Consider the following 119,153-nt stretch of genomic DNA (forward strand, 5'->3'; position numbering starts at 1 on the left):
TGGGCATAGATCCTCCAACATTTTCTCTAGAATTTTATTAGCATGTTAATCTTAGTTATGATAGATTTTCATGTGTGAAAACCTAGTCAAAATTTTGAAAATTGAGGGCAAACTCTCCCTTTCCAGAGGAAGAAATTGAAATTATACTGGAAAAGTCAAATAAAACAGATAACTGATAGTTTAATGTTTGAATACAGGGCCAAATAAAGTAGGCTGTCTGCGATATCTTCGTAGCACCTACATATTCTCTGTTATCTTCTTTTAAAATTATCTTCTTTTGAGAGAGAGGACCAGCTTATAAATAAATCCTTGCAAAGTGAATTTAGGTGTCTCCTAATTTCTCTGTATTCCTTCAGGGTGACAAGCAATTTAAAAAAGGAAGAAAATAATAGAGTCAAAAAGTTTCAAATGACATATAAAGTCCTCTCAAGTCAGTTAAAATATTTACTGAGCAAGTGCTGTATGCAGAAAAATGGAAAGAGCGCTTTGAAAACACACATCTGAAAACAACTTAAAAGGTCCAAACCTTGTTATAATGTTCAAGTTTTACTACAGACACAGTTTTTAAAAAAAAGTTACAACCTTCTGTTTCCTGCATTTCAGTATGAGCTATAATTTTTAGTGTATTTAAAGGAATGAACACTTCTTAGAAACCCTTTTGTTGATTCTACTTTTATTTTAACATACATAAAAACAGCTTATAATTTGCACTGAATACAAAAGACAAACAAATAAACGCACTTTATTGCACTTAGAAAATACTTCAAATGAAGTATTGCACGTGGTGGAATTGACCAGGAAAGGCACACACTGATGATCGGAGAGGACGAATATTATCCCAGGTTTGAACAATACAGACTTTTCCCTGATTAGGGTTTACCACACCACATATTGCACATTTTCCAACACGCTTTATCTGCTTTACAAATATTCCTCATATTCTTTGCTTTTGTCTTTATCTCTGTAAAACACTGTGTATAAGGCAATGCATTGTGTACCGTTGAAAAAGACAAGTCTACGTTGAAGAAGTAAAAAAAAACAAACAAACCATAAATACACGATCATCCCATTCTTTTGGGGTGAGAAGTGACAAAATAACTTGACAAACTTCTTAACAAAGAGAGAAATATTACAAAGCTTAGTTTCATAAGCATTCGCCCACTTACAAATGTTCTCTAAGTTAAAAAAAATACGTTTAGACTAAACATCTGTGTTGCCAGTTAGACCTTCTCTGTTTACATCAGTTTTGAGTACCACCTGCTACCTCCTTCATACAGTGCATGTGAATGAAGGGTGCTCACTGTTCGTAGTCATTCAACAATAAATAATAACTCTAAAACCTAGTTATTTTATTACTTCTGAATTAGAAAATATATAAAGTGCATTCCAAAGCTTGGAAGTGGTTTTTCTCGTTCTTGGACAAAATTATCAGTCACCCCATGACATTGTCAGCTGATGGCAGGAGGATTCCACGATGCGGGTACTACTGGAGTTTTGCCTCCCTTTTTCCCCACATTCTTGTTTGGAAGAAGGTTTCCAAAATAACACAAAGTTGTTTCTTTTTTTTCTTTTTTTTTTTTTTTCACAAAGTCTTTCTGGAAAACATCTCATCGTAGAGCAGCATTCACTGATACAAGTTTCCTTGAGTTCCTCGCTGGAATCGTCTACAAGCAAATGCGAGCCCTCTTCATTTGGCGGGCTTGCTGCAAATCCAGTGTAGATTCTTCTTGCACGCGGCGCTGCCGACCTCTGTGCTGTTCAGAAATGCACAGTCCTCCGAGCCCGTCAGGTTGAACCTGTCAAACAGTATGGAAACTAGAATGATTTTCAGTTCGTTTCCGTTCAGTTATACAAGAATAAACTTTGTGGTGGTGGTGGGGGTGGCTTCTGCTTTTTTTTTTCTCAGTCAGAATGCATGAGGCAAGCGTACCAGTTAAATGATCATAGACAGTCTGTAGAGACAGCAGACAAGGACTGAAACAGTAGCACATAGGGAACAGATAGAAAGTTAGGAGTTAAGAGCTCCATTCATTTGGGTGATGCGTCACTGGAGGATTCACTCTTGGTTATTTCTGATTTTCCAAAACTTTCGAGAAACAGTTTCCAGAAGGTATACACGTTCAACAATCACGCATACTAGTGCCTCCAATTTTAGGGGGTTAATAACCCCTGAAGCCCATCTGTGGGTGAGGTACCATTGGACACATATTAAGAATTCTTTTTCTAAAGATTTAAACTAATTGTCTGTATCACTGATTATCATAAAACATTTTGATAGCTAGAAATTTATTCAAGTTTGAGTTTTCAGGTGACAAACATTAACACTAAATTTAAATTCTTCTAAGTCTATAATGTAGTTTAATCATATGTAATAAAAATAAACTCAGTATCTTTAATTCTGGGGTAAATTTTCTCTCAGCTCCACAGAAGCTTCTAATTAGGTATTGAAAATATTGTTCTTTATCCCTGTGGAGATGAGAACTGGGAAAGAGGAAAAAGGGCTTAACCACCCCAAACTAGCTTATCAATGAAATATGCATATGATATTGGAAATGTTGGATTTTTTCACATCATCATAATTATTCCTGGAACATTTCTAACTGAGTGTTATTACTCACACTAGAATTTGCTGAGATCAGATTACTAGGATTTACTGTATGAATTCCAAGTAGATAAAAAGAAAAAAAACAAGACAATATTAAAGCCTTTCTTTAAAGAATTCCATGGAGCATAATATACAAGGGAGATTTTATAAATTCTGCTTTATAAAGAGCACAACCTTCGTAGAGAACTGTGCTTTGAAAGGAAAAAAAAGAAAAAAAAGGAAAGTGGTTCCCCTAAACTGCCAGCCTGGAGAGGATAAAAAGATTATCTTGAAACTCACCAGTTGTTAAATTCTTTGCCGTTTGACCATTTCCATGTCTGGCCAGCTTCATTTTTCAGCCCAATCCAGTGTTCTGCTCTACCCACGTGTTGTTTCAAAAAGATCTTGAAGAAAGCACAGAGGAAGTCTACGTTACATCACTGCTCCTCGTGAGTATGTAAAAAATCCTGTTTCTCAAAAGCTGCAATCGAGGCATGAGCACTAAGCCCATCATTTGTCAGTTCTCTGTAGGATAGCTCATTGGGATTTCTCGCCTTTGAAGCGAAACAGTCAAATCACATTTAAAGACTAAGGTGAAGTCTCATTTTGACCTCTGACTGATCATGTGGCTTTCTGTGACTAAACTTTTCTATGTGGGAGACAGGTACAATGTCTTCACTTAGAAGGAAACAGAAGGAAGCCACAGATTAGCCAGATAAAATAGAAGAGCAGTATCTTATGGAATTGTTTTTGAATACTATCTTACCATGTCCTCTTCAGAGTCAATGAGAGCAAGTGTAGCACTGTGTTTGGAGCAGAATTCTTGGGCCAAGGTCCAGTTCCTTGTTTTCTTGGAAATAAGATAGTATTTCCTCTGGTACTGGATCCAGTCATCTGAGCATGAGGAAACATGGCTGTTTGATGGCACTGGGGACATATATTGGCCTGGACAATTGTACTGGCCCACTGTGAACAGGAAAACGGTTTGTTTTAGTAACACAAGAAACCGAATACCCAACGTGTATGAAACCAGTTCAGGGATGCTCTGCTGTGCTAGGTGATACAGTAAAGGATAAAAGGAAAGAAGACGAATTCTTTTTTCATTTTTAATTGAAGTATAGCTGAGTTACACTGTTATGTGTATTTCAGGTGTACAGCATAGTGGTTCAAAATTCATACAGGTTATAGTCTATTTAAAATTATTATTAAAAAGGAGGTGAATTCTGGGAAGAGTAAGAAGAGGGTAGTTTCTCACCTTATCTGATCTCTCATTGTGCCTAATCATCATTGTACAGGGTATGAGAAATAAGAGGGAGTCACTGTGATCAGAGAGTGGTTGGAAAATTGAAAAATCTTGAAAACAGTCTTTAGGCTAGAAAGGGCAAAGTACATTGTAAATTCCAAGTACAGTTTTGCATCTGAATGCAGAGGTGGGAGACTTTGAAGATGTGGTAGATATAACCCTATTCTGGGAGGTGGAGGTGAGACTACTTTGAAGAGAAGTAATTCAGAAGACAGAACAATCTGTGGCTTGGGGATGTTCCTACAATTGTATAAATTCATGTTTGTACAAGACACAGATGTATCTTGGCATAGCTGTATGTTTCAAATACCATATTGCAACTGACTGTCTGGGAGCTTCTAGACATATTCTTAATTATCCATACCTACTCTTCTGTGCTTTTTGAGATAAGAGACTGGCCAATTCCTGACTAATCTATGGCTTTGGTGTTATTTTTCTATCCGCCCACATTTTGTCCGTGTAAATGTTCATTTATTTAGAATCTAAATCAGCCCTTTTTGTTTTAGATTTAAACATCTGCTCAAATGTAATTTTCTCCCAGAGTAATGTATAAATTGTAGACATTTTAAATCCTTATAAAGAAGCTCTAGAAAACTCAAATAAAGTATTGCATTAATTATCCAAAGAATGTGGAATCACATTTAGTATGGACGAGGAAAGTGGCCATGTACAATATGTGAGATGATCCTATATTAATCAGAGTTTGTGATGAATTCACAAAGTGCAGACCTACCTGATAAAGCAACAAGAGCTATGACTAAAACGGTGATGAAGACCACGTTCAGGACGGCACACGGGATAGGGACGTGAATGGACCCTTCGTGATGAGTTGCAAAATGAGGCCTGGGGGCATCACCTGAAGAGAGAAAGTGGATGATAAGTTCAGACAGGCTATAGAGGGAAGGTAGAGACATTTGGTTTTCCTTTGAGGCATTTAAAATTAAAAAAAAAAAAAAGCTATGTGTCTCCCCATCTTCTTATACAAAAGTTATGTTAATTTCCCTCAAATTTTGAGTGAATTTGGATAATTTGGCTAGAAATGAAGTAATCCAGTCATAATAATAAGATTGTAAGATAGTTCCCCAATATATGTACTTAGTAGCTATGAAAATTCTAAACATGTCATAATTTTATTGTTTTAATCATAATAAGAACATTGAGAAAATATCTGATTACTCTAGATGACATATAAAAAGAACATCTTAAGTATAGTCTCTTCTCTGTAGTTGCTGTTTAAGGCAGGTGGTATAAATGGGTATAAATATGGGTAATGTAGTGAAAAATGTTGAATGGTTATAAAAACATACACAATTGGCATGACTAAAAATAAAAAGATAGATTGATAGTACTTATTCTTGAAGTTAGTGCGGATGTGAAGCAATTGAAATTTCCATATGTTACTGAATGGGAGAGTAAAATGGAAAAAAATATTTGGAAAACTGTTTTGTACAGAATTAGACATTGCACCTACTCTCTGACCCAGCAATTCTGCTCCTGTGTATTTTCTCAATAAAATAAAAATACATCTTCAAATTGTTTTATACAAGAATGTTTATAGAAGCTTTATTCTTAATAGCCAAATTCTAGAAATAACCCAAATATTCATCAACAGGAAAATGGATAAACAAATTATGGTATATCCATACAAGGAAATTCTACTCAGCAATTTAAAAAATGGAAAAACTGATACATGCAACAAAACACATGAATCTCAAAAAAAAAAAAAGTTGAGTGAAAAAAATCCAGCCATAATTATGTACTGTATTTTCATTTATATGACAGTCAAGAATAGCTGAATTAAGCTATGATGACAGAAATCAGAAACTTGATTGCTATTTTGTGCTTTTATTAGTTTTATCTGAAAACTAATTTAGTTGGAAAGGAACACAGGGAAACTTTCTAGAGTGACAGAAAGTGTCAAATATTGATTGGAGTTGTAGTTATAACTCATTAAACTGTACACTTAAGATCTGTGCATTCATTGTATGTAAACTAGACCTTAATAAAAAAAAATCTGTAAGTGAAAAGTAAAATGTTTGAATTTTCCAAGAGAAGTTAAAATAATAGAGGAAATATAACAGTAAATTATAGACCAAATATTGGGTGGAAATCAGTTTCTTAGTTTACCCTTTGTATAATCCTAAAACAAAGTAAAACTTTTATTTCACCAGTAAGAAATATTTTTGTGGAAGGATTTAGAATATGAATATGAAGTGAATGATGCTTCTTAGTTACCAAAACAACAATAACAACAATGCTAGAATACAAATGAATAATTGAGAGAAGAGAGAGCGAGATTTTGTGACTCAGAGTTTGGATTTGAATCTTGCTAGGATGAACCATCAGAATTTTAAAAATTTGGCCTCACAAGAAATATACAGTTCTCTAGTCTGTTCTCAAAAACTGAAATGTAAAATGGTTACTTGAATGGTATGAAAACTTACCACAAAAATAGTCTCCATATGCAAAAGTATCCTGTTTTTCAGTGTGGATGACTTTCGTAATTTAAAAGGTGGTCTATATAGGACATGACTTGAAATTCATGTATTTTTTTTTCCCTTATAACATTGCTCTAAAGTTGAACTAGGCAAAGAGATGTTGCTCTCTTTCGTAGTAATTTATATGTACTGGATGTCAACATCAACTTTTGCTTCTTCTAAGGATTGCCTTTCCCAGCATAGATCTTCTGGGGAAGATTCAGATTTTGCAAGAGAAGACTAGACTTCACTCCTATCTAGCTCTATGTCTGTCAGCTTCTTAAAGTGAACCTTCCCGTTTTCTACCGGCATACAGCTGTCACCGGAAGCAGCCCTGGGTAGCGAGGGCAGCAAGTTCAGAACTCTCTGTCTAGTTTCACTTCTCACCACGTGAGACCCAATCATGCCGCTTAAATTCAATGCAGCAACAGCTCTGGCTCCTTTGGAAGAACCAGTGCATCCAAGTAACTCATGGACTCCAGAGCCCAGCTCAGACTATTGGCTCATCCAGTGGGTAAGCTGTGGAGCTGATTCTCACACTGTAGTTTGTACCCATTAGTGAGGGCTATTGTTACTCGCAGTTTGATTTATCACCCAGGTGACAAAACACTCCCTTAAGAGCATGCTTCCATTCTGATCACCAGCCCTGTCCACTAATGGAGAAAAGAATAGAAATCCACTAACATGTGTTGAATGACCCAAGGGTGAAGCTCAATGTTTGTTCATCCTAATGGGGTCAGTGCAAGAGTGGCATAGATTAAACCTTCATAAATTAAATATCCAACAGATTTGGGATGATCTCAGGGAAAGTTAAGAATTTCTAAATTAGCTCCTTCTTTCCACTGTGCTAGGTTTTGAGCAGGCTTATTACTGTATAATTTTTTCTTTTGAGCATCTCAGCTGAGCCATAAAGTTATGGTTATCTGGTTACCAAAATTTTGTATGGCTTGCACTTGTTAACCACACTTGATTTTGTGTTTTTAAGTAAAAGATGAGTTCATCAGCATTAACTGATGATTTTCTAAAGCAAACCACTCTCGTAGACACGTACTCAGAAAACAGTCCCTTCCTCTAGATTGCTCTGGCTCTGCTGTTCACAACACATTCCTTTGTTACCGGATAGTTTTGCTTACAAGTGAACTCTAATTTGGACATGCTAGTGTTTGGGGAACCTCCTTCATTAGAAAAGAAGAGAGAGATCAATGAAAAAAGTCATGAACGCCTCACAGAAACATGTTATCGGAAAACAACGGGAAAATTCTGGTAGCAGGAAATAGAACGGTCTATGGACAGAATAGACAAATAGAAAAGAGGAAAAGGTAGAAAGCAGAGATGGTCATATTTCCATGAAAAATAAAATTAAGGAAGAAAATTGCCTGGTTCATGTAGAATTTGAAGCCAGTTATTAGAAGGGTAAAAAAGAAGAAGGAAATGGAGGAAATGAGTCCCATAAAGAGTATAGAAGAAGCAGATTGCAGTTCCAAGAATTTTTTCATGACAGTGTCCTAATAAATTATCATCAGACACTGTTAATAGTCAGATGCCTATGTGGCTATTCTGTCAAAGATTGGCAACCTTTGTTTCCAGCAACTGGAGGATGCTGTCATGAGAACGCGGGACTAGGCACACCAGAAGCACACAAAGGGTACAAGGTAAAGGCAATCAAGAATGCAATTGTTTATGTGGAAAATGGAATTTTCCAGAAAGAGAGGCAGTGCTTCCTAGAGGATGTCTAGATGGATACAGAAAAATGATGGACATGCCCCAGGTTAGGGCAGGGAGTTTCCTAGTTAAATCAGAAACATTGAGAGGATATAAACTAAAACAGAGAAACAAATCTTTAAAAGTCTTCAGATATTCACCCTGTGGTTTCCGCTCAAGTCTCAGGTATTCCATCTCCTCGTAGGTAAAGAAATATTTACCTTTTCCCATTTTTCTCCTTTACCCCGACTAAAATAGAATGTAACCAAGTTCTTCAAAAACCAAGCTTCATTTCCCCCCTAACTACTGTCATACATCATAGATAGAGAGTCAGCTATTTAGATGTAGGTATTACCAGCATATAAAGAATGAGACCTGACTTACTTTGTCGTTCTTTATCCAGATGCAAGGAGCTGGTCTCCGTTATGGAACAGTCTTCAGAAGTCATCTTTATCCTTGTCTCAGTCGACCCCTTGGTTACTTCCAGGTCAAGCCAATCTGCAGTGAAGGTCTTTGCCGGAGCACTTGCTTGGTCTGAGTCTTTGGGGTGTCTCAGCATTTATATTCAGTTACGTTGTCTCCGCCCCCTTCCTCTCGCCTCCTAGTCACTCAGCTACTCCAGTTCTCTTTAATTTATGCTCCAGTGGTCCAGGCAGTTTACAGTGTGTTGTTGTGATGAGCTACGGGTTTCCCCTGCTGTCTGAAATGTGCTTTCTCACAACTGTAGGTGCAGCCTGGAGAGGCAGGTGGGGTTTTCCCGGAATCTGAGATATCCTTTCTTAAATTTGTAGAAAACAAATAGTTTAGGAAACAGAATATCTAAGTAAAGAATTAAAAGTTAGGGATTCCTATTTTTGAGATGGAAACAATTTGGGGAGTAATAGTACCCTGGAATCTCATTCATTCATGTACTCATACATCTGACAAATGACGTTTATTGAACATCTACTATGAACTTGATACTGTCTGGGGTTAGATTTATTGTTGAAGAAGAAATTTAAGGGCTCTACTCTCATGAATTGCTCTCCAGGCTGGAAAAGTTTTACTTAGCAAGCTACAAATCGGCTTTCAGAAATATGTCATTCACTTCTTCCCTGGGGACTAGTCTTTTTTTTAAGGTATCATTTAGTAAGTAGTTGCTTTACCGCAGGAAATAGAAACCTTGTGGCTGGAACTTCCTTTTTATGCTCAAAAACTGTTTATCTTAAATTATCTGTTTCATTTATCTCCTGCTAATATTCTTGTCATACTTTACTGTCATTTAGACTGCCTTTTTCCCCCTCAGTAATATTGTATTCTTCTATTTTTCTCCTATCTGCTAGATTATTCTTTTCAAATATCTCTGACACTTTCAACATTTGGATATGATTACTATAAAAATATATATCGTTCCAGTATCAGTGTCATACAGATACGTTATTACGGTCAACACAAAATGAATGCAGAATGTCTGTGTATTGTAATTTAAGGAGGAGGGGATCAAAATACCACTCCGGTTAATAATCTTAGTGCCCTAGATTTTATCATTAATATCACTTTAGAGTGCAGATATCCTGTCTTCAGAATGAAGTCTTTGTGAAAATATTATGGTTAAGTGGGTGGGAAATTATCGTCTACTATAGGCCAGTTAGACCATCATATTTATTTGTTTACCTAAGATAAGAAGAGATACATGTTGGTCCTAACCCTGTCTCTGCTTCCACTCTGTTTTTCAGTCAATTCCTGGTATGTGTTCCCACATAGCTGCTACGGGGGTTGTTTTATAATTAAATGATATCATTTTGGTGAGACGTCCCATTCTTCCATTCACCTACTCTAAAAGTCTCCTAATCAAAACTGCCTTACAATCCAAAGACCTTCTCACATGTTTGAGAAGGCTTTATCCACGAGCAGACCCCTGGGTACCTCTCCTGCCATTTCCCCTATGGCAGCCACTGCCCTCCCCAACAGCAGCTTCTTTGCTGTTTCACAAAAATGCCAAGCAGACTCCCGCTGCAGGCTCATGCATTTTCTCTAAAAGTTTCTTACTCCCTCTACCTGCATATCTTGCTCTCCCTTTAAATCAATTCACTTGCTGTTCAGCTGTCATCTACCCAGCGAGGTCTCCTCTTGCCTTCTATAAATAAGATAGAACCTCACTCTCTATGCCTCCACATGCCTTACCTTTCTCTACATCACTTGTCAAGCAAGATCTGATATTACATTACTGTTGATCATCTGCTTTCCATGCTGGATCGTAAGCTCTTTGGGGTCAAGGACTTCTTCCGACTTGTCTCTGTGTCTCGAACATCTGACATAGTAACTGGAACCTAGTATGTACCGGGTACATACTTGTTGAATGAGCAATTACATAAATATGAGTTAAAGGGTATGTACAAAAAACATAGACGTTCCAGAATATAGAGTGCTACTCAGGGAGGTGAGCGGGATTGTAGGGTTGAGAAATACAGGACTTTAGACTGCCTCTGGGCAGCAAGTGCACATTGGATACTGCTGATGAATGACGAAGGGGGAGTTAAGTTTAGTACTTAAGGGAATCACTGCTGTTTTTGTCAATTTCTTTGGGTTAAAGCAACTTAGAACTTTTAAATGTTTATCTTCCTAAAATTGGGAATCTGGGTTAATGCCCACATTCTGACACTAATTACACACACCATGTTGTGAAGAATGCACAAGATAATGTCACCATTCTAAATCTGGACGAATGAACTCTTCCAAGTCTGCAGGGAATAGAGAAAGAAAATATCCTTACACACACTGGTAATTCTTACCTGTTAATCACACACTGATAACGCTATGTGTCTTTTCCACAGCAAAGTGGGGCTTTTCAACAGCTTATTGGAATAACACAGAAATCATCGTCCACTTATACAATTTTCCAATGTATGTTTGCCCCTCTGATGATTCCCATATAAATGAGAAACTATTTTCTTAGCTGGACACCAACTACTTTTGAAGTTTGAATATTTCAGAACAGTTAGGCAGGTTAACGATATGAAAATAGTGTAGGTTTTACAGACATAATGTTCCCTCTTACTCCTCATGGGCCATCTGCGCTGACCTTCACTCTGATCCTTGAAAGACCTAAACTTGTTTTCATTTTATCAAATGTGCTCTTGCTCTTGTTCCCTCTGTTCTCAGATTCTTCAGGGCTAACTTTCTTCTCATTTCCATTCACCTTTCATGTCACCAGCTCAATAAAACCTTCTGTGACTACCTACACAAACTACCTCCCATAGTTTCAATTTATTACCTCAGTCTTTTAGTTTATAGATCATTCATCATCTGGGACTTTGCAGTTCATTTTTATACAAAATACATGGTTATGAAATTATTATTTATTTCCCTTACTGGGAAGTAAGGTCTTTAAGAGCAGGAACATGGCCATCTTATCAACAGTGTATCTCTAGTACCTATGGCAGGGCTTAGAACACAGAAGGAGTTCAATGAATATTTGCTGGATGGAAATGATGTATGTGAGCATTTGTTACCTGTGCAGCTTTGGGAAAGCTAACGCCACTGAACTTTGGCTTTGTTAGATATGAAATGGAAACGTTAGCATCCAACTTCTAACTTTCTTTTCCATAAAGAAAACATCAAAAATGAGAAAATTAGTTTTCTACCACAGTGTTTGTGTATATTAGGCATTTAATGATCTATAAAGGAAGAACAGTTTGATTCGGGTCATGAGAAAGAAAGGTTCCTCATTTGGTATAAGATGTTAGGAGATAATAACAAGTGAATGGATATTATGTAGATATATTTATAGATGTCTAAGTATATAAACATGCGTATATATTACGTATATTATACGTATATACACATGACATTGGATACAGAAAAATGATGTCTAGATGTTTTACAAAAATAAAAAATAAACATTATAACATTGATCAAAATCTATTACCTTTGTACCAGATTTTTCTCTACTTGTCTTTATGGGAGCAGCCAAAGTGTTTTGCTGAAATCAGCACTTGGCACTGCAAAAACCAGCCAGATTAGCCAGCACTGCTGCTATCAGTGGGCCCTTGAGGTGTCCAGTGACCCTCACGCTATTCAAGTCCTCCTCAACAGCTTGAACTTTATTGCAAAATTAATTATTTCCTTATTAATCCTCCCTCCCCTGCTACAGTCACTTTTTTTTTTTTCAACGTAAGAAATCTGCCTTAGATTTGAGAAAGCAGTCAACTTAATTCCTGCAGAGGCATGAACAGTGAATAGGGGTTGCCCAGCCCAGTCCTGGTTGATTCCTCTTGTCCCAGTGTAATTAAAAGCATGCCATTTCACTGGCAAGGGCGTCTTCCTATGTACAATGAATTATATGTTTGTATTAATAATCAGTATTTCTTAAATCCAAGGAGGTTATTTCACACGTGAAATTACACTGAATAGGACAAAGCCAAGTGCAGAGGGTCAGGTGGCAGCATGGGAGAGGTTTTGGGGTCAAAAGGGTTTTTCGGTTGCTCCTCATTCATCTAAATATGGAAGCCAACTTCCTGTGTGGTCAGCTCCGATGAATTCAATTCTCTAAAGCAAAGAAACACATAAAGAAAACTAAAGCAGCACAGCTTGTGCCAATAAACTCTTCCCAATCTCCTTATATATAACTTTCAACTTTTTCAGAGATATTTGCTGTTTTATTTCATAAATAATAAATGAAAACATTAAGGGCTATCCGTGGGGCTAAGACTATCATTAACACTTCACAGTTCACTTGAGAAAAGGGAGGCTTAGAGAAATCAGTGCCTGGACGAAGTTGGTAGAAGCCACTCGAACTCACCGCAGCTCTGCCTCTTGTTTGACCTTATATGAAGAATCCGGGCGAAGGTTCCGGAAAGGAAATGAAGTAATGTGAGCTGCATGCAAAGTGATACAGAGAAGACAGGATATACAGTCCTTATCAGGCAGCAGCTCTGCAGGATGCGCTGGGGACCGCAAGCTTCAAACCTGAGACGGTTTCCGGACACAACCTGTTCATCTTTTTCTTTTTCTTTTTTTTTTTTAATTTTTTTTTTCTTTTTCTTTTTTTCCTTTCAAGGGGTGAATTAGGCTTCTGAACAGCTTTTAGTCTTTTGGGGAATTTGTGTAGTGTCTCACTTATCGAGTTAATACATATTATGCAAATTGGTAAAATTATTTTTAAATCACAGATGTGTGTGTTCGCTCCAATTGGTTACGGTAAAGGGCTAGTCGAGGTAACCCTGAGTAAGTCAGTGGGGAATTTCCAGCTCTAAGCACTTTCCAACCTTCTCTTCTCTCTGAATTGATTCTTTGAACTTTCTAATTTTCCTCTTTGGTGGAACATCTCCTCAAACGCAGAAGTGAGTTGGTTTGGAAAGTCTGAGCTGGTGTGTTTCTTCTTCCTGACTTGAGGAAGTGAAGGTAAAATACCGTGTTTATGGATAGACTTAGAGTCTAAAAAAATCTATTTTTGAAAGAAAAAGATGTAAAAGAACTATGCCCGAGATGAGCTGTGGTGCTTAATCACATCTCAGTACTTTATGTAAGTTAATTTGAGGCTTCTTACATGTAGAACATTTTTAGGAGGATATTCTCAAAAACAATAGTGTTGAAATGGCAAAAGAAACATAGACATTTTAGATAGGTGAGGGCCTGTGTCACTAAGTGATTAAAAGAATATATCCTTTAATAAAAAAGAATATAAAAACAAATATATGCATGGATAGGCATGACTGGGACATGGTGCTGTACACGAGAAACTGACACATTGTCACTGACTACACTTCAATTAAAAAAAATATATATCTATATGTGTTTGAATCTTGATAGATTCACAATGGCTTTGAACAAAACTGCTTATCCCACCTCCCGTGGAGCTACCTGCATGACTTATACAGGGAGAGGAAAATCTCCAAGTAGAAGATATTCCAGGATTATTACCGTTCCTCTGCCCAATTTGAAGTTCAAATGTATTGAAACATTTCCGACGGATTGGATTGGCCTTTACTGAAGCAAGAAGTCAGGAAAGAAAAATGGAGCTTGTAAAAGAGAATTTGTTAGAAATTGGGAGAGGCCAAGGTAGACATGAAAAGTCATAATAGTGCATTATAAAGAATTTTAAGCTATCATACTTGACAGTTTAAGTTATTAAGTAAAGTTTTTCTGATTTGCTAGACTTCCCTTTTCCAGTTTTGTTTTTTGTTTTTGTTTTTTGGTGGAGCAGGGTTTAGTGGTGTGGACATTTTACTGTTTGCTCTGGTTGGCATTTCTGTATTGCTGGCTTCTTCACCTCCATGTCTGGGATAAACGAGACAAAAAGAAAACCCAGGGAACTGACCATTGTACCATCCTTCTAGTTCTTGAGTCCTCCAGTCAGCCTTATTCCCACAATCTTCCATTCTTTTTATGGTTGTTTTATATGTAATACCCAGGGGTTTTTTGGACTTGATGAGAAGCACAGGGAAAATACTTCATCATCTCACAGGTAGGTTCCTAAATTTTTGGTGCATAAGAAACTCCAACAAATCTATAAACTGTTAGATAAACTACTAGAATTTTCAAGACCATTTAGGCAATTTTCTTGATGATAGATGGAAATATATCTAAATACTTGAATTTATATAAACTAATATAAAAAGTTATGAAATAAACAAATTTTTAAGAGACAATTTCAACTGTATCAAAAAGTCAAATATTGAGGAATATGTCTAGCAAAAGACATGTAACAAAACTATGAAATATTGGCACAGATAATAAATATAGCATGTTTAAGGATTAGAGAGCTTAATATTGTAAGCTTGCCCATTCTTCTCAAATTGATTTCTAAGTTCACTGCAATCCTCAAAATCCCTCAAAAATCTTAACATACTGATTTTTAAATGAAAGTTGGCAAACGGGTACTAAGTTTACCTGATTCTTCAAATGTCTGCAAGTGATCAAGGGCTCTTCACAAAGAGCAGGACTGGAAGACCTGCTCTGCCAGCCATCAATAGTTGTAGACCTGCAGTTTAGACAGTGTGATGTCATGGTACAGATAGAAGAGTTGGTATATGGAGCAGGTAGAGATACTCACACGGAAAGACTATTTTATGCACAAGTGATGTGGCAGGGCATTGACTAGGTGATGTTCTTTCCAACAAATGTGCTGGGACATTGGATGTCCATTTGAGAAAAAAAAAATACTAACTTGGTCCCTGTGACATCATACACAAATAGATTCTTCATGGACTGCAGACCTACATGCGAAAAGCAAACTGACAACGATTTGGTATTATTATAATGTTTATCCAGACTAACTTTGTGTTTATGATAAAAAAAAGATGTTATATTTCAAAATGGTATTTTTTACAGCAACATAAGTTAAAAGTCCCTTGCTTTGGGAAAAATCAGCCTCTCCCTTTTTTCCTACCATATTTTCCTGTACAGAAGCACACAATTACACGCATTTAATGTCATTTTGAAAGTGAATATACGGTGAAGAATAGCTCAGTGGTAGAGTGCATGCTTAGCATGCACAAGGTCCTGGGTTCAATCCCCAGGACCGCCATAAAAGAAAAAAAAAAAAAAAAAAAGAAAGTGAATGTATCTGGTATCTATAATTCATGGAGACAATGTTCCTCACTGTATTCAATATTGGACTTTATTTGGCTGTTTTTAAAAAGCCACCTCAAAACTAATTATCCTTTATTGCCAAGCCCATAATTTTTGTTTCTTGTCCACTGAAGTTGCAACTTAACTACTAATTTTATTTTCTTTTTCCATCTCATATTGTTCTGCATAACACATCCGTATTCCCCATTCCTGTGAATGGTTTATCTTCCTAATTCTTTTGCATAATATCTTTCCTTTTAAATGTCTTAACAATATCGATACATTGCTAGAGAAATACTTCAGTTACATGACATAAATCTGTATTTAAGAATAAGTTTTATGGTAAGGAAGAAATTGTAAGATGACAAAGAACAGTGATAGGGAAAGAATGAGAAATATTTTAAAAAACACAAGCTGCTTTTAACTGTTCGCATGTAATTCAGTAATTACCGAATTAATTTATTCAGCCAGCTCTATTTGTGTTGTGAACACTGCACCGAAACAAACACAACAGATTTTTTTACCTCAATTAAATAAATAAATTTACTCATGAGAAGGATATTTTAGCAATATGGCATTTGAACCCACATTTTCAACGGTTGTGTCACATACCGCTTTTGTCTGTGGCACTGCGACTGTTGCTCCGTTTCCACACCGCAAGATTACTGCCCTCACGTTAGGCAACGAGGAATTTATTATGCAATCAAATTATTTAAGGACTATAAATACAAGCTTTATAGCTGCTTTTTAAGCCAAGCTTTTTTAAGATCAAGGATTATATTAAAAACTCTAATAAGTTGGTGATCTATGAAAAACGAGTGCTCATCAAAAGATTGATGACAAATACAATGGACTAGTTGGACTAGAAGTGAACTCTGCTTACGAGGAGATTTTAATGACCAACTCAAAATGGCTAATCATTTCTGTTGCTGTGTTAAGACAAATATAACAAAGACTGTTAAATGGAAAAGGCAACACAAAGGTGGGTTCCAATGCAGGTAAAATCTCTTTTTCATGGACTGTAGTTTCAAGATTGGAGCAACAACAACAAAAGAAAACCTCGGTGACAAATATGTAGGATGGTTGGGCAAGCTTAAGAAAAAGGCACATTTGCTTCTGTAGGTAAAATAATTGTCCAGGACTGAGAGAACAAAGATAGCAGAAGTAGTACTCTATAAAACTGGGCTTCATAGCTATGTCTTTTGTCCGTGCAAACCTACGGCAGTAGGAAACTCATTATGGGAAAGAGAGCTGCATTGAATTCTCCACTTTCTATGGAGAGCAATGCTTCCATTATCTGAAACACTAATGTGCCACTTGTTAATCAATAAATCAATCCTAGAACAAGTACATTTTATTTTTATTTTTTACAGGGTCCCAAGTTCCATCGTGGATGTACTGTAAGGGACACAGACATTTGTAACCTAGCGATAGTCCTCTAAGACCTGACAACATAACCAGGAGAAATAAGCCCACAAATTTAAATACGATGGAATTAAAATAGCAGGTAGGGCAGTGATAGAAATATGTCATAATGGTATTTGCTAAATAAATGGTTTAGTTTAATGAGGCTATTGGAAAAAATAAACCATTTCAGGCTACAGATGTAGGGGATATTTCTCAGAGGAATAGGATGAAGTGGGCAGAAACTGAAGGTAGAAAGAAGTTAGTAAGTTATATCATTACATTATCCTATATGTGAGATGATTAATAGGATGTAAGGAAGAGTATGTATGTGAGAAAACACTGAAAAGAGCTGGTAAGAAGATCTTGATAACTTAGAAAATGTAAACTGTGATGGAGAGGAAATAAAGATGACTGAACTAACGAAAAGGTGAAAAGATGGTACCATTTATGTAGCTAGTAATCTCATAGAACTTATTAACCAAAACAGGTTTATGCTTCCTAGTTCTTCCAAACATAACATATAAAATATTTCCAAGTATACATTGTAACCACATCTTAATCATCTTTTAACTAAATATATGTAATATCCTTACTATTTCTTTTTCCGCCAATACTATAGATTTCCCTTATGGTACTTCTCACCTGTTTCACAGATGCGAGTTAAAATTTTTCTATTTTTCTATTGAAAGGAGCCTAGTACGTGCTTCCCCAGAGTCTCCTCTCTGACTAATATTCCTAAAATCTTCCATTCAGTCAAGAGCTTGTCTTATAGTATGAGTTTGGTAGTGTTTCCAAATCCACTATTTTTCTGAAAAAGTTTATGTTTGCCATGCTCATTTCTTTGAGTGTTTAGAAGAGTTAACCCATGGAATCATCTGGGCCTTCAGGTTTCTTGCTCCTTGTTTTTTGGTTCTTTTTTTTAAGGGAAGATTTTTTTATGACAACTTCAGTTTCTTTAATAGATATTTTCTTTTTATCCTTGTGTCGTTTTAAGTTGCAATTGCAAGGATTTTGGCCATTCAAATTATTGAATTTGTTGGTTCATTACATGCTTCTATTAGACTTTTAATGTCTACAAGATAGGCAGTAAGAGTTCCTTTCCTCTTTAGTTCCTGAAATTGAAGACACAAATATATAGCTTAGATTCCCTAATATTTAATCTTTCACTCCTGCTAAGATGGAGTGAAAGCAATCTGTCTGTGGGAATTTGCTGGAACTTTGTAAGCATCTCTGTTTCTCCAGCCCCGTTCAGGCCATTGTTATTGTCATACCCTTTGAAATAACCTTCTATCCCCAGGCTTCCTACTTCCTTCTTTTCTTCCTGCTTGGAGATAACTCACATTCCAGTCACTATCTTTTCTCAGGTTCTTCACACATGGACCAGAACCCTTAGTAACTTCAGTGTTCTAGCCTTGATACTGCCTGTCTTGGAGAAAGTCTATTTCTGGTCATCTAGGCACTTCCCCTTTATTGAGGGATATCAAATCTAGAATAATTAAATTACCGTTATTTTAATTGTTGCTCAATTTTATTAACTTTAAAGTGAAAATAATATTTCTACTTATCATACAAGGTAGTTGCAACAAAAATTAACATGTAAAACACTTAAAATAGTGCATTACTTAAAGTTGGTGCTTCACAAATGGTAGGCACTACACCTCACTGGTCTTTTATAATCCAATCGCTGGCAAAGAATTGATAGCACCGTGATTGTGGAGACCAAGGAGGGTTTAACTTCTGAGTTAAAGGATTGTATCTATTGCCCCTTGAAACACCATGGCCACATGGAAGAGCCTGAATAAACTCTAATTTCTCCTAGGAAGGACGAAGGGAGTAATTGCCCTCAGGGTAGGAAAGCAGAACGACCTGCAGTGACTGAAAAAGATTTGTCAAAAAGAAATCTTCTTTGCTGATCTTCATAGTCAAGCTCTGGAACTTTATGTTCCTTACGTTTATCTTAGTCTCCTAACAGGAAATTTTAAAACCACATCAAGTAACTTGAAAAAAAAGATTTTAAGTGCTATTGTCCAAACATCATAGAGGTTTTCTATGGTAGAGAATTAAAGAAGTGGGTGGGGAGTAGCAAGATCAGATAAAAAGGAAACAACAAAGCTAGTTCATTATCAGTAGTAAAAGCTTGAAATGAAGAGGTTTAACATAGTTTGTGATACAAGGGTTAGAGCTTAGGTAGGAGGTCATATGTGGATGCAATTTGAAGATTAACTGCCATTAATGGATGTACTTGAGAAGTTGCTGGGTTTAACTGAGTTGCACTCATTCACTCAACAAATACTTAAATGGGCACCGACTTTGGGTCAAACACTGAAATCGGTACTGCAGATACAGAAATGGACAAGACAAACAAACTTAAGACAAGTTCAGATTAATACAAACTTACTTTCAATAGTATCCAAAAGCTTTGCTCTTACATAGCTTTGTTCTCTTCCCCTACTTTGGATTATTGTTATACAAATTACATATGTAAACATTAAACATCTACACAAATTTATAAATTATACATTCATACAAATGTACAATTATTGCTTTATGTAATTTTTTAACGTAAGATATGGGAAAAGTAGTTATAAATATAAAGTACATTTATACTCACTTTTATTTTTACCCATATCTTTATCATTAACAATTGTCTTCCTTTTTTCATGCAAATTCAAGTTAATATATAGTGTTCTTTCATTTCAACCTGAAGGACTCTCTTTAGCATTCTTATAGGGTAGGCTTGCAAGCAACTACTTCTCTTAGTTTTTATTTATCAGGGAACATCTTAGTCTCTCCTTTATTTTTGAAAAATAGTTTTATGGATGTGGAATTCTTGGTTGACAGGCCTTTCATGAACTTGGATTCTGAATATGTCATTCCATTGCCTTCTGGCCTACATGTTTTCTAATGAAAAATCAGCTATTAATCTTCTGTTAACAGTCACTTCTCTCTTGCTGCATTCAAGATTCTCTCTTTGTTATTGTGTTTGATTATTTGATTATAATGTATCTAATAGTGGATCACTTTGAATTTAAACTAGAAGTTCATTGACCTTGTTTGATCTGTAGATTAATGTTTTCATAAAATTTGGGAGATTTTGGCCATTACTTCTGTTTTACTTTTAAAAAACAGCTTTAATAATGTATCAGTGATAAAAAATTCACTGATTTTAAGTATACAATTCAATAGCTTTAAGTAGATTTATTGAGTTGTGCAACTATCACCACAATCCAGTTTTAGAACACTTCTGATAATTCACTTTCTGACAACAATAATTTAGGTAGCACCATTACATCTATCCATTATTGACTAATAGATTTGTTTTTCTTATTAAAAAGTACCTAGGAAAAATTTTAAAAACTTTTTTTCTGCAGCATTTGAAATAAGGAGATTTTTAAAAACACACCAGATACTAGTTTTATATTTACTACTTTATTTTAGCAATTTCAAATGCCAGAGAGTAGGCTGGACAGGTCAGATATTTGATCAACTTGACTTCTGGTAATCAATCAATATAATACACCACAACAACAAAATGTAGAATAAAAATCATATAATTATCTTACTAGAGCCAAAGAAAACATTTGATGGAATTCAATACCCATTTACAATAAAAACTCTCAACAAGGTGAGCATAGAGGGACTATACCTCAACATAATGAGGGCCATTTTGACAAACCCACAGCCAACCTCTTCCTCGAAGGTGAACGCTGAAAGCTTTTCCTCTAAGATCAGAAACAGGACAAAGATGCCACGCTTACTCTCACTCTCTTTTATTCAACATAGTATTGGAAGTCCTAGCTGTAGCAATCAGGCAAGAGAAATAAATAAATCAAGACACTCAAATTAGAAAGGAAGAAGTAAAACTGTCACTGTTTGCAGGTGACATAATAATGTATATAGAAAGCCCTAAAGACTCCATCCCCAAAAGACTGCTAGAGTTGACAAATGAAGTCAGTGAAGTTACGGAATTCAAAATCACTATTCAGAAATCAGTTGCATTTCTACACACTAATAACAAACTATCAGAAAGAGAAAATAAGGAAACAATGCCATTCCCAGTTGCACAGAAAGAGCAAAATATCTAGGAATAAATTTAATCAGGAAGGTGAAATACCTGTACTCCAAAAACTGTAAGATCCTGATGAAAGAAATTGAAGAAGGCACAAATAAATGAGAAGATATTCTGTGTTCATGCGGTGGAAGAACTAATACTGTTTAAATGTCCATACCACCCTAAGCAATTTATGGATTCAATGCAATGCCTATCAAAATACCCATGGCGTTTTTCCCAGAAATAGAACAAATAATCTTAAAGTTTGTATGGAACCACAAAAGACTCCAAACAGCCAAAGCAATGTTAAGAAAGAGAAACAAAGCTGGAGGTATTCCCCTCCCTGATTTCAAACTATGCTACAAAGCTGTAGTAGTCAAAAGAGGCTGGAATTGGCACAAAAACAGACACAGAGATCAATGGAACAGAATTAGAGCCCAGGAATAAACCCATGTATATATGGACAAATAACTTATGTCAAAGGAACGAAGAATATACAATGGAGAAAGGATAGAATCTTTAACAAATGGTGCTGGGAAAACTGAATAGTCATATGCAAAGGAATAAAACGAGACCACTATCTTACACCATACACAAAACTAAACTCAAAATAGATTAAATGTAAGAACTAAAATTCCTAGAAGAAAACAGGCAGTGCACCCTTTGACATAAGCCTTTTTATTTTATTTTATTTTATTTTATTTTATTTTATTTTATTTTATTTTATTGAGTTATAGTCAGTTTACAATGTTGTGTCAATTTCCAGTGTGACATAAGTCTTAATGACATTTTTGTTTATTTGACAAAGGCAAGGGATAACAAAAGCAAAAATAAACATTTGGGAGTATATAAAAATCAAAAGCTTATGCACAGCAAAGGAAATCATCATCAAAACAAAAAAAGGCAACCTACTGCGTAGCAGAAGATATTTGCAAATCGCGTATCTAATAATATCCAATAGAAGGTTAATATCTAAAATACATAAAGAACTCACACAGCTCAACAAGAAAAAATAAAAGAACCCAATTTAAAAATGAGCAGTGAATCTGAATGGACATTTTTCCAAAGAAGACATACAGATGACCAACAGGAACATGGAAAGATGCATCACATCCATTTCCTAACTATTAGGAAAATGCAAATAAAAACTATTACAGGATATCACCTTATACCTATTAGAATAGGCTATTATCAAAAGACAGAAAATAACAAACGTTGGCGAGGATGTGGAAAAAAAAGGAATTTGTTCACTGTTGGTGGAACTGCAAATTGGTGCAGCCACTGTGGAAAACAGCATGGAGAATTCTCAATAAAGTAAGACTAGAACTACCATGTGACCCAGCTTTTCCACTTCCAGATATTTATTCAAAGAGCATGAAAACACTAATTCGAAAAGATACATGCACCCCTTGTCTGTTGTAGCATTAGTTACAATTGCCTAGATATGGAAACAACCTAAGTGTCCACTGGTAGATGAATGGATAAAGATGTGATATAGTTGCACAACGGAACACTCACTACTGATCGATAAAAATTAATGAACTCCTGTCATTTGCAACAACAGGGATGGACCTAAAAAGTAATACACTTAGTGAAATAAGTCAGAGAAAGAAAGACAAATACCAAATGATTTCACTCATACGTAGAATTTAAAAAAACAAAGAACCCCCCCACAAATGAATAAACTAAAATAAACTTAACAAGCTCATAGGTACAGAAGTCAGATTAGTCGTTGCCAGAGGGGAAGTGGTTGGAGGTGGGTGGGTGAAATGGGTAAAGAAGGTCAACTGTGTGGTGTTGGCTGGTGTCTAGACTTGCGTGGTGATCAGTTGGCAGTGTATAGACATATTGATTATAATGCTGCACGCTTGAAACTTATAATAATAAAAAAATTTCTACTTTTTGCCTCCCTTCTCTCCTCTGGGACTCCCATTAAGCCTCGGTTGATATGCTGGTTCGTGTTCCACAACTCTCTGAGGCTCTATTCATTTTCTCCATTCCTTTTTTTTTTTTTTTAATGTTTCCTAGATTTTATAATCTCAGTCAACTTATCTTCAAGTTCACTGATACTTTCTTCAGCCAAAATTGCTGTTAATCAATTTTTTATTCTACTTATTGTAATTTTCAACTCCAGAAATTTTATTCGGTTCTTTTTTTTTTTTTTTTTTTTTTTTAGTGATTCTTACATCTTTGTTGAGATTTTCTACTTGTTGAGACATTTTTCTCATATGTAGTTGAAAGCATGGTTGCTTTTGTCCTTTGAAAATATTTAAAATAGCTCATTTAAAATCTTTGCCTTAATTTTTGCTCGTACAGAGCCTCAAGGTCAGTCAGAAGTGAGAATTTAGTTTCTTCTCAGGTCTTTCTTGAGCATGTGCACAGCCCTACGCATGCACGTAGCATTCCATATATCTAGTAACATGTTAAACCGTTTCAAAGCCCCCTATGAATATCTTATCCCCCAAGTTTCTCTTTTAAGTTTTTTCAATCAGCCTTTTCTTTGCCCCAACTCTTATTGCTGCCTCAGGAAGCCATCATGTTCAGCAGCTGGAGCTGATTATTTTTGACAGATTCCCCCATGGAAAAGGCTATTTGCACTGAGCAAGTTCTGTTTGATTCTTTGGGGTCAAGATATGCCCTACAGATGGGAATTTCCGGGGAAAAGCCGCCTAGTTCAAAAAATGACTACCCTGAGAATTATTTCTTGAGGACCTCCAGATTCTTTCTGCCTGCTCCCCCAGTTCCTGTTATGATGGTGTTTTCCACAGCTACTAAAGTTGCCAGACTGTTGATTTTTGAGGTTACTGTGAAGCTGAGAAGAAGGGGATGGGAACAGAGCAAGTGAAAACCCCACAAAAGTCACTGTTCTTAATGAGATGCAGCTGTGTTCTAGAATAAATCATAGTAGATTTTTGCAAATCTTTGGTTAATTTCCAGTATTCTGAGAAAGTTGATTTTGACAATTTTGGTCAATGTTCTTGTTGATTTTATGAAGGGAAAGCTTTTTGTAGGTCATAACTCCATTCCTTCTGATGTTTGACCAATTAAACATGTAATTATAATGAAGTCTGTTTATTATCTTGATAGTAAAAATAAAGGGAGCTGTAGGAACATATTAGGGAATTGACTCAACTCTGAGGACAGCTTGATGTAAAAAGTAATGTTTAATATGAGGAGTAAAAGCCAAACATAAATTTTCCAGGTAAATAAGGCAGGGGAAGAGCTTTTAGTTAAGGACAAATATTAAAAGTCTCAAAGAGCAGAGGAGGAATAACCAATTGGAGGAACTGAAAGAAATCCAATAAGCTGGAGTAAATTGAGACTAGAGAGTGAAGCAGGAGACAGAGCCAAATTACAAAGGACCAAATAAATGCTGTTAAATAGTTTAGAATTATTCTAAGTACAGCGGTAAGTCTCTAAAGTGTTACACACTGGGTACTAACTGTCATCAGATCTTCACTTCTAGAAGGATCACTCAGGCTGACTAACATAGGATGGACTGGAGTAAGCTGTTACCGCAGAGAGATGATTATATTCAAGATTAGTGTGGTGGCAGTAGAGATGAGGGAAAGTTGTTGAATTAAAGACATGATTAGTAAATTAGTCTGTGAGTAGTTGGATGAGGCAATTCACGGTGAGGAGACGCAGAAACAGAAAGTCAGAGACAGTTGTGTTTTGATTTCAGACGGTTGTGAAAAGTATTGTTTAAATAACATAGAAAATAAAGATTGGACTTAGGGGAGGATCGAAATGATGAGGTCAGTTTCTGGAACCTGTGGGGTATTTAACTGGGTATTTTTAATAGACATTTGGTTATATGGTTCTAGCCTTAAGTAAAGGAACCTAATCAAGAAAACTATATAAATCCATATATATATATATTTTTTTTTTTTCTTTTCTGTCCTTTGATTTAGAAAGTGATCTTCTATCTACAGTGGATGCAGCGGCATGTCCCCACACTCTGAACCGAAGAACTCATTCTCCAAGCTGATGGGAGTTGACATTTCAAAGTTTTCAGCTGAATCTCTGCGGTGTGGCTTTCCGCTAAAGGATACCACCTTCTCAGAGTCACACTCTCCCTCGGGAACAACTGCATCAAATGACTATCTCATGTGAGACTCTAAAAGCCTGGACCTCTTGACTTACATCAGGACAAACTTAAAGGACCATTCCAATCCAGAACTCTCTGTGGTGTCAGCTGAAGCTTTTGTTGGCTCTGAGTCACAGTTCAGGTTTCCCTCTATCCAGACAGAAGTCTCTCTTTCTCACTCACAGGTGCTGATTTTGAGGTACCTCCCTCATTAACATCCTGTATGCAAAGGTCTATCTGACAGTCTCTTTCCTGAGCTGGAACACAATCTCAAGAAATATTGGGGCAAAGCTGAGCAAAAAAGGGGTTTTTCCTCTTTGATCTATTAATTTTTGGGATGACACGTGTAATCTTTACTCCCTGGGAGCAATACTACAAAGGAATGAGCAAAGCTAGAACTTTTCTGCAGCCTATATCTTGATAATAGCTGCTTCTCTAACTCTCTTGCACCTGACGTTTTTGGAGGGTGATTATGACGAATGCTTTGATCCTCCGGTAAACACACGGAAGTGTGTATTTTGCATGAAACCCACCACATTTGTAGATACTGTAAAAATGATTCATACAGAAGAGAAGCAAACATGGTTCTATTTACTGAGGTCAGAGAATGTAGATCCTTTTTTTTCTTGTTGGCAGCTTCATCTGTTGATTTTGCTTCCAGTTTTATTGAGATATAACTGGCATACAACACTGTGTAAGTTAAAGGTATACAACACAATGATTTGACTTACGTACGTTGTGAAATGATTTCCACAATAGGTTCAGTGAACATCGATCATTTCATATAGATACAATATTAAAGAAATAGAAAAAAACCATTATTTTTCTGCTTACAACAACTCAGGATTTACTTTCTTAACAATTTCCATATATAATGTGAATTATCTTTTCACGTTATACTCCACATCTCTAGTATTTGTCTAATAACTGGAGGTTTGCAGCTTTGACTACCTTCATCCAACTCCCTTTCCCCTCACCCCCCACCTCTGGTAACCACAAATCTGATCCTCTCTTTCTATGAATTAATTTGTTTGCTTTTGAAGTATGATTGACCTACAACACTATGTTAATTCCTGGTATACAATATAGTGATTCAATAGTTGTATAAATTTCAAAAAGATCACCATGATAAATCCAGTTGTCATCTGTCACCATACTAAGATTTTTTATAATTACTGACTGTACATTTCATACTTGTGACTCATTTATTTTGTAACTGAAAACTTGTATCTCTTAACCTTCTTTACCTATTCCTCTTCATATATATATATATGTGTGTGTGTGTGTGTGTGTGTGTGTGTGTGTGTCTTCTTTGTCCATTCATGGCCACTTATGTTGCCTCTTATCTTGGCTATTGTAAATAGTGCTGCTATGAACATAGGAGTGCATATAACTTTTCAACTTAATGTTTTCATTTTCTTCAGATGAAGTGGAATTGCTGGGTTATATGGTTCTATCTTCAATTTTTGGCGTGCTCTCCATACCATTTTCCATAGTGGCTGTACCGATTTACACTCCAACCAATAGCACATCAGGGATCTCTTTTTCCCACATCCTCATCAACACTTGTTATTTGTTGTCTTTTTGATGATAGCTGTTCTGACAGGTGTGAGGTGACACCTCACTGTGGCTTTGATTTACATTTCCCTGATGATTAGTGTTGAATATCTTTTCATGTGCCTGTTGATCATCCACCCATTTTAAAGATAATTGCTTCAACCAGGAGAATGACACAGTCTGGCTGACAACTTCACAAGATGATATTATATAAGCAGGGGATTTTTCCAAAGAAATAGGAAGGAAGATGCTGGGGAGACAAAATTTATATTCATAATTATCATACCTGAGACTATATATATATATATATATATATATATATATATATATATAATTTTTTTCATTGACCAAGTGACTAATTGGTTTGCATGATAGATGTGCTGAAATGAGTAAGATTGAATGGCAAATTCTATAAGCATCTAGCATTCAAAAGCACAAAACAGCATATCCAATATTAAACTGAGGGATAAAATAGGAAATATCTTTATTTTACCAGATTTCCAACTGCAAAGCACTAGTGTCCCATGCTTCTCAATAAATATCAGAAAAGTAAGAACCATGAGAAGTAAAAAGTTGAATGCCATGATCCTTGCCCTGGAACTCTACAATCCAGTTTGAGATATAAATCTTATAAATAAATCATTTTAACTGCAGAAATATAATTCTATAATGATATAATTATACAAGTTGGTAAAAATAAGAGACTTAATAATGAACCTTGCTAAGGGGCCATACAATAAACCACTTGAAGACAATATATATATGATAATCTCACTTTCGATCCTGGGACAACTTTTCAAGTTGCCAGGTTTTAGGAAAACTCACTTTTCAATTAAGTCTCAGAATTTATTTGTAGTCAAATAAGGATGTAACACCTACCCATCTGTTTCCTTTACACGTTTCCCTTGATTTCAATTTTACCACAAATCTACGTAACTTATAGGAAGTGAATTGAACTTCTTTTCTTAGAAACAGAAAGTTACAAATTTCAAGGGTATTTTTTAGGGGTACTGGAAGTTCACAATTTCATTCAAGTCTAAAAAAAGTATTTAAGGCCATAGTTTGTAACTGTAATTATGACTTATTATAATAAGTTATAGTTTTTAATGCCACTGAAAGAAAATCCTAATACCAAATACAGATCAAACTAGCAAATAACTGAATTAATCTAAAGGATGATAAAATGAGAATGTTAATGAGTATAAATGTAGACTCCAATGTACCTTAAAATCCAGTGAAGCAAAATAGTTATGTTTTTTCTGAAATGTTTGGGTTTGTACGAGTACAAACTGGGCAGATGACATTGGTGATATCTTGGCAGGAAGTCTAGTTGGAGAAAACAAAGTTGTTTATACAGTTTGTATTGCATTGATTTATCTTCTAGTATCAGTTAACCACGAAACAATGATCACAATTTAAGTCTGTATCCTAAGGACTTTTCATCTTAATCACAGGAGAATGATGGAAATTCAAGGAGCAATGGTATGTAGGCTGCTGAGATACTGTGAGGATGACCATGTGGGCCTTTCCATGGGTTTTAGGCAGACCTACCTGATTGGCCATATCAGCCTTCACATCAGTCTGACTATTCAAAAATTAAAAATTGAGCTGAGACCTGAGTGGTGATTGTTTTTTAGTTTGGGAATACATTAATTTTACTATTGTTATTATTACTATTAAATACCTCATAGTTGGAAGACACCAAAATATTATTTCTTTAGGTGGAAGGTAATCTTCGCTTTTCTACTATCTTTTTCTGGATAAATTTTAAAATAATTTTTTCAATATGGTGAAGGTTATTATTGACCTACTGCTATATTCTATATCCTAATTTTTTCCCCAAACCTGAAAGATACTTTGTGCCCTTTGGCCAAGGTGGGTATCTTGGGTCTCAGTCACTCCAGGACCACATTGCCCAAGTCACACAGGCTTCTGTATTATGTCTTTAGATGAGATGTGTGAAAATCTATTTAAAAAAAAGAAGTTCATTAAAAAATCCCTCAATTTTCTTCTTAATGGACTTGGAAGAATTTGATACAATTGATCTTTTCTTTTGCTTTATTAAACGTTCTTCCTTTGGCTGCGAAAGAAGTCGTATACTACTATCATTAATATCAAAATCACCATCTTCACTTCCTCTAGCCCTTCCACTGATTCCCCCACTATCAATTTTCTCATTTGAAACATGTATAAAGTTCATTCTTTGTCTCGTATTAAATTTCTTGGACGTTTTATTTAAATTAGTCATATTTACAGCTATAATATGTAGTTTTCTATTGAAATGACAGTGGAATGTTATTTTCATGAGTCTGCATTGATATTCCATGCTCACTGGTGAGATCTCTTTTGTGAATTTCCTCCCATGTTTATATACTTATCCATTGCCAGAATTATGTATTCATTTACTGGGATACTCCTAATTTTTATTTCTTTTTAAATGATAAATAAATGAGACAAAAATCTCAAATTCTAGGATATTGAATAAATTAAAACTAAATGTAGATTTGTTTTCTTTTTTCACTGCTCCTTTGATTTCAATCCAAAAGTATACAAAACATTCAGATATTATCTGGGCTGGAACACATTGCACTCTGTTTTCTTAGTAGAATATGAAACAGGAAGTCAGGGTCGTTTAGGAGGACTTCTCAGAAAAAAAAAAAAAAGAAAACATCACATGTTTTCATTTGTTGCAATTTTTGAAATGAAACTTTTCAAGAAAAGTTTACACAGATCTTAGTGTGACTTACTTTGGCTCAATACCTAACACATAATTCATTAATTCCATTTTTAACTCCTTAAAGAAGGAAAGAAAATGTATTAATTTTACAGTAATGTTAGAGTCTTCAGACTTTTTGAAAGGTATTTAGCCAAGGGTCTCCAAAACAGAGACATTGAGAGTATTTCAATTTAAGGTTTTGTAAGTTATTTTGTAAGTTTTTTTGGTAAGCTTTTTTTTTTTGTAAGTAGCATTTTGAAGAGGACACATGTTTATAAAGCAATAAAATGTGTTTATTTGTGGCATCTATGTTTTTCAAATAATAAAATTTGAAAAGAGAAACTCTGTATTATTCATTTCAGGAGAGCTGACTTTAGTACAATGGAATTACTAAATAAATAGCATAGATAATTATCATTTTCAACCACAAACTTGGAATGTATATTGTTATCTCATGAAATATTCAAAAATGCTGAAAAATCCTAAATCTAAGTTACTTGGATTTATCTCATTTTAACAATTTAAATTTTTTAGTGGGGAAGCTAGTCCTGAAAGCTAAATTTTAAATGAATGATCCATGGTCCCCGCATAATAGACTTGGAGAATGAAGGCAGACATTCATAGGTAGTATGTGGCAGTTCTGAGCACAGTGACCAGATCAGTGTAGATGATCACTAAATAAATATTTAACAAACTTAGCTAGATTGATTGTTTTTGCCTGTCTCAGGAAAAGATGATGATTAATTTAATAGATGCCATGAGATCAGTGAATCAAAACACACCACTTGAAGATGTAGTGTTTCAAATTACTGCCTAGAAGTTAATGAAATCAGCAGGCTGATTCCTGACACAATGCTGGCTTCAGCCTTTTTTTCCTACATCCCAGCGAGGACCCTCCCTGGCGGACCTCAGTTCTTCTTGTGAACTGGTGCACTCTAGTGGTTGTGTGAGGACTTGAAGAGCCTGCTACCACGCGGTCGTGAGACAGACACATCTATGTGCACAATGATGTGAAGGCTCTCACGCTGTCCTCCCTGAAAACATCTTCCTTTGCCGAAGTGTTCACCAAACCCTACCTTCCAATCCATTCATGAGCCAAACACTTATTAGATACAAGCTCGTGCACCAGTGGCTGATGGGTGTTGAGAATACAACCAAGTTACAGATTATTTTCTCCTTCACGTGTTTTGTAGATCATTATGGTATGCATGAAAAAGTCGAGATTCGCTCATCATAAACTATCACTGACCTTTGGTATTTCCTTTCTTAATTACTATTAGTCTTAAGCTGTTGTACTTCCAAGATCTGGAACTTTCTAGATATTGAATGAACACTGAGTGAATGAAAGAACGCCTGTGTAGCAGAGGTTGGTTTTGGGAAAAGTCTTCCATCTTCAAAAGAGAGCTACCTACTCTATCCATGAAGAGTTTATTGACCAAGAAAAAAAGGCTTGGATATATGAGCAGAAACAAAAACAGAGGACTTTGCAACTCATTTTCTAAACCTTGGTCTTTTCTACTTTGTGTGAGTATTCAATCACATGTTTTTAATATAATTTATAGGTAATTTTCTGTTTTATATGATGTGAAGTCTTTCAAAGATTATATCGTCCATCACATTTTGTTATATGGCATCCACTGTTTCTGGACACATGCAAATACTCGAGTGTCCTTTTTGGTCATTGTTGCCATAGACAGAAAAAAAGCTTAATTTAAGCAGGTATTTGATATTGTAGTAGAGTGAACAATAGTGTATTGTGCACTTAAATTTTTGTTGAGGACAAACTTTCTGTTGAGTGTTCTTCCTCAGCTTAAAAAAAGCAGAAGGAGACCAGGGCTGGCTGGGCTCCATCCAGGCGGCCTGCTGTATTTGGCTCTCTTTCTTCGGTCTTCTCCCTCACCAGTGAAGTTTCATGGCTAAAACCTTTGGGTTCCTACTCTAGACTTGCTACAATTGCCAGAGATTTGGGATGTAGTTGCCCAAATTTTAAACTCCTCTATCTCAACTTGTAAAATTATTATTTCCAAAACTGTATTACTTTCTTAAACTTGGGCTCCAGAGAACTTTTCAGAGTAATAGAAAAGTTCCAAAATTGAATTAGGTGACGGTTACACACATCTATATATCTATTTCAAATCATCCAATCACATATTGACCAGGGGTGAATTTCACTCTATGTAAATTTGACTTCACTAAACTAAGAGAAAAAAAAAATCTCGAATTTCTGCCGTAGCACATGAACATTGGACAACCTCTTCAAATAGCAGGAAAAGTAATTGGAAAATATGATTTCTTTCCTAAATTCTTCCTGAAAAAAATTTTTTTTTCTGCATCGGATGAGTCTTTGGAATGCCTCAAAAATTACCAGTATTTTTTCTTTAAAGTATATTATCAGATCATTAGTATAACTTTTGATCAGTGTTGTTTTGAGATCAAGAAATAATTTAACTGTTAGGTAATTGCAAGCTATTCTATTAAATTAGGTACCAATATATTAGGGAGAATAACTGAAAATTTACATAATGCAAAAGGTATTAGCTATGTGTCAGTTAACTCAACTCTAAAAGGGGTACAGTTTTCATTTTCCTGACTTTACAGGTTTCTCAAGAGGAAGTTTTGATAGACCCAAATATGCTATCAAGTTCAATATGTGGTGGACAGTTGAGAAAATATGTGTCATCTTTCTCATGGTAAACAAACAGACATTTCCTTTGAGGTTTTCACCAGTGGATGAAACCGTGAATCTTTGTAGGCACCCTGGGTGGACCATTTGAGAACAAATATCTGAGTAACACAGAATTATTATTCTTTTCTTATTTTATATTAAAAACAAAACAAAACACACACACACACACACACACACACACACACACACACACTTGAAGATGCAAGGTGAAGAAAGATACATGACATTGAATGTGGAGCTGAAGAAAAGGAATTCTATCCAAACATCCCAACTTAAATGTCAAGGTATGGAATCACTGCAGATTAATATGGTTATGGATTTCATATAAGAACTAATGTGGATAATGTTTCCAATATTCTGTCATTTTCTGTTCTTGGACTGTCTCATTTCTGTACTATTTCCTTCTCTCTGTCTAAGCTTCTGTCCTCTCTCTGTCTCTAACTCTCTCATTTATCAATGTGGGAATTTCATCAAAGTTACTTGCTTTCAAAGTAATATTTTATCTCATATCATTAAGGATATACTCAGGAAATATATATATTTCATTAAAATTAATAATTAAAATAAAAAAATATTTGGTACCAGCAGGCTACTTCCTTACCATTTGTAAAATACGGTATTTTCCAATATCAATTTTTAATTCAGCTTGCAAAAGTTTTAAAATACACTTTTTCATCAGATGTAACATTTTTGGGGGAGAAAGTAGAGATATTAACCTGAAGGACCCCAAAATGTAGTGGCTCCTCTGTAAAAACATTTTTCATACTCAGTTTGTAAATGTTACTTGGAAAACTAAATGTATTTTGGTACAGGAAACGAGCTCAGGAAGCTGCAAATAATAAATTATGCAACTCCTAGCTATTTAAGTGGCATATGCCACTTCATCATTATTTACTAATGTATTTTGCTAATATTTAGTAAAGCTTGGTGATATTTAGTAAAATTTGGAGTAAGACATATGACATTTGAGTTGAATCGAACATTTAAGTCTTGTCACTGTACATAGTGTTTTACTTTATGATTGTATATTTGTATCTCTTTTCTTATATCTTGGTACTAATGATAAGAAGAAATCACATTTTTGCCCTATATTCAGAAAGTTTCAGAATCACTGTAGAAATAGTGTCACTAATAATATACTTGCTTATAGCAGATTACAGTGTTTTTTGCAGGTTTTTTTTGTCCTTAGTATATATTACATTGGGTTTGCACAGTTTTAAATTTACTTCACATAATTCCTCTCTTTACAATGAACTCACTAATAATACGCAGAGTTTTGTTTCATATTTCATTTTATTTTTAGAGATTGCTTTTTCATTCTGACAGCTTTTAAAAATTATGTATAAGCATACACATTATATAATTATAATTATACATAATTCATAGAATATCATTATTTTATATTTATGTAAAGCATTTTTACGTATTTTTAAACTCAAATCTATATAGCAAGGTAGAGACCTCCCGCTCCCATAATTTCAACTCCCTGTGATATTTGCAGATGTTAGCCACTATATATAAAAATAGATTTTAAAAAGTTTCTTTTGTAGAGCACAGGGAACTATGATCAATATCTTGTAATAACTTTTAATGGAGAAAAATGTGACAACAGATATATGTGTGTATATGAATGACTGGGACATTGTGCTGTACACCAGAAATTGACACATTATAATTGACTGTACTTTATTTTAAAAAAATTTAAAAAAACATAATTCCAACTCCTATCCTGTCCCTTTCACTCTGTCCTCTTCCTCCTTCCCTACAGAAAATCGTTACACACGCACACACACACGCACGTATATACAAACACACACAGCTACATCCCCTGATCCTTCATTTAGCTGAATGTTTCTTCATTAATTGGAGGTACCATGGTTTATTCAACTACCCCCCACCCCTCGTTGATGGACATTTATACTATCTTCATTCTTTCTCTAGTATATTCCTATTATAAATAGTGCAATACTTTGCACTTATGTCTTTTATATTTTGCCAAGTTGTCACTAAGACAGATTCCTCAAAGAGACATTGCTGGATGACAATGTAAATGCCTATATAAATTTGCTAGCTTTTTCCAACTATCTCCCCATAGGATTGTGCCATTTTGTATTTCCACCTTTTTCAGTGTTTACTTGACTCTTCTCATTTGTTTGCTCTCCCAAATAATTGTATAATGAATTTTGCCAATTCTTGCACTATAATCAACAAAAACAAACTGAGATGTAGTTTTATAGAATACTAAATTACTTCTTAATTTATCAATTAACTTAAGGAAAATTTATCTCTGACACTTAGCCTTCAATCCAAGACATGGCTGAATTTCCATTAGGTCGAGTCTACATTCATGATGCTGTTTTCTATTTGTTTGTTCGTTCAGTTCTCTTCATAGCAATTTGGAGCACTTCTTATTAAGTTTATTTCCAGTTTTGTCTTTTTTAAAAAAGCTTGTTATCTGTCGACAAGCAATGCCTTCCCTTCAGTTATATTTTTAAAAGGTTATTGGATATATAAAGGCAATTGATTTTAGTATATTAATTTTGTGACTGTAGCTAATAAATTTTAAGCTTATTTTGGGGAGTATAATACATTTTCTCAATCAACTCTTTTAGTTTTGCAAAACACATACTTTATTACTTTCAAATAATTGTTTCTATTTTTCTGTTTTCCCCTGTATTTTGGTTATTTTGTCTGATTGCATTGAATAATACCTCCCCAAAATATTAATTAGTAATGGAGATTTGGGATCTTTCTTCTTCCACCTTTATTGAGATATACTTGATATATAAATATATATACACATATATATCTGCATAAATTTAAGGTGTACAACATGATGATTTGATACGCTTATATACTGCAAAATGATTACCACTGTAGGGTTAGTCAACAAATCCATCAACTTACATAATTAGCATTTCTTTTTTGCGGTAAGAGAAACTAAGATCTGCTCTCTTAGCAACTTTCGAATATATAACACAGCAATGTTAAATATAGTCATCATACTGTACAGTAGATCCTTAGACATTATTCATCTTGAACTGAAAGTTTGTACTCTTGGGCTGACATTTCCCCATTTCCCCCACTCTAGGCAGCCAGCCTTCTACTCTCCAGTTCTGTAAGTTCAGCTTTTTTTAGATTCTACATATGAGTGATATCAGACAGTGTGCGTATTTCTCTGTCTGACTTACTTCACTTAGCACACTGCCTTCAGGTCCCATCCACGTTGCCCCAAATAGCAGAATTTCCTTTTTACTCATTGCTGAATAATATTTCATGGTATATGTATATACCCCACCTTGTTTTATCCATTCGTTTGTAGGTGGACATGTGGATTGCTTCCCTATCTTGGCTAGTGGGAATAATGCAATGGTGAACACAAGAGTGCAAACAGCTCTTCAAGATACTGATTTCAGTTCAGGTGAATACACTCACACGTGGGAGTGCTGTGTCACATGGTAGTTTTGTTTTTGCTTTTTTGAGGAATTTTCACATTGTTTCCCATAGTGGCTTCACACTTTTACACTTTCACCAACAGTGTGCAAGTGTCCCCTTGCTGGGAAACAAGCTGCTGGAAAACAAGCCGCACCTAAATTTCCATGAGCTTAAAATATTATATTCACACTTACTTGCTTAAAATGCACATACTTGCTTTGTTTTAATGTTTTACGCAGTAGATGACCTATAACACGTATTATGCTAAAGAAAATTTGTGGTGAGCAATCTTGAGACTGACCACAGACAGGAAGGAGGGCAAATATTTCCTTAGGGTAAAACAATGGACCTTCCTGGAAAGCCAGATCATCCATTAACAGAACTTTGTTCTGGCATGAAAGCATGTGGTTAAGCCCAGGGGAAATATTTGCTATCTCGAGATGTCCCAGAGGCAATCACAGGATAGACTTAGAAATTTTGCATCCCCCGAGGAGGGTGATTGTTCCTGGAAGGGAGAGGTCTGAAATTAATCAGTTCATCAGCAAGCAGAACTTGGTGCTTACTGCATGGAATATCTAAAGCCCCACCTCTTTGATCGCATTTTTTTCTGAGCTGTATACTCCTAATAAATATGATGTCGACCAGGCTTTCGGGACTCTGGATCCATGAGATCTTGAGTCCCCTGGTCCCATCTTTGCTCTTTACTTTGCCTCTTTGTTTCTTAAGTCTTGCGTCGCGGTCCTCAGACACGGCCCTGAGCTCTGCTGGACGCAGCATCCCCTTCCTTCACATCCTCACCTACACTTGTTATCTCTTGTCTTCGATAACACCTATGCCAGATGTGAGGTGATATCTCATTATGGTTTTGTTTACATTTCCTTGATGATCACGTACTTGGCCATTTGTATGTCTTTAGAAAACTGTCTACTCAGATCCTCTGCCCATTTTTTTAATAGAATTTTTTGAGTTGTAGAGTCCCTTATGTATTTTGAGTCTTAACACTTTATCAGATAGATGACTGTCAAATATTTTCTTTTGGGGGATTTTTTAAATTAATAATTCAATCTTAGTTATTATTATGTAATGAACTTTGTTTTTGTTGCAGATTTTGTCTGATGTAAGTTTAGCTACTTCTGCTTTCTTTTAGTTTCCATTTGCATGGAATGTATTTTTTCTATCCCTTCTCTTGCCTATGTGTATCCTTAAAGCTGAAGTCTCTTGTAGGCAACATGTAGTTGGGTCTTTTTTTGTTTTAATCCATCCAGCCATTCTGGGCCTTTGAATTGGAGTATTTAATCCATTTACACTTAGAGTGATTCTTGATATGTAAGGACTTACTAATGCTAGCTTATTAACTGTTTTCTACTGTTTTGTACTTCCTAGTTCCCTTGTTCCTTTCTTCCTCTCTTGCTGCCTTTGTTTGTGAATTGATTTCATAGTGGCATGCTTTGATTATCTTTTCTTTTAATGTGTGCATTTATTGTAGGTTTTGCTTTGGGGTTGCCATTGTACTTATGCTAATAAAAAATATAAATATATATTTTATATATTGTGAATAAATGTATGAATTATTATACTTATTTTTAATACTTTTTCCCTTTAACCTTTATAGTATAGTTAATTTTTTCCAAACATTTATGGAAAAAGCTTATCATGTTTCTCTATTAAATATGATATTAGCTTCATTAGGCAAAGAACTGTTGTATTGAACACGTATCCATTAATTTCTGCTTTATCTTTTAGCATATGTTTGTTGGATTTTATCATTTGTGTTTTTTATGTCTGTTGAGAAGATAATACATTTTTCCCTTACCTCTATTAATATATAATATTAATGGATTTCTTACTATTTAAAAACTCTTATAGTCCTAGAATAAACCCAACATGCTCATGGTATGTTTTAGCTACTACTAGTATATTTAAGACTTTTGTATGAACACCCATAAGAGTGACTGGGTTTTTTGGTTTGTTTTTTAAATTATTTTAATTTTTTGATGGAAAAAGAATTCTGTTGTAACCTTGTAGGTTAAATTATATGACTTCTCTACAGGATAAAACATAGGGTAATGAAAATGTTATTTTCTCCATAATTTTGAGTCTTAATGTGCCTCAAATTCATACTGTAAAGGTTATCCCATGATGCCTAGGAGAAATAATTGAGTCTGAGTTGAATTTGAACAAGCTTCCACGTCCTTTATTGTAACGTTTTCTGATAATCGTTTGTTTGATTTTTAAAATAAATGATGGCATTTTATTACATATGTTGAAATTTTGGAATTTATTGGTTATTATATTATTCATAAGGAATATGGGAAATGCAGGATATTCATTAACTGAATTCTGACAAATCTTATTTTACTATCTTTGTCATGAGACAAAGAGAAAAGCTGTGTACTATTTCTCTGAATTACTGTTCTGTATGGTTTATTATGTCCTTTCTTGATAGGGTTTGGCAACTTCAAGGGTAGTTTTTCTACTCTCACTATTCTGATCATCCAGAATATTACCATTACTAATAAAATAAATATATATTTTTCTATTTACATAATTTTATATTTTTATTGCCTGATATCCTTTGAAATTGAAAACCATTATCGCATATAATCCTATTATTACAATTGCTATCACTTCACAGGAATGTACTTTTCTAAGCTAATTCATGTGATTAATCTCTCAGATTGTTCTGCAGTGTTGCACCGGTATAAAATCTTCCTGGGGCTATCTGGAACAGTAAGTGGTATTCTGGCTTTGACTCTGATCACCCTGACTCTGTTAGGTAAGTTATCAGATCTTAAACAAAAACTTTGAAAAACTGATTTTTTCTAGACTTTTCTTTCATATTCATTCATTCTTCATTATATTAAAAAGATAAAATAAAGAGCTACTATATATAAAGCAATATATGATATCCCACAATAACATATTTAATACGCAGTCAAATCAGATAATTATCTCCTCATGTGGTATCTGATCTTCTAGGAGAAAAATATGTGTGTGTTTGTAATGTATTTGCAAATCATATTTTTAGGTTTCTTAGCAGTTTGTGGATAGAATTCCATTATTTTTTTCTCAAAGAATTTATACATTTTACCTAAGATTGTATTTAGTTTACTCCTGTTTTTGTCCAAATATTTACTGAGCAACTACTACAAACATTACAAGAAGTCTTTCAAATTTAAAGAAAAGGAATAGTGATGGTGAGAAATCCATATTTTCGTGGAAGAAACTGATTTTAAGTAAATAATTAAGGTAGAATGGACTGAATACAGCGTTACAGGTTTCAGCAAAAGATTAAGTAAGCTTGGAAAGAGAATGCATAGCCCTGCAATAGGAATTTTGCTTTATTTGCTTCTGCATTACTTGCTCTGAGGACAGTGGCTGCACAGAATAGATCCTCAGCAAACACATGTTCTACCAATGAATTAATTGTGTAATATTCTAATTTAAACAAAAAAAAAAAAAAAGAAAAGAAAATTTCTAGTTATCCCTCCAGTTACTTCCTGTTCCCATCATTAGCATCATTGCAAATAATCTGTATCTGAGACATTGCACAAAGACATTTACCCAACCTGAAAATAACCCTGTTTTCAAGTTTCTCAGGAAGTGTTGCTAAGGTGCCAAAAAGGAAATAATTCCAATTTCACCCAGCACGATGACATCAGAAACCTGAAAGCGAAGAGTGACGCAAGAGGAAATATAAGTAATAAGGATGCAGGCCGCTGTGTTTCAGGAGCTACAAACAATAAAGGTATCACTCAAGGCTTTGGTCTGTACCACTTTTCATCTTTTGGACTTTCTAAGTTTGAAAAATCCTATTGAATAGGTATTCAGGAGAGTAAACCAACACAGATTTGATATGAATCTACTTTTTACTCAAAATTTGATTCCTATAGTTTAATTTTTTTGCAGTAGGAGGAGAGGTGTAAACAACATAACAAAGAAGTTCTCTAAGAGTTTAAAATCATGTTGAGACATGTAAATATGGAAAGTTAATTGTGATTATAAGGCAGTATTTAAATGACTATTTTTGTCTCTTATTTATCCTTTCTTGAAATACAAAATGAGTAAAAGTAATTATATCTAACAAATTACCTATTATGATTTTAAGTGTAGAAATTCCAATCATACAAATTTTGGAAAACTTTCTACTTGCAACTTTTTAGTTTGACTTTTGAACCCTTGACTCTTTGAATCTTCAACATTTATTTGCTAGTATGATATGTGTGGAAGGTACAGATTAATTTATTTTATAATTATTTATCAAAGGATTTTTCTCTAATCCACTAGTTTGCTTTGTTCCCTTATCTCATATGGAAATTTCATATATATTATGATTTACTTATTGACATTCTTTCCTTTTGGTTTATGTGTCAGTTTTACATGTACAAGTCCTAATCCAATTGAAATACTGTAATTTTACCAATATTTTACACTCTGACCAGCTTCATTAAGGTGTGTATCATAATGGAACCTTTTCAGAGGTAAGAAAGCTTTGATAGGTAAACATAGAATCATATAGACACCACTGAGCATTCATTAAAGTCAAAATATTGTATAACTAAACTATGAGATTTTAATTTTCTATAAATATTTTTCTCCTTCATTTGAGGTAATACTAGCAAACAAAGTTAATCATTTAAAATTAAACAATTCAATGGTATTAGAACATTCCAGTTTATTTACCTAGTTCCAAAACATTTTCATCAGCTAAAAAAGAAACCCTATACGCAATAAGCAATTACTCCCCATTCTCTCTCTCCCTAGCTCCCAATAATGACTAATCTGCTTTTGTCTGTATGGATTTGCCTATTCTGGATTTTCATATAATGGAATCATACAATATTCTACCTTTTGTGTCTTTCTTCTTTCACTTAGCAGAATGTTTCTGAAGTTCATCCATGTTGTATCATGTATCGGCACTTTATTCCTTTTTAAACTGAATAATATTTTCTTGTATGTATACACCACAATTAGTTAGTATAAGGATAGAAATACTAACCAAAGTTATCTAGATTCAAAGAAATCCCTATCAAAATTCCAATGGTCTTTTTTTGTGGAAATGAACAAGATGATCCTACAATTCACATGAAATTGCAAGGAATCCTGAAAAGCAAAATAATCTTGAAAAAGAATAATGAATTTGGAAGACTCACATATTCCAATGTCAAAACTTACTACAAATCTACAGTAATAAAACCAGTGTTGCACTGGACTTAGGCTAGATAAAAGGTCAATGGAATAGAATTGAAGATTCAGAATTAAGCCCATACACCTATGGTCAAATGATTTTTCACAAGGGTGCTACAACCATTTAGTGTGAAAAGAACAGTCTTTTCAATGAGTGGAGCTAGGTCAACTGGACAGCCACACACAGAGAATGAATCTGGAAACCTAGCTCATACAATATCAAAAAATCAATTCAAAATGGATCAAAGACCTAAATGTAAGAGCTAAACTAGGAAATTTTTACAAGGGAAAAATAAATGTAAATCTTTATAACTTTCAATTAGGCAATGATTTCAAATATGAGATCAAAAACACAAGCGACAAAAGAAAAAATAGATAAAATGGATACCATCAAAAGTAAAGACATTTGTTCACTAAAGGACATTTAAAGAAACTGAAAAGACAGCACATTTAATGGGAAAAATATTTGTGAATCATATTATCAAATGGGTGTCTACTATCCAGTATATTGAAATAACTCTTACAACTCCAGAAAAAGACAAACAATTCAGTTAAAAATAGGAATAAACTACTGATACATGCTTCAACTGAATGAACCTTGAAAACATGCTAACTGAAAAAGCCATCACAGAAAGCTAAACATGATACAATCCCACATATATAAAACATCCATTATCGTCAAATCAGAAAGTCATAGTCATATCCATCACAGTCAAATACAGAAAGCAGATTAGTGATTGCCAAGATTCAGGGTTGGCAGAATGGGTACTGCTCATTATTTATGGGGCTTCATTTGGGGTGCTAACAATATTTTGGAGTGAGATAGTAGTCAGATTTGCACACCTTGTGAATGCCCTAAAACCCATGGCATTTGTACTTGAAAGTAGTTAACATGGTGAATTCTGTATCACATTTTTTATCTCAATAAAAAAAAAAGAGATTGTCACGGCCACAAGTCTGACTTTGGTATGTGACTTTATTTTAAATTATATCACATTTTCCCCTCATTCTTATTCTGAAAGTCTCAGATATTTTCAATTTGAGAAGACCTCAACTTAAATTTAAGAAAGTCAAAAGACTTGATGAACTGCAATTATACAGGTTGGGAAAAAAAAACTATTATTTATCTCAACATTACTTAATATTAAAAGGGAGATATTAGAGAATGATTTAAACCCATGAAACAATAAGAGGGATTCTATAACTTTATATGGATAAATTCTAAGCAAATGATATAGATAATATTTTATCTAATCTCTCAAATAGCATTAATGCAATATATATCGTAATTGGTTCATGTTATTTTAGTAATCAGATTATGATGAGAAAAAAGTCCTTTTACATCAAAGTTTTGCTTCCTCTTACTAATTTAATTTCCTTAATTCCTGTGAATTACCGTTTGCATTTTGGACACCTTGTGAGTCTGAACACGTTGTTGTGAGTGATTTTATCATTGATCCACTCTTCTTCCTGCAGCATGTAAGTATTCTCACTGTCAATTTTATAGCAATGTGCCCTTCAGAATGGCTCAAATATCAAGAAAAGTGTTATTGGTTCTCTAATGAGATGAAAAGTTGGAATGACAGCTATGGATACTGTTTGGGAAGAAAATCTCACCTACTAATTATTCAGGACCAACTTGAAATGGTAAGTGGTTGAGCCTCATGGTTATGCCTTTAGCCTCCTTACAGTTAAAAATAGCTTATCTTCCCACCGTTTCATTAAATTAAATTCATTTAATTCATTTAATTCCTTCCCACCTTTTCATTACATTTTCTTTTCATCTTGATTACTGAGTTTTTGGTGCCCTTTGAAATTTTGTGCACACAGCCAGTGCCCCACTTAAAACACGCTAATTCTGGTCTGAAGATTTGCATTCAATTTGCAAGAAGTGTACTTATATAATATATAATGTATGTGTGAACAAGATATGAATTGACCAGTATAAGAATCCTTATGCAAGAGTGTTAGTTGTCTAATAAAATTCTAAAATCTTACTTAGTATATGTAAATTGCTAAAATATTCTGTTCATTTAGTTACTCATCACCCACTTTTTAGGCTTTTATACAGAAAACTCTAAAACAATCAAACTACGTGTGGATTGGGCTTAACTTTACCTCCCTGAAGAAGACATGGACCTGGGTGGATGATTCTCCATTAGATCCAAAGATGTGAGTCCTTCCAGAAAGGCAATCTGATTTATTGTCTATCATGGAACTTATCTTCTTAATCTAAATCCACCAAAATCAACTCAGAAATAGTTCTTGGGACTAAAGAATTTCAAAGGATGAAAATTAATTTAATGTTCGCTGGAGTAACAATGGATATTTTGGTTTGGTTTTCCAAGCAAAAGAATTTGAAAACCATAATGGTTCTGCACAAAATGTTTAAAAACTACACACAATTTCTATGAAAAGGTGGATTGAACCAATGTAGTTTTCTGTTTTCAAAGTTCTCAGTGCTTTTTAAAAATAATCTTTAGTAATTAAAAAAATTGTGTACAATTATTTGTATTGTACAATTTTAATAATGTTAAAGAACAAACAAGAAATACAAGACAGAACAAAATAATTGAAAATTCTCTCAGCAATTGCATGAGATTATTGAGATTTTAAAAATTTTAATGTTTTTGTATGCTCGTGTTGATTTTGTAATCAGTTAATTAGAAATACGAATAGGTTCACCAGTAAACTCAAATCTTATCTCTATGTTGATAGGTAGAATAATGGTCCCCCAAAAATGTCCATGTTCTAATCCCCAGATCCTGTGAATATGTCACCTTACATGCAAAGAGATTTCACGAATGTGACTAAATGAATAATATTGGGATAGAAGTATTATGCTGGATTATTTTGGTGGATTCAGTGTAATCACAGGAGTCCTTATAAGAGGGAGTGAGTAGGGGCAGGGTCAGAGGAGCTATAAAGATACACACAGAAGTCCAAGTCATGTGACTGGTACCCAGGGAGCGCAGGCAGCCTCGGGCAGCTGCAAAAGGGGATGAGCAAATTTCCCCCGAGTGCCTGCAGAAGGCAGCTTAGCAGACATTTGATTCTAATCCTTTGAGACCAGTTTTGGATTTCTGATACCTAGCACTGTGAAATAACAAATTTGGGTTGTTTTAAGCCACTGGATTTGTGGTAATTTATTACAGCGGTGATAAGAAACTTACTCACTATGGTAACCAACTTACTGTACACTATCGTGTTATTGTCCCTTCAGCCTTATTTCATCATTAAATATTGCTTATTTTCTATCTCACTGCCCTAAATTCACCAATCCAAGGAGGTCAATAAAGGACGTTATTTGGAATGGGGAACAGAATCGCGGACGTGCGTTACCTGAGGGGAAACTGTATCACTGAGCGCTACCCGATCAGCTACCTAGAAGGATGCTAACCTACGTTTTCTCCTCGTGCCAAATTTACTCAACACTATCTTTAGGACTGAGTTTTAACTCTAAACCGTGCCTAGCGATTTTTGTTCAAAAATATTCAAATCAAAATTCGAATCTAGAAGTGGGCAGAGTGTATTTTTCAATACGAAAATTCAGTCCTTTCTTTTCCACTATTAATCTGGAAGCTTTGATGATCATCTGTACCTCTTCCATGATATTTTCTTGAACTTATTCCTCAATTTAAATCAGTTCCTAACAGAATAAATCACTAATACTACAGTGTTTTAAAGATAGCTCTATTATTGTGTTTAACATGTTGCTTTATGAGTAAGTCATTCAATAAATGTACAATTTATTTCGGGCTTACCTGGGTCAGTTTGTGTATTGAGTTCTTTACAAACATCAATTCATTTAACTTCTATAACAATAACGTGAGGTAAATATTATCTCTATTGTACAATTAGCTATGAGAAACCAGGAAGGTTAAGTGAGCTGTCCATGTGACTTAATCTCAGTTTGTTTGTTTGGGGGGGGGTGGGAAGGTAATTTAGGTTTATTTATTTATTTAAGAGAGTTACTGGAGATTGAACCCAGGACCTCGTGCTTGCTAAGCATGTGCTCTACCACGGAGCTATGCCTTCCTGCCTTAATCTCAGTTTTTAATCTAATGGATAACGTAGAACAATGGAAAGGAGGATAGGACTGTGGGCACACATTTATTCTGAACTCTGTCATTTGCAAACACACTCTCTGGGAACTCTCTGCCAATCATAGACATAAGTTTCAGAGACAGTGAAATGTTCAGTGAGCCGAGGTGTTAAAACATGCCTTGAATACTTGAATTATCTTTTAATTAAGGGAAAGTGTCAACTGAAAACACAAATGGATATTCTCAGCAACAACGATGAACAATGTGTTCCTCTTCTCTTCTGCAGATTCTTTATAAAAGGACCAGCTGAGGAGAACAGCTGTGCTGCCCTCAAGGAAAACAGAATTTATTCTGAAACCTGCAGCAGTGTTTTCAAATGGATCTGCCAGTATTAAAATTTTAAAAGTGATAGTGGAGTAGGCAGTGATCAAAGTGTATTGCCTAGTATCAGTCTTCAGGAGTAAGAATTTTGAACTGCAGTCAAACACCAACATTTCTTCTCTAGTTTCCTTCCATCATCTTCATGGGCGCTAGCCCCAGAGAAACTCCTGTTAACAATCTAAAATATACCCTTCTGATTCTTCGTGTGAAAATATAATCTAGTGTGAACCCATGCACTTGTGTTCATGACTTAGCTCACTTTATGTTTTACAACAAATGTAATCAAATTATGTCTGCTTTTCTGTATCTTGCTTTTTAAAATTCTCAACAATATCGTACGGAAATTTCGTATAGTTCTGAGTTGCGTTTTAGGGTGGATTTGTACATTTTTAACTCCTTTATTGATGAGAATTAACTTTGCTTCCAGGTTTTGGCCACTAAAAACTATGCTGCAGTAAATATCATGAATATCTTTCTAAGTCGTAGCACTTTTATTTCTATGATGTAAACCTTAAAACTGGGCATTCTGGGGGAAAAGCGTTAAATGTGTTGTTTGTTTGCTTTAGAATTTATACAATTTTTATCTACATTTAGAAACGACCACAAATTTATGAGGAAATTACAGGTACAGAAAAAGAACTTTCCTTTTCCCCAAAACTCTTGAGAATTAGCTGCCAAATCAATGCCTTTCATTATAAAATTTTAAGTATCGTTACTTGTGTGTATACTTCGTAGCCCCCAAATCCTCTACTTAGTCACAATACAACTATCAAAATTAACCACTCAATACTGATGCAGTATTATTGTCTCTAACTCTCTTTGAGCTTTGCCAATTGTCATATATATTATGTGTTTTTTGAATAAAACATCCAGCTTAGACTTCATTTTCTGCATTTAGTTATTATGCCTCTTTGATCCCTTTCCATCTAGAGAAAGTTCCTTAACTTTCCTTGAAATGCATAATCTGACACTTTCAACTACTGCAAGTTGGCTATTCTGTAAAATATTCTTCAATTTAAATGTATCTGATTATTTCTCATGATTCTATTCAAGTTATGCCTTCTTGGCAGGACTAGTAGAGAAGTGGTGCGGTGAAGCTCTGTTCTTCTCTCTGCATCCTCTCAGAGGGTACACGGTTTTATTTGTTCTATTCTTGATAATATTCATTTTGTCCACATGATTAATGGGATGCTTGCCAGACCTCACTGTAATGTGACCCTTTTTTGTTTGTAATCAGTTAACACTTTGTGGGGAATGACCAGGATGGACTTAACACTCCCCTGAGCTTGACTAAACTTTACAACAACAAGTTCCAGATTTAATGAAACTCCTATCAAAATACACGAGATTTTTCACAGAACTAGGACAAATAATTTTAAAATTTTTATGGAATCACAAAACACCCTGAATTGTCAAGGTGATCATGAGAAAAAAGAACAAAGCTGGAGGTATCACAAACCCCGACTTCAGATCAGCCTACAGAGTGACAGTAATCAAAGCGGTATGGTACTGGCCCAAAAACGGACGTGGAGATAAATGGAACAGAGTAGAGGGCCCAGAAATAAACCCATGCACATATGGGCAATTAATCTACAACAAAGGAGGCAAGAATATACAATGGAGAAAAGACAGTCTCTTCAATAAGTGGTGCGGGGAAAACTAGACAGCTACATGCATATGAATTAAATTAGAACATTTTCTCATGCTATATACAAAAATAAACTCAAGATGGATTAAACGCCTAAATTTAAGGGTGGAAACCATACAACTCCTAGAAGAAAACATGGCTGCCATAAATTGTAGCAATAATTTTTTGGTTCTGTCTCCTAAAGCAAAAGAAACAAAAGCAAAAATAAACGAAGGAACGTAATTAAACTTGAAAGCTTTTGCACAGCAAGGGAAACTACAGACAAAATAAAAAGAGAAAATATTTGCAAATGATATGACTGATAAAGATTTAATATCGAAAATGTATAAACAGTTCATACAACTCAATTAAAATAAAAAGAAGCAATCCAATGAAAAAATGGACAGAAGATCAGAATAGACATTTTTCCAAAGAAGCATACAGATGGCTTCGAGGCACATGAAAAGATGCTCAACGTCACTAATCATTAAAGAACTGCAAATCAAATCCACAGGGAGTCATCACGTCACACTTGTTAGAATGGCTGTCATCAAAAAGTATACAGTGTCAGAAAAGATATAGAGAAAAAGAAACCCTACTACACTGTTGGTGGGAATATAAATTGGTGCAGTCACATGGAAATCCACCCCGATACCTATACAAAGAAAATGAAGATACTAATTGGAAAAAAGTCACCCACCCCAAAGTTCATCATAGCATTATTCACAACAGACAAGATACAGAAGCAACCTGTGTCCATCAACAAATGAAGGGATACAGGAGATGTCTATATACATACACACAATGGAATCTTACCCAGCCTAAGAAAGGATGAAATTTTGCCATTTGCAACAATGTGGATGGACCTGGAGCATGTAATGTTTACTGAAATAAGTCAGACAGAAACACACAAATACCATATGTTATCCCTTATATGTGGAATCTAAACAATAAAACATATGAACATCTATAACTAAACAGAAGCAGACTCACGAATATAGAAAACAAACTAGTGGTTACCAGCGGGAAGAGGGAAGGAGGAGGGGCAAGATAGAGGTAGAGAATTAAGAGGTACAAACCACTATGCATAAATAAGCTACAAGGGTATATATATAGCCAATATTTTATAATAACTTGCAATGGGGTATAATCTATAAATATTTTGAATCATACGTTGCACACCTAAAACTAATACAATATTGTAAATCAGCTATGCACCTCAATAAAAAAGCAAAGGAAATAAAAAAGCAATGTTACATGCTGCTTGATAGGACATTACTGTGGCAAGCTCACCGGATACAGCAGTAACGACCTGGGTGGGTGGGGTGATACAGTGAGAGATGCTTTTGCGCAGTTTTGTGGAGTGATAGATAAAACTAGATTTGACTGAGAAGAGAGGATGAGAAAATGCATTTTCCTTAATTTGCAGATGGACCCTGAAACAAGAAACAGACTTTCCTGGTCAGGCTTGTGTATGAGAAAAATAAAACACAGAAATGAAGACAAACTGACGTTGATAATATAATGTATTAGTTTGCTAGTGCTGCCGTAACAAAGTACCACAAACTGAATGATTTAGAACAACAGAGGTTTATTGTCTCACAGTTTTGAAGACTAGAAGCCCAAGGTCAATGCGTCTGTTGGGTCATGCTTTGGCAGATGGTCCTAGAGGAGAAGACTTTCTTGTCCTTTCTTGTCTCTTGTAGCACCTGGCAAAGGCTGGCGGCAATCCTTAGCGTTCCTCGGCGCGTAGACACTCCACTTCAGTCACACAGCTGTCCTTTCCCCATTTTGTCTTCATAGTGTTCCCTTTGTTAGTGTCTGTCACTGAATCCAAATTTCTTCTCATAGCAACACTAGTCATAAAGAGATTAAGGCTCATCGAAATGATTTTATCTTAACTATTACGTTTAGCGCGGTGGTTTATATTTCCAAGTAAGGTCACAGTCTGAAGCCCTGGGGTAAGGATTTCAACATATCCTTCCAGGCTCATAATTTAATCCAGAAGACAGAAGAAAGGAAACTTTATTACACCTATGTATGCCTGAAAGTTTACAAAAATCACTTCTATCGCGTGGAATAGACTGTATACTTTTTCATATCATACATGTGTAAGTGTTAAAACTAAATAAAATTGTAATTGACCCTTAACTGCAAAGACCCTGTGTAATTACTGACTGCTGGGTATTGGTTTTGTAAAATTGTATTTTAAAGATATGAAGATATTACTCTAGACTTTCTACTGTAATATTTTATTTAATTTCACATTCAGAGTTACAATTTTGAAATTAATTCTTATGAATGTTAAAATACAGATATCAGAATGTGTATGTATGTATATATATATTTGACAGATCCTGGGCAAACATTTTTTGCAGGGTCTTTGTTTAAACAAACACTTTGATTAAAGTGCATTGCAGATTTCATGAAACCATGAGAAGTGTTATTATTTATCAATCAATAACGATTCAGAATAATGGAAAGAGGGGAGTGATTCTATATTTGCTTATTGTCCAGTGAGGGTACGTGCAGGTTGTTTGTAGCCCACACACCCTTTCTTCCTTCAGAGGCAGAGACCATCTCTGCCTCCTTTATTGCCAAATGTGTCTTTCCTAATTCCATTTCTCACACCATGAGAAAATTAGAAATCTGTTTTTTAATTGAAGCAACATGAATCTTTTTGAGTTTGCAGCTCCCCAGCACCATTATTTGATGCTAGTTACATCAATACAACATGATATACAAGAATATTCTTTTCCAGCGACTCTCTCAAAAGTTGCTAGTGTTTTTCACCAAAGATCACAGATGCAAATGTAATAAAAAAAAATACACAGAAAAATGTGAATCATACTTAATTGTCTAGACACGTTAAATTTACCATTCACAGTTTTATCTATTTATTTATTTTTAACATTTTTTATTGATTTATAATAATTTTACAATGTTGTGTCAAATTCCAGTGTAGAGCACAATTTTTCAGTTATACACGAACATATATATATTCATTGTCACATTTTTTTCGCTGTGAGCTACCATAAGATCTTGTATATATTTCCCTGTGCTATACAGTATAATCTTGTTTATCTATTCTACAATTTTTAAATTCCAGTCTATCCCTCCCCACCTCCCACCCCCTTGGCAACCACAAGTTTGTATTCTATGTCTATGAGTCTATTTCTGTTTTGTATTTATGCTTTGTTGTTTGTTTGTTTGTTTATTTGTTTGTTTGTTTAGATTGCAGTCAGCCATAAAAACCAACAACATAATGCCATTTGCAGCAACATGGATGCTCCTGGAGAAAGCCAGAAACAGAAAGAAAAATACCATATGAGATCGCTCTTATCATTCACAATTTTATAGCGTAACTGGAAAGCAACACATCTTCCGACCGTGTCTTCACCGAATTATTTAAAACATAATCCCTGCTTTCCTTGGGAAAGTTTTACAAAGGCGGTAAAGGCTCTAAATGTCTAAGTAACTGGACAACTGGGTAATCACACTCATGATTTTAAAAGTAAGAACATTAAAAAACAAAGATCAGAATTAATCTATCTAGATTAAGTGTGACATCACATCATGACCAAGTTGAATTTTATCTAGGAATGCAAAGTAGTTCTTTAACAATAGAAAGTTATGTCATTTACTACATTAAAAGATTAAGGAAGACGAAATAGGTGCTGGAAGGAAAAGCACATTTAATAAAATGGACAATCTCCTCCTACAAAAAAAAATTCTCTTAGAAAATAGCAGAAAAGAAATGCCTTAACTTTAAAAAGAAAAGATATAAAAAACTAGACACAACACTACTAATGTTGAGATATTAGAAGCATTTTCTTTAAAATGTGGAACGAGTCTAGAATATTTACCATGAATATTGTCCTGGCAGTCCTATCCATTTTAATTAGACTAGAAATAAGTAGTTGTTATATAAGGCAGGAAAAAAATAAAAATGACTATTACTAAATGCTGTGTTTTATAATATTTAAATGAATCCATAAATCATTCAAAATTAAGAATTTTCAAAATATATGTTGAACAGGACAAGAATGCCCAAAACAGTTGCATTTCTATATAGAAATATAATAAAATTACATTGTTGCAACAGCCAAAACATTAGACATGTATAGCAGGGACACATATGATAAATAATATGTAGTAACTGTTTAGAAAACCTGTAAATTAGAAGACAAAAATCAATGCAAGACATACAAATAAATAAGAAAATAATATATAAACACAACAGTACCCAAACTGACCTATAGAGACTGTGAAATTACCAGACCCTTCTAAAATTGATATAGAAAAGAAAAGATCCGGGCCATTTGAAAAGTAAAAACATAATAAGGAAATTGCTTTAAGAATCATCGAGATATATTATCAGGCTATAATAGTAAAGCAAAGAAATGTTGAAAATTGTTCAAAGAGAAAGGAAAAAAGGATGCAGATATTTAAAACCATCTTACTCATAGTTTTCAGTCCATTCTTATTCAGTCCATTTTCTTCTGGCAAATCCATTTCCTCTCTGTGTAACATCTAGCTGTTGCAAGACCATTTTCATTAAGGTAATTACATACTTCATTTCTTGTCGCAAGATCCCTACAATAAAAAATTAAACATTATGTACTAGGGAGTCCTGTGATTTCTCCCTTTGTCAATGCCATATTTTAAAAAAATATTATCTGTCCAGAGTTCTGAAAAAATACGCTGTGACACAGTCTTCTCTTGCTAGGGTTAATGTCTGTACCAAACTGGACCCTAAGAGTCTCCCTTCCAAGAATTTATATTTGTTAAACTTACATAAAGTTACATGTAACAAGTGGAGCCACCAGTTTTATAAACCAGTGGTTCTTAACCCCGGGGTGATCTTGCCTTCCATCCACCCCTGCGAGGGACACTTGGAAATACCTGGAGGCATTTTTGGCTGTCATGAGTGGAGTGCGGCAGGGGTAATTGCTACTATCCAGTGGGTAGAGGCCCAGAGATGCTGTTCACATCCTGTGATGCACAAGAAAGTGCTCCCTCAACACAGCAAAGAATTATTCAGTCCAGAATGTCAGCTGTGCTGCTACTGAGAAATTCTAATATAAACTAAGTGGCTAAGTGGCCGGCAGTCACCATTTGGGGTAGTTATACTGGGGTCATGTGTGCCGTGAACTCAGTTCTTCAGATCCAATTTCCATACTGTAAAATGGAAGGTTTGAAGTCCAGGATAAACTGTACTATCAGTGCAAATAAAAGCAGGTTAAAATAAACAAATGTAATCTGAATTGTAAGAGATGTCAGCAAACAGGCAGCATAAAGCTTGCAGAATAGATATAAGATTGGAGAAAATAGGTTAAAATCAAGCAAAAGCTTAATTTTTTTTTAACTGGGTATATGAATCTCAGGTCTTTATTTTCAAAATAACCAACTAAGAGATCTTTCCCCTTATGTCTTGTTTTCCAGCCTCTCTGGGTGACTCTTGGAACGGATCTCAATCCATGATACAGCTTCCCTCGTCCATTTTTCCTACATGCACACTGATCGTGGCCGCTAGAGAAATGGAGCTGAAGGACAGGTTCTGGAGGCGGTTACATTACATAAGTTTAAATAGTCCCAGAAAGAAAGAAACTCACCAATTCTTAAATACAGTTCCATCAATCGACTGTCCTGTTTGAATTTCCTTCTTAACTTGCCCAATCCAGTGATCCCAACTGCACTTGAAGCGCATAAGAAACTCCTTTAGAGACAAAATAAATTTCATAATTTTACTGGTCAGTTTTCACTGCAACTTATCATGTCCCTCTCGCTTTGCAGGTTGTGAAGAGTAAGGTGACAGAGGTTCACTTCCTGGCTTTACCACAAAATAGGTCTGCGACCTTGAAAAAGCATTTTACCCTCTGAGCCTCAGTTTTCTCATATGTGAAAAAAAAGGCCATGAGATCACTTTTCTTGATACTTTTGATTCCAAATTGGTAAATATTCAAGTTGAAAATCTATTCCTCCAGGATTTTTAAACTGTAAACTCCTGGAAAGCTAGAATTTTCAACTGAGTTCTTGCACAGCCTTCCTAATCATCAGATATTTTGAATAATGTTTTTTCACTTCCCAGGAAATACTAGTATATTGAGTTTAATGTAATATTTTACTTTAATTTCTCCCAAACTCTCACAGGCACGCATGCACACACACACACACACACACACACACACACACACACACACACACGGGCACATGCTCACACACATGCACACATGCCTTATCCAGTTCCTTTAGAATCTAATTCTCAAAAATTCTTTTTTTTTTTTTTTTTTTTGCTAAACTTTTAGATTTCTAAAGATACCAGTCAGGGAAAATTTATTTTTTTCCTGACATTTCTCCTTTTCTCCTTACTCATTCAATGTTGAAACTTTTTGCTACCTTAGACCCCTCCTTTTTTTTCACCATTAAATTATATTATACACAGAAAGTTATTCAGTCTGTTCTGCCACTAAATAGCTGGGAAACCATAAGCTTGACCTTGTATCATTCCACGTTTCAATTTTATGATAAATATAAAGGAATTACGACAGATCACAACACTATGGTCCATTCCTAACTGATAATAGTAACACTGGGTAAACTTTGGCATTTTAATATACCATCTTCTATAGCATTTCATGAAGTTATTTTAAAAAATTCAATTCACTGGGAGTAAACTGTGGGTTTACAAAGGAACAGGTTAATAAAACAGTGTCCCTGGCTTCACAGGGTTTCAATTATAGTGAGGAAATTTATGTAAACGTAGAGTTAGAAAGTATTCTACTAGATGAGAAGATTGTGAGTAAAATAAACGCAAAGGGAAATTTTAGTTTACAGTAAGAATCATCTGAGTTTTTCTGGGAGACCTTCCCATAGCACGTGCTGTCAGAGATGGATCTGGAAGGGAAGAGCAGAAGATTCCGTGATTAACACAGACATCCAGGGAGAAAAGGAAAATTCATCCTCTAGTTGTAGCGGGGAGATTGTTTTAAGGCAGAAAAAAAAAATGTAAGAAAGGATAAATGCATTGGAAACCAATAGGATATATGTTACCAGATAATTGGGAAAACTGGATGAGGTTCAGTAGTTGTGATCTTGGTGACAAGGAAATGGGAGGTGTATTTCCTAGAGCATGTCCTGTGAAAAATATTGCTTATTATTTGCTCAGTAAAGGGTAAACCATGTCGCTGTTTCTTAAAAAGGCAACATAATTCTGAATCAGTGCAAATAAAATGGGAAAAATTTCGTGAAACAAGTGGCATCTCATTGTAACTAAAATTAATATTTTGCTATTTAAGTAAACATATATAATATTTTATTAAACTATTTAAAATAAAGTGTCCTTTAAAATTCCTCTATACATTACTTTTATCCGTCTGTCAACAGATAACATATGAGGTAAAGACCTCATTCTGTTTGTCACTCATTTTTTCATCTCACTGCCAATTTAGCTTTTTTTCTCCCCAAGAGGAAGTGTGAAAGTTTAAGGATTTCTCAGAATGTTCATTTCAAGACTCTAGTAAAATTCAACAGTGAAACTATTGACAACAGAAGCTGTTTCTATTAAATTAAGCCTACATTTTACTTATATGCTGTGTCTGCTCTATACCTAGTTTTTCACATTTTATTCAGATTTCCATGTCTTTTGTTGCTGCTGTAAAGTTTCTTTACAGTGATCTAAAAATTGCCCCAACCTAGTTCATATCTATTTTAAGTCTGAACCAACTTTCAGGTAGCTTGCATAAATATACTTTGTTCACCATAAAAGTAATACACAATTCTCTTTTAACAGTGCTGACCACTATGTTGTGCTGCTTTATGTTTAAACACATCTTAATTGCACATTATTCACATACAAATATTTTAACTAAGCTAATTATGTCTTATATTGACCTTTGACTTTTAAAGAGACTAAACAAAAGTAAAACATAAGCTTGCCACGTAAGTCACCCAGGGAAAGAACAGATTTCACAAGCGCAGTGGTACAGAGTCTCACAGTCCCCTATGAAAGTTCTTGGGGATGCTCCTGACTTATAAAATTTCTCTATGTAAATCAATATTTATTCAGCGAAGATCCATTAAGCTTTTATTTTGTGCCTGCCTTTACGCTACAGCAATGGATACAATTTCAAATAAAATATGGTGTCTGCACTCTGGAAACTTCAGCCTCGGGGGAAACTTACAGGGACACATCTATTGCCTTGCTGGTAGTGGGATGGGGAGGCTGCCGCAGGACCCCAGAGACAGCAAAGCAAGACTGCGAAGTCAGAGGAAGCTTCCTCAAGGGGAGTGAAACGGAGAATTTCATTCTTCCTGAGGCAATTTTCTCTTTGTGATTTTAAAAAGTTTCCAAGTATTATCAAGCTCTTCTCTTTACATCCCTTAAAACACAAAAGTTAGCTCTCAGGTCCACTACTTGATGTAAGTCTCATATTATCCAAACAAAACATCACTGGGCTTTTCGATTGTATCTCCCATGGCATATTCTGAACACCTTCAACATTCTGCCTATATAGACAGGCATGTTTGGAAAGTTTTAAAAATCATAATGACATTTGAATATTTCCGGTGTCTCTACTCAATATAATTCATAAGGAATGCATTTTAAATTACTTACCATCTTTTCTGCAGTGTCGATCTCAGCTAGGTCAGCATGTTGAGAGGTACAGTTGTATCTACTAGAATTCCAATCTTTCTCTTCTTTAGAAAAATAGTAGCATTTATCATTGGAACCAATCCAATTATCCGGGCAATAGTGCCTAGCACCTTGAGCTATTTTAACCGGAAATAAGACAAATACATATTTTAAGGACCAGATGAAGTAATGCGTCATTGTGTTTTGAGATCATTGAAGAAAGACAAGATTGTGATATACAAGATTATGATCATGGTCAGAATTATATAACTATGTCACATAACAAGCTAAAAAACAAACTCCTGCTAAGTTAAATGATAGCAGTGCAGAATTTGACAGGGAACCCACATCCCTTTCAACTTCAAACTCAGTGATACATAGGCCGTCCCAGAGCAAACTGATTTCTCTCGTGTGAAGTCACTTTTGCCGATTCTGGGTAAATGAAATACAATGAAATCCTAGCGTTATCTGACTGTAATAAAAATACTAATTTATATTAGACTGCTATAAATCTGGGATATGTGTTTTAGTCTCTAAGAAAGCAATGAAAATAATGAAACGGTATATAACTAATAAGACACATATTAGATTTCCTGTTGCTGGTGAGGATGTGGAACAACAGGAACACTCATTCGTAGATGGTGGGGATGCAAAATTGTACAGGCACTTTGGAATACAGTCCTGTGGTTTCTTACAAAACTAAACACACTCTTATCATATAATCCAGCAATTGCACTCCTCAGTATTTACCCAAAAGAGTTGAAACCTTATGTCCACACTAAAACCTGCACATGGATGTTACAGTCTTATTCTCAATTGCTGAAACTTGGAAGCAACCAAGATGCCCTTCAATGAGGGTAATTGTATAAATAAACTGTGGTATATCCAGACTGTAGAATATTATTCAGGGCAAAAAAGAAATAAAAAGACACAGAGGATCTTTAAATGCATATTACTAAGTGAAAAAAGCTAATCTGTAAAAGCCACATACTGTAAGATTCCAACTATATGACGCTCTGGAAAAGGTAAAGTTATAGAGACAATAAAAATATCTGTGGTTGTCAGGGGATGGGATAGGGGGCAGACAATTAGGTAAAGCAGAGAGGATTTTTAAGACAATGAAGATACTCTGTATGATACCATAAGGATGGGTACAGGTTTATAAATTTTTCCAGACTCAGTGTAAGTACAACACCAGGAGTAACTGTAAACTCTGGACTTTCAATAAATTATTCCAGATTAAAAGACTAGCTGAATTAAATATATGTGTATATATATACACATCTGTATAAATCTTAATTTCTATATTTTAACATTCATTAACAATCAATTTCAAAATTGTACCTCTGAATGTGAAATTAAATAAAATATTATAGTAGAAAGTCTAGAGTAATATCTTCAAATCTTTAGAATACAGTAAATTTCTTAAACAGGATGCAAAATGTCGTAACAATAGAGAGAAAAGAAAAAAGAAAAATATACAATTTTAAAATTACAAAACTCTGTTCATTGAAAGACATCATACAGAAGTCTAATTTTCACGATGGAAGGAGATATTTAAGACAGATACACAGAAGGTTTTTATCTAGCATATGCAAGAACTCTTATGAATCAAACAACAACAACAAAAAAGAGAGCTAGCTTAATAAAAATGTGGGGAAGGTATTTGAACATGTCCATCACAAAAAGTTATGGTTAAATGAGCTATAAATATGAAAAGGAGCTTAACACTATTACTGGTCATCAAGAAAATGTCAAAGTCACAATCTGGTACCAACACACTCACTCAGTCATCAGAATGTCTAAAATGGGTAAAACTAACAAAGTGCTGACATGTATGCTGAGCAGCTGACCTTTGCATACATTTTTGGTTGGATTATCTACTATCTATGGTATTGTCTACAGAAACTGACTCTGCATTCTCTATGCCTCAATAATCCTTCTCATAAATATAACCCAAATGATATCCACTATTCACTAAAAGACTAAAAATATAAGGATGTTCAAGGCAGCACATTTAGCAGTAGTCAAAATGTGGCACAATCCAAATGTCCATCAAGAGTAGAATCATTAACAAATTAATATACAGCATGGAATACTCCACAGCAAGCGTCTGCAAACAACAACCTGAAGCCAAATTCGGAGCTAAAAATGTTCTTACATGTTAAAATAATCAAAATAATAAAAAATAATTTAAAAATAATCAGAAGAGGAATTATATGTTGTCACACAAGAAAATTATGTAATGTTCAAATTTTCATGTTCAAGTCTATTGAAACACAGCCATGCTCAGTTGATTATGTATATTCTGTGGTTTTTTTTTTTTTTTTTTTGCACTACAAATACAGAGTTGAGTAATTGCAACAGAGATCATTTGGTTAGCAAAGCCTAAATTATTTACTATCTGGCCCTTCACATAAAAAATTTTCCAACCTTCTCATACAGTGACTCAATGAACTTTTGCTGTATGTTACAACATAGACGAATCACTCAAGCATAATGTGGAATAAAAGAAGAAAGAGGCAAAGGATATATAAAAACTGCATGATTTTATTCACATAAAAAAATTTAAGTGGACAAAACTAACCTTTGGCAATAGAAGTCAAGATGGTGGTTATCACTGGTATGGAGATAGTGTATGGAAGGTGAGATCATCAGGGTGAATAATTTTGTCATAATCATTTTTACATCTCTCCATGCCTTATGTAGGTCATGTAATTAATTCATAATAATTCATCCATGGATACACATTAAATGTATCATGGATAATGGGAAGGGAGTGAGAATATTGAGAAAAGGTTTATGACTGAAACAGAAAGAAAAAGGATCATACAATAGCCCTGAAAAAGGAAAATATAAGTGAAGAAATAAAGGATGTAATGTACTCACCTTGGAGAACAGTTAAAACAATATTAGCAACTAAAGATATTGCTAATATAAAAGCACAGGCACCGTACTTCTTACATGTGTCCTTAATAACTAAAAAAAAAATAGATTAAGAAACAGGTAAAAGAAAGACTAAATTTGCATTCATAACCATATCTAACAAACCTTTTTAGGCAATTTTTTTCTGATATTTCACAAGCAGATGATAGAAAACATACTTCATTGTCATATGGAAAAGAAACCCGGTTTTTCCTTTTGGCTGAAATTTCTCAGAACATCGTTATAGCCAATCCAGATGTTATTACGGATTTTACTACCATAGTCCAAGCAATCAAATCTATATGACTCTTTAGGGTAGAATTTTCTTGGGCCTGGAGTCACCTTCCAGGCCTCCAGTCTCCCTCCCCTGTGGTGGAATATCAGTACATTCTAACCTCCCTTGAATATTTCTAAGAAAATCTACTTTATAATTAACGAAAAGTTTATTTTAAAGGATAGACAGCATGGTATATTGGAAAGGTCACAGAATAAACAATTAAAAGATTTAGGAGTGAGATTTTTGCCACAAATGAGCAAAGGGAACTTGGACAAGTCACCTTTTTTTTTTTTTTTTTAACTGGTTCTATATTCTTTCATCTGCAAATTCAATAGAACAGAATAAATGATGAGGAATTGTTTTTCTTTTATTAGTGTCCATTTAGGAAAAAAATATAGTACCTAAGTTTTTTGAAATGAAACATTTTTATTATTTCATATGATTATAAAGTATTTATCCTTATTGTAAAATTTTGTGAAATGTAAAAAATTGTAGAAGCTATTTTAAGACAGACTATAAATATATTGAGAACATTTATTCTTTCTGTCTTTTTCACCTAGTAAAGAACTAGTTGGTCTTTTTGCTGAACAATTTTTTTTTCCTTAGTGGATGTATAAAAAAAATTAACTTAAAATAAATCTAAATTTACGCTATTTGGAGACATTAACACCCTTCCATCCATATATCTCTTTAATCCATTTTTACACATATAACCTCCCTGCCAAATACACATAATTTTAAATGAATACAATCATCATGTGCCCATTGTTTTATATTATAATGTTTTCAGCTAACAATTTGTTGTTCTCATCTGTGGCAAATTGTTAAAAATGGCCCCCAAAGAATCATGCCTCTCTGTGTCCACCCCACCTTTGACATAGGATCTTGCTACTCCTCCCACCAAGAGGTCTACTGTGTTTCCCAACACTTGAGTATGAACTGGTCTTGTGCCTAGCTTTGACCAATAGAATGTGGTGGAAATGACACTCTGGGACTTTAAAATCCAGACTTTAAGAGACTGAGCATTAAATAACACTTTTTTTAAATTAAAGGATATATATGTGCTACATTTTCAGATCTGGTTTATAACAGAAATTGAATAAAAGAAAGCTTTAAATGCCATATGATATCTCTCATATGTGGAATCTAAAAAAAAAGAAAAGAAAAAAGGAGGACACTGATGACCTCATCTACAAAGCAGAAACAGACTCGCAGATGTAGTAAACAATCTTTTGGCTGCAGTGGGGTAGGAAGTGGGAAGGGATAAATTTGGGAGTTTGAGATTTGCAAATGATAACCACTATATATAAAAATGGAAAAAAATCACATTTCTTCTGTATAGCACAGGGAAATATATTTCAATATCTTTTAATAACCTTTAATGAAAAAATATGAAAATGAATATATGTATATCTATATGCATGACTGGGACATTATGCTGTACACCAGAAATTGACACATTGTAACTGACTATACTTCAATTTGATAAAAAAAAAAGAAAGCTTTTGTTATTATTTTTTTCTTGTGTCATTTCAAAGCTTTTGTTACTGTTATTTCTTGTGTTAGCTCCCCCATCTCTCCATATTTCAATTACTGTGTGTGAGGGAGGTGAAGATTCTTTATTACCATATTTAGCAGAGATTTTTTAAAATACATTTTCCTATTCATTGTTTCACATAAGTCTTCAGGCTGTTTTGACATCCTTTCCTCCAGAATGATTGCTGAAATCAGCTACACTTTCATTTTATAAAAACCAAAGAAAAACCTAGCTTATTAAAGGGCCGATTCTGAGACTCACAGAGGCGTTAAGTAAGAGGAAATATCTCTAAGTCACAAAAAGGGAGAAGGGAGGGCTCATCCTGACAACATGAGAAACGATCATTTTCACGTACAGTTAATAACAAGAGTCCTTTCTATCACCAGGCTGGCAAGATAGTAGATCATTTGACCGAGATGCTAGATCCTGCATGCAGATAAACCAGCCTCAACAAAGACGCAGGTACCATGAATGTAGCAAACAAACAGCATGGCTTTCGTTGTAAGTTTAGCACAGAAGTAGCTGAACTAGAGCCAAAGGGGTTATTCATGTTGCGGCATATATCCTCTCATAAGTAATCCCTGAAAAGTGATGACTAAGCACCTGCTTGGTGCTTTGGTGTCTCACAAAACCTGGGAAATAACCCCGGAGGTAACTCTCCAGCCTCATTACCATCCAACGACCAAGATGTAAACAGCCTGTCCGCTCCGTGAGATGGTGACTTGGAGTGACATTTAGTTTGACGTAAGGCACTGAAGAACTGGAAAAGTACTGCGCTTCTGAATATGCAGGTACATATTTAAACCTGCTGCGTGTTTATTCTCTATTTAATCTGTCTACTTCCTGAGCTCTAAAATCTAGTTTTCTGCACTCAGTATAAATAGCTTTCACTCTATAAGTTCTTTCTTTCTATTCTTTTACTCAATCCTCAATACTTGTACAGTGCACAAATTATCCAAAAAACAAAAACCCCAGAAAATGTTGATCTCCCAGAATGAATTTAGTATTAAACATGAATTTCAAAGAAGTTGTTCAGCCCTCATAATGTATTCAACTAAGGAACATAAAAAAAAAAAAACAGATAACATCTCAGGGAAGGTCAAGCAAAAATTTGTTTAATTAGCAATGAAATGAAAATAGTTTACATCTGTCTCTGTTGTAATCGAAATAGATAAAGATTCCAATTATTTTCCACACAGAGAAGCTTCACTGACAACTAATTTCTCTCAATTTCTGACTCTGATCTTCTCAAAGGAGAAATAAAAGATCCAGACTGAACAACGAATTTAAAACCGGATAGAATGCCCCTTTTTTCCCAGCTCACAGCTACAGAAAAAAAAATCATAAAAGACCAATATGCAGAAAGAATAAAAGAAAATAAAATATTTTTAAAATACAAAAAAATTAAAAATGAATTATATCACACAATAAACTACTACTATTTCAATGGTGTTTGTAATTTTGAATTATATATCTATATATAATATAGACAATAGTATACATACTATATAATATTAAGTAACTCATATATGTATGTGTTATATAATTTATATGTACAATGTGTAAATTCATACGATTGGCTGATATGTAAGGCAGAAATTAATACTGGTTTATGAGTGGCTAAAACGCATTCTTAAAACTTTTGGTTTAGGGGAGAGGGTATAGTTCAGTGGTAGTGTGTGTGCTTAGCATGCATGAGGCCCTGGGTTCAATTCTTAGTACCTCCATTAAAAAAATAATAAATAAATAATAATAATAATAATAAAAAAAACCCTAACCCCCCCAAAATTTTCAGTTTAGATATTTTCACATTATCGTCTAATATTTGATCCTGTTGTCCCCAACTCTCTTTGATCTAACCCTTAGACAGAATTATTAAACTGTCAAGAAACGAGGAATAAAGTATTTATGCATTCTAATACGAGCTGCAACAATAGTTTTGACTGCTGCATACCCTGGTAGGTCAAAATGAAATGAAATAGCAAGTGTTTAAAACTCACGATAGCCCCCAAACCATACATTGTTGTATTGAACGCATTTTAGCTTCATTCTCTCCCTGCCTCACCCTATTTTGAATATAAGGAACCCTGTTGAAATACCTTTAAAAGATTATCCTGTTAGATTTAGAATTTGGATCTTACCTACTCTGAACTTGCTATTTAATACCTCCAACATTACCAAATTATTTTCTAAGGTTTTTTTTTTTTTTTTTTTTTTTTTTTTTTTTTTTTTTTAGTACATTTTAAGATTGCCGGAGACTCCTGAAGAACCTCAGGGTATCAGCAGTTGTTTTAGACGAGCAGGAGAGGTAGATAATCGTTCTGCTGTTAAGTATTATTAATCTACTATTAATCATTCTCCTAGTAAGTGTAGTTTATCTTGATTCCATTCATGGCCCATAAACGATCTTTTAAAATATTATGAACATTTGCTAACTATTTCAGATCATGCATGCATTCTAGGCATTGAATGACTCCGTGGTTCATATTTAACATCTCCAGTACAGGTCTTATTGAATACTTAAGTGAAACTAAATCTCGAACAGATTTACATCACAGATAATCTTCCTCTATTATAGATAAAGTGAATCTGAATTATAAGGACCAAACAGTCCATTTCAAATCTGAATTTTATTATAATTTTTATTTATGGTGAAGTTAACTGAAAAAGGCATCCCCCCCCCCACCTTGGTAGAAGAAATCACAAAACCTAATTGGTGTCTCCAAAAGTTTTGTTTAACATCATGCTTCATGATTTCCATAAATAACCTTCATTCTGAACAACTGAAAATGTTCTTACCTTCCTTCTTTTTCTCAGTTTCCGCCTTCTTTGCATCTTTGGCAGCTAACTGGTTGCTTAACGCTTTACTTGCCATTTCTCTTCAAAGTTTTAACGTTAGTGTGAAAAACGTTGTTTTTACAACACAGCTCCAAACTAGAGTTACACGACTTTGAAGTAAAAGACTATTGTAAAGAGATTTTTCAAAAGGAAAGTAGCCATGTGACGAAGACTGAGTCACACTTGCTTCCTGTGAAATAAAAACAAAACAAAACATTTACTGGAAAAGAGAAATGTTCACTAACAACTGAAGAACAAAAAACTGATACAGTCTTACTGTTTCAAGGATCCTCATCTGATCCTAGAACAAAAAATACATTCAAGTGGCTATTTTTTTTTAATGTTCCCAAGAGTGAAACATAACAAATGTCCTCCCAGAACCACAAGAGATAAGAATACTAATTAATTACAAAGCATGCTTTAGGATGTTAAGGTTTAATTACCAAGTGTTAAGAAAGACCATCGCAAAGGTGATGCATTAAAGAAAAAACTACACTTTAAAGTGGCTACTGAAACCAGAATAAAAAGCATTTTCTCTCTATCTTAAACACAAACATGTGCACCAGTGTGGGCATGCACACGGACATACACATGGACACACACACGGACACACACACACGGAAGGAAAAAAAAAGAGAGAAAAAGGGACAGAAAGTTAAAAAGTACTCAGAATGTTATCATCAATATTTAGGATAATAATGTTATTATGCTAGTGTCATCAGGCCACTATTTCCTTTTCAAATCTGTCTTCATCAGAATTTTCAATCCTTGGTATCCATGGGGAATTCCAAAATCCTGGGGTGCTCAAGTTCATTACAGTTCACTGTCCGGCCCCTGGTACCCTGGGTTCCCCATCCATGGATTCCATCCACAGCTGGTTGACACCACGGGGCAGAACCTGCGGACATGCGGGTGGGGCGAATGTACTTACACTAAGAGGAAAACTGAAGAGAAGCAGCTGGTGTCACACAGGCTGCCTCAGAATTAACACTACATTTGTTCTGACCGGGACACTGAAAGGAAAAGGAAATGAGAACAGAGAGGAAAGTGGGTAGTGAAAGAGAGATGAATTTGCATGAAGGAAAAAGGCAATCAGATAGGATGGAGGAGTATCAGAGGAGTGTGGTGTCCCAAAACTGAAGAGAAGATTATTTCAAGAAGGGAATTTTAAGAGAAAAAAGTGTGATGATTACATGTTTCCTGTAAGACAAGGAATGAAACATAGCACTGCGGTTAGCATTTGGAAGCAGTGGATGATTTCAAAGAGTTATTTTTCACTAAAATATCACCAATGGTTAGTGTGGTCTAAGGAGCCCGGAGAATAAAGTTTTCTTACATTATAATAGGGGCTCGGAAATAAGCGTGACATCACCTGCCTAGTTTGTACAGAGAAAAGCAGGAGGGTAAATCCACAGATCACCTGAGCTTAGACTAGACAAGAGGATTTCAAAATAGAAACTATTATTTTGGCTGCTATTAACCAAAAGGTTTTAATTTCAACTTCTTTTAAACATGATACCCCCAATGTATCATATTTATAATCATAACACATTAATTGAGCATACATCAAGTATATTTAAAACACTGTTTACTAAGAGCTGTTTTTCAAACTTTGGTGTGGTACAGAGCACCTGTATGCATGTTATTTGGTGGCGTTTATTGGGCTTTATAACTAATATTGTATTAGTCAGGTTTCCCCAGAGGAACAGAACCAATAGGATAGCTGATAGATAGATAGATAGATAGGTTTTTGTTTTTTTTTTTCCAAGGAATTGGCTCAGGCAATTTTGTAGGCTGGCAAGTTAAAAATCTGCAAGGTGTCCTAGCAGGTTAGATATACTGGATGGCTGATATTTAATTCTGAGTCCAAATGCCATCTGCTGTAGAACCAGACAATGTTATAGATGAAGTCAGAAGGCACAGTGGACAACAAGAAAATTCTCTCTTGGTTGAGAGAGACCAGTCTTTTTGTTCTATTCAGGCCTTCAACTGATTAGATGAGGCCCACCCACATTATGGGGGGCAATCTGCTTTCCTCAAAGTCCACTGATTCAAATGTTAATCTCATCCAAAACCATCTTTGTAGAAACACTCAGAATCATGTTTGACCAAGTTTCTGGGCACCTCGTGGCCCAGCCAAGTTGACACATAAAGTTAACCACCACACTTACTGAAGGAAAATCTGCCAAGAATTTTTCTGAAAAAACACTTTTGAAAAGTTATTGTTTTCAAAATAATTGTTATTGCCACTAATTTGAGACTTACTGACCTGTTTCTTTTCCTGTTTTGCTTTATCTAAACCTTTTTATCTAGACTCTGCTTGCCAGATATATCCCCAAATAGCAAAATGGTTATTTAAATTTTTTTAAAATCAAAAATGTTTATTCATATCTAACCAGACACTGGTTTTATTTGTTTGTTTGATGGTTATTTGATTTATCTCATTTTTTTCCTTACTAGAATAGAAGAAACATGAAGGTAAGAAGTATGTTTATCTTGTTCACTATTATGTTCCTAATAAACTGTGCACAAGTATGTGCACAGTAAATAATTGTTGAAAAGAGTCAAATAAAACAGTCACCTTTACCTTGCAACAAACAGAACTTTAGCCAGAAAATTGCATGTCTTTTTATTTTCATTCACCAACATATCCTGTGTGGTTTCAGATAACCACGTCCAAGTAAATTTTGACTATTTTTGGACTTCCTATCAGTTTTTGGTACACTACACCTAGGAGAAATATCCAAGGCTGAGGCTACTCTCCATTTTATTTTCAGTATTTTCTAGATATCATCACAAGAACACATTTGAGGAAATGGAGAATGAAGATGGCTATATGATGCTGAAGAATCACTTCAAATCCAGAAAAAGATCTAAAGGTAGGAATACTGCTCCTCTGCACTCAGACTCCAGTTTAAAACTGCATTATTCTCCTAAGAGAATAACTATCTTTGAAATCTTTAAAGTGTTAAAGTTAACCGTGTTCTGGGATTTAAAAGCTGCTCATAAGTTGTCTAAGATCAATTGTTGAGGCTCATGTAAGCATCAGCAATAAAAACTCTATTTTTGCAGCCACAAGAGCCAGAGAAATGGTAATAGGATGATTTATAATCCCCTCAAAGTAGTAGCATATGAATAAGAGTGTAACTTTCAACTGAAAGGTCGAAAATAGTATTTTTTATATAAATTACTTCTCCTATGAAACATAAGAAGGAGAAGCGACTACTAGGTTATGTTATCTACATACATGTTATCTACATATCTACAAGGTATCTATTTCACTCAGAAGGTAAAGAACTAGGGCTGATGGGGGAAGTAACAAGGGTGCTATGGTGTTTTACAGCTTAAAAATCATATTTATATATATACACACACACACACACACACACATACGTATTGTATTTTTTAATCTTCACAAAAGATACATGAGGTTGGCAGAACAGTCCACTGAGAACGAGAGAAGGGCAAAATAAAAGAAAGCATTTATCTCTGTCATTTGAGGCTGCTGTATCTGCGACAAGGTTGTTTTTAGTTTTGGGTTTTTATTTCAGATCTATAGACAAGTTTAATAAACAATACTGGTGTCTAAATTCAGCCTGTCCAAAATAAATTTTTTAAATAATTCTGTTGAAACAGCCAAGATCTCAGCCGGGATGACATGGGTCAAAAATTTAGACTCGCTGGTCACTACCGCAGCTCTGCCACATACACGCTTGAGGGACATTCTCACATACTATCTCAGTTTCCATCTTGCAAATTCAAAAAACATTGTTTTTCAGAAACATGGTATTTTCTCATCATTTGAAGGCTCAGGGTCCCTTTTGTGGTTTCAATGCCAGGAACCAACACTTCCTTTTTATCATTAGTAACTTATCTTTGCCGTAACGAAAACTAAGACCATTGGAATCAAATTGACTGAACTGGACCCTGAACTAGGTGCATGGCTTTTGGCAATTATTTTTTCTCCTCTTAAACTCAATACTTTTATTTATAATACAGCAAATCTATAGTGTGATTGTTTTTAATGTGGACATTAAATTATTAACTATTTGCTCTTGAATGTATAAACCATCTTATAACAGAAAGGGAGTGAAGACACGAAATCTGAGTATAAATACACAGAATACCAAGTAACGTCCATTTGAATTATGAGTGAAAGATGAGTAAGACTGGCAGCATAAATTAAGCCTACAATTCAACAAAAATTGCATACCCTGAGCACGTCTGTGTTTGATATCAATTGGTTTCTAAGCTTCCTTACTATTGATGAGTAAGAGAAACCTGAGCACTTGTTTGGCTCACACTGTAAAGATGTAAATTTACACCTATTGCTTAAGATGGATATAATTAATCTTGCTGCTAAATCCAGAAAGGAAATCTTCCTATCATAAATCAGATGTGAGTAACATAATTAGTGCTCTTGAGTAGTGATAATAACGGGATTCAAAGGGCAATGTCTTAATACTGAACCACGCGGGCCAACAGCAACTGGCTAGAATGGACCAGGGCAGTGCAGTCCAGGTACCTGGCTTGATACGTTTTATAACTGCGGCCTGTGCAAGAGAATATTGATTTTTAATTTATAGCTATAATATTATTTGGCCAAGAGTTTAAAATTTCCCTCTCCGGCAGAGATAGAACCAGTTAATTGCAGAGCCATGCGCCTGGGATTTCCATCCTTTCGTAAAATTGCAAAAATGTGTTTTGAGGATTTGGGGCTAAGTAGAGGTCTTTCTACTTCTGTTTGAGCAGAAGAAATATCCACAGGCAAGAGGGAAAAATAGAAACTTATTCTGGATTTATTCTGTAATGCAGACAACACTGCAACACATTTAAGAAGTTTTACTGCCTACAGCACATCCTATTAGTGTGTACTATAGACATTATCAGTGATACCAAGTCCATAAAAATTAATTGAAGTGAAACATCCACCTGTTACCCAATTTGAGAAATGGCATTTTAAAACTATGACTTAGAAGAAAAAAATTTGTGAAATGTACAACCAAGGTAATGGAATTAAGCGTTTCTCCATTTATAAACTAACTAAAATTGGCAGACAATTATCTGAGTATCAAATTACTTGACTTTGTCAGTGGTGTGGTAAGTGGTCTGGCCAGGATGCTTCTAGGTTGTGATACTATCCCTATGCCATCTGCATATAGAAAGATATCTGCCTTCACCTTTTTTGTGGAAAGAGTGTGTATATCCAACTTATCCAAAAGTGCCGATGTGTGGGCAAAAATAGATAAAATTGAAAGAGGATCATAGCATGCATATCCCTGTTTAATGTAGGTATAGAGTAAACAGAGACATGCGTGTTACTTCTCTATAAAGAGACCTGCCAACTCTGAGCCAAGGGAGTAGATGGCACAGTTCTAGATAAGCATCCTTAATCAGAGGTCCATGCTGTTTAGGTTGATGCTGATTCCTGTCCAAAATACCAAAGCCAGGAAAATACAATATATCATATGTAAAAATGAAATAACACGGCAATATTCCCAGTACAGTGACTGGTACATAATAGAACTTCGATAAATGTTCTTTTTCTTCTTTTATTTGTTACAGTGAGTCGTTAAAATAATACCCATGGCAGTACCTGATATATAATATATATTATATTATTCTGTGTATAGAGTATAAATCATATATTTTATATTTTTATACCCTATTATGTAATAGTTTTAATATACTACTGTACATTGTGTATACTGTATATTAATAAATCATTTTGTCATCAAAAAAATCATCAAATAATTAGCAAAGCAAAACAATGACGTTGTAATCCAACACATTCAATAACAGTTGCATCTCTGTTTTTGGACTGTAAATATTTGTTATTTTCAATTAATCATAAATGTTAGTCATAAATTAGATTATAAATTAATATAAAATAAAGATTAAATAAAGAAAAATAAATTAAATAAAGGAAAAAGTTTATAAATAAACAATCAATTCTAACACTATGTCTAAAATGAACATAGGTTGTCTCTGTAATAAAAGTAAAACAGGAAAATGTTCATAAAGTGAATAATCACAGAGTTCTAAAGTTCCTGAAAAAAATCTCACCATTTCAGATGTCCCTCTGTATCTACAATATCACTGTCTTTTGCTAGTATTTGGATGCATTGGGATCCTCATTTTCATCACGGCAGTGATTGGCCTGAACTTTTGGTGTGAGTATGGAATTTTTACTTATTTTTGCACTTTCAGAAAAAAAGTTGATCTTTAATTACTTTTAATATCAAGATAAGCTCCACATTAGAGTCCAATATTGGTAAATTAAACTGACCAGTCCATTGTGTCATATTACAAAATTATTTTCATATAGAAGGAAATATTTTAATATAAAATATAAAAATAACATATATTCCACATCTCTTCTTATGAAGAATCACCAGTAAAAGACTGACTTACCATTTTATAAAAAGTAATGATATATTTGTATAAAAAAAAATATGTGCTCATTGGTATCACTTTGAGAGAAAATAATTTTAAAGTATCTGCATCTTTTATTTTCTGAAGTGGTATTTAATGTGTGTATTCTATAGTTGTTCTTTTTGAAACAACCAGACTAATTAATGGTTTCTATAATTTTCTTTCTCTTGAAACTGTAGTTCCTGAAAATGTAGGGCTCAATCATTCTTTTTGAGAAAGGCACTATTGAGAAGAAACCAGTAAAGTTTAACACATTGAAGAAATACTAGTGGGGCAATATTTTTCCTATTGATATTTTTATTCTAATAATGCTGTGACAATTTTAATATTCGCATTTCAGTTAAGGTTGTGCTTGTACTTTGACTAGTATTTGACCAAATATTTAAAAATATTTTCCGTAGTTTTCAGCTCAGAACAAAGTATTGATCAAAAACATTTGCCTATGCTCTCTCCCAGGATTTATATTAGAACAGTAAAAACAGTAACGAAAATAGAATAAACTAACAGAAGCGCAGAATGGAAAGAGAAGAAAATTGTAAAGAAAATGAAAAGAGGATGGGATAATGCTATTGGATAAATCAATGGAGAGAACCACAGTTCAGAGAAAATGTAGCAGATGGCTCCATCTAGATGAAAGCTATCCCACAGGGCAAAACCCAGGCAGGACCCCGTTTTCAGAGATAAGAGTCCAGAGAGTAAAGTGAGGTCTAAAGCAAAGCAATTAACAGAAAGATTGTTCAAGGAATGGCCTTTCAGGCTGGTGTCTTGACAACCTTTTACTCCACTCATACAGTGGCTTTTACCACCATACCACGTCCAAAAAATGTTCTTAAAACAATGAGATATATGACTATGTATATAAAACTAGATGCATGCACTGGGGCTCTCCTCTTTTACGGAGTGTTGGTGCGATGGGGTGTGTGTTCCCTTATTTTGGTTCTGGAGTGGGTGAAGGAAGTAGTGTATTGATCTACTGCATAGCTTGGCTATTTCCTACATCCTTTCTATCTTAAAAAAAAAAAAAAAATGGTAGCTAACCAAATATTCCAGAACATAGAGAAAAGTGTCAGAAAAAAATTTTAAATATAAATAAGTATTAGAATATCTGAGACAAAAACAGAAAATACGCTCATACAGGAAGGACAATATTTAACAACTTCTCAGAAAAAGAGAATAGAGGGAAAAGTAGATAAGAAATAATAAAAAATAATATTTTTAAAAATTTCAGGAGAAAAAGCAAGAAAGCAAAAACATGAGTTCCCAGCTTATAAGAATCAGCAAAATTCAGAATATGACACAAAAATAAGTATAAATGGATAGATGACAGATGGATGGATGGATGGATAGATAGATAGATAAATAGATAGATAGATAGATAGATAGATAGATAGATAGATAGATAGATTTATTGTATTTCAGGATACCATGAGTAAAGACATGATCTTAAAAGTTTACATAAAGAATTCATTTTCTCCCAAAGCAAAGACAAACTGGCACCAGATTTTTAAATGTACATGAAAAGACACCACTGTAGCAATGTCTTCAAACTTATGAACAAATTCAATTTTAACTCACATTTTCCACGCATTCTCCTGGAATAAATAAGGGAGTGGGGCTGATTTTTAGTTAGAGTGAAGCTAGCCCAAGAATCTAATGAAAAGGCATTTCAAGTTATCAGCTGTTTTATGTTCCTGGAAAGCAATTAATTCAGTTCATATGAAAACAATCTAAAAATAATGCAGGTAAGAAGCTGAAGGCACTTGATACAGTAAAAAGGAGATTTTGTGTGTATGTGCCTGCAACAAGATGAAATAACATCGATTTGAAAGTTCAGTAGAAAAAGTAATATACAAAAAAGTAATAGGAATGAAGTTTAAGAATGCACACAATATTTAGAATTGTGATTAACACTTAAAGAAGTAAAAATAGATATGGTAAAAAGAGGTAAATTCTGGGGCAGGAGGGGATAGAGGTATAGCAGAAGAGGGACACTTTGTTCCCAACAAAAAGAACCAGGCTCTTAAGAGAAATGGCCAATTCCAGGATTGAAGGATGACAGGTATACAAAACACATTTTGAAATACCTTGTCATGAGGGGAACAAGAAGACGATCACAGATCTAAGATTATGTCAAAAAGATCCAGGAGTCAAGTTAATGGGACTTTGCGTGACCATTCATGGGACAGATCATGCATCAACAAAGGTGACAGTCCTAAACATTTACACAGCCAGTGACAGAGCTTCCAACAGCATGAAGGAGAAAATGGGAGAACTAAAAGGAGAAATAGAAAAACCCATCGTTGTTGGTTATTTTCACACCCTTCTCTCAAGGATAGACAGAGTGAGTAGGCAGAAAAAATCAAAGACATAGAAGACTTGACAACCCTATAGACCAACTTGATGTCACTGACGTTGACAGAACATGCTGACCAACAACAGCATAGTATGTATTCTCTTCAAATGCATCACAATCAAATGAAAGGCAGAAAAACAGAGAAAATCAATAAAGCTGAAAACTAGATATTTTAGAAGATAAATAAAAGTGAAAAACATCTTCTCAGACTTATCAGGAAGAAAAAAGAGAAAAGACACAAATTATCAAATCAGATATCAGAGGGGATACCACTACAGATCCCAAAGACAAGAAAGGAAGATTATGAGTAACTTTATGCCAACGAATTTAATGAAATAGACAAATTTCTTGAAAGACACAAAATATCAAAGTGCACTCAAGGATAAATAGATAACCTGAATAGCTTCCATATCTATTAATGAAACTGAATTTACAAAAACAAAAACAAAAACAAAAACAAAAACAAAACACAACCCTTCTCACAAAGAAAACAGCAGGCCCACGGTGTTTCACTAGTGAATTCTACCAAATATTTAAGGAAGAAATAATATAAGAGTTATACACTGAAAACTAGAAAGCATCGCTTAAAGAAATTAAAGGCCGAAGTAAGTGGAGTTATGTACCTTGTTTATGGAATCAGAAGACTTAATATTGTTAAGGAGGCAATTCTTCTCAAATTGATCAATAAATTCAACAGATTCTTGTCAAAATTCCAAGATGTTTTCATAGAAATTGGCAAGCTGACTCTAAAGTTTACATGGAAATATGCATATTCACATATATACATTTATATATTTATATGATTATAGTAATCAGCACAGTGTGGTGCTGGCATAACACTATACTGACATGCAGGTCAGCAGAGCAGAATGAGAGTCCAGCAAAAGACCAACACATCTGTCATCAACTCCTTTTTGACAAGGTGTCAAGGCAATTCAATCAGGAAAGGTTTCAAAGGATTTAATCACTTCGACAAATGGTGCCAGAACTAGATATCCATATAAAAAAAAGAAAAAAAAGAAAAGAAATTAGATCTCTCCTCATATCATATGTAAAAATTAACTCCTAAATAAGAACTAAAACACAAAATAAATTCTTGATGACTTTGGGTTAGGCAAACATTTCTTTGACATAACACCAAAAGTACCATCCATAATAGAAAAAAAAATGGATAAACTGAACTTTATCAAAATTTTAAATAGAAATTTGCTTATCAAAAGACACCATTAAGAAAATGAAAACTCAAGCCACGAACTGGGAGGAATTATTTATAAAACATATCCAACAAAGTAATCATATCTTGAATATACAAAAACTCTTACAACTCAGTCCTAAAAAGACAAACAACCCAATAAAAAAAATAGGCAAAAGATCTGAACGGGTAATTCATCAAAGAGATATATGAACATGTAACAAGCACTAAAAAAAGCTACTCAGCATCATTAATGCAGTTCATTGTGTGTCAACTATACCTCAAAAAAAGCTGTAAAGTAAAAAACAAATTGGTCAGCTTTGGGAGTTCTTAGAGCCTCAACTCATTCTAAAGATTCGTAGAAAAAGGAAAAGGGTCAAGCAATATGATTTAGTCTTTTGTATGTGAATTGTGCTTCAGGAAAACCAAACAGTCAATGGGGAAAAAGGGGTTGTTTTATTTAGAATCATAGTCATAATTACAGAAGGAATTTACAGAAGTTTAAAAACCACTATTGGGTAATCCTTAATAAAATAATAAATGTAGACAAAGACCATCAACAGCTGCTAAAACCGTTAGGTTAGAGAATGATGTGGCATTTTATAAAGGATGGCTTCATACTGACGACATTTGAAATCACCAATAAAATTAACACCAGTAAAAGTGGAACAACCAGACATTATGTACTTTCCCTTGTGCTGCAACAGTTCACAGTACCCCTTATAATATATTTTTGCAAAAAAAAGTTTTTGATTCTTAATATTAACAAGCTTCTAAATCTAACTGTCAGGAGGGGATTGAAGAACTTGTTATAGAATGCAACTCATCAAACTCTATAAGAAATTCTACAGATTAGCAAACAAATATCATAAAAGGGAGTGGAGAGAGAGTGGCATTCAAATATATGTGAACTGGTATAAATGAAAAGAGATTTAAAAGATATATTGATTAAAATAAAAAAGAAGAAGGAGACTTTGAATTTTTATTTGCATGCCTTTATTTTGTGCTAGTATTTTCTCATATACCTAGATTGTTATTCATCAAAAAATATTTCTTACTATCTTTTTTCTTTGCACTGAGTGCAGTTAAAAAAATGGACTTCTCTCAGAAAGAAAATATCACCAGCCTAGCAGGTAATATTCTATTCTGTCTGTAACGTGTTGTTGTTCTATGTTTGAATCAAGAGATTTCAATCAACTGGTCACATGAATTTAGGAATATTAAACTTTCAAATGGGAGTGTAATAACTACATCATAGAATATTTAGTGAAGATTGAACCAACTGTTAATTTTGTGTGTGAACTTGGCTGGGCAGTGCATAGTACCCAGATATTTGATCAAACACTAGTTTAGATGTTGCTGTGAATGTTCCCTTTAGGTGGGATTAGAATTTAAGTTAGTAGATTTTGAGTAAAGCAAGTTACCTTCCATATGTAGGTGGGCCCCATCCAATCAGTTGAAGGTCTTATGAGAAAAAATACTGGAGGGCTTCAAGAAAGAGGAAATCTAGCCTCTAGAGTGCCTTCAGACTCAAGCTGCAACATCAGCTCTTCCCTGAGTCTCTAGCTTGCCAGCCTGAACATTTTGGACTTCTCAGCCTTAATAATGGCATGAACCAGTTTCATAAAAATCTCTTTCTGTCTCCTCTCATTCTTTCTCTTTATAAACACACACACACACACACACACACACACACACAAACATATAAATCGTTCTATTTTTTTGGTGAACTCTGACTCACTAACATCAGTTACAATAGGGTGGAGGTGGTATGATTCATTGATTAAAACATGGGCCATGAAGCCAAACTAAGTGGATTGGAATTTCAGCTCTGATATTTATCTGTTATATGACTTTGGGAGAGTTGGATAGGCTCACTTTTTTCATCTGTAAATTGAGGGAGATGATAATGTCTACTTCATAATATTTTGTTTTATTATATTCTTAGATTTTTATCATGAAAAATATAACTAACAGTAGAGAGAATTATATAATAAATCTCCATGTGCTTTTCAATAGCATCAACAATTATCAATTATATACTAAACATGATTTCGTCTGTATCTCCACCATCATAGCTCCCCCAAACTAGATTGTATTAAAGCTATTACCAGCCATCATGCCACTTAATACTTAAATATTTCAGTCTGTGATTTTTATATTCAAGGGATCCTTTTGCTTAACATAATCACAATATCACTGTAACTCCTGTGCTAGTTTTCTCTTGATGTATAACAAATTGCCACACACTTAATAGTTCATAACTGCAATTTGTTGCCTCAGAGTTTCCCTGGGTTGGGAGTCCGGACAGAGCGTAACTCAATTATCTATTCAGGATCCCACAGGATACAGTTTAGTTGTTGGCCAGACCGTGAACCTTTCTGGACCTGAGGTTCTTGCAAGCTCGTGTGGTCATTAGTGCAATTCAGTTACGTGTGGCCGGAGGACTGAGATCACAGCTTTCCTGCTGGCTGTCACACAGGGCTGCTCTAAGTGCCTAGAGGGCCCCTGCATTTCCTTGCCAATGAGTTATTCTTGTACATCCTCTCAAGACGGGGAAGTTTAATTCCTCAAAGACAATAGGACTTCTCTCTCTCTTCAGAAAAGGCCCAGTTCCCTTCTGAAGGACTTGTACCTGATTCAGTCAGGCTTACTTGGGATAATCTCTGTCTTTTCATTAACTCAAAATCACAGGATTGGGGATGTTTCTTTAGTCTTCAGAATCACTTTGTCTTGTCATATAATACAACAATCATAGGAGTAACAGACCATCATTTTCTGAAGTTCAGTTCACACTGAAGAGGAGCAAATTACACAGGACAGAAGTCTTGGGGCCATTTTAGAATTTCATTTACCACAATTCCTAAAAACCTCTTAATACCATCATCATTATCCCACACTTGACTTGTTAGAAATCAGGGGCAGAACAAAGTTAAAATGTCTCTGGAGTCTCTTAATCTGTACATCCTCTTTATTGCCTTTTATTTTTTCTTAGACATCTATTTGATGGGAAAAAATGGGTCATGGTTCTATATAATTTCTCATAGCCTAGATTCATCTTTTTTATATGCTCATGATGTCATTTAACATATTTCTCTATTTTATAAAGTTGTTTGAAAAAATAAATATATGTTAGGTGCTTAGAAACCTGCTTGGTCCACAATAATGGCAATTTGGGTTAGTTGTTATTAACATGCAAAGCATCTGAGACAGCAATTGATACAAAATATTGCTCAGTAAATGTTTTTCTCCATCCTCATTCCCATGATATTTCTTCCTAATAGGGAAAATGGTGCTTGAAGCTGAATTAACTATAATAACTCTTTTGGACAATTAGTGTTCACATTTTGCATCATTTTTTGATGTTTACCACATTACTCTGATTATTTGGTGTACTTTCAGTGTGTTTTGCAGCTCTGGAACTGTACTGACCAGTCTACCCATATCCGTGAAATGGAATTACTTCATTCAAATGATTCCTTCTCACTGATAATAGTGAATAAATACCCCTTTTCCAGTCATAAATTGGAGGTATATTTGAGGTCATTTTATACCTTCTAGCAGATGACTGTGTACTTGTGCACAGATTAGAACCTGATTACCTTGAGTCATCAGATATTTTTGCAAGATTATATCTACTTACTATTGGCAACTCTTGGTACCAAGTATATTAATGAGTTAAGGATGTGTATGATGTTTAAACATTGAAAGTTAGTCGAAGATAATCTTCTAGTCATGTCTGCTGATGTTACTTTGTCTTCCCATCTTAGCTGCACATGTTAAATCAATTTCCTAAAATAAACTTTTACAAAATTTTAGGCTTATAGATGACAGACCTGAAATATTAACAATGAAAAGTATGAGATGCTCCAACTTAATTCACGGTATTTAATTCAACCATTCAACAGTCAACAGTTAGACACTATAATCAAAGGGAGATGAATATGACACTTATCTCAAGAACCTTCCAGTCAGATAGATATGGAGACGTTCACAGGTGACTAGGTCATGGACAATTCATCCTTTGCTAAGTGACACCTGAGTGCTATGACTTTTAGAGGTGGCAGAAATTATGACCAGTTAAAGGATTTGTTTTTGAGGTGGAAATATGATTGAACATTAAAAGACAGGTATAATTTAGAGGATGAAGAAGGAAGGGAAGCTATTCAAGGCTAAGGCAGCAGTGTGAGTTAAAAGCCCATGAGGATAAAAGCAACCAATGCAATGAAGTAAGTAAGGGTGACAGTAAGTAATGTCACAGACGTGAAGTGCAGGTTGCAAGGACACCTTCAAGAAAGGGGAATCAGAACCAGATCGTGGGGAAATTCAAACAACAGGTTTTTAATTTTTTAGTTAATAATAAACACTTTAAAATAATATTTGTCTCCCCTAATTATTGGGGGCAGAATTCATAAGCTTTGTTCTTGACAAACCATAGCCCAAAACTCTGCCTCCATTCCAGGAAATAAACAGATTATGAATTAATCTCATTCTTGCTCTGCTAATAGAGGTGTCTTTTAATCACAAAAAGTAGGTTGTCCAAAACCTATTTTCCAGTCAATCACATTTGATACTATTCACGCTTTCTCTATTAACTGTAGTTTGATTGATTTTTTTCCCCTACCTTTTCCTTCAGGAAATAATTTTGTGTGCCCAGAAGACTGGCTATGGAACCAAGGAAAATGTTACAGGTTTTCAACTTTTTCTAAAACTTGGAATGAGAGTCAACGTGATTGTGCAAAGCTCCAGGCACATTTGCCAGTGATTCAAAATTCAAAAGAGCTGGTGAGGAATCAGAAATGGGATCTAAGTGCCCAAGGATGAATTGCTAGGCGCAATTCTAAGTGTGGGTGGTTTATAGTCATTGCTTTTGAACATTCCTTCCCCATAATATGATTTCCATTGTTTATTAAAAAAAAAACTGTATTACTCTGAACGAAAAGATTCTTTACCATTTTATCAATGCCTGGCACACTGCCTTACTCTATAGAAACCATCAAAATATTTTTGAATAAATGAATGGATGAATGAATGAATACACTATTTCCTCTATAGGAGTTCATACAGAAGAGTTTAAAATTGGGCCATCCTGGCTGGATTGGATTATATATGATATCTCCAGGAAAACAATGGATGTGGATAAATGAGCACCTTTTTGTGGAACAAAAACAGTAAGTACTTCTTTGAGGAGGAGGGCTGGTGGCGTACTGATGTTCCATTTACTGAAAGTTATTTTTATTTAAGGTTCTTTGCGCTCTAGTCTTTTTATTTTTTTCTTCCTTTCCTCCTTTCTTCAGAGAAATTTTTTCTCTCCTTTTTTTTCTTCCTCTCTCTCTTTTTCGCCTTTCTTCTTTGCTTTCTCTCCTTCTTTTAACATCCACTAGTTGGGATAGAAGATGTTCATTATGGCTCCTGGAAATCAGTAATTGTCGAAAAATGGTAATTATGCAAAAATTGTTAAGCTGACTTAAATCTCATTTAAAACAATATTGAGCAAATATTTTCTATATACAAAATGCAAAGATAAAAGTCACATTAAAAAACGTCTCTTGGACTGAAATCAGAAAGCATAAATTTCACGTATTGCCCTTAGAAATTTATTTTAAACTCATTGATGTCAATTTCTTCACATGTTTGAAAACAACAATGAAGCTTTGGTCACCATATTCTTGTGTGAACAACATAAGGTAATGCATGTAAGAAGGCTTTAAAATTCTTAAGTTTCAGATACATTAACATGTTCTCCATGCTTTCATTTTCATTACATGCTACATCACTAGAGCACTTGAGATGTGGCAGGTTTGGAGCAAAGACCATGGAGTGGTAGTTCCTTTCACTCTGGATATGTATCTACACCTAGATATTTCTGTTCTCCATTCATTATCATCTTTCATGAACATAAAACTCAAGTATGAAGTAATATTCATTCTTTGGACCTGCTTTGATGGCAATCTGACAAAAATTAGTAAAAAAAAAAAAACTAGGCTCTTTTTTTCTTTTATTTGGAACCCATATTAATATGGCAACATATCTCATTTTAAAAGCTGGCATTTAATTATTTAAGGAAAATTATATAGAGATGGCTATCATAGTGTTTGTTTTTTATTTTTTTAACAATATGCAATAACCAGAAATAATAGTTAAGGAAATAGCTGTCTCCAAAAAAATTCTGTGCACACATGTTCTTAACCTTATCATGCTGCTGAAGTTAACTGAGGTATTTAACAGCCATCTAAACAGTTTTTACTTTAACTTAAAAAAAAAAAATCCCTAGTTTACTGCTTTGCAACTCTGACTGGTGTTTAAAATATCTGTCATGCAGATGGTACAGACCATGCGGTCTTTACCAAGAACTCTTTTTGACATCTAGTTGACCCTTTAAAGGGAATTATTTATGCTTCTTGTGGAAAATGAATAGATGGGAAGTGAAATTGAAACTGAATTTAGTTAGAAACTCGTGACCCGAGGTAAGGGAGAGGTAATCTAGCCTGGGCTAGGAAAGAATCAGGAGCTGGGAGACCCAGGACTTGCTGATACATGTAATTTGCGCGTCGAGAAGGAAGGAAGAATCAGGGATGCTTCTAGTCTTTGGGCTTGAGCGCCTATGGCCATGTTACTCAAAGAGAGACATCCCTGGGGGAGGGCGTGGAGGGCAAGCGAATCAAGAGAGCCTGGTGCAGTAAGTCAGAGAAAGGCAGTTATCGTGGGATGTCACTTATATGTGGGATCTAAAAAATACAAATTCTATTTACAAACCAAAAACAGACTCACAGACATAGAAACCAAACTCGTTACCCAAAGGGAAAGGGAGGGCAAGGGATAAATTAGGGGTGGGCGGTTCACAGATACGCACTACCGTATATAAAATAGATAAACAACAAGGACTTACTGTCTAGCGCAGGAAACTATATTCAATTTCTTGTAATAACATATAATGGAAAAGAATCTGAGAGGAAAATGTATATCTGTATGTCTATGTATAACTGAATCACTTTGCTGTACACCTGAAACTAACATGGTAAATCAACTGCACTTCAATAAAAATTTAAAAAACACAAAAAGATTGTCCAAATACAATCACTGGCAATGAACTGGAAGGGTTCATTCTAACACTTCTGCAACATTTTGACTGCTGAAGAAAAGCACTTGAACAGGTTTGGCGGGGGGAAGCTTTAAGAAATACAACCCTTATTTTAAAATAAATGTTCTGAAGTCTGCCTGTTTCTCCTAGTTTTACCATGATTGGATCGATGGATAACATGAACTGTGCTGTCATAACAAGAAGTCAAGTGTATTCTGAAGACTGTGACTCCAAATTTAATGGCATTTGCCAGAGAGATGCTGTCTGAACAACAAAAGCAGATCTGTGCATTTAAAGAATCAGAAGAAATATGTGTGGATGTTAACAGTGCCAATTTTTTCCATTAGTGGAATATAATTTTTTTAGTACAAATAAAGTTTTTTCAAGTATTCCTAACCAGATATAATACTTCAAAGGCAGAAAATACAATAATTTACTTTTAAACTACAAAACATAACCTACTTTTAAACTACAAAACATAACTTACTTTTAAACTACAAAACATTATTCCCTATTGCTTCAGTGTCTAAAAAAATCATTAATCTTCCAATCCTGCCTATTCCTTATGTGTGTTGTGTTCCTTGAGTTCTAGCTCTTTATGTGCATTTGGTGAAATAATAGATGAGGTACAGAGATATAGTTATGCAATTTTTTTCCTTCTTGGTAGGCTTTTTCCCTTAGTTAATTGTTTTCAATTTTTATTAAAAAAAATCAAACCTTCAACTGGTTAAAAAAATGTACTCAGACGTTGTAAGCATGAACTGTCTATTTGAAGTAATATACAATCTTGTATTTAATGTGATTCCACAATTCATTCCTTTTTAATCAAGTTTATATTTAAATATTATTATATTTGAGAACAGTCACACTTCCTTAGTTTTCTAACTACAATTCTATTCAAAGTAAAGTTTCTTATTTTCCTCTCATTTATTTAAAACTCTCTCAAATTTCAAAATAAATGAAACACTATGTCAGTGAGGTAGTAATTTAACTCCATCAAAAATTCCATTTGTAGTTCATGCTAAGCCACCAGGAATTTATATCCTAGTATGTGTGAATCAAAGGAAAACAAGGGATAGATTATTCTAAGCAATTAAAATTAATTTGTGACGATGAACCAACAATGAAAGTAAAACTTATGAGTCAAGTGAAACCTGAACTGAAACTGAGCCAATAGTTAATACATCAAACTGTAATATACAATGGTGTTTAAAATTCATAGTTCCCAGTTTTCTTGGTGACAACATGCTGAACAGACAATATATGCCCATGCTTGATTGCATGCTGATATTTGCCAAGTATTTGCCCATATATAGTACTGGCGAAAACATTTATGGGTGGGGTTCACAAGTCTCCTTTTTCATTTATCAGAAAGTTCCATCTGCAGTAATTTAGGAAGCAAGCCTCCACTAAAGATACGGGAGAAGGACTTGTTTGTGTGCTTCTGTGTGTTTACCCTGTAGGCTAGATAATCCCTTTTTCTTTAGTTTCTCTGTCTACTAAATGTCTCTCTATTCACTTACACTCACATTTCCTTCTGCAGTCAGAGCTTACAGTTACGTGGGGAAGAAATGAAACTTAAGCTAACATAACAAGGGCCGATTTGATATAATTTCCCCACACCGTGAAGATTTTCAATTTTGTGACACATCCAAGGAGGCTTCGTAAGCCTTATCTCCTTGTCCTCACATGGGGAATTGAATTTTTTTCCAATAATCTATTGTTTTAATCACATTTAGTGTTATTATTCCAGTTTATAGTCTACAATCTAAGCTTTGTAACTTTAATATATAATTCTGATCATTTATCTGTGGCTATTACTTAGTTAGAGTTTCTCCTGGTGGTTTTTCCCTTATTTTTAAGATATTGTTGAAATACATGACTGTTCATAGGTGATTCTTTTGTAACATTTCTTTAAACCAAAGTGACTGGGGTTAGTATTTTGTCATATTTACCCATATAAAGCACATATATTTCTCTAAATTTTCAGCTGTAGGTGTTGGCTGGCCTATCAATATAGATACCTTTAAATTGACCATAACCATCCTTGCGGTAAAGGCCATCTCATTTGTTCACTGCTAACAGAAGTTTCCTGACCTGAGCTCATAGTGAGCAGTTGTGTCTTTTTTTTTTTTTTCAAGCTTTATTTTTTCCTTTTTTTTAACAATTTTTTTATTGAGTTATAGTCATTTGCGGTTATGTCTTGAATTGATGAGGTTCTACCTATAACCATTCATTCATTCAACAATTTTTAGTTCCTTTGTTTAATACCTGCAAAACTCTGATGTCCACCAGAAACCAATGCGACATTGTAAATCACCAATGTTTATTAAATAAAGTTTATACTCTAGCCCTCTCCTTCATGTTTGAAATACGCAATTCATTTTCCAGTTTTTTTTTCCTTCATTAAAAATCTGGATTTGCTACAAATCCACTTGATATCAATAAATCCCCTGGAACTAGAAACTCCATCGGTGTTCAGCAAAGCAAACAGTCCATTCCCGCTAATTTCAAACCTGAAAAGAAACCATTTAAATCAGTTTAGGAAACACCTACAGCTGTAATCAAAAATCAGATTAAGAACTGAGTAATTTGAAACATTTTATACAAAACACGACGCTTCATCACTTCACTGAGCCCATCACCATATTCTACCCTCAAAATGTCTGGTACATTAAAGGAATATAAGACAGAACATAGGTATTTAATAGTATTATAATTATTAGCATAATCTGCAACTTTATTAGAACAGTAGGCAGAAAGGCAGAAATATAAATAGACATGGATAAATCACAGACATAAATATGTCTATATATCTACATTTATCTATGTCTATTTCTATTGAGAGAAAGAGTGTTTCTAAATATAAAGATCTATGGAATTTTTTTAAAGCTGTTTCCTGGCATATTACCTGCTGTATTTTTAGCCGATGTTCCTTTTTGAAAGTAAGAAACATTTATATTCATCTGGTACTTTAGAAATATACTGAGATAGAAGCCAAATAGACTAATTATAATAGTTGGTTAATTTGTCCTGCTGATGACCAAATTTTTTATTTTTTTTATAAGTGTAATTTGTCCCGTCTTACAGATTTCTAAGTTTATTGTCATTTTTTATCTAGCACTTAATGAAATATTAAGGAAAGAAGACATGGATACAAAAGAAAATTCATACAGCTCTTGTTTTCAAATAAAAAAGTGTATAAGACAGGAAACAACATTCACTCAAGAAATGATTACATTAATAAATAATATTGCTTACAATGAGCAACTGTAAAGTCAAAGACAACTATATGGCCTCTAACTCTTAAAAGAAAAAAGAGATTTGCATAAATTTAGTTAAAAAAAGGTGCAAATAATACATAGGGTTTGGCTTTGGATTTGCAGAATAGTTGAATTTGAATTAACAAAAGGAGAGTTTATTAGGAAGAGCATGGTGATAAAAACAAGACACAAAAACAAAAACAAAAAAAAAAAAAAGAAAATTTCACTGTATGTCATATAACAACACAGAAGGAAGGTGAGTTGTTCTAGGATATGTTTCAGTGTGAGAGAACCCGTGTCACAGGGTGGAAACTGAGGGAGGTAATGACATATAGAAAATAGGAAAATTTATTTATAATAATACAACTCAAAATGACTTAATTTTTTTTATCCAGCAGCAGAGTAAAACGTTTCCTACTAAATTTGAATCTCACCAGGCATTGAATGTAGTGCCATTTGTCCATCTCCAAGACTCTCCCAGTGCTCTGCTCAGTCCAATCCAGTGCATAGAAGTTCCTGTGCACATCTTCAAAAATTTCTTTCACAAAAATCAGAGAATTCTCCATTACTTGATATTTTAGAGCCCATTGCTGAACATGCTTTTCACTCCAACCATCCCACCTTTTATGATTTAGACCTTAATCTGTATGCCCTAATGCTGCCATAGCAACAAAAAGCAGACAGTGATGTTCAGGTTAGTTTTATCAGAACGATTTTCACTTTGCTTTTTAACTTCTTAAACATCTCTAAGTAATAGAGTGACTTTCATCAGGTCATTGGAACTCTCTGAGCTACAATGTCTTGAATTACTGTTCAAGGTAATTTCTAGCACTCAAATGAGAAACTGATGAGAAAAATATATTTGACATCCTTTCCTTCAAATTCTAATGCATAAAGCATCAGTATGCTTTAGTCACAGAGTGAATGATAAAGACTCTGAATCGACAGGATGTTTTATCTGGATGACAAAATCAGGAGCTGATGAGTTCTCTAAGAGTGACAGAGAACTACTGCTTATATCTTGTTCTGTGCACAGTTCCTCGCCCAAAAATCTTCCAGGGGAAGAGGGGTTTAATGGTATAAATACTGTTATAATAAGAAAACTCAGTCAGAAACTACTCTGAGCAGATATCAGAATAAAAATGTCATTGCTGAATGATTTCACTTACATGTGGAATCTAATAACCAAAACAAGTTATCAAACATAACAAAACACAAACAGAGTCTTAGATACAGAGACCAAGCAGGTGGTTGCCAGAAGGGTGAGGGATGGGGAGAGGAGAGAAACAGTTGAGATTGAGGTACAAACTTCCACCTGCAAAATAAAGTCCACAGGTATGAAACGTACAGAGTGAGGAATATTCTCAGTAACCACGTAATGTCTTTGGATGGTGACATATCTAACTAGACTTATCCTGGTGACCATTTTGAAAGGTGTAGAAACACCAAATCACTCTGTTGTGTAACGGGAACTAACATGTTGCAGGTCAATTATACTTCAAAAACGAACGAACGAACGAACGAACGAACAAACTCATCGAAAAAGAGATCAGATGTGTGGTTACCAGAGGCGGGGATGCGGGGAGGAGTAACTGGACGAAGGTAGTCAAACTTCCAGTTACAAGATCAATAAATACTAGGGATGTAATGTACAATGTGATAAGTCTGTTGTGTATGAAAGTTGTTAAGAGAGTAAATGCTAAGAGTTCTCATCACAAGGAAAAAGATGGCTATTTCTGTAATTTTGTGTCTATAGGAGAGGATGGATGTTCACTAAACTTACTGTGACAATCATTTCATGATACATGTAAGTGAAATCATTATCCCATACACCTTAAACTTATACAATTATATTGCAATAAAACTGGAAGAAAAAATAGAATGTTATTGCCATTGCATATTTTCTCGTATAATCAGAAATCTAACTTCTGGGTGAACATGAGTTACTGTAATAAAATACATTGAGCACCATCATTCCACAGTCATTCCTCTACCAGCTCCTTGCTATTGGACCACAAACCTATTAGTCAGCTTTTCTTTACATACAAACAGAGCTCTCCCTCACCCTGTGCCCCTGGAGTCCATGTCCCTCTTTCTTTGCCCTGTTTACTTCTTCCATCGACTGCCTCACTTTCTTCAAATCGTGCATACTTCCCTCCAATCCTCCTCTCTAAATTCCAAGAGCCAAATCTTTTTTTGTTTTGTTTCATTTTTTCCAGGCTATTCTTGGCAGAATGCAAATGGGAAGTTATTAAAAAGTATTTAGCAACTTAAGAACATTGAACAAAGACATTTAGCTATATAAACCATACGCATTGTGACTAAGGACATAACATCACTAGCTAACTTGCCAGGGTTCAAATCTCACTTCAATAATTGATGGCCGTGTGACAACACCTGGATGGCATCCATCTCTGTCTCACTTTCCTTATCTTTAAAACAAAGACATTTAAATGTCGACTTCATAGACATTGGTTGAAGATTACCGGAGTTTTCATAGTTACAGTGCCTAAAACACTGTGTGGCATATGTTACTGTAAGGGAGCAAAATGTGTGTCCCCCCAAAATGTGTCTCTTTGGCATGAGGATTATTTTAGGCTGATTATATTTAGGAAAGAGAGGAGTGGAGAAGTCTTTGTTTTTACTTCCTGCTTAACTGCCTAAAAGCATTTAGACAAAGGGCCAGGTCCAGGAAGGGCACTGTCACCAGGGATATCTGCAGGGAATAAAGCTCTGTGCGGTGGGGGATCTCAGCGGGACCTGGATACCAAAGTCCTCTCCGTGTCCCCTCGTCCCTGCCTGGCATAGCAAACATTTGTCTTTCCGTCTCCATGTGAATTGCTTTCTTCCTCTTTGAAATCCCAAACCCCCTACCCTCTTCCTTTTCCTTCAGGTGACATATAAGCTTCCTTTGTCTAACTCATCCTGGGGTCTCATTTTCCCATGGAGCCCCCATATGTATGTAATTCAATTTGATTTTCTCCTGTTAATCTGCCTCACGTCAATTTAATTCTTAGACCAGCCAGAAGAACCTAGAAGGGTAAAGGATATTTTGTTTTTCTCTCCAACATTATCGTAAGAGTATTAGATTTTATCATTTCTATTCTCTCTTTGTACAAACTTAAGTTCTGAAATGATTGAAAACATTCCCCTTTTCTTACCATATCCTCTGGTGTATCAATCTGAGCAAGTTCTGATCTCTGTGAACTGCAAAATCTTTTACTAGCTGTCCAATTTCTGGTTTCTTCCGAAAAATAGAAACACTTGTCTTTTGCACCAATCCATTTCTCTGGACATTCCATAGCTTGGGGATATTTGGAAAATTTTGTAAATAATACTGAAAACAGAAAGAAAAGATCGAATAAGAAAAATCAGTTAAAAAGTATTTCTCTACTGATCCTAGTGGATCAATTTTAGTTTTTTACTTTCCTGATTTGGGGCCTGTAAAATTAGCTTCCCTCATGGAATGATGAATGAATTCAATTCCTCTGTCCATAAGGAAGACCATTTAGAGGTCAAGCAGTCTGTACTTTGTTCTATTTTCCTGGCTTCTATTTTGAGAAATGGAACTGCTAACCTCTCATGATCTATATTGACATCTTACCAAAACCAATGCGTAAGATTTAGAATTCAAGGAAGACATCTGGAAACATGAATATAAATTAGTTCTTGAAGACCAGAGTAAGAAATAAATGCTTACTTTTACCTCAAAGAACTGAAAAGATCAAAGATAGGAGAGGACAGCCAAGCTGGGAAAGTGAAACTTACCCTAAATGACAAGTCATTGACATACGAGTCAGTGAAACATTCGTTCTACTTCACCGATATTTAGTATCAAAGAAGCTGCAATAATGATGAATTTATTTCTATGTATATTGCTTGGAGAATTTACTGTTTCAGGGTTTTAGCTTGGTGCTGAGTGATCAGAATAAAGTCCCTCCTTTCCAAATGTTTAAAGGCAAGAATTATAACAAGTAAGGAACCAAGTCAATGTGTATACGCAGGGCCAACTCCAAAGCTGCCTCTCGTCACTTTTTCTTGTCTGTAATGCTCGGAAATGGATCCAGGCAACCACGAACAGGTAATGAAACACATTGTGCTTCAACATTTGTTTTTCAGCTAATCAACTAATGAATGAATGTAAGTACTTCTTAGAGAGACCCTTCCTATAAATATTTGACTTCCAGGTGTCTTAAATAATCCACAGCATTGAGCTCCCAGAACCCCGGAGTGACAGAAGAGGCTGAGAGCAGGAAGAGTTTCAGCACCCTTGCGAATGACAAAGGAAACAAGAATCCAGGGTGTTAAGCATTAGTCCAGCTTCAGAGCTAAATCAAGCAAAAAAGGCAGATGGAAAGTCAACTTCTGAGGACTATGAGGCCGTGGCTCAGAAATGAAAACCTATCTTTAAATTCTTTTCACAATGTAAACCCATAATGCCCGGAGGAAAATTAAAACATCTTCATTTTTACAAATCTACTCCAACAGAGGAAATCTTGCAACCAATCACTTGTGGCCTTCTTTCTCTTTTTTTCTTTCAACATAACGTGATAGAGATAAAACAAATCCTTCATAGAGCAACTTTTAGTAATATAACTTACTCTTGATCCAAAAGAAACTTAAAAAATTTTGCAATTATAGAAGCAGTGTTGCACAGTGGTTAAAATAGCAGGAATTAGAGAAATAGAAACTTAGCAGACAAGCCTCAGGTCTGGCTCTGGAATTTCTTTTTTGTGAGGCAACTGATTCACTCTGGCCTCTATTTCTTTGACTGTAAATGGATTTTGTAACTATATCTGTTTCATATCTTGTGAGAATTAAACACAAATAATAAAGCATAGCGTGTTTAACATGAGCTCTTTAACTCACACAAAATACTCTCAAATTTTAAAAAATAGCTATTGCTCTTGCTATCTGCTGGTCATCTGAGAATTTACGACTATTTTAGTCGAAGATCAAGACATCCTATAAAGTCATGACTGAATTCCGAGAGTATTTTTAATAGAAGCAAAGAGTATAGTGAAAGCTGCCAAACTGGTAGGACACAAGTCTCTACAAACCCCTTTATTACCTCAGAATTGAGGCATTCAGAATTGAGATTGAGATACAGATATTTAGACCTGCTGGCCATGAAGAACCGGAGAAAGTTTGTAAGTTAAGCCACTCACCTGTTAGAAGAATGACCACTGTAATACTCAGAGCACACACACAGCATATCAACTTGCAAACTGCAAAATAAATAAATACTTACGGTCACATTTCCAGAGAAACCCCAACCGGGAACTTGTTATTCCTCTCCTATAATAATCAATCAAGAAACTCATTAAAAGCTTCTGTAGCTTAAAGTAATAAAGGATATTACAAAATACAAAGAAGGTACAGCCGTTCAGATGCGCAGTGGAGGGGTAGGGAGGTCACTTAGACTTGGTGGAAGGAGGGAAGAAAAGGAAGGTTATCTCAAAAGGCAGAAATAATGTTAACGGGGGATTGAAGTCAAGGAGGTACAAAGGGCTATGAGGAGGCAAATGGCTGTAACAGATGTATAAACCAATACATCAAAGATAAAATGAGAAGAAAGTCATGAGGTTTTATGACAGAAGAATTTAAATATCAGATCAATTGTCTTCTATATCATCAGAGAGAATTTTAACGTGTTTGAGCTAGGAAATGTCAAGATAAAAGCATTCATTTGCGGTGAGCAGAATGAACTAGAAAGGAGAGGCTGTCAGCACTGATGGAGATGTTAGGGCGTTAGGAACAGTAATAATTCCATCCATGATTAAGATACCCCTGTCTGACACATTATTAGCAGATGGAGAAACAGGCTGGGAGGACAGTTCACACACACATTTTGTATCAGAAAAAAAAAAAGGACTTAAAGAAAGAAAGAAAAAAATCAAAAGATATCATATGTACTCTGCCTCTGTTCCGAGGTGTAGAGCAGACCCAGTGAATGGAAAACCAAGAAGTTTTTTGGTTTTGTAGGTGTAGGGGAGGCAAAACTTTAACTCTACCCAACCTGGGGTTTCAGCTGAGGCCCTTGAACAAACAGAGTAATAACAGTTTCCTAGTGCCTATGGTCACACCACGCGGAAGAAACCTCCACAAAGAGGAATTCAAAGTGGTAGGTAGTTAGAATTCCAGCTAGTGTGGCATCTCCTACAAAGAACAGGACCGGACAAAGGAAGCAGTTTTAGGCTTCCAAGGGCCATCAGCTGTGGGAAGGCAACTCCGTGGGTGGAAACCAATAGAAGAAGTAAAAGTGAGAATTTGTATCCTGTCTTTTTGGGTGGAAGTGGCAGGGAGAGTTTTTCCTGCTGTTCACTGTTCCTTGAGTGCCTCCAACTCAATATAATTCCTATGTCAAAAAGGCATATTTTGAGGTGACATATTCTAATTTCCTTCAGTTTCATGATCACAATAAAAGAGAAGGGATTCTAACGGAAGAGATTTGTCTGCAGTGTTTTCAGACAATTTGATTATATAAAAAGAAATACGAACAGAATCGATTATATTTCCTTTGGTTTCCTTGTATCACTGTTTAAAAGCAAGGGCTCTACTGCGTTCAAGAGTACCAATGAGTGAGCATCTTTTGCTTGTTTTTGATTTTAAGAGGAATCTATAAAATTTCATTATTAAGCATCATAAAAAATGCTGTATAAATTTAACATGCAACAGGGAGATCGGCCAGGATGACGGGCCATAGAAAGACCATGAGCTCACCTCCTCTCACGAGCACACTGAAACCACGACTATTTGCAGAACAACCATCAGTGAAAAAGATCAGAAGCTACTGGAAAAGACCTTCTACAGCTAAAGACATGCAGAAGGAACCGCGAAGAGACAAGTAGGAGGGAGGGCTGGACCCGCAGTATAGCCAAGTCCCATACTCTGGGAGGGGCGACCCACAACCTGGAGAATAATTGTACTGCAGCGTGAGGGTTTTGAGCCCTCCATCAGGCTCCCCAGCCCGGGGGTCCTGGGCCAGGAAGACAAGCCCACAGAACACTTAGCTTTAAAGGCCACCGGGGCCTAATTTGGGGATTCTGAAAGGACTGGGGGAAATAGAGACTTCACTCTTAAAGGGCACACACAAAATCTTACCCACTTCAGGACCCAGGGCAAAAGCAGTAATTTGGTCAGAGCCTGGGCCAGACTTACCTGCTGGTCTTGGAGTGTGTCCTGGAGAGACGAGGGGCAACTGTGGCTCATCCTGCGGACACAGACTTTGGAGGTAGACATTTTGGACAGGCTCTTCCATGCTGGTGGAGCTGGAATGTGCCGTTCTGCAGTCCGCCCTCCAGTGCATCAGCGTCAAGGCGTGGCCCTGACCGCTGTCTGCCTGTAGACACCTGCGCTAGAACACCTCAAGCCAAGCACCCGACTGGGTGGGGACATAGCCCCACCCATTGGCAGGCAGGTTGCCTCAAGTCTCCTGAGCCCAAAGCAGCCACAGGAGATGGCTGGTCCTGCCCACCAAAGGGCCCAGACCCATCACACCCACCAGTGGACAGACACCCGTTCCAGAATTCTCAGGGCCCTGACTTTGCCCTCCAGGGAGCCCACTCCAGACTCTGGACCAGCCTCATCCACCAGTGGGCAGACTCCAGAGGCAAGAAAACCACAATGTGATAGCCTGCTGACCGCGCCTGCCCACAGCAGGCCAGGCTTTGCCTTGGGACCAGCTGGGCCCCAGCCCTGCCCACTAGTAGGCCAGGACAAGTTTCAAGACACCCTGGACCGTGTACACAATTGTAACAGGAACTGGCAATTCCCAACCCCCTACCTGCCCCAGAAATCTGACACCAGCTCTGGAATACCTGGGCCCTGAAACCAGAGTCCAGAGCCTGGCTCTGCCTGCTGGTAGGCTGGCACTAACCCCAGGACCTGGCTTCACCTACTAGTGGTTGCAATAACCTCAGAGTCTTCTGGAAACTGACACAAAAAAAGCAGACTGAGAAATGTAGAGAACAAACTAGTGGTTACCAGCGGGGAGAGGGGAGAGGGAGCAATATAGGGGATCAAGACATACAAATTAATATATATGAAATAAGGTCTAAGGGTATATTGTTCAGCACAGGGAATATAGCCAACATTTTACAATAACTATAGATGGATTATAATCTTTAGAAATTGTGAATCTCTATATTGTACACCTATAACTTATATAATACTGTACTCCAATTATATTTCAATTAAAAATTAACATATTAGTAATTAAAGAGGTACTCTCTAAGTCCTAGTTTCCTAAGAGGATTTATCTTACATAGACAGTGAATGTTACCAGTGCTCTGTGTATGTATTTATTGAAAAATCAAGGGGTTTTATTTTTTAAGGTTGTTAATCAGGTAGCCTACCCTAACTGATTTTGTTATATCAAAGCATAGCCAGGATAAATCCACTTAAATGCGAATTTAACTATATTGTTATATTTAATTAACTGATATTTTATTGGAATTTCTACTTCCAATTTCATAAGAGAAGTTGTCTATCCCTGTCTTGTTCTTAGCTTGTTTTGAAATCAGATTTACAGAGGGGGGAGGGTATAGCTCAGTGGTAGAATGCATGTTTAGCATGAGGGAGGTCCTGAGTTCAATCCCTAGTACCTCTATTAAAATAAATAAATTTCTTAAATAAATAAATTATTAAATATATTAAACCATCACCCCGCCTCAAAAATTAAAAAAAAAAAATTTAAAAATCAGACTTACACTAGCTTATTAAAAAGAACTGGGCAGATTTCTCTTTTTGTGCTATTTTTCAGAGCGAGATGTAGAAGAATTGTTCATTGAAAGAAAGGGAGATTTACTCCGCTTTACTATTTCCACTTCTATAATATTTATTTTAATGATTTCTTTTTCCTCATTATATTTTGGAACTATATAAAAATAGAGAGAGAGAGAAAGAAAGAGAGAGAGATTTTTTAAAAAATCTGTTTACTTCCTTTTATGTAAGTTTGTAAACGCATCGTGTTTTAGTTTGCTAGGACTGCTCTCTCCACCAGTTCTTATGTCCCACTTGCATTCTGGTTTGAATTTATTTGTAGAATTCTGTGAGTAGCGATTAAATTACTACATCTGAAAAATTTTCTCTAACATCTGAATAATAGGCAATTAATAACTTGAATTTAAAACACTGTCTCCTTTATAAACCTGATATTGCACTGTTGTCTTTACGTGCAGTTACTGCAGATGATAAGACACCGTCGAGAGAAAGATTTTCATTCTCTTAAAGTTCATTTTGTTTTCCTGCCCTTTGAAGGCTTCCAGAATTTTCTCTTTATTCTTGATGTTTTGATGTTTAGTATAAATGATCGAATTATGAAATCTTTTAAATTTTTCTTGCTCAGCAATGTGTATGCTTTTTCAAATTTGCGGGTCGTATTTTCTTAAATACTGATCATTTTTCTTCTATTACTGCTAAGGGTACTCCAACCCCTTCCTCTTCATTATTTCTGAGAGTCCTTCTTTATACTTCATATCTCTTAACAGTTTTAACACACAAATTGATCACTTTGTTATTTTTCAGTGATATCAGGGAGACTTCCTCAGGTGAGAAATGAGTCATTCCATTAATAATTGATCCTTGAAGAAGTTCCTTAGTGACTTGAGAAAATAGCAGTTCAGCATAGATTTCTGCTTCTACTCTCTAAAAAAAAAAAAACCTGGGGAAAGTACAGAAGCAGGAAAAAAGCATATAGATTTGCGAACGTAATGTGAGGAACCGCCAGAAACCCTTTCAGAGAACTCAGGCTTCTCTATGTGAGTGCGTGCACATGCACGTGTTCATGGGTGGGAGCGTGTGTGTTTGTGCATGAATAGTGAGAGGTAAGACTCAGAGCCTGCAGTTTGGAGACACAGCAGTGTAAAGACGCAGGGAAGAAGATACAGTTATAGGAATTTTTTGTGTGGGGGGGGAAGGGAGGAGGTAATTAGGTTTATTTACTTTTTTTTAATGGAGGTACTGGGGATTGAACCCAGGACTTCGTGCATGCTAGGCACACACTCTACCACTGAGCTATCCCCTCCCCGTACAGAAAATTTTTAATTTCTGCTTTCGCTTTCTTTTATCTGGCCTGATGATTCCATGTCCTGGTGCCAAAGTTAGTTTGTCTGCTTGTATTTCATGCACTAAAAATCAACATCTCTGTTAGGCTCAGTCCATCCTTATATTTCTTTAAAAGCTCTTTTTAGTCTCATTATGTATCCTTAAGCCACCTTCCAGACTTCCTCAACTTCCATTATCTTTTTCCCATAAAATCAAGATGGTATTGGGGAAACAACAGAAAATGCTAGATGCCGGGATTCTCAAAGTCAACCAGACTTAAGATCAGCCATTCAGAAGCCTCTTCATTCATGTTAGCCAGACATTGGCTTATCTCTACCCATCCTCAAGCTGTGCCAGTTGAATCACAAAAAACAATCTTGATTACAAGATGGAGCAAAATTGTACTAAACACTATCTTTTTTTCCTGCAAAAGTACATTTAAAAAACATTTTTATTGGGATATGATACACATGCCATAGAAATTCACCCCAAGTATCTTCATACACACAAGCTCATGCCCTCTCTTGCAGATTTAAAGGTCTACATATTTTTCTAAATTTTTCCATTACTTCGCAGAAGGGCTTCCCCATCCCCACCTCACTTACTTTAGTAATTTTCCTCCTTAAGTAAAGAAGTCAGCATTTTTAGCTTGTCTTGTATTTTCTTTTTAAATTTTTTCCCCTTATTGTCACTCACTCAATGAAACTTACTTGCCCCACGTATCCAGCTGTCATGGCTGCTGTCACATAGCTCTGGAACCATCATGGCACAGGTGGTAATTAATCCAGATCAGAAGTAGAGAACCAGAATCCTTGAAACATCACTCACAAAACACACTGACCAAGCTCCCATGACTAACAGGAATGAAACTGAACAACTGACAAAGTAGGCTCATCCAATCCAAATAAATCGTCACTACTGATTTAGGTCAAGATAAAAGTAGACTGACTTGTTAGTTCAGGAAAGAAAATCGAATGCTGACTCATCCATAATCAAAGAATATGAAATTAGCAAAATATTTTTGTCCTCAAACAAGAAAAATACCTCCTGTGGCATACTGAGTGGGACACGTGGAAGGTGGAGGTTAGCTCATGTAGCCCTCCCTGCTGTTCCTTGGGATGACCTCATTTTTATACGAAACCAATACCCAAATCATTAATGTTAATTATACACACGCATTAAGTCTGCATAGGTTCAAATGTATTTATGATTTGTGTGACCTTGAGAAAGCTACCTAAGTTCTCTCGCTCAGGTTTCTCTTCTGTAAAATTGACAGAAATTGTGTACTTACCTTGTACAAATGTTACAATGATCAGATGAGATAACTACGTGGAGAAGGCTTAGAATGATGATGGCCAGCGTTTATGTCAAATGTCTCTCTCTCTCTCCACACACACATATATGTATATTCTAGTATTTTTTTTTTATCACTTTAAAATCTACTTATGAGTCACAGTATTTATGTGAGCTAAAATGGAATTATATATTTCTTACAGATAATTTTGTGTATGAAGCTGCATATGTTTAAAAATTTTTATATCTTTATATCCTTCATTATTCAGATCCCTGGTCCACTTCCATGGTTAGAGTCAGCATTTCTTTCTGGATTTGAATATATTTAAGTACTTGCAATTGTGACAGCCAAAAATCTGTGCATCCCTCTTGCATACTGTGCAGAACCAGCACTCTGTTCATTTCTGGAAGATAAGGGAGCTTACGTATAGAGACCAGTGACCATCTCCTAAATTTTGCTCAGCGATGCTAAGGGCCTGAGTACCTTCAGTGTGGTTGGATCATGGCTTGTGGACTTTTGGAACAAGTCACTTTTGGAATTGGACAGACCTGATTCTAATCTTAGGTTTTTAATTTGCCAGCTTTTGGTCTTCTGGAAAGTTATAGGAACCCTTTTCATTGAGGATTCTTTCATTGCTTCTGTTGAAACACATACCTTCCCCATCCGTTTGGAAGGCTATTAAATGAGATGACATAAAAAGGACACTGGGCACAGAAAGGGTGCACAGGCCTTGCAGTGAATTTTAGGGACTTCCCTCCCTGTAAATGCTCCATCACAACCTTGCATACACAGATGTTAAATCACTCCACATTTTGCATTGCAATTACTATTTTCTCAAGCCTGAAAGAGGAAATTTAATATGCATATGTATTATTAGGGCCTGGTAGCTTGTCACAGTGCTGTGAATTACCTGGTCACACTTCAAAGACACGGGTAATCTTGTCCACTTCAATTTCTGGGGTAATATCAAACCAGCAACTCCCCTGCTCTGCCTCCTGGGGAGTATGGCCGTAGAATGTCCAGAAACAAAGGTGTTCAGGCTGTTTGCTACGTCCCAGGTTACTAGTGAACGCTGATTTCATACATATATCCACATTTCTTTATAGCTACATTATTTTCTTCAGTAGTTCACACACATTTTTCTATAACCCCTATTTGCTGAAGACTTTAAATATGTTCAGGCTATTTGTGGCTCTTTTGGTTGACTTTGCAGATATTTGCTCTCTATTTATTATTGGTGAATGAATAATCTGAAGCCAAACTACCTGGGATGGGCTTATATTGGAAGAGCACTGTATCAACCTTTTATAATACAAAATGCATTAACGGGAAGACTGCTATTAACTTATAGGGTATCTAAAAAACTGGCCATTTGTTTTGTTTTCTTTTTTTAAAAGATTTGTTTTGAAATATTGGTCAATGTAATAAAATGTGTCTAAAACAAAATTTTTTAAAAATGAAGAATGAAGTCAAGTTATTGTTTGTAGTTTTTCTGATAGCTCTGAAAGTACCTATAAATAAGATGTTTATATGACTCTTTATAAATACTATCTGCTAAATTTCTTATTGATAACTGAGGATTATCAATAAAAATAATTGAGGAAAACACCAACCCCACTTGTCCTTATCCAATTCCACAGCCACACATGTGTGTGCATTCAATGGTCTACAATTTTAAACAGCACACTGAACGTCTGTTTTTCCTGTATATGTGAAGTATGTCTCTATTTCCCGCTTCAAAGAAAATTTTAGAAATCACACACCTCCATCACTCCTATGTTTTTTACATATTTTTCTATTTTGTGGTTCTATGGTTATATTTGTCCAAATAGGAGGACAGAACATAGAAAATTCTGTTGGCTTGAACTATACATGTGAATATTTAAACACAGGATATGTGAGCCTCAATTTAATCTCTGACCTCAGGCTCAGTAAATGTTAGAGGAAGATACATATAATGAGATATATTTGGATATATGTATGTATGTATGTTCACATATGGGTGTCTGTATTTTTATTATGTAAATGTTAACATATAATGCACATTATCCTGTGCCTTCTTTTTTTAAACAATGTATCTTAAGTATTTTCATATAATTCACTTTTAAGATCTACAAGCTATTCTGTATGGATAAAATGTTATCTAGCCTGCTCCTTTGGTAGACATCATTGCTGTTTTTCAATCTTTTAAGCACAAATCCATATGCATTTATCTTTGCACACATATTCAAGTGTGTGTAATGAACTAAACCTTAGAAGAGGAGTCAAAGACTATATGCATGTAAATTTTGATGGATCTGGCTAAATTGCTTTCCAAAGAGACTACACCAATTTATATTCGCACCAAAAATGTGACATCATTTAATAAAATGTAAGAAAATAATTGTTTTTTTCTACTTTAATTTTTGGTTAATTTTCACGGGAACCTGTGTTAGCATGTTGGACTGGATGGTATGGAGGTGGTATAAGTGTATGTTGCGAGCTGGTTCCAGTTTGGTTTGAGTTTGGTGGCTTTTAAAAACATTGTAGGTGGACAATCTTTTACTATAAGGGTGTTTTGAAGGGGCTTTCTTTTATCAGGACAGTTCGTACTGATTTCAAAGGTGACAGTGACTAATAGCCAGCAACCTTTAGCCAGTGATCTGTAAACTACAATGCACTGTCATCTGTATTACTATATTTACATTACAGAATTACATTTATGCAACAAATATTTGAAATGTACTGATAACAAAATTAAAATTCAGAAAAATCAAGTGATTGGCCTAAGATCACTAGGCAAACTAAATACAGGTGTTTTGGGATTTGAACGCGTATCTTCTGTTACTACTACTGAGTTGTAAGAGTCCTTTATGTATTTTAGATACAAATCTCTCCTACATAGGTTTTGAAAGTATTGTTTCCCAGCCTTTTTCTAGGAAGATTAAACAGACTTAAAAGACTAAAAGTAATAAATAAACTATATGGCAACTCAGTATGTAATAAGTACTATGGGGAAAAAAAAAAAGGCCAGGTTGGAGTCGATTAGGAAGGTCGAGGATTAAGTGTTAGTTGCAACGTTCGTAGGATTTTCAGAGTGGGCGTCACAGAGAAGGCGAGATTTGGGGGAAGCTCGGGAGGAGAGAGAGTTGTGTAGTATATAAGGGAACATTATCTTGGCAGAACTGCTGAAGGTCTTAAAAGCAGGTAAGCCTGGCTCATTCTAGAAAGAGGAAGTCATTAGTATCTGGAAGAAGAAGAATAGTGGGAAATGAGGTCAGATACAGAATAACAAAATAATTTTGATGTTTCTGTTCTAAGGTCTCGGCTAATAACCTAAGCAAAACAGGAAGCTTTAACCAGAATATCTGACACATATTTTAAAGGTGCACTGGGTGCTGTCGATTGGAAGGGGATGATGAAATGTGCTCACCTACCTACCCTCAAAAAGTATATTTTTTAAAATTATTCCAAATCCTGTCCGTTATAATTCTAAAGTTCACTCCCTACCCCTTCTTTGCTCTTAGCCCTTCTCCTTCCTTATCTATCCAACTCTCATCATTGAACCCCCTGCTTCTTTTGAGTATTATTTTGATCTCAGTATGAACTGATGGCAATTCCATCATTTGGAGATGCAAGGTGGCACTCCTGAAATGTGTCACCACTCCAGAGATCTCCAGTGAAAATGCACACGCCCCTTCAACATCCTCTTTTTTTGTTGACAATAGTTATCTTTTGTAGCATAGTAATCCGAACAATTTAGAAAATATGTTGTTCTTGCACAGCATGTAAATCATATTTTTAAAAAACGTGTATTCAAACTGCTAACACATCTTACACACAATTAAATCCCAGTCCCTACAGAGCAAAAAGGAAAGATGTTGACAAAACTTGCCTCTGTTTTTATTCTATACTATTTCCCATATTGTTTGAATCTTTACAATGGTCATGACACAAAACTGATTTGAAAAGCTATTCTACCATTTAATATAATCTTAGGCAAAAAAAAAATCTAAATTTTAATTTGCCCGTTTATTTAAGAAAAATTGATATGAAATGTTCACCACTGAGGGGCTGAAAACACTTTTATCACAGTTCATGGTATAAACCAGTACTCAAAAGAGAATTACTCATTGTGTTTGTAAATATAAACATGAAGAAAATAAAGGCTAGCTAAAATAAAATATTATTTAAAGGCGCACAGATTTTTAAACGAAAACTGGATGCTGACTCTCACCCACTGTCCTCAGATACCTGTTTAAATGTTATCCAGAATCTAAATCCCATAGCTCTGTGAGAGGCCAGAGACATCGCCATGATTTCTCTCATTCACCAGGGCTTCATGCCTCGTGGTCTGCTCACCAGGACTCATACTACGAAGCCTGACTCCTTCGCCGGCTTCAGAAGCAACAGCAACAACAAATCCATTTACTGTGGGTAATTCTTCAGCTCAGTAACTTGAATAAAGATCTAGGAAACCATGGAAATCTGTACTTAGCTCAGTATGAGTTTGATCTTTGATGGGGATGCAAAGTAAGAAACCCTAATTAATCTTGGAATATTTATCCCATGAGCCTTTTTTCCAAATTCTAAATGAGTTATATATACACTGCTGAGGACTGAGTGGAACACTCACTGCTCACCTCATGCTTCATCTCTTTGGACTCCTTTAGACAGATTTAATTGAACGTCATCTTTCACAGGCTTCCCTTTCTCCTACTGGTCTGGTTCACTGGGTCCTGCTGGTTGACCAGTTATGACCAAGATCGCCATTACGCCCATAAGCTTAGATGTACCAACTTACGTGGTCTAGTAACACCAGGTAAAAGCTCAGTTTAGTTTCTTGGCTTCTTAGGTAAGTATTTTAATGAAGATAAACATCATTTAAAATTTCCTCAGTGAACTTAAAACATAGGTCTGATAGGAAGGAAAATGATTCTGTATGAGATTATAGTGCATAAAAAAAGATGTTTCTCTTTAATTACTTTATTTCCTCTGTGGAAGAACTCTTTTATCTGAGGACAAAAACCTTTCCTGCTGCGTGTATATTTCCTTGCATCATCCCGATTGGCACGACTTAAGCCTTTCTTAAACACGCAGGCACACTCTCCACCTCCTTCGATATTGAACCTGGATCAAAACAAAGAGATTAGTTCTTTGTGTATTGAACCTCGTGAAAAATCAAGCGCAGACTAAACTATGTAATGCTTGGCGACCGCGTCTGCACATGGGCAGCGTGCAGGCCTAGAGGGAGGGAAATAAGCTGTTTTTCTCAAACTTCACCTCAGGACCGCAGTGCCGGGAGGAAAGGGACACGAGGGGAGTAAACACTGTAAATCATTTTGTGAAGGCTTGGATTCTTCCCTTTATACTTTAGAATAAAAATTAACACGACTCCGAGGATTCGCTCTCGGACTGGCTCCTCACTTCCCATCTGCTAACTCCTCAAAGCAGGGCCGGGAGAGGCCCGGACTCTCCAGTTCTGGCGCCTTCCTACAGTCCCCCTAAAGTCTCAAATCGGAGACAGTTTCACAACATGTAGGGCGCTGGCCTGTGAACTGTATACTCTCCAGCACACAGGCTCTGCCCACCTCCCCTCCCCCGCCAACTTTTTTTTAAATACTTTTTTTTTCCTGTTCTTTTAAACTTCTGAGTTCTAAGTTTACCTGTGGACCGTTTAGGAGGTTTGGGGGAAACAAAACCATTGTTTTTACATGTTTCCATAGTCCTTGAATGAAAGTGTGTCTCATAGACAGACAATCCTCCCTTTGTACAGTAGAACAGGATGGAAAAAAAAACCCCTGTGAGCTGAATCAGGTCATGCTATTTTAATAATCATAGGGGAGCATTATGATTGCTCCTTAACCATTAAACATTTTTCTTGAAACACTGAAATCTCTCTTACTCTCCCTCAGAAACATATGGGGGATTTTTTTTTTAAAGTAAATTTGTTTTTAGAACACTGTAATTTAAAACATTAAAAACATTAAGAATTCAAGTGCTTCCTTTTATTTTTGGAAAAAACAAATAAGAACAACCTATCAGGAGTTCTTTGTCTAGGCTCGCCTTCTGGTCGCACAACTAACAAGATGGGGCAAGCATTTTTTTTCTCTGCTGCTTCCAACTCTCATGCCTTTAACTTTGGATAGCCTTTTTTTTTTTTTTTTCACTGTACGTTTTTTTAAATTGAAGTATAGTCAGTTTACAATGTGTTCATTGCTGGTGTACGGCATAATGATTCAGTTGTGTATGTGTGTGTGTGTGTGTGTGTGTGTGCATGTGTGTGTGTGTTCCCATATTCTTTTTCATTATAGGCTATTACAAGGTATTGAAGTATTGAATATAGTTCCCTGTAAAATTCAGTAGGACCTTGTTATCTGTTTTATATATAGTAGTTAGTATCTGCAAATCCTGAACTCCCAGTTTAACCCTCCACCTCCTTTTCCCCTTACCCCGTAGCCCCAAGTTTGCTTTCTATGTCTGTGAGTCTGTTTCTGCTTCATAAATAAGTTTATTTGTGTCATTTTTTAGTGATATTATATATTTGTCTTTCATGGTCTGACTTACTTCACTTAATATGATCATCTCTAGGTCCATCCATATTTCTGCAGATGGCATTACTTCATTCTTTTTATGGCTGAGTGATATTCCATATATATATATATACCACATCTTTATTCAGTCATCTATTGATGGACATTTAGGTTGTCTCCATGTTTTGGCTATTTATAAATAATGCTACTATGAACATTGGGGTGCACGTATCTTTTCAAATTAGAGTTTTCTGTGGATATATGCCCAGGAGTGGGATTGCTGGATCATATGGCAACTCCTTATGACACTGGATTTGGCAATGATTTCTTGAATATGACACCAAAATTACAGGTAACAAAAGTAAAAATAGTCAAGTGGGACTACATCAAAACTAAAAGTTTTTGTGCATCAAATGACATAGTCAACAGAGTGAAAAGGCAGCCTACAGAGCAGGAGAAAATATTTGCAAGTCACATATCTGATAAGGGATTAAAATTCAGCCATATAAAAACTCCTACATCTCAACAGCAAAAAACAGACAAATGACCCAATTTATAAAATGATCAAAGGATTGAATAGACATTTCTCCAAAGAAGACTTACAAACAAGTGGTGACAAGCACCTGAAAATATGCTCGACATCAGTAATCATTAGAAAAATGCAAATCAAAACCACACTGAGATAAGATACCATTAAGATAGCCATTAGGATGACTACTTCCAAAATATAAAAATAACAAGTGCTAAGAGCACGTGGATAAACTGGAACACTTATGCACTGTGGATGGGAATGTAAAATGGTTCAACTGCTATGGAAAAAAAAGCATAGAGGCCCCTCAAAAAATTAAACATTGAATTATTATATGATCCAGCAATTCTGCTTCTGGAGATATACCCTCAAATAATTGAAAACAGGGTTTTAAAGAGATATTTATAAACCCATATAAAACAGCACTGTTCGTAAGAGCCAAGAAGCGAAAGCAACCCATGTGTCCGTTGATGGATGAGTGGACAAACAAAGTGTGCTATATACATACAATGGAATGTTATTCAGCCTTAAGAAGGGAAAAAGAAATCTGACATGTGCTACAACATGGATGGAGACCGTGGTGCTGAATGAAATAAGCCAGTCCAAAAAACAAACAAACAAACAAACAACACTATATGATTCCATTTGAAGAGGTACCTAGACTGGCCAAATTCATAGACAGGAAGTAGAGCAGTGATTGGCAGGGGATGGGGGAGCAGGAAGTGGGGAGTTGTTGTTTAACGGGTATAGAGTTTCATTTTGCAACATGACGAGAGTGTGGGAGACTGGTTGTACAGCAGTATGGATGCAGTTAACACCACTGAACCGTACACTTAAAAATGGTGGAGACGGTCAATTTTATGTTATGCACATTTTAACACAATTTTTTAAAGGTATCCAAGAGGATTCCAGGAAATGAAACCATAATAGTGAGAGTCTATGGCACCTAGAAGAACCAGCTCACAAGAAGCATGTCTGACAGGAAGGAAGGAAGTAGCACTCAGATAAGGTCACTTCCGAAGAAACCCACAAAAGCACGAAGACAGTCATTAACAGTACATGTCTGTTCTTTTCTTCCACGTTTCTCTCCCCAAAATGCAGTTAGAAACAGCAGCGAGTACTTAGAGGAACTGACGAAACAAGGGCGAAAAGAGGCAGCAAATAGCATATCCCATTTTCATGAATGTGGCTGAGGGGTGTGGGTTATTGGTTCTTCCTTGACCATAAACTTGAGGATATCACTTCTTGTGAGGTTAAGAGGAAAGGGAGGCAGAACCTTAAAAAATACTTACCTACAAATTACTTTTTAAATAATTACAGTGCTTTCTGGAATCTCACGGTTGTGTTGAAATTTCCTCCTATTTATTTCATTAACTGTTTCATAAGGAGATGTTTCCTGTGATTTAAGCTTTTAAATCATTGCATAGGCATGCAATTTTTTCCCCTATTTTCTTCATATTGCTAGTATTGAGTTTTGAGATGGGTTACTTCAGAATGAGTATTTAAATGTTTTAGACCCAAAGTAGAAAGGGTAAAAAAAAGTTGTATTATGAATAGCTGTATTTTGTCAAATTTGGATTCCAACTGCCTTAAAGTACAGTAACCAAGAACATGATGCAGCAGTCAAGAGAGTGTTGCCAGGCAACCAACCACTCAACCAACTATTGTATGATGATTTGAAGATGGTCTGCGGTGGAGTTTGTTGCCTAGCAACGGTCCTTAGACCCGTCTCGCCTCCAGAGACAACTGCCCTGAGCTTGTAGAGTGCTCCTTACCCCCCAGATCTCCAGTCCCCTTGAGAAGTAAGGAAAGGTGGGGATATTTACTACTGGATCAAGCACTTGGTGTACTTCATTCTGTGCCTCAGTTCTGTACCACTTCATTCTACCTGTCATGGCGGCCTGGACTGAGAAGTTTGTGCTGTGAAGTTTCTTCCAACAGCAGACTGACTCTGCAGAAACCTGAGTAGCTATGCTCTTGCTTCGTCCAGCAAACTTTCCATGACTTGTGAAGGCCAGAGACTAAAGGAGCAGGCAGCCATTACATAAAAAAAAAATGAATTTCCTGATGGCTTTCAATCATTTGGACAATATTAACTGGGCACCTAAATACCTGATAAGTGCTATGGAAAACCATGGCCTTGGGTAACAAATAGATTAACTGCTCTGCGTGTGGAGAGGTGGGCAGGGTATATGTTAGGGTGGGTGGTCAGGGAAAACCTTCCTTCTGGTTAAAAGAATCTTTGTTGCCTACACAAATTTGTCTATTTTTCTAGCCAACCCATTCCAATGAAATTATGTACAGGGAACCCAGATTTAGCCGATTAAAACCTAGAATTCCCAGTTAAATTAGAGTTTGGGGTCAACAATAGACACTGCAACTAAGACAAATAGAAACATTGCATGAAGTGTACTTACATTGAAAAGACATCAGTTTTCATCTGAACTTAAACTGGATACATGACAACTCTACTTAGGTCACAACAATTTTTTTTCCCATCTTTTACATTGTTAAGTGTTCCAGGGCTCAGTTTGGGATTTTTCTCAACTCTCTGCTTCACCTCTCTGTGAACATTTAGGTAATGATACAGCCCAGGGACGGAGGAGGGGAAAGCAATATGCAATAAAGAAAAGAGACTGCTGTCCCTTTCAGTGTGGGAAGAAGCAAGAGGAAGGGGAAGTAGAAAAAGAGGACCTGAAGCTGGAAAGTGGAACTCGAAGAATCCAGTGAAAACAGTTTATTTTAAAGGTGAGAGAAACACTGAAGGAACGGGAAGGAGACTGAGACAGGGAGCCTGTCAAGCAAGTCACTGCCGTGACTCACGAGAGCCCCGTTTAGCGAAGGACTTCTAGAAGCCGGTGTAAATACGATCAGCTGTCTTCCTCTCTGTCCCCCAGGAGTCCAGAGCTTTTTCTGTTTCATTTCCAGCTGTAATGAGACCTCCAAGCTTAAGAAGGAGAGTTTGCTACCCGATTTGCTCCCCGTGGCTTCAAGCCTTTTATTCCGCAGGGGAGAAATTTCCAGGTGGGGCTTGGAGTCTTCTGTACAATGTTCTTTATCTCTCCAGGCCTAAGACACACAGGAGACCTGCTCACGTGTCATGACGTGTCATGACGTGTCTTGAGCTGCTGTCAAACTTTCAGCACCCGGTGAGGTCTGTAAAGTGCCTTCAGGTAGCTGTGATTTACCTGTCTGTCTGCAATTCTCAGGGAATCTATGCTCTCATGCAAACCCACAGCCTGCCTTTAGCAGCCTTCAGTTAAAAGCCTTAGCTGAATTCTTTATCACAGCTTATGTGAGTTGGGCATTTCTCCAGGTCAACAAGATTTCGTGGCCGGTTTCTCCTTGGAGGTGCCTATCTTTTTTTTTTCTTTTTTAAATTTCAGCTTGGTTGACTGCCCTGTGACCTCAGATCTCTGATGGGTTTAAGCAAAGTGACGAATTTGCAAATTCTCCAGCTCTACTTTCTTGTTGTAAAAGCAGGACCAAGGTACTTCCCGGCTTTCTGCATGCCGAGTGGAGTTGAGTCTTCCCTTCCAGGCGCGGTCTGCTCCAGGGATCCAGACTTGTAGGAGTGTTTGCTCAGCTGCAGTGGGATAACCGTCAACCACACAGTGGAGTCAAGACTAAGACTGAGTCCTCAATACTGATCTGCTTCAGGGTAGCTCCTGTGAGTCTCCAGAGTAACTGCTGCACGCTAATTACAACAGCCAAGATATACCATGGAATACTACTCAGCCATAAAAAAGAATAAAATAACGCCACTTACAGCAACATGGATGGATCTAGAGATGAGCATACTAAGTGAAGTAAGCCAGAAAGAGAAAGAAAAATACTATATGATATCACTTATATGTGGAATCTAAGAAAAAAATGACACAAATGAACTTATTTACAAAACAGAAACAGACTCACTGACATAGAAAACAAACTTATGGTTACCAAGAGGTTAAGGGAGGGTGGATAAATTAGGAGTTTGGGATTTGCAGAAACTAGCTACTATGTATAAAATCAATAAACAGCAAGGTCCTACTGTAGAGCAAAGGGAACTATATTCAATACTTTGTAATAGCCTATACTGGAAAAGAATATAAAAAGGAACATGTATGTGTAAGTCACTATGCTATACACCAGAAATGAACACAACATTGTAACCCAACTATACTTCAATTTTAAAAATTCATTAAAATAATGTAACTGCCGCAGTTGGGTGTTTAAGGCAATCACTTGGGCAGCGTGCTTAGGTGACAGCTCAGATGACAGGTTCTGACATATGCTGCAGTTACACACAAAAGAACAGGGGCTGGTGGTTTCTGTGGCCAAAAGGCAAAGGCAGCAGAATGGGGGGGAAGCAAGGTTTTCCCATGTTGTGCTGCTGTAACCAAAACACTTAGATTGCAGCCCTTCATCACGCCAGCAGGGACGCTGCTGATTCCCCGGTCACACATCACAAACACCCGTGTGCAGCATCAGAACATTATATATAAAAACAGTAAGTATTATAAATGATATCTTTCTACACTGAGGGTTTTTTTGTTTGTTTTTTGGGGGGTGGGTTTTTTTTTTTTTTCTGGCAGGACAGGCAGAATATAAATAGTATGTTGAGATCCCTGGAGTTTGTCTTCTCAGTTGTTTCACAAATATTGTCCAACGTTTATAATGGTTTCTTTCTGTAGGAGGTTTTGTGTGATGCAAGCCACAGTTCTGTGGCCAGAACTGGAGATCTCCCTTCTGCTCATTGAATAAAACCTACTGAGCATATACATATATAAGAGCCAACGGTCAACAATGCATCCATAGCACATCTTCTGGGACAACATTTACTAGGTGACAATAGCCGTCCCCTTGGCTTCCCTCTCCCCTTTCCCACTCTGGGGTCCTGCAGGGTCATCTGGCAGGTCCGGACGTCAGATTCCAGGGAGGCGGTTCTGAACCAAACAAAATTTAAAATGTCTGTTTTCTAAACATCAAAATTTGTGAGATGTAGTGAGAAGAGAGCTTAGAGAATGTATAGCACTAAATGCATATGCTAGAAAAAAAGGAAAAGATCTAACATTAGTAATCTAAGTTTCCATATTAAGAAACTAGAGAAAGAACAATTTAGAGATTGGCAGGGAAAGGAGGCTGGAATGATCTATGTGGTGATGGACCAGAATTGGAGACATCAGTATGATGTGTAGGTAAACATAAACACAACTGACATATAGAAGTCATTATAGATACATGTATATATAAGCATTAGTACACAAACATTTCTTTGCGTTTTTCGGCCAAAAGGGTCTGTTAGCAATTACACTCCAATAGCAATGAGCTACTGCCATATGGAACTTGGTTTTTAACACGGCTCTCCAATAAAAGGAACTCAGTTCCTTACAGAAATGGTTGTTTCTAGGACTGGAGGGGAAAATATGGAAGGTCTGCTCAAACAAGCAAATAAGCAAAGCAACAAAAACAGCAATACTACACTGATGGGGGAATGTTAAAGGGCACGGAAGCCAATGGAAAGAGTTCTCAGAACTCAAAGTAGTAATAATTTGAGCAACATAATATATAAAATAGGATTGGGTCATACCCCAAAATATTAATGGGTCCATTCCGATCTAAGTGGCTGAATAAATAAATAAATGAAGAAGAGACAATATTCCTTCCAGAAGAATTCCAAGTAATTTGTAGGTATAGTGGCTACATATAGCAACTTCCTTCCAAGGAGTACAGTATGGAAAAGAAAGGAGAAGAGTAACTTTCCAGATAAGAAAACCAACAGACAGTACCTCAGTGAGATGATAAGGGTCAATACATTTACATTCATACCCTCAATATGATGTGAGGAAATGAAACTTTCCTCTGTGTTTTTCCTTCCCAAACACCATAATACCAGTCTAACCGTGAGAAAAATGTCAGATCACTTCCAAAAGAGGGGCATTCTGTAATAGTTGGCCAGTTTTCAAAACTGTTGTGATAATCATTAAAAAGAAACTCTGAGAAACTGTCACAGCTAAGAGGAGATTTAAAAAGATACAAAAAATAAGCATGACACTTACTGTGGATGGAACCTGGAACAGAAAATATTAGACAAAAACTACGGGAAGTTGAAAAAAAGTATAAATTTAAGTTAATAATAATTTATCATTAATTGTGGCAAAGATGTGAAAGTGGATGTGGGATATATGAAATTTCTTTGTATTATTTTCTTAATTTTTCAGTAAAGTTCTGAAAAAGGCTATCTTTTTTTTTTAATAAATATACTTCATTATTTTTTATTTTTCCTTTCCCTAAAGGTATTTTCAAATTTGTCTTTTAAAAATTTAACCATGATAAATACAGTTTTTTTTTCTTTTCTGTGCTTGATAAATCCACTATCTGACAACTGTAATTCATTCTGTTGTTACTTATTTCTGCTTGTTCTCATAAGTTGTGTCTTGTTTCCTTGGGGCCCATTTATCTTGGAATTGTCCAATGACAACAACAAAACAATTTAGTAAAGACTTTGATGTACTTTATTGAAGGGAAAACTGTCCATGGATTGCAGAAGTACAGTGACTCACAAGCAGTGGAACATTCAGAGGGATTTTTTGGCAAAAGCAAGTTTCAAAGTTCAGAAGCAGCGCCGCGGAGATAGGGCGTGTTTGGCCAGGGTTGCATAATTGACCTTATTTAGAAAGATCAAGGAACAAGGAAGGAAGCATAGAGCCCAGTTCTGGCTAGCTGCCTAGGGATTGGCTTGCTGGATAAACTGCATTTCTGATCAAGTGGGCCATTTACAGAAGCACAGAAGTGGTACCTGGTGCAGGACTGGCTCCATCTTGGGCTTAGATACATATTTCAGCAAAGGGTATCCTGGAAATTGTATTTGATGAATCCGGAGATGTTGAAATCTATCATATGTTTTTCCTTATCTCTTATCAGATATAATGATTCAGAAAGACATGCTTAAGAAGTGAATAGGTGCCATAAATATACAGTAACGTGTGGGAAAGGATGATTATGCAGTAAATGTTAGGTCCTCAGTGCCATGAATTGTCTGCTCAGTTTCCTGGGAGCAGGAATCTCCAATACTTCATTTGAAGTTTGCAATAGCACAAAAAAGAATTTTACTAAAAAAAAAGTCTAAAAAAATCAAATAGTTTCTAAACAAAAAGCCACTGACGCTGTCTTCTTCTTCTTGTTGTTTGTTTTTGTTTTAATTTTTTTTAAACCGAGACGTAGACTGAGTTAGGGTAAACAAGAAAGAATTTTTTACTAGTATCCTATAGGTGCACACCGAGCAGCCTGCGGGAGGAGACAGGTCACTGATCTAGTTTCCTACGCAGACACAGTGGTGAGAGTCAGATGCGTAGGACTGAACTTACAAGCTGCTGTAACCTACGGTATTCAGTGGAGGTACGCAAATGAGGCTGTAGCTGAAATGCAGTGCAGGCACAGACAGGTCCTGCTTTTCATAGTTCTCAGACATTTCAGAGATCACGGTTCACTCAAATAACATCAGCCCCCCAACCACAGGGCTCAGTTTTCATTTCCCACAGTGTATCAACTCTAGCAACTGCATGAAGTACGAACTTGCTGCTATGGAATTAACAGATGCCTCTTATGACCATCACCAACCTTGTCACTTCTTTTACTATTTCTCCACGATTGGTCACTGAGAATCTCTTATTCGATTCCCAAATAGATAATTACACAATAACAGTTCTTTTCCCTCCTTGTCTCCAAGTTGTAGGGACACTGTCATCAAAATAATTTTTAAAGCACTTCTACTGCAATATAATAGTCTAGATCACCCTAGTTCTCCTAGGATCTTGAGTAAAAATATGAAAATTTTCCTTTTATCATTAAACGCAACTTGATTGATCTACTCAGTGGGCCAAGGAGTTACTTCAACTTCTCAAATTTTTTCCTCTTAGATGGACATTTGGACAGACTATTATGGGTCAATCATAAGTTCTTTGGGTGAGTTTTAGAAATACTATATAAAGCACATGGCTAAAAATATTCAAGCATCCTGGCAGGAAGTGACAGTGAATGACGTCTTTAAAGCATGATAGGAACTTTCACCACATGGTGCAAATAATCACCTAAATACGGTTATAAAAGAAACAGCTGACTGTCGTAATGTTGACACTGGCATCATTTTAGTCTCAACGTGCGGTCAGAGGAAGTTATTGAGGGAAATGTATCAACATAAACAAGGAAAGTAGTTGTGATGAGGAAAACGAAGTTGTATAAAGGAAGCAATGCCAGCAAAAGACTTCACATTAAAGGAACTATAGGAAACAGTTAATATCTTTCCGAGTGCAGGAAGGATCAAACGGTAAAAGCTGATCCCAACCTGCATAGCAAGTTGTACTGTAAGAAGCGGTGCCACCGTTCACGCTACTCTTGATAAACAAAATAAACCACGTTAGTTCTGTGTTTCTAACATGTTAAATTAAAATGGACTAAGCAATATTAAGTTTACTCTTTTTTCAATTTTCCTATATATTTACAATCAACAGTAAGAGAGTTTTTAATGTTTTGACAAAAATTTTTAAAGGTTTCAAGACAACCAAATTTCTCTCTTCTGTTCTGAGGTTGTTTGTGCTAGTTTCAGTTTTCACAGCCATTTCTATACCCGGCACTATTGTAATAAACTGAGCACATTTGCATTTACGTAAGACTGAGAATTGGGGGCATCTACTTTGTTTTCACAAACATGGTAACTACTGAAGTCATTAGATTTTTCCAGTTCTTCCATTTGCATTGAATGCTGCATACTTCACGGTTTCGGCATTTGAAATGTTTGTGAGGGTGCCAAATCTGAAACAAACAAACAAAAATGGGTCCTGTGCTTTGCCTTGAAAAACAATTACCTCATAAATCCACTCTAAAACTTATCATTCTTTTCTTGTTAGGTTATTTTAGCTGAAAGAAAAGAAGGTGACAACATCTCTGGTGATTCCTTACACTATTGTACGAATTCACCAGTGCCCTCAACAGTCTAGGACCCAGCGCTAACTCTGGTCTCTTACCAGTTTCTCCCAAGAGGTCACCGAATAATCCTGGCTCCCCTAGGACACTACTGATTTATGCCTGGTGTCTTGGTGTAATTATCAACAGTACCTTGTTTTGCTCTCAGAAGTGTTCTGGTTTGGACCATAAATCATATGGTCATGCTGACTATAGCTCACTTTAAACACTGTCATAATCTTCCTTTAGTAAAGCGTGTAAGCTTATATTATTTACTTAATGTAAAGTAGTAGAAACAAAGCAGAGTTTTCTTCGCTTTGAGGGGGCACTTTAGTTTTTATTGCTGTGGGTAATACCCTGAACCCTGATCTGACTTTGTCCATATGTCTTTCTCCATTTCTTTGTGTCTGAGGAAAGTGTGGAGCAGCAGTGTGAAATAAGAGCGGGTAAGGAGAACACAGCTTCTGAATTTCTGCCTCCTGTGCTCTTAATTCCAAGGAACTCCTATATAGAACAGATTTTTTTTTTTTTTTGCTAGAAAACAAACAAAAAAATTGCCTGATGTACAGACAAATTCTCCCAGAATTTCTTGCTTTCTCTTTATACATATTTGGCCATATATGGAATATGACTGACAGAGAAATATCTTCAAAATTAGCACACTAGCTATTCCCTTATTATTGACAAGAAAGAAGAGACCGGTCAACTCATGAGTTGGGGTGGATAAATTTGAAATATCCTCTGCTGTCTGATTTGTGTTGTTGAGAGTACAGTTTAGATTCATCCAGGAGACAGGTGATGGCAGACATCTAATGAACAGCTATAAACAAAGGAAGCAGCAGCTTTTGCCCCTTTGCACGACCGGGACAAGTGGTGCACTTGTAATTCAAGTGCAACTGAATCAGGGACATGTCATCAAAATTCCACCCAATAATCATGTCCCTTCTTGGTTTCTTGTCCCCTTTCCCTCGCTGGAATGTGAACACTTTCTTTATTCTTCTCAAGTGTCCTGCTTAACACCATCACTACTCTCAACATTTAGCAGAGGACAGGCGAGAACAAGAAGCCATCGGATGGGCAAATGCCACCAAGTAGACATTGCCGGAGGCTCTGATTTTCTTTGCATTCACTGTGGAATAGGTTCCCATTTATTCAGCTCTAGCTTTTCCAGTGAGACCACTCCCCCCGCCCCTCTGCCCTGACTTTTCTCCAATTTACATGTCTCCATCCTACTCTTGTAATTTTTTCCTTCCTCACCGGGCCCTACCCTGAAGTAAGTCATGTCTTCAACAGTCTTCCTGGCAACATGAATTTTCTCTTGAGGTATAAAAGATATCTTATCTTCCATTAACTTCCAAGATTCTTAAGAGAAAATCGAAAGTTGAAGCTTTATTTTAATGCTTCTTCCTCATTCAGATTCCATCTCTAACTGTATCTTTGCACACTGACACATACTACGTGGGTGAACCTTGAGGATGCTGTGCTAAGTGGAAAGAAGCCAGTCCAAAACGAACACTGTATAATTCCATTTATAAGAGGCACCTAGATGAGTCACATCCTTAGAAACGGAAAGTAGAATAGTGCTTGGCAGGGCGTAGAGGGAGGGGGAAGTGGGGAGTGGTTGTTTAGTGAGTTTGGAGTGTCAGTTTTGCAACACTGGAGACTGGTTGCATAACAATGTGAATACACTCAACACTACCAAACTGTACACTTAAAAATGGTTAAGACAGAAAATGTTATGTCTATTTTACCATGATTAAAAATATATAATTCCAACAGGACTCTAGCCAATGAAACCTTAATATTGAGAGTCTATGGAACCCCCAAACTTTGAAGTTCCTTCTTTGAGAAGGAACCAACACAAAAGAATTATCTGTGATAGGAGATAAGTAAGTAGCAGTCAGATAAGGCAATTTCTGAAAAACCCACAAAATCACTCAGTAAGGAAGCCATCAATGGCACACGTCTGTTCTTGTCCTCTAGTTTGAGCACTGTACTTTTCATTTTTTGTGAATGTAACATCATAATTGCAGTTAAACAATCATTTGCACAATTCTTGATTCATTCTTTTGATTCACCTTAGATTATGAGCTTCTGTAAGATTCATGAAGGCTGGGCTCATTGCTATAACCTCAGCATTTAGTCCATGTTGCAGATCTTAGTAAACACTTAAGAAATACTTGTTTGAAGAATAATAAAATGTTATCAATATTTAACTCATACTACTTACTGCATTTAAAATCCTCTTGTCAGAAAATCAAAACAATAATCACATTTCTACTTAGGGGAGAGCTTTCTAAGTTTTGAAGAAACGTGTGATGGAAAAAAATTAATTGACAGATTTAAAAACTTTTGTAAATAGAAAAGAAGACATAGTTATAAAGTAAAAGATAACAGTCAAACAGGGAAAATGATTTTACCAAATGCTGAACAAGGAAAAAGATTATCATTAATGCAGAGACACCTTCTTCATAGGATAGACCAACAATAGGAATTTGCTCTCATCCCTCCCTTGACTTGACTGAAAAAAATGCAAAAAGAAATAAACTCACAACAGTAAAAGGAACAGAAGAGAGGCTTACCCATGCAAGAGAGCTTTTGATAAATTTAAATAGAGAACCCTGAGAAGGCGCAGTGTTTGACTACCAGGTGTTTCAGAAGAGGGGGACCAAAAACAAGGAGGAAAGTAAATAACCAAATAACTGAAGAACATCATCATTCTTCAGGTCGAAGGGGTCCATGGAAATAAATCATTAGCCTTTCCTTCCCAGTTCTATGAAAAACAGGAATCACAGTGAGTGAGAAATACCAAAGAAATATGCTTCTGTAGCTGACGTCGTGGGCCAGCAACTGTAATGCCTGTGGACCCCCGCGGTCTGAACCTGCGACGTGGACTTCTCCAGTGACTCCACTCAGGGGGAGAGTGAAAAAGCAGAGGGCATGAAGGCTTCTATGGAATGGCCAAGGATTAATGTCGTTATTTGTAACCCAAATTCTCCTTACCTCTACCTTAACAATACTAAGACATTCCTTTTATTATTATTATTAATTATTATTTTACTTTTTCTGTGGTTTTCATTTTTCCTTTTTTAAATTATTTTTATTTTATTTTATTTTTTCCAGTTTTATTATGTAGAATTATTACAGTTTGACTGCACATACACATTATATTGCATGTAAATACATATAAACAGCATACTGAACATTTTTTTAGTTTTTATATATGTACTAATTATTGTTTCTAAGAACAGATTCGATCTTTAGCTTTTTAAACTTACATAGTTATCAAAGAAAGAAAGCCAACTACAAAATAAGAAACAACAGAATGCAGTAACCCAATCATAAAGGACAGTACTAAGAAATTTCCATGGACGAACCACAAATCATAGCACAGACCTGGGTTCTATTCCGATTTTCCCCGTTGTCCGTAGTCATCAGGGAGGAATGCTTCTTGCCGCAATCACTGCTACTCGCACGGAAAGTCTTGAGTTCAGTAGGAAAGTGGTAACAGCTATTTCCAGGCCGTATCCACAACTCTGAGCGTGAGCAAAAATCCCAGGCCTGAAAAACAAATGAGAACAGCCTATTGCAAAAATCCCAGGCCTGAAAAACAAATGAGAACAGCCTATCGGGATGTGATACTGACACACACACGTGCTTAGCGTGTGTGCACAGACATACGTATCTGCTGTCCGTAAGCAAATACATCAGAATTTCTAAGCATCTGCATTGTATTTGAAATGATGAACAGAAGCTATATTTTACAAACGAGACGATTGCTTAAAATATGAGAGAAATGGAATGTGATCTGAAATGAAATGGGGTTTGGATCTGGAACAATCTGAAGGTAGAAGAGAAATCATAGCTATAGAGGAAGAAAAAAGATGAAGAGAGTGTTAAAAGCACCCAGAAAAACCTCAGGATGTTTGAACTTCTGCAGTAGGATGCTAGTCCCCGTCTGTTCTCCTGTATTTTCTACAGAAACCTTATCAGCACTGTTTCCAGTGGTATTTCTATGAGACTCTGATTTAAATGATTCAATATTTTCCCATAGATTTCAGGTTAAAATTCAAATTCTCCTCATTATCTATAGGAACCTTCCTGACACTCCAATTTTATCTCTGATTGGGCCACCTACCTTCCTGTCATTCATTTATCTTGAATATCTTGAATTTTTCCCCAAAAGTGCCATGCAATCTTATTACTTTTTTAGCAATGTGCCTCCAAACCCTGCATTAAATATTGTATCCTCATCCCACCTGAATTCTTTCCTCCAACTATATTGTTTATGTTTATAAGCACTATTTATATAATTACATATATATATAGTTTATGAGCACTTACCGCACTGAATTGTAATTTTTTGTGCACTTGTCTGCTCCTCCTGTCATACCACCAGTTCCTCAAGACAAGGAATAGTTATCAATGAAGTAACTCTCAATATCCATTAAGAAACTATTTTTTAACTTTCACGTTTATACCTAGCCAAATTAAAGACCTTTTCAGACGTGTAAGAATACAGAATGTTTATTTCCCATATACCCAGCTAAACTCCATTACAGCTAAACTCCATTAAAATGTGAGTGTTGTGTCTAACGAAATGATCTAGGCTAATTCACCAGAGAGCCCTGCACAGAGATTAAGGCACAAATTATTAACAAATAGTTAACAAGAGGGCTTTCTCTTCTTTAGCATTTGCCATCGTACATACACTAACTCAAAACAGCACACAAGTGTGGTTACTGTTTGTGGAAAGGTTCAAGTTTTACCAGGTTTCCCCACCATGTTCCTTTCTATTAGAGCCCCAAACCCTATAATGACCTTACTTTTCATTCTTTGTGCATTACTTTGCATATTCACATTGGCTTTTGTATTTGTATGTAATGTTGATTTAGTGTCTTTTAATATCTGCTTTTTATAATTTGGGATAGTATTGAAAATCTTCTCGAAATACTCTAGTACCAAAATTAATCATCTGAATTATTCAAGCAATTAAATATTACGAAAATGCTTGCTAAATGAAGAATCCTTACAGCCAAAAAGAGGGGGCATAAATGTGAGTGTAAAAGAAGAAATAAAGAAGAGATTCAAGAAAACTGAGTCTAGACCAAGAAAAAGAGAGATTCGTTTGATAAAAATAGTAATTAAACATATAAAGAAATAAGTCAAGAAAGACAAAAAGGTTATTACAGAAGACTCTGTAAATGGTTACCATATTTCTATGTTTTTCTTATAACTTCAGAAAAGTGAAAAAGATTAGGGGAAATTGTAGAAAATTACTGATGAGACTCTTACGAAACAGGAAGACCGTTTCACTCATCGTTTTCCTTCTGCTTTGCATCTTCGAAGTACTTTGAGGTAAAGCTGTTTCACTCTTTTCATGTTTTCTAACACACTATTAAAATGGGGTGCTCACCTGACACATTTTCATGCACGTTTATGTGTAATGTCGTATCTCTCTCCACCTGTCCCGTTATGTTTTCTTGAGTGTCATATGCTGTTCTGCTGCCCAAGTTGAGTTTCGGGTCATCTATAACTCACATCAGGAGATTCATGACTTTAACATAGCCAAAATCTTCCAGTAGATTATACTAATATCACAATAGTTATTCAAAACTCTAATGGAAAGCACATACTAAAATGACAGCTACACCAGTGTAGAATACTAACTGGACATACTTTTAAGATTAAAATTTATCTGAGATAAAAATGTCTGGTGTGACTCAACAGAGCACTAGTTCCTTGTTTAAGGAAATGCCGAAATAAGTTTAAAAATATGAAACAAAAAAAGATTCACGTGAAGCAGAGATTTCAAAACAAAACGAGTGTAATTCCGTAGTTAATTTTTAAAAATGCAAACCACGCTTTTGAGACTGGGAAGCACCGGAATACACTGGTGAGCCTGTGTGTTGTGAATCTGAGTTTCTTGGACAGATATAACCATAATTTAAGGAGTAAAATTGGTAAATACCAGCCTCAGAATTAAAAAAAAAAGAATTTCAGAAGAAAGGAACCATGTTCTTAAGAACTTCAAAAGATTCAGAAAACGTAATCCCTCCATTTCGTGGGTTATTAGAACAAAACCTGTCTTTTCCACAAGACTGATGTTCGTTTACCTGCCAGCCCTTCAACCTAATAGAATCTTTCGTTTTTAATTTAAGTTTTATGACGATTAAAAGAGAAACAACCACAGAGAATGCGCACTCAAGAAATGCTAGGAATTATCGTTAAAACCATCCTCTGTTTCCTCAGGATGCTTTTGTCCTCGCTGCTGCAGGAGGGAAGGGAAAGGGAAGAGCATCCCCCCATAGTAGCCAGGCTTGAGAAGAGATGTTCTTCAAATACGGAATTGTTAAAAAAAAAAAAAACTTTTATTTATCAAATACATAACTAATGGATATTTAAAGAAACAAAGTATTGCAGGCACTGAGAAGGTAGTCCAGAAAGAGAAGAAAACATGATCGAGATAGCGAAGGAAAGACCGTGGGGTAGTTAACCATCTAGTGTAAAATAAAATGGCAGATGTAAGACTGAATACTTCCCCCAGTCACTTACAAACCACGCAGGCCTGGGAAAGTACTTTGGGCTCTCTGACCCTGGAAACTGAGGGAAAATCTTAACTATAAACACGGTTGGGGTAAAGATTAAATCAGATAATACTTGTGGAGAGCTTGAGAAAACATCAGTCCTCAAAAAGTTAAGATCTCTACTGTAAATGTATTTTGAAGGACTTGAAATTCTCTTTTTTCTCAAATGTGAAAAAGAACTGCTGATAAGAGTCAGTTGAGATGTGCTTTTTGTTGTAAAGATACTTCAGCTTTGATGTCACATGTAAGTGAGATCACACAGTGTTTGTCTTTCCCTCACTTATTTCAGTTAGCATAATGCCCTCAAGTTCCATCCATGCTGTTGTGAATGGCAGGATTGCCTTCTTTTTTATGCCTAAATAATATTCCATTGTCTACATATTCTGCAACTTCTTTTATCCATTCATCCATTGATGGACACAGGTTGTTTCCATGTCTTGGCTGTTGTAAACAAAGCTGCAAGAAACACGGGGGTGCAGATATCTTTTTGAGTTAGCGTTTTCATTTCTTTCAGCTAAACACTCAGAAGTGGAATTGCTGGGTCAAACGATATTTTTATTTTTAATTTTTTGAGGTGCCTCCATACTGTTTCCTATAGTGGCTGCGCCAACTACAATCCCATCAGCAGTGCAAGTGTTCCCTTTTCTTCACATTCTAGTGAGCATTTGTTACTTCTTGCACTTTTGATGATGGCCATCTTAGCAGGCATGAGGTGATATCCCATTGTAGTTTTGTTTTGCATTTTCCTGGTGATTGGTGATGTGCAAACGGAGCTCTTGTACACTGTTGATGGGGACGTAAAATTGTTCAATAACTTTGGAAAACTATTTGGTGAGTTCTTAAACTGTTAAGCCTGCACCTGTCATATAACCAGTCATTACACTGTTAAGTATCACCAAAGACAAATGAAAGTGTTTGCTCATATAAAGACTCATGTACAAATGTAAATAATAACTTTATTTATTATATCCAGAAATAATCCAAATGACCATCAGCAAGGAATGGATTAACATGTCCAAACAATAGGAGAGTATGCAGCAAGTAGGTAGAGGGAACTATTGATATAAACAGCAACTTATACAATCTCAAAGTAATTATTCTTATGCAAAGAAGCCACACGAAAAAATCCACTTAGTTAATGATTCTATTACTTAAAATTCCAGAAAGTGCAAATTATAGTGCTGGAAAAGATGTCAGCAGATGTGAGGAATGTTTTATACTAGAAGCTTTATATTTTGAAGCTTCATATTTAGTTATATGATCCATTTTGAATTAATATTTATACATGGCATAAGGTAGATTATCAGATTTTTTTCCATGCAAATGTCCAATTAATTCAGCTCTGCTTATTGAAAAGACTATCATTTTTTTTACCTCTAATGGCAGTAAAAACTTAAATAAATAAGGTAATCGTATACCTATAAGTCGCTTTTTAGACCCCTAATCTGGTCCTGTAGGTGTTTATCTGTTCTGGTATCAAGTCAAAACTGTTTTATTATTGTGGCTTTAGAGTAAGTCTTGATATTCAGGACTACAATTTCTCCAAATATTCTTCTTTTTCAGTATTCTCTCGGCTATTCTAAATCTTGTGCACTTTCATGTTAATTTTAGAATTAGCCTGTCACTTAAAAACATCCATCTGAAAAAGTTCAGGGATTGTATTCAATCCAGAGGGAAATTTGGGAAACTTGACGTCCCAAGAATATGAACTTTTCTAATCTAAGTATATAGTTCTCTCTCCATTTAGTAAGGTTTTCTTTAAGGCTTAATTTCCAAAGAAGCAGATTCTGCAATCAGTTAGTACGATGGAGGGTTACTGGGCAACACCCTTGGCATGTCCACCTGTGGAGAGAACCAAAGGGAGCAGGACTGGGCAGAGGGGAAGCTGGGCTGGGACGCGCTCTCA

At 35.6% G+C, this 119,153-nt stretch overlaps 5 protein-coding genes across 9 annotated transcripts; 2 read left to right on the forward strand and 3 right to left on the reverse strand.

The window, feature by feature from the left end:
• Positions 1 to 656: 656 nt before the first annotated feature.
• CD69 (CD69 molecule) lies at positions 657 to 8,642 on the reverse strand. The gene is made up of 5 exons (XM_010946387.3): positions 8,450 to 8,642; positions 4,621 to 4,743; positions 3,351 to 3,550; positions 2,885 to 2,988; positions 657 to 1,796 (listed from the first exon to the last, which is right to left on the reverse strand). The coding sequence occupies exons 1-5, from the start codon at positions 8,622 to 8,624 to the stop codon at positions 1,688 to 1,690; spliced, it is 711 nt and encodes a 236-aa protein (XP_010944689.2). The 5' UTR covers positions 8,625 to 8,642; the 3' UTR covers positions 657 to 1,687.
• A 23,541-nt stretch (positions 8,643 to 32,183) lies between these two features.
• LOC105062192 (killer cell lectin-like receptor subfamily F member 1) lies at positions 32,184 to 46,056 on the forward strand. 2 transcript variants are annotated; one of them, XM_045510218.2, is made up of 7 exons: positions 32,184 to 32,407; positions 35,446 to 35,544; positions 38,236 to 38,334; positions 39,151 to 39,306; positions 42,253 to 42,392; positions 42,805 to 42,917; positions 45,078 to 46,056. In XM_045510218.2, exons 1-7 carry the CDS (start codon positions 32,323 to 32,325, stop codon positions 45,184 to 45,186), a joined length of 801 nt encoding a protein of 266 aa, XP_045366174.1. In that variant the 5' UTR covers positions 32,184 to 32,322; the 3' UTR covers positions 45,187 to 46,056. The 2 variants fall into 2 exon arrangements, with proteins under 2 accessions (XP_045366174.1, XP_010944690.1); XM_010946388.3 differs by lacking the exon at positions 35,446 to 35,544 and having other exon boundaries at positions 32,185 to 32,407.
• Positions 46,057 to 48,370: 2,314 nt separating this feature from the next.
• Positions 48,371 to 64,156, reverse strand: CLEC2B (C-type lectin domain family 2 member B). 3 transcript variants are annotated; one of them, XM_010946391.3, is made up of 6 exons: positions 62,973 to 63,910; positions 58,324 to 58,413; positions 55,417 to 55,571; positions 52,415 to 52,518; positions 51,263 to 51,395; positions 48,371 to 50,091 (listed from the first exon to the last, which is right to left on the reverse strand). In XM_010946391.3, exons 1-5 carry the CDS (start codon positions 63,046 to 63,048, stop codon positions 51,287 to 51,289), a joined length of 534 nt encoding a protein of 177 aa, XP_010944693.1. In that variant the 5' UTR covers positions 63,049 to 63,910; the 3' UTR covers positions 48,371 to 50,091; positions 51,263 to 51,286. The 3 variants fall into 3 exon arrangements, with proteins under 3 accessions (XP_010944693.1, XP_074213943.1, XP_045366180.1); XM_074357842.1 differs by having other exon boundaries at positions 48,371 to 51,395; positions 62,973 to 63,911; XM_045510224.2 differs by lacking the exons at positions 48,371 to 50,091; positions 51,263 to 51,395; positions 52,415 to 52,518 and adding exons at positions 53,531 to 55,180; positions 63,943 to 64,156 and having other exon boundaries at positions 62,973 to 63,201.
• On the forward strand, positions 60,573 to 80,468 carry KLRF2 (killer cell lectin like receptor F2). Of its 2 annotated transcripts, none has more exons than XM_010946390.3 (7): positions 60,573 to 60,964; positions 65,789 to 65,890; positions 69,086 to 69,184; positions 74,077 to 74,124; positions 77,628 to 77,776; positions 78,047 to 78,162; positions 80,223 to 80,468. In XM_010946390.3, exons 2-7 carry the CDS (start codon positions 65,827 to 65,829, stop codon positions 80,338 to 80,340), a joined length of 594 nt encoding a protein of 197 aa, XP_010944692.1. In that variant the 5' UTR covers positions 60,573 to 60,964; positions 65,789 to 65,826; the 3' UTR covers positions 80,341 to 80,468. The 2 variants fall into 2 exon arrangements, with proteins under 2 accessions (XP_010944692.1, XP_045366178.1); XM_045510222.2 differs by having other exon boundaries at positions 69,125 to 69,184.
• A 1,720-nt stretch (positions 80,469 to 82,188) lies between these two features.
• Positions 82,189 to 94,246, reverse strand: CLEC2A (C-type lectin domain family 2 member A). The gene is made up of 6 exons (XM_045510219.2): positions 94,093 to 94,246; positions 90,497 to 90,677; positions 88,504 to 88,563; positions 86,497 to 86,672; positions 83,770 to 83,873; positions 82,189 to 82,588 (listed from the first exon to the last, which is right to left on the reverse strand). The coding sequence occupies exons 1-6, from the start codon at positions 94,114 to 94,116 to the stop codon at positions 82,453 to 82,455; spliced, it is 681 nt and encodes a 226-aa protein (XP_045366175.1). The 5' UTR covers positions 94,117 to 94,246; the 3' UTR covers positions 82,189 to 82,452.
• Positions 94,247 to 119,153: the final 24,907 nt, after the last annotated feature.

This window comes from Camelus bactrianus, chromosome 34 (assembly GCF_048773025.1).
Source record: "Camelus bactrianus isolate YW-2024 breed Bactrian camel chromosome 34, ASM4877302v1, whole genome shotgun sequence".
Lineage (NCBI taxonomy): Eukaryota > Metazoa > Chordata > Mammalia > Artiodactyla > Camelidae > Camelus > Camelus bactrianus.

Excerpts from the sequence above, each read along its gene's own strand:
- LOC105062192 (XM_045510218.2), top strand. The coding sequence starts at position 32,323 with ATGCAAGGTGAAGAAAGATACATGACATTGAATGTGGAGCTGAAGAAA. Across the intron at positions 32,408-35,445 it reads ATCCCAACTTAAATGTCAAG|GTGGACATGTGGATTGCTTC; the intron begins GTATGGAATCAC and ends ATTCGTTTGTAG. Across the intron at positions 39,307-42,252 it reads AGGAGCTACAAACAATAAAG|CAATGTGCCCTTCAGAATGG; the intron begins GTATCACTCAAG and ends TCAATTTTATAG.
- KLRF2 (XM_010946390.3), top strand. The coding sequence starts at position 65,827 with ATGGAGAATGAAGATGGCTATATGATGCTGAAGAATCACTTCAAATCC. Across the intron at positions 65,891-69,085 it reads ATCCAGAAAAAGATCTAAAG|ATGTCCCTCTGTATCTACAA; the intron begins GTAGGAATACTG and ends TCACCATTTCAG. Across the intron at positions 69,185-74,076 it reads GATTGGCCTGAACTTTTGGT|TTAAAAAAATGGACTTCTCT; the intron begins GTGAGTATGGAA and ends CACTGAGTGCAG.
- CD69 (XM_010946387.3), bottom strand. The coding sequence starts at position 8,624 with ATGCTGAGACACCCCAAAGACTCAGACCAAGCAAGTGCTCCGGCAAAG. Across the intron at positions 4,744-8,449 it reads TCTGGATAAAGAACGACAAA|GTGATGCCCCCAGGCCTCAT; the intron begins GTAAGTCAGGTC and ends TTCTCTCTTCAG. Across the intron at positions 1,797-2,884 it reads GGCAAAGAATTTAACAACTG|GTTCAACCTGACGGGCTCGG; the intron begins GTGAGTTTCAAG and ends ACTGTTTGACAG.
- CLEC2A (XM_045510219.2), bottom strand. The coding sequence starts at position 94,116 with ATGACAGCTGGATACGTGGGGCAA. Across the intron at positions 86,673-88,503 it reads AGTGGTCATTCTTCTAACAG|TATTATTTACAAAATTTTCC; the intron begins GTGAGTGGCTTA and ends TTCTGTTTTCAG. Across the intron at positions 82,589-83,769 it reads GGCACTACATTCAATGCCTG|GTTTGAAATTAGCGGGAATG; the intron begins GTGAGATTCAAA and ends GTTTCTTTTCAG.
- CLEC2B (XM_045510224.2), bottom strand. The coding sequence starts at position 63,048 with ATGGCAAGTAAAGCGTTAAGCAACCAGTTAGCTGCCAAAGATGCAAAG. Across the intron at positions 58,414-62,972 it reads AACTGAGAAAAAGAAGGAAG|TTATTAAGGACACATGTAAG; the intron begins GTAAGAACATTT and ends TTTTTTTTTTAG. Across the intron at positions 55,181-55,416 it reads TCGACACTGCAGAAAAGATG|GGATGTAAAGAGAAGAGCTT; the intron begins GTAAGTAATTTA and ends TTGTGTTTTAAG.